At 46.4% G+C, this 118,966-nt stretch overlaps 3 protein-coding genes and 3 long non-coding RNA genes across 18 annotated transcripts; 3 read left to right on the top strand and 3 right to left on the bottom strand.

Annotated features, from left to right (window-relative positions):
• Nucleotides 1-9,968: 9,968 nt before the first annotated feature.
• CLDN16 (claudin 16) lies at nt 9,969-20,628 on the top strand. 2 transcript variants are annotated; one of them, XM_083848008.1, is made up of 5 exons: nt 9,969-10,849; nt 15,261-15,363; nt 15,615-15,779; nt 16,881-17,072; nt 17,409-20,628. In XM_083848008.1, exons 1-5 carry the CDS (start codon nt 10,706-10,708, stop codon nt 17,546-17,548), a joined length of 744 nt encoding a protein of 247 aa, XP_083704134.1. In that variant the 5' UTR covers nt 9,969-10,705; the 3' UTR covers nt 17,549-20,628. The 2 variants fall into 2 exon arrangements, with proteins under 2 accessions (XP_083704134.1, XP_083704133.1); XM_083848007.1 differs by having other exon boundaries at nt 15,483-15,779.
• A 1,623-nt stretch (nt 20,629-22,251) lies between these two features.
• Nucleotides 22,252-28,633, bottom strand: TMEM207 (transmembrane protein 207). 2 transcript variants are annotated; one of them, XM_083849326.1, is made up of 5 exons: nt 28,280-28,633; nt 26,490-26,527; nt 26,048-26,092; nt 25,472-25,614; nt 22,252-24,690 (listed from the first exon to the last, which is right to left on the bottom strand). In XM_083849326.1, exons 1-5 carry the CDS (start codon nt 28,352-28,354, stop codon nt 24,542-24,544), a joined length of 450 nt encoding a protein of 149 aa, XP_083705452.1. In that variant the 5' UTR covers nt 28,355-28,633; the 3' UTR covers nt 22,252-24,541. The 2 variants fall into 2 exon arrangements, with proteins under 2 accessions (XP_083705452.1, XP_083705453.1); XM_083849327.1 differs by having other exon boundaries at nt 26,057-26,092.
• A 1,930-nt stretch (nt 28,634-30,563) lies between these two features.
• LOC310904175 lies at nt 30,564-35,704 on the bottom strand. Of its 2 annotated transcripts, none has more exons than XR_014588102.1 (3): nt 33,084-35,704; nt 32,743-32,879; nt 30,564-32,643 (listed from the first exon to the last, which is right to left on the bottom strand). It is a non-coding gene; the product is annotated as an uncharacterized lncRNA (long non-coding RNA). The 2 variants fall into 2 exon arrangements; XR_014588103.1 differs by having other exon boundaries at nt 30,564-32,879; nt 33,084-33,191; nt 33,950-35,704.
• Nucleotides 35,705-51,300: 15,596 nt separating this feature from the next.
• IL1RAP (interleukin 1 receptor accessory protein) lies at nt 51,301-97,115 on the top strand. 9 transcript variants are annotated; one of them, XM_083848006.1, is made up of 11 exons: nt 51,301-51,595; nt 67,376-67,443; nt 77,050-77,335; nt 78,080-78,272; nt 79,964-80,129; nt 81,073-81,144; nt 82,251-82,380; nt 83,004-83,152; nt 85,504-85,653; nt 86,314-86,457; nt 95,808-97,115. In XM_083848006.1, the coding sequence occupies exons 2-11, from the start codon at nt 67,377-67,379 to the stop codon at nt 96,515-96,517; spliced, it is 2,067 nt and encodes a 688-aa protein (XP_083704132.1). In that variant the 5' UTR covers nt 51,301-51,595; nt 67,376; the 3' UTR covers nt 96,518-97,115. The 9 variants fall into 9 exon arrangements, with proteins under 9 accessions (XP_083704132.1, XP_083704127.1, XP_083704131.1 ...); XM_083848001.1 differs by lacking the exon at nt 95,808-97,115 and adding an exon at nt 89,607-92,907 and having other exon boundaries at nt 51,463-51,595; XM_083848005.1 differs by lacking the exons at nt 51,301-51,595; nt 95,808-97,115 and adding exons at nt 52,541-52,565; nt 89,607-92,907.
• On the bottom strand, nt 53,031-59,131 carry LOC310903925. Its single transcript, XR_014587925.1, has 3 exons — nt 58,461-59,131; nt 57,910-57,987; nt 53,031-55,046 (listed from the first exon to the last, which is right to left on the bottom strand). It is a non-coding gene; the product is annotated as an uncharacterized lncRNA (long non-coding RNA).
• A 6,757-nt stretch (nt 97,116-103,872) lies between the features above and the next one.
• LOC310904058 lies at nt 103,873-115,106 on the top strand. 2 transcript variants are annotated; one of them, XR_014588011.1, is made up of 4 exons: nt 103,894-103,993; nt 106,015-106,211; nt 113,823-114,007; nt 114,153-115,106. It is a non-coding gene; the product is annotated as an uncharacterized lncRNA (long non-coding RNA). The 2 variants fall into 2 exon arrangements; XR_014588010.1 differs by lacking the exon at nt 106,015-106,211 and having other exon boundaries at nt 103,873-103,993.
• The last annotated feature ends 3,860 nt before the right edge of the window (nt 115,107-118,966 follow it).

Here is a 118,966-nt window from a genome sequence, read left to right as displayed (position 1 = left end):
CTCTGCCTAGGATTATTTTTTTTCACTGAAGGTCCCTAAGAGTTTTCACATGCTAGCACCAGTTTTTTCTACCTGGCTTCTAAGGAAATACCATGCCTTCACATCCTTAATCTCAGCTGAAATACCTGGTTTTATCCAAGATGTTGCAATATCCTCTGTATTCTCTAGGCAAGAGGTCTGCACTGTCGGTCTTTAGTGACTGATCTGTTCTTAGATAAACAGGTGAGTCTTCATTCTTCCTTCTTTACAAAAGCAGCATCAAGTGCGAAGATGCTAAAGTACATGTATATAGATAGTTACCAAGATCCGACTGCAAAGTTTTAGTCTGCAAGTAGACAGACTGCTCTAACTGTTCATAGAGATTTTCCTCCTGCTACATACATGCTGTGTTGCTCTGTGCTGAGCAAATGCTTAACGCCGTGGTCATGTTTTGTTCCCTTGGGTGGTGTCAGGCAGAGGAGCAGCCTCACATTCATGCTCAGCAGAGATTTGTGCTCTGTGGGTAGTTAATGATACCCATTTCCTCTTCTGGCAAAAACAAGGTTTAACGCTTGCCAGGACTTGCAGGTGAGAAGCCTGGTTTCCTTTTCTGTGAGATATTTCTCGGGGAAGGACTTGCAGGTGTGCAGAGCAGACACAGCTGCATGGACCAGGTTTCAGAGCAAAGACATGAACTCCACATCTGGATCAGAAAGTGGGAATCAAACATCAACCAGCCCGCTGTGTCTGGTGACAGCCAGTGGCAGGGCGAGGGAACAGCACAAACACATAGTGACCTTTCTCCAATATGTGCTGCAGCCCACCTTGATCCACGTCTGAATGCATCCTGAGCCATTGCTGTTACTTTTAATTTTAGCTGTGCTCACTGGATTTTTTTCTCTATAAATTTGGCTGTTTAATTTTTGAAATTTCTGGCCTCTACAGCATCCTGCAGCAAGGGGTTTCACAGATTAACTCCGTGTTTCACAGGAAAGTACAACACTTTGTTTATTTTTAATCCTAACTTGCTGTTTCATTAGTTGTCCCCGAGTTTCTCGGGAAAAAGGACAGACTGGTGGGACCACATGCATTTAGCTTGGGTTCACATTGCCTAGAAAAACCTCCAGCATACTTTGCTGTATGTCTGCAGGCTGCTTGTTCTTCTCTCTCTCCCCACCACTCCCCCATCCACCCATCCATCCAAGAGGAACAACCCTGCTGAACCCTAGCTCCAAGCACCGTTTTGCAGCCAGCACTGCTGTGTTGTCTTTCCCCAGATGTCAGGAGGATCAGAGGCTGCTGCAAACCTTCCCTGGGATTAGTCAGGGATTGTGTGAGAATGCGTCCAACCCAGTCTGCAGTGAGGGGCAGACGTTGTGTTTGACCATGGGGGCAGCTGGAGCAGCCAAAGATCACAGCTAGCAGAGCTGGAGAGCACAGCAGCGCACACACACACACACAAAAAAAAGTTTAACCCTTCATCAGCTGCTCACTATTGCAGGACCGCAAACTCAGTACAAAGTTTTAAGGAAGGTTGTTGGAGAAGGCCAGCTCCAAATGACTCACTGCCTAAAAGGCAACAGGATAGCAACCAGCACCAAAATTGGAGCTTTTCCCTGCACACCCAGGTTGAAATTTCCATTTCCAGTAGGAAAGCTCAGATTTCCTCTTTGGAATTAAAATATGCAGTTGATGAAGGAAGAGTCAGATGGACTGGCTGTATTTCTTTGACACTGACTACCCAGGGAGAATGTATTGTGAAAACTGGATTTGAAATGGGCTGCATGAATTATTCCTTTTCAAATTCTGAGGGTCAGAAACAGCTCAAACCACCCAGTGTTTGGTCAGCAGACACGACCTGGAATTTCTAATCTGCTAGAGATAAACCAAGCTAATAATCAACCCTCTCCCTGCAGTCATTCAAACATTTGTGTTTCCTCACTGGCTATAATAAAGCTGCAGTTTTGGGAGTAGTTTCACTCTGCTCTTCACATGATTGATTTCATCTGACTCTGGTTAAAATGTGCTTATATGCCACGTACTGAGGTTGCAGGAGGCTGGAGGGTCTTTGATCGCTGGCTTCTCCTCCAAACCACCCTCTGGTGAGGACTCTGGATGGGATCGTGCCTGTTCCCCGTCTTCTTGGTTTTCACCTGTTGCCATTGTTTTTCCTCCTCTCCTGAATCAACAGCCCACAAATGACCACAAGGCCTGAGAATGTTCCTCAGAAAGCCCCAAAACACTGAAATCATTCCCATCTGTAAACAAGTGGTTTTGGCATGTATAAAGCTGCATCGTGTCTGTCATTACCCGCAGTGCTCAGCTCGCAGGGCTTGTCTGTGCAAGGCAGCAAGCTGCTGAGAAACAAACGTGGCCCTGCACCCGGCCACTCATCTGTTGTTTTCCAAAGTGATACTGGAAGCTCTGATAAAGACTCCATGGCATGAAACCTATCCCATGGAGGCCAAGAGATTTGACCCGTACGGTAGGATTTGTTTTGCTTTGGATTTTTCTATTTTAGGATTGTTCTTTTGCTGGACATTCTGTACCAGAGGCCAGAGAGAAAACAAAAGTTGGACGTAGTCAAATTCACGGAAAAGATGAGCTTCACAGTACTAGAGAGGTAAGGGTGGGAAAAGCAGGGAGTTATTAAACTGGCTTCTGTGTGCTGTTAATAGAAGGCAGCTCTATGCCACATCACCAAAAAATGTCTCTCTCAGATTGTGTGGAACCCTAATCATGGTGTCAGATGGTGGGACAAATGTGGTGGACCATCCAGGGTCTCAATAGGTAAGTGACAGGTGGAAAGTTTGCCTTGTTGGAAGGGTCAACCAATAAAAATGTGTCTGTTTTCTGCCTCAATGGGAAAAAGTGTGCCAAAAGGTGCAAGTGGAGCACAGCAGCTTCTGGTGTTGCAGTTCTGGAGCAAGGGAGGGGAGTAACCTGTGTGAGTGAGACCCAGAGAGGGAGAGAGAGGCAGGTCTATGCGTTGCAAGTGTCATACTCAGGGCATGAGTGCCTGAGATGTGCACCAAGGTCCAAACAAAATAAAATTCACCCCTGGTACCTTCATATCCACAGAAGAGTTTTCTAAGAGCAGTTCAGAAAACATCTCTGAGGTCCTTCTGGGAATGGGCTCTGTAAAGATCTAACCCTTGTCATCCAGCCATCCTCCTTGCTCTCACCATGTTCCTGATGCCTGCAGGGTCCCAGTTCTGATACACCAGTAACCAGTTATAGTAGAGACACCCTTTCTACCTATATCTCCCCAAGTCTTCACCAGAGGCTCAGTGATGCCTGTGCTCATGTATGAGCTTGATGGCTGAGCTATGGAATGAATTTCCTGAAACTGGCACATGAAGAATCTGATCACCTTCAGGATCACCACTGAAAAATTTTCCTTGTTGCTCATGTGGCTCTTCCTGAAATCAGATGTAGGAAGGAGGAGGAACTGGAATGGAAGAAAGGTATAAGAAGCAGACAGAAGGAGGCAGAAAGGAAGATGCTTAACTCAGATGCCTAATGAGATCTGAATGCCCCTGCAGGAATGGCTGTTAAGCCAAGGTTGGAGACAAAGTCCTCACCATGAAGCCAGAATTACCGCCATTTATGTTGCTCACCCAGCAGAGTACCTGTGAGTGTGGTTTCGGGGCAACTTTCATGTCAAGGAAAAGCCCAAGCTGTAGTCAGCATTTTAGAGATTGCTCAAAGATTCCCATCCCAATGTATGTTTATGTCTCACCTCTTTGTGCCTGGACCACATCCTCTTTCCACTTCCTTAGCCTTTATGACAAGTCAAATAACTGACGCTAGGAAGATAAAGTAATCCAGGGCCCTTCCTAGAAAGGCTGTGCCATGAACTGCTGCAGGGGTTGTAGATCAGACTGTTCAAGCTGTTCATGTGCAACATAAAGGCTAGGGCATGAGTTTTCAGGTCTCTTTGGATTTCTGAACTCAGCCAATTTCACATATTGCTGGGAATTCCTCTGGGGATCCATCAGTCCTAACACATTTGGGATGTGTTTGGATATTGGAATGATTCAAGGTACACAGATTACAGCGCAGTAGAAAATCTTATGAGAGGCTGGGACTGGTGAACAATTGCTCAGCATCCTCACAGTTATGCTCAACCTGCACAACCATCCTCCAGCAAGTTGTTGCCTCTGCAAAAAAATGAGCGGAACATTAGGATGGGATTTGTAAGCCCCGACATTCAATACGCTTCAGTCCCTCACTGAAATCAGAGCCAGGTATTTCTGAAGCACTCAGCAGCTGCCGCTATGGCACAAATGGCTGGATTTTCCAGCAGGGAGCAGGGTCAAACCTGCAGAAATCTTTAAACGTATCCGGTTATTCTAGTGCCCACATGAGAATGAAACACTTGAAAATCCTTCGCTAAGTGCAAGACACACCTGCCTGGGAAGCAGCATGTGCGTGCCCGGGTGTGCAAGGAGGAGGAAGGAAGGAGCGTCTCGCCTGGCCTTGGTGACACACCTGTCCTGCTGTCCCTGTCCTTAGGACGGGGAGAGCACATTGGCAACTCAGGGTTATATTTCAGTGCCTCGAGGGAGTTGAAAGCCCCAGCTACCTGGCTGCAGGCCAGAGGCTGTAAGTGTGTTCCTCACAGCTTTGCCTCTCTTTGTTCACGAAATCCCTTCCAAGGCCTGTGCACACCAGAGGTTTGGGGCCTGCGGCCTGTGCGGTTGACGAAGGCCTGAACGAAGCATGAGTAGAAGCAAGGCAGAGAAACTCCTCGTGGCTGGTGTCCTGCACCAGTTCCTTAGTGAAAACGAGGACCTTGTCTAGGCTGCATGAAAAGGGCCTTGAGAGTGTAGCCTGGGGACTGCTGCTGATGTGAGTTTGAAGCAGCAGGACAGCCAGCGTGACCTGTGGAGGCAGGGGCCCAGCAGGGCTCCCAGGTGTGACACATGAAGTGAGAGGAGCCCTAGTACTTGGGAGAACAGGAGAGGGATGGGAGCAATGCCCAGTGAATGGGCAGGTTGGTCCAGGCCCCCGTTAGGAAAGAAAAGTGAATGCCCTCCTCATTTATTTGGGATGCATGTAGGATGCAAGGAGTGGGAAGTCTACCTTGGGAGAGCTTAGATGAGAAGCAGCACATCTGCAATCAAGAAGAGAAAGGGAACCAAGCCCTGCCTGGACAGCCAGCTCTGGGGTACAACAGGGACAGAAGAGGAGAAAGAGGAAAAGAGCATGCCATGGTCTCCTCTCTGAGTGCACGGAGAGATTCCAATGCAGAGGAGAGGCCTGGGTGAGAGAGAGAAGAGGAGAGAAGGCCCCTGCAGACACTCCCTATCTAAATGCTTTGGCCAAGATGAGCTCCAGAGGCTGGAGTCACCACTGCCATCTCCTATCCCAGGGCTGGGAGTGCAGCTCTGCCCCTGTGGCGCCCATTCCTCAGGGAATTTCCATCGAGGACTAGCCTGTCCTCCCCGTCCTCCATGCCCTCGCTGCTCCCTCCCAGCCTGCAGCAGGGCTCTGCTCCCGGGTGCTGGCAGAGGGTGCTGGGCTGAGTGTGAGCCACCAGGGGCTCTGCTCAAATTGTCGGCTCGGCAGCACAGGCAGGGGTTTTTCTGCCGTCCCCTCCTGTGCAGGGACAGGGCTGGAGACAGGGCACAAGATGCTCTGGCTCTGATCCACAGCACAGGAGCTGCCAGGGTGCACCAAAAACTTGTGGTGATGATTGACAGGGGAAAGGGTGCCTCTGGTGAGTGGGCAGGCGAGTCCCCAGGGTGTCTGCAGGTGGCTCTCCTCCCTCACCAGAGCCCCCTGTGATGGGCAGACCTGGGGTCGCTGCTGCATCTGCTCTGGGCAGTGTTGGATGCACAGCAGGGGTGCTTGGTGTTAAACAAGGGGACAGAAAACAGGTAGCAAAGGACCGGTGCCAGGCAGGTCAGCAGGCACTGACCCACACTCAACCAGTCAGCTCCAAAACCTTTCCCGTGCTCATGGGCTGTGAATCACAGCCACAACCGTTTTCTCCCAAGCCTTAACTCGTTCCCTTCTTGCTTTTCTGTAGCAGATCAAACATCCTGAAGCCAAGCCATTTCTAACTGAGCAGTCCCTTTTATCCCCCCTCAGTGAGTCTCCTGGAGGGTCTTTTATCATTCTCTGATAAGAAAGTCAGCTGAATAGGAGCGGAGGGGGGGTACCATGGCCTGGAGCGGATGCTTCTTGTGCAGTGAGTCACCGGAGGGGCTGGGCTGCAGCAGGGAGCACGGCAGGGCAAGAGGCACGCACACAGCACCCCTCCGTGCCACGGACACGAGCCCTGTTCCTGAGAAGCAGCAGCCGGAGAACAAGCACAATGCAAACTCCTTCTGTGGAATGACTTCTCTTCCTTGGCTTTTCTCTGAAACTGTGGAAAGAGCGTAAATATGCTCCCTTCTCTCCGTGTCCTTCCAATATGATTGCAATTAGTGGCACGGACCTTGTGCTTCACTTGCGTTTTATCACTTCTGCATCAGGGTGCGGGAGAGTTCAGACTCATGCTGGGAAACCTGTGCTTGGAAGAGGATGACGAAGACACAGGGAAGTGGCAAGGCATCAACAACCCCCAGGGTGCCTGGGGACAAGGGCTATTCACGGGAACTAGTGACATGCCGAGAGAAGGTGTGTCTGATCCACTGCCCTGCTCCTCTGTCCATACACGCCTACGTGAACCTGGTATGCAGCGACGGCACTGTGTGTTCTCGGTGGCTGCTTTCAGGAACCCGGAGCTGCTGTCATGCATGTTTTGGCGGATAAGGATCTCACCACTCCCATGCAGAGAGTGCAGCCACCGTGCTTCAGGAGGAGCGGGGCTCTGACTCCTCGCTCTCGATCTAAGTCACTTGCTTAGTCACCGCCTCAGTTTCCCCGCTCTAAAATGGGGTTAGTAATACATCCCTGAGATCATGTGCTTGTCAGCTGTGGATTTACTATACAGCTATAAAAGAAAATGTATCTTACTGAAGAGAGATTACAAGGTGTATCAGAGCCTGAAAAGTCTATATTGAAATGTTTGTTTTATTATTTGTTGCATTGTAGTAATTGAAAATACTGTTTTAAAGAAGTGTATGCAGGCATCATATCTACATGTGTATTACTCATACACACACAAACGCACACAGTTTTTACTTACCTTTAAGCCCAGCTCTAATAGAAAATGCATTTGTTTTTCTACTTTCATTTAATCCTATATATTGCCTGCTTGAACAGCAGCAGGTTGCTCAGAAATTTTACTGCCCACTGTGGGGTTACCCAGCTAACTCCAAGCTGGCTCCCAGGGCTCTGTGACCACATGAGCACAGCAGGACAGGTATGTTGCAGCTGACACACACTGCCCAGATCTCTCCATCACCTCTGGCTCCCATGCTGTGCCTGTCTGACAAGCCCCTGGCCCCGAGCATGACCATTGCACCACTGACGGTGTGCTTGCTTGCAATTAGATCTGTATTTCATGTATTGATGTGCAGCATCAGGGCATCCGTCTTGCTCAAGGCCTCTGTGTGTTAGATAACGTGGCAGCAAAGGCAGGACACACTTTTTCCTGCTCTTGGGACTGCAGCCTCGCTGCGGTGTTGTTCAAGAATGATTTTGTGGATGTGCGGCTGAAAACCAGCTATGATCCTCCCAAGCGTGGCAGTAGTATCTATCACTCTCTGTAAGTACATCCATAACAGAAATGAGACCATAATGGCTTGCCTTTGACAGGGAGCACAGACCACCTTGTATTAATGGAGTAATAAAAGCAGTCGACCCGGAATGCACTCATCTCATTGCTAGGAGCATGTAGCCCAGGTGATAAGGCTGTTGTTGCCTTAGGGAAGTTGTGCTGCATTGATGCCACGCAGTTTAAAAGCCCTACAAAACCAAGCTCTGATAATTATTAGGACACCCCAATGCTTTTGTTAGTGTCAAAATACTGCAAATGTTAGATTAGCTGACAGAAAAAGATACAGTTTGTGTATATACTGCAGCCTACAGATCCATTTGAAAGCTATACTGAATCACGTCAGCCTGGTTTTAGGCTATACAAAAACATCTTGGGATATTTTGAGTGAGCTGATTTCCAAAGATGAGGGGACATCTGTCATGCTAAGCTAGGAACACATTTTATAATGAGAAACTGCTACAGACTTTGCTTCATGAAGATGTGGATTTGTTTTAAATAAAGACGATTATATATTTATCCTGTCGATTTCTATTGTATAAGAATACTGCATTCTTTCTAACAACTCCAGCAGTTTCCATGGGACTGTTTAGAGAGGTGAGCCTAATGAAGGAGCAGATACTGTGCTGGTCTCTCTGTCAGGTGAAAATCACAGACCATCATATTGCACGCTGTGGAGCACTCTTACACTAGGGGAAACTGGAGCATCTTGACCTGCTCTGCCACCAGAGCCAGGATGTTCCTGAGCCCTGAGCAAGATGCAAATGGCTGGTGTGAGGCCACTTCACGTCCTTCGTCCTTCGGTGACTCATGGCCAGGGAAGCACTGGCATCCTGCTCTAGGAAGGGTCATTCACATGCCCTGCCCTACAGGAAGGGGACACAGGGAGAGATGATGGAGCTGGGACAGCAACACGAATCACTGGACATGAAGAAAATAAACACGATGTTGTCAGAGCTATGGAGAGAGGGAACAAGCCACTGGCAGCCCTGCACCTGAACACGCTGCCTACAGCTCTTTGTGGAGTTTGTTCCTTGGGCTGACAGGCACAGACAATTGGTGTGCTAAGCCAGAAGAATTGAGTGTGATGGGCTCATGACAAAACTCCACTCTGGCTGTTAGTTTTATTTTTATTTATTTATTTATTTGTTTGTTTAGTCTGAGTTCAGGACAGAGTGAGAAGGTAGGGAGATACACATGGCCATAATACGTTCTTTGGTTAGTCCAAGCTCTGCTACTCTCAAGCTCTGCACTTGTCCTCTCTAAGGATTCAGTTCTGTTTGTGGGAAGGCTCACTCCAATTTTCCAGGTCTTTTCTGAACTCACCACACCACTTTTTCTGAGTTACTACTAATAACAGTTAGCCACAGTACCTTACTCTGAAAACTGGTGCGGCCACAGGTTAATTAACATAGAAGAAGGCAGGTACAGGAAGGTTATGCATATTGTCAGTACCTGTCTCATGTCAATGTAATCTATATACCTGTGGCTAACAAAAGTCATTACTCTTTATGAGGCGTGTGGCCAATGCCATGTCCCTGTGGGTCAGAACTGTTGAAAACACCAGCTTGCCCTTGTTATAGAAAGTTATAAAGTGAAGATCATGGTATTTTTTTGCCTTATATAGGCACTTGGAAGCAAGAAAGTTCAGCAGAAATCTTCATACCCACATAACCATGTCAAGAGATGAACCTGGCAGAAGGAAGAAAAGTTCCTCGGTGGTCAGCTTCTGAGAATGGAATTGGAAAACACAGAGCAGGGAAGGCAAAGCAGCACAGAGTCCTACAGACCCTGACTTTTTGACTTGGGCATTTTGTTCTTTATCCGGTGTTTCCCAGAAGCACGTACTGAGGACTTCTGCAGTGTGTCCTCTGAAGCACAGAGTGATCCTGGGGTCGAGGCAAAAAGTTAACTCTGACAGTAAAACTGCCTCGTGAGGTTATGAGAGGAATTCTGCAGGTTATATACTACTGTAACAACAAACTCGTTATTGCTATTATTTTTGGAGGGAACTCTTGTAGAAGAGAAAGCAAGCTTCGAACAGCTCTGTAAAAGTACAAACTGGCTCCATCTTCAGGTGGCAGATGAGGTGACAGACACGCTCGGGTTGGGAAAGCAGATTGCAAGCAGAGCAAGAATCTGCTCCTCAGCCCTGCACTGAAGACTTGCTCACTAAAAGTAAATCTCCACTCTTTTACAGCTTCTCTTTCAAAAAATAAAGATTATTGAGTATGTGATGGTTCTGTGCATATGGACCTTTGGGGCGGAAGGAATTACTAGTCCTTTTCCCCCTTGGTTTTCCTGGAAGGTGGCCCTTCAGCCTAGCTTAAAAAGGTCAAGATTCCCATGTGTGATCTGCAGTAAGGCCACAAACAAACTGATGACCAGGGCATGAGAAGTATGTAGGTTTGGCTTAAATGCAGAATAAATAGCTCCATATCTGAGCTGGGATGGTTGTCGGTGGTTCTTGGTGTTGGTGCTGATGGCCCACGACTGCTACCCTTTCCCTTCCCTTTCTGCATCAAACTAGATCATCAGGGTGCCGGAGCCCAACAGGGTAACCAAAGGGCCTGGGATGTTCACCTGTACACGCTATAGTTTCTCAGTACTAAGGCATGAACAAGTGCAGAGGAATAAATATTAATGTGCTTCATGCATGTGTGCACATGGATGCTCTTGTGTGTGACGCCTAGAGGTGCTCAAAACCGCTGTCCTGAACAACGAGTTTTGATTCTTTTACAAAATCCCTACTTTGCCAACCCCTGCGACGATACCTTTTTCTTCCCTTGGAGGCCCAGGACTCCAGCTACGTGTGTGTCACTTCTGCACAGTCCCGTTTCCCTTCAGCCAGGCACGACGAGCTCCAGCCGTGCGGGGCTGATTGGCTGCAGCAGCTCCACGTTCGGTGTGGGCTCCCTCCTCCTGTCCCTGCTGCAGCTCTGCTTTTGCAGAAGTCAGGATTTCCCATTGTTCATGGCCACTGGAAAGGGCAGCGGCGACCTGGACACGAAGGCTCTGCTTCTATTCCAGCTTTAAGAAAAAAGTGTTTTTCTCATGCCGCTGGATGTGCTACAGCCTTCTGGGATGAGGTTTTTCCTCCAGTATGCTGGCTGTTTTTTTGCTTTTTTCTCTACTGGGTTTTTGATAGCATCTACCTGGACAGACTGCTGGATGGTGAATGCCGATGATTCCCTGGAGGTAAGATCTTCTGGAGGACCTGATCTCCAAATCAAATGTGTCCTAGGGAGAGCATGGCATCATTGCTCCACTCTCATTTACATTTCCTCCGTTGGGCTGGATGAAAAGTGGATGAAAATGAAACAAATGACTCTGGCAAGAGCAGGAGAAAAGTGGTCATTTTGTGTAATTCTCTCTGCCAGGCTCTGCTCTCAGGAAAAGTCTAGAGGCTCCAGATTTAAAGGTGCATGAACTGGAGCATGTTACCCAGCATCTCCAGCCTGCACAGATATTTTGGAGATGTTTCTAGTTCTGTAGGTCAGGCTTCTTGGTGAAGAAGTCCAACATGTACATCTGTGCTCTGCAAGCATTTTTCTTAACAGCCATTGAGCTCTAGGGCTAGCAGAAATGTATGGGGACCATGGGGACCGCTGTCAGATCCAGCACTCAAAAATATTTTCTTGAACTTGTGCAGATATTAGCACTTTCATGTTAGAGAAGGGTTTTGGCAGAAGTAAACTGCAAGAAACAAAGGGGCAAAATGGCACATACATGTAAACTGTGCCCCAGACTCCAGACCCCAAACCATCCCTATTTCACCAGGACTCAGTACTGCAGTTTTCTTCCCCGAGCAGGCAGCATTTTCTGCATGTTGAAGGGCTACAGGGCCACAGCGTGGAAATCTGCTCTCTGGAAAACTGGGTGCTTTGTGCCGAGAAGGTGAAACATCTCCCAGGACAGAGAGTTTGGCTGAATATATCAGGAGGAAACTTTCTATCTGCAGGCTAGCACAGGAAACCAGAGGAGCTCCTCTGCATTCAGTGACGGTAATGCAATATTCAGCTGTTTGAAGGAAGCACAGTTGAAAGGGCATAACAGGCTCAAGGCTGCTGACTTGAGAGGAATTGCCAGTGAACCCCAGCAGGAAAAAGTGTGAACCCACTGGTGCTGGCTGGGATATTGCTCTTCATTTATCATCCTAATTTGGGAGTTATTTTAGATTAATTTCAGGAAACCATGTGAATCATTTGGGATCAGCTGAGGATATCAGTATGCTCAGAAAAGCCAAATGGATCCCAAATTAGGCATCATTTCCAAGCAAAACGGAGGAGGGATACCCAATCCTGAATAAAGTGAGTCCGGGAAAGAACAGAGCCTGATACCCCAAGGCTGTGTAACCTTGTCTTCTTGGCACAAAGGCACCTGTGCTGGGCTGTCCCTAAGTGCTCCATTAACACCCAGCGTGGTTATTAGCAGCCACCACTCTCACATTCCTGCTCTGAGTGTGAATACTAAATACTGGAGCAAAGTGCCCCCAGCCTTAATACCTGACCAAATGACCGCCCTAATGGCCCTAATGACTCATTGCCTCTTGCAATATGGGAACGCAGGGAAACTGTCCATGGCCAGAAAGGCCTGGAGTGCACAATAACTCCTCTTTTCAGCTAGGAAAAGGGTTACTCAGACAACTTTCGACTTCAGGAGAAAGCACCTCCATCCTCCTGCACGGAAATCCCCCTTGCCTTTGACCTTGGCCTCCAGCATCTCATCTCCACTGCAGGGCTCAGGATCCAGCAAGATGCAGCAGCACAGAGCTGGGCCCAAGCTTTTGCACTCACTGCGAGCATCAAGGCAAGCCTGGGTCAAGTTTTGCAGTGGTTTGTACTGGAAAAAGCCATAAGCTGCTTCCCAGCGAGCACTGTTGTGTACACTCAGTCCCTCCCTGTTGCAGACGGATTAAAAGTATCACCACCACTGTTAGACGCTGCCTGGTTCACTCTCGTGCTAGGCTCATCATCACTGTGTGCTGGCACCTTTTACAGTGCGGTAAAACACTGTGACTAATGTCTCTCACACGTTCGTCTTCTGTGCTTTCCCCAGAAGGGTAAGCGTGTGCTTGTTCTGTCATTTTTTATATTAGAATTGTTTTAGTAGTAATTATACATCCTGCATAGGATATGATTATATATATTACAGTCATTATGCAGTTTATGTTTTACATGCATACTTGTGTTAGGGAAAGCAGGTCGTGGCGATGAGTTTTGTAATCAGAGTGGGAGATGAGGAGTTCTGGCTGGGATGTGCAGCTCCTTGGGGAGTCCTTGGCTGGGCCTGGGGAAGCTGGAGCAGATTTGCTATGAGAAGAAAGAGGCAATGGGGTGCTACCAAAATGGTGCATGGCTCTGGCCATGGGATGACAGCATAAGTGCAGTGTCCCCATAATAGCCCCAAGTGGCCCTGACCCCTCTGTTTGCAGCAGCAAGTTTCCACGTGCCATGTGTGTGCCTGCCCAAAGGCAGATGCCCAAGGCTAGCTCAGGAGCAGACTAACAACCATAAGGACAAACAGCACACAAAGCAGAGGGGAGAAAGGGATGGCCAAGGAAGTTAAGAAACTGATAACAAATTCTGGAATAGTTTGGCCATGGCTCAGGCCAGCCACAGGTCCCCCCTCTGACATCTGCTCCCATCACTCCTGCATCAGGCAATGAAACTTTTATCCCTGGTTGTGCATGTGCTGCAGAGTTCCTTGGTTTTTCCCATTGTCTGTGCTAGCAAGAGTAGGTGACAGGTGGCACATTCCAAGAATAAAAAAAAACATTCATCATATTTTTTTTTTCCAGTCTGGGAAGGGGGTAGGTTCACAAGCTAGATCATGATGAATTTTTTACCTCTAAGACCTGCCTCTGTTTTACTTGGAAGCAAATGAAGCCTGGAATGTTGTTAGCCTCTTTATAAATAATTTAGATGAGGATGCTCCTTGTAAGATTTAAAAAACAATACTAATGTGAGCAAGTGAGGAAGTACATGAGAGTAGTAGCTGAATATAGAGTAGTATGAATAAGCCTACGGAGATTTGAGATGAATGTGAAATGGTATAAACACAAGTGGAACAAAATGCAGTTTAATAAAAATATGTTAATTTCAAGCACGGCACAAATGCTGATGAATTAAGACTGAAGAGGGGGTGCAGTTGTATTGAGGGCCACAGTAAAAGCTTATGCCTATGCAAATTGTTTAACATGAAACTGTTCTCTTGAAAAATAAGAATCAGTGAAAACAGTTTTTTTTTCTGCATTGCTCGTCATTTTGTGATATTTTTCATTTAGCTTGCCCCCAAATTCTGAGAAATTGTAAGTAGTTTTCATCTTCACAAAACAAAACATGTAGATTATTTTCATTAAAACTTGAATGACAACTTTTTGCCAGCCTGAAATAGTGAATCATTTTTAGTCACCTTTAATCCACCGTGCAGTATCACGGAGAGCTTGTACAATTTGTACGCTGTGCTGTGAAGAAAGTACTGTGTCTGGCTACAGGTTTCAATACATCGTGGATTAGACTTTATTAAGCAGCTGAGACGTGTTATTATCTGCTTTGCGATTTACAAAGCATAGGAAAAATGAATTTTTTACATCACCCAAACCAGCACGGTTCCTGTCCCCTTTGTGAGACCCATTCACCCCAAATTTCTCTTTCCACTAGCAGCAGCAGGGTGCCCCTGGCAGCAGCGGGGGCAGGCTGGAGCCCAAAGCTGCACCCACATTATCTCTGCTCCTTTTATGAGCAATCCCAGGAATGTTTTAGAGGCGCTCGTTGCTGTATTTGCATTGGTAATGAAAATGCCTCCCATATTAAAGCGATTTATGAAAGGCTGGGCTGGGAATGCTATCTAAGGCTTCGGCAGGACAGAAAGGATGAGCCATGATGCTACTGCAAGGTCTGCGAAGTCTGGATGTCTCGGCGATGAGTGGCCGGGCGCATGCGGTCCCACAGCCAGCAGTGCAGTGGGAGCCCCAGGGCCAGGATCAGCACCAGCTGCCCCTGCTTTTCCAGACAGTGTTCAGGGCTGAGTCACTTGGGGCAGCCCTTCAGAAACATCTGGGAAGGGGCTCACCCCTTGCTCTGCAGCAAAACACTCCCGTATTGCGCTGGGGCCAGGTCTCCTGGTGTGAGGCTTGTCCCCATGAGTCACGAGCGGCTCCGTCCTCCTGAGCCTTCTCCGCAGGAAGGTGGTGGAAAGGGAGTGTGATGGCAAACTCATGGGTCGTCTGGTCCACAGCCCTGCCCAGCTCAGCCTGGGCAAGCAGCTGGCGAGGAGACAGCAAACCTGCTCTTGGTTACCTCCAACCAGCCACCCCCAGCTTCTCCCAGAAATTCCCTTCAGAACTTTTATCCTTCCCAAAATGATGGTTTTGTGCCTCAATGTCTCATCTGAATCTCTTTCATTCTAATTTAAAACCATGAGCAGGGACACAGAAAACCTTGCCCTTTCTCCCCATCCTGCTCCTTTTTCAGTTCTTCATACTAAACAAGTCCAGCTAGCCATTGACATAACTGGACCAGGGTTCCTGCTGAACTGCCTAGCTGCCCACCTACTGCGTTGGTGGGTATAGTAATTTATGGTCTTTTTTTCTCCTCTTAACCTGTAGGTGAGTACAAAATGCCGTGGCCTGTGGTGGGAATGTGTCACAAATGTTTTTGATGGGATCCAAACTTGTGATGAGTACGACTCCATCTTCGCTGAGCACCCTGGTACGTAAGAGATAAAGGTACTTCCATGAGCAGTGGGGAGACCTGAGTGAAGAACAGGGAGACAAAAAGAGCAGATAATTTGGTGTACCCATGTATTGCAGCCATATTTCTTTTCTCAGTTGGGTATTACTCCCAGGGGAAGCTGGAGAAAGCTTCACTCCAGGAAAAAAACGTTCCCACAGGACCTGACCCCATTACCCACCCACATGGCCATTCCTCACGCAGTAGAACGATCTGCTTCTGTTCTGCAGTGAAGCTGGTGCTGACCCGAGCCATGATGATCACAGCAGATATCCTGGCAGGATTTGGATTTCTCTTCCTTGTCCTGGGACTGGATTGTGTGAAATTCCTTCCGGACGAGCCACTCATCAAGCTGCGCATCTGCCAGGTGTCTGGAGTTACCTTGCTCATCGCAGGTATTCCTCCACATCACCCCTGCCCTGCACAACACCCTTTAGCAAAAGGGGGAAGCTTTAAAGCCTTCCCTTATTTGGGGACAGGAGTTGGTGATTTTCTAGAGGGTAAACACAGGGGAAGGATGTTTATTTGCTTTTTTTTTGTGCAATATAGCTTCCACTATTCACCACCTGCCCCTAGCAGCAAATAGCTGAGTTTATCTGCTTTCATTTCATTTATTGGCCAGATGCCTTGGCTGCTGTGTTGACTGACTTCCATTTACTGCTGGTTTGCCGTGAGGAACTCAGTGTTGTTGATAGGGCAAAGAGGCAGAATTGCTGAAGGACTAGAAATGCCCTGGCACCCTGGTTTGGTTCCTTGCTCTGCCACAGATTGTGTGACCTTGGGCAAGTCACTTAGCCCCAAATCTCTGTAGTTGATTTGTAATAAAAGGATAATAGCACAGCTCTCCTTCCCAGGTGATAAATACCTGGCTGACCTAGGTGGTTTGCTGTTACAGCCAGTGGGAGGTTTTTAAATACAAAAATAAATAGACAGCTGACTAGGAACCAAATCATTTCATTTGACTTTTTGCCAATATTAACCATCTACCTCTACTTTAGCATCTGCAGATTTAACATGCAACTCACCCCAGCTACTGGGAGCACATGTACTTTGGGAGTACTTTGGGAGGTTCTTCATCCTCCATGTACTTCCCAAAGTTGACCGTTACAGTTCAGAAAGTCAAAGGAGGTTAGAAAATAAAAATCTCAAAGCAACTTTACAACAAGCTGATAAAATGAGAAAGGAGAAGCTTTATGCCTTTTAATGCAAAACACTGAGTGCTACCAACTGGAGCTAATGGTGACTGTGGCCACAAGGTGCAAACACTGCCTGAAAGGGCTCAGGTTGACATCAGTAGGGACAATGGTAAATCAGCCAAAGTGACTGGGCTGAGACAGAGCAGGGGCCAAAACTTCATGTCCAAGAAAGTTCTTCCCATCCTAAAGTCTGCTCCAGAAGAGAGCAGGCTGTAGCTCAAAATTCTGTGTTTGTGGTCTCTTTGAGATCACTGCGGCCTGTGTGGGAGCTCCATGTGGCACCTCCCTCCTGTCCTGCAGGTCTCCCAGGCATTACTGGCTCGGTGTGGTACGCCGTTGACGTCTACGTGGAGCGTTCCTCTCTGGTCTTCCACAATGTGTTTCTGGGCATCCAGTACAAGTTTGGCTGGTCCTGCTGGCTCGGCATGGCGGGGTCACTTGGCTGTTTCTTGTCCGGGGCCCTGCTCACCTGCTGCATGTACCTCTTCAGAGGTGAGGAGCTCTTTTAGGGCTGAAACGCACCTAAGAGACGGAGATGTTTCTCAGGGCCTGCTATAGGCACATGGCATTGGGAATGTCCTTCAGGTATGTCCTTCAGGATGGTTGCTCATCCCCAGTTGCAGCATCTTCAGCTGTAAAATGGGAATAGTGCTATTTCAGCAGCACTATAAAGCACATCAAGGGCTTTGGGTGGGAGCTGAGGTGTAAGTATGACATAAAATGTGTTATTACATCATATCTTTGAGTGCTTCTTTCTCTGTATTTCAAGGCTTTACAAGCTGAAAGTCACCAAGCACTTGTTAGCAGATCCTATTTCTCTCCTCACAGAGACCAGCTCTGGAAGGCTTCACTCTGCTTACTCCTTGAGAAAAGGCTATTCCTCAGCTGGGACAATTGTAACCAACGTGCACTTGCCATCCTCACAAACAGCTACTGCCAAAATGTATGCCATGGACACGAGAGTGTGAGGAGGAGGCAAACACACCAGAAAGAGCTCCACTCCAGTGGGTTGTGCAAGGACCTGAGCTCCTGTGGTTGTGGCATAGAAGAAAAGTTGAATTTTGAGGATGTACTGTGTGTTACAATATTTGCATTATGAGAACTTCACAAAAATTTCCTTCAAGAAAGTAATCTCCAGGAAGACTTTGCTTTAGGGATTCCAGCTTTCTCGAGTACTGGGGCTGCTTGCATAAGCACAGACTGAAATAGCCAACACAAAATCTTCCAGCTTTTGGCTCATCTCTATCAGTGCAAGTGAAATAAATCAGCTGCTCCTGAAATCAGCCACCAGTGTTCAGTGTGAAGATCCCCACACTGCAAGATGGATCTGCTCCCTGTCTGGCAATGTGTTGAAAGAACGTACAAAGCAGAAAATACAGGCTCCTGTGGAGAGAGGGACTGATCATCTGGCAAACATCTGGGCCCTGTGCAGCCAGCACGGGCGATGCTGCTCCTGAAGGCAGCTGGGGAGCTCAACAGAAGATAAAGAGCTGTGTTAAATGCCTGGCCACATTTTTTGGCCCATAAACCCCTGCACTGAGGAAACACTGCAAATTCAGGTGCATTCTTTCCTGTAAAATATAGACTTTCTCTGTAGGTGCTAAAATGTACATTAGGGATTTGCTAGATTCACTGAGATCTGGAAATTGCCAGCTTCTTTCTGCTTAGTAAAAGTTTTGCCTGGACAGACAGTGAGTGAAGATCCAAGACCTGGCCTTGTGTATGGCAATGAATCTATGCCAGCTAGGAAGCAGGATAAAGGATTGTAAAAACTTCTGTCTCTTTCCATCAAATGGGTATTTAAATCCAGTTCAGGACTGCTGTCCCCTGCTGCAATCCAGGCTGCCTTCAGTACATTCCCTAAGGATGGGTGCAAAAGCACTAACAGCCCTTCGATGCCTCTGAAGGAAAAAGAACTTGAGACATGGTTTTCTTAGGTTTGGTAGGAACTGCTCAAATCCAGTCTTTTCTGCCATGAGCACCACTTCATTTGGTGATGGGCACCAGAGAGTGAGAAAAGGCCCTCAGCACAGAGAGGTACCTGCCCAGGGGTGGTGGAGAAACATCAGCGGAGTTTCATTAGGGGTGTGCGCACCCTTGGGAACTGAGGGCCCACCAGATACAGGCTTCCTCCACTGACCACTTGGTGGACTGGAAGGAAAAACTCCTTCCTCTGATACAAAGTGAAGCCTGATGGCCAGAGGCAGATGGGATGGAGTGGGCTGAATCCCTCTGAGAGCCCCTACAATGGAAGAAGAGGGGGAAGAGAGGGAGTCCTCTCATGGATTATCCATGGGTTATCTTTTTTTCTGGGAAATTTTGTTTCTTGTTTAGAAGAGGAGGAACAGTCTGGGATCACCTGCTAATGCAGGTGTACTGGCAGATCTCAGACCATTGATTTCTCCTGTTCTTTTTCTGGGGTATGCTGTAGCTGGGGAGACTTCTGGGCCTTTGTCCTGATGGTCTTCAGCTTGTTTTAGGATGCCAGGAAGTGTTTTGTGACTTGCAACACATGGGTCACAACAAGTGGTCATTCAGTAGACATTTTGGGATTAAATGTTTAAGCTCTGGTCAAGGGTAAATATAGAGGACTGATCTTATTTTTTCCTCCAGCCTTGTGCTCCTCCAGGGGTACCAATAAGGCATATGCATACCCCAAATACTGTCTTAACTCACGGTGCACATTCCTCAAATATACATGTACACAGAGATTGTTGCATAAACATTCACAAGATTTTCTTTTCTTCAGTAAAGATGTGGAATAAGGGTTAACTCTGTTCTTCCTGTGCCATACAGTAGCTTTTGAGGATCTACGTCCTGCACAAGAGGGCTAAGAAAAGGTCACGGCAGCCCTTAGGTTTTCTGGGTTAATGTTTTGTAACCATTCCAGTGCTGCATTGGTTCATTCAAATCCCGCTGACACTCCATCTGATGTTTTGCACAGTTGTTAATATTTAATTGTTGATTCACTGATTGATTGAACTCTGATTTCATGACTGCAGTGTGCAGTCTTCATTAGCTTGTCATGATGCCACGATGCCAATCTATTTTTGTGTGGTCATTTACTCATTTGCAACAAACCCCCCAGAAAATACAGAGGTCTTCCTTTCTCTTTCAAAATCACAACCAGTTGCCAAGACTAAAGACATTGCAGGTGAGATCAGGTATTAATGCGTTTTCTTTAGTTCTTCCAAATTCCTATCTGCAGCCTACTCAGCTCATGGGAGGAATGGGGCTGGATATGACAACAGACTGCCCTTTCCTTCCTAATGGCCACTGGTGGTTCACAAGAGTCTATTCAGCTGCACTTTCCAGCTGAGGCCCAACATTTAATCCTTCGATTCCAACAGGTTTTTAGCCTTCTCCCACTTTTCACTGACTCCTAAGGAGCATTTTTGCCTATTGGGGCATTTAGTCCACTTCAGTTTCCTTGTTTAGTTTCTGAGGCCACAGAAAGAGCTGGGAACTGAGCCAAGACCTCCCCTTCTTCCTCCCTGACATCTCCTCAACCGCGCGTCTCCTCGACCCTGGGGCTCCCCATTGCCCTCCCTACATCACGCAGCCCAGCGCAGCCTGCCAGGGCTCCAGCAGGCTGCAGGTTACGGAAATGAGCAATGTCTTGTAGGTAAGCTCTTTGCAAAGCTGATTTCATACCCTACAAATAGGTATTGATTTCCCGTTTTGATTTATGCAAGCAAGAAAGAGGCCATAAAACGATGACATCTTCAGTAGCTGTCCTTGTCTGCCTACAGCATTTCGTCCTCTCGCCATCTCAATGAGCCTTGTTCACAAGGGCTCTTACCCTAGCTCTAATGAGGACTCACTCTTCTGTCCTTGTGAACGAACATCTCATGCAGGTACACGGATATGTTCCAAAATATGGATTTCCCTACTTTTTGCACGCATTGCAGTATGATTTATTTGTGTGTGAATTCAGTAGATCTCAACAATTATTTTCATTAGATAAGAATGCTACTTCAAAATTCTGTTTTCCTTACAGATTGTCATCTTTTTGAGACAAAATAAATGCAGTTGCCATTGAGTGTCAGCTTCCTCTAACACCACTTCCAAGTTTCACCCAGAAAGGAGTTTTGCCCTAATTCCTGGGAGGGAAATCTCTGCTCTATTGACAGGAAACCAGCCCCTGGGACAGTGGGGTGGATTCCAGAGGCTGCCTGGACCTTTGCCATTACCTGCAGATGCCAGACCCCAGTGCACATCAGTAGCAGCAGCTCTTTGAGAGCTGACAGACTTTATCACTCAGCACATCTACTTCTAGTTGTTTTTTTAAACTTGCAAAGGGAGAAAAATAAAATTCCACCAAGAAAACGAGGCTTTTTCTCTCAGCTGGGGCTGGAACCCCACAGCTTGTTCTTCTGCAGCTTTTAACTATTGTGGACAAGCAATTAATGACTGAAATATTCTGCCCAAACACTGCTACAGGGAGCAGAGGACAATCTTGTCCGTGTAGCTATTGGATTCCTGCTGTAAGATGCCTTTGAGCAAGAAAGGAAAGAGCCAGAACTGTCCTATCTAGTGACCCAGAGAGAGAGAGAGCATCTTCCCACAGCCTCATCCTCTTCCTTACACAAAAGCCTTCAGATGACAATCAAAATAATAACAATAAAAGACACAGCAGATTAAAGAATATTTCTATTTTTTCACGTCTTTTGTTTGCAGCCCTCCTGGCAGCCTTGGCCAACCCCCCGTTATGACTCAGCTGCCTTTCTTTTTGCTCTGTTTTGCCTGAGAGCCAGTTTATGACTTTGTTATTCAGCTGTTGATGTGTGGAGGTGAAAGTCCAGGCCTGCACCTCCCCACGTTCCCTTTGTCTTTTGCTTCCAGATGGTCACCAAGCAATTATCTCCTCTGCTCTGCTCCTGTTTCCCCCTGTCAAGGCTTGCTGATGAGTTCACTCACAAATACTCCTGCCTTCCAGAGTTCTCCGGGCTTTTCTAGAGCAGTTTGATATTTCTTCTCAAAGTCAATGGGAAATAGAAATTACAAAATGGGTGGAAGTCAGAGGGTCACAGCAGAACAAGTGCATTTCCAAAATGGACCCAGCTCCTAAGGTGAGGAATTGTAAAGAAATGGCTCATCTTTCCTCATAACTCTGGAAACATCAGCCAAACTGCAGCAACCGACCTTGTTAAGGGCTGAGTGCTTACAAAAGCAGAAGATGCCAAGCAAAGCTGCTGCTGTTGTAAGGATGGGAACAGGGGACTGGAAAAACCTCGCCCACTGTGCTGGAACACCGGGGAGTAGGGGAGCGGGCAGGTAGAGGCAGCTTTTGTGGGGCAATGTGTGGTTGGTGGGGCCATCCCAGCTACATTGTCTGAAGGAAAGAACTCATCCCTTTCTCCATTTGCATGGTAAGGAAGCCAAGGACCAGGACAGGTCTTCATGAACTAGGCTGCCTTGCCCACTGAGCCATCAGTCCCCCCCCGCCCCCCCCAGGGGGCTCTCCTTCCTCACCCCAAGCCAGCAGCAAGATGGGTTTATACCAAAAGCCCACCAGCTTGCCCCAAAACAATCCCACATGGACCCTTTTTGGAGATGGCTCCTGGTCTTCTGCAGATGTTGGAATTCCCCAGGGCTCCCGGTGTGTTGCACAAGTACGGCAGTGCACGTGCAGGTGTTCCATGCTGGTGGCTGCAGCTGGAGCCTGACTTTGTGACAACTACTACTTCACTTTACTGTAAGCCACTTGCTGTGGTTTTGATTTAATTATTTTGTTTCCTTTTAAATAATTAAAGTGCCTCGAAGATGAAGCAGAATGCACTTGAATGCATGCTAGTAGCGCAGGAACACAAACCTGCTCCTGGGAATGTTTCTGCAAGAGCAGCAGCCGCCTCGGAGCACTGCTGAAAGTCTCGCTTGCCCTCTGTTGGGTGGCTGGGGAAGGATTTACCACCTCGGAAACACATGCTGCATGCTGGACCTTGTGAAAGAGGGACTCAGAGTGAAGGAGGCACCGCAACCAGATCAGTCCTTGCTTGTTAGCCTCTCCAGTCATCTGATTAGAAGGTGACATTCAGTGAAATTAGAGGTGGCAATATATTTAGAGCCGAGCAATTAATAAGCGGGAGACAGCAGTGTTTTATGCAGCATGTAATGCAGACAGCCTGTGGAGTTCACTTCCACGAAAGGGTCACTGGAGCAAATGCCGGGTGGAGGTTGGAAGGAAGTGGTGGCTGATTTAATGCCCACGAGCAGGCTGCGCAAGCTGAAGTGACAAACATAATCAAATCTCATGCTTCAGGGCATAAATTGAAGGGGTTGAGTGGTGGAAGCAGTTATGTATGTAAGAGGTCTGATCCCGAGAGGTGCTAATCACCTGCAATTCTCACTAAGTTCAGCAAGCGAAAGGAGACTCAGGAACTGCTCGACTTCTCCGCTGGCTGACTCCGTACTTGCTAATTTTCCTTATTAATAAACCCTGCAATATTTCAGCCTGCTGGCACAAACATTCATTTTGCTACAGTAACATTTATTTCCTTTCACACAAGCGTCAAACATTAAAGCTGCTTCTAAAATAAGATTTTATGGAGATAATTTGTGGTGGTGCTGGCAGAGAATTTGTCTCTCAAAATATGCTATTATTCTTTATCTAGCTAAGGTACTTATATAGCCTCATTATGAGAATATGTGAGCACTTCATAACCTTTACTGGATTTATCTTCCCAGTTTCCTTCCTGAGCAGGGGAACTCATACCACCCCCACTCTACAGGTGGGGAGCTGCTCTACCAGGCAGGCTGTGGGCTTCAATTTATCTTTTGTGGTGCCTAAGATGGACCCAAGTGCCCACTTCAACATAGAGCTCGCAGTTCCTTGGGCACATAGTGCACGGCACTAGGTGTGACATTTGCGGAGGTGGCTCATAATGCAGCCCCTGGCTCTTTTCAGTGAGAGAGCAGAGGAAGAGAGGTCAGGCTGACCCCAGGCTTCAGTGGCCAGCTTGTGAAAAACAAAGGAAATCTTCTTTCCTCTGGAATCCAGCTAAGGGGGAAATTCTACATCTTTTCTCTGTAATTTGAGAAGTAGGCAGACCATGCCTCCTAGGAATGGCTCAGGTAGAGCTGATCTCAATTGAGTATAAGGCAGTCTGGATGGCTTCTTGAAGTCTCTCCCCATCCCGTCCACAATGCTCACTTCAAAGAAAATGACAGTCTTTATCCTCATAATTTTCTGTAACTGAGCACCAAATCTCTGACCCCGTAATTCCTGTGTGTGGGGAGTGGCTTTGTGGGTCCTGGGCCATACAAGGTCTGCAGGCATGCTAGGGCAAGAGTAGTGAATTGGGGGCAGTCACCATGAAATTAAGAACAGCTCAAGTGAGCAAACTTGCTTTTTTTGTGTGTTTTGTAGCCTGCTCCCGCTGCCAAGATTGTCCCTATAACATCCAGCCCTTGCTTTCCTTCTTCTGGCCTTAAATTCCCTGCTTTTTGGATTAGAAAAATCTGATATGCTGTGCTAAATATTTTAAATGTGGCAAATGATCCTTCATCGCAGAGTGGCATGATTGCATTACAATGTATTAGAACGTCATGACTTTGCCAGAGGGTGTTTGCTGGCACTGTTCCGAGTGAAGGAGGCAGCCCAAGCTTGAGAAGTAACTATCGAGTCATTTATCAACATCCAGTCCTAAAACACATGGGGTTGCACCAGCTTGAGCAGCCTTCAAGAGAGAAACCCTCAACACAGACAGACCTTTGAGGGAGTTTCTCAAAATTAAGTCGTATCAAAATGTCAATATGAACCCCTGTGACAGATTCAACACGTGCTTTTGGTATTTATTCTCTTGTATTTTGGCTCCCCTTTTAGGTTCAAATGAAATACGTGCTGCTTTTCAGTCTTTTGGCCAACCTGTGGAGAGGGCTGATCTGCTCCCACACTACTGCAGCATCATGGAGGGTCTCCAATGAACCAAGTGGGATCGCAGAAAGCTAACGCGTGGTGTCTAGAGCTTGTTTTCCTTCATGATATCCTCATAGGATGGAGGCAACTCAGTTCCCCCAAGGCTGAACCGCGGGGCAGGAGGAGAGGACGTCTCCATGTTCACACAGGGGTTCGGAGATCCGGAGAATGGGCACTGAGGGGCTTCACTCGCTGGGGAAAGAGCAAAGCCGAAACTGTAGAGCAGACAGTGAAGAGCAGGCGTGGGGGTGAGCTGGGGAGGAGCTGCCAAACCACTCGGGAACAAGAAAGGCATGGATGTAATTTTTAAATCACAAAACCTCTCGCCACAAACTCCAGATGCAAGAAGTGAGAACAGAGGAATTTGGGTGGGTTTGGGTGGGTCCTCCCTGTGGAGACATTGTTCATGGCCACCCAGAAAGCAGGCCGTACTTCCTCTGGGAAGGGCTCAATGCTACCTAATGACAGAATTAGCTTTATTCTTCCTGGGGGGCTGTTGTCTAGCCCAGCCTGCTGGCAGTACTCCAGGTCAGCACTGGGTGCTGCACACAGTCATTATAGTCCTGTCCTCAAAATTCTGGGTGTTTCTGGGGGAACGCTGAGGGCGGCTTCTGCGATGAGTAACATCCACCAAGACAGCCTCCTGACAGACCCCAGGGTACATCAGCCAGCCCAGCTGCCTGCTGGGGTGGCTCAGGTAGGCCGGTGTGGTCTTGCCTGAGTGAGAAATTCAGGTGATGTGTTGGAAAGGGCTGCCTGACCCCTGAGTACGTTGGGCCGCCAAGTGCTCTGACACCGAGGAGGAGGCCCCACACCCCTCCAAGTGTCAGTGTGGCCAAGTCTAGAAGGCACCTTCGGGACATATGGACACACAGAGACAACCGCAGCCCGGCTCCCACTCAAGCCTGGCCACCTCTCACTGGGTTTTGGATGGGACCCGTGGGACCTTGCAGAGGGCAGGGAGAGGACTAACCGCAGAAAGCATCCGAGCTGCTGAGCGCGAAGACGGCCAGGGTGCGTGGGTGAGCGAGGCAGCTCCGCCGCTTCAGCCAGCACTGCAGGCAGCAGCAGATCCCGCAGGACAGGAGCAAGGCCAGGAAAAACAACATCAGGAACCTGAGGCAGAGGCAGCAGGGGAGGAACAGAGCCATCACCATCTGCAGGCAGCACCGACAGATGGCCGCCTGTCTTCAAATTAACATATTCATTAATGTATTTTGCAAATGGCCGTTAAACGTTGCGGTTTCCCCATCAGCGTGCTGGACATGATCAAAGTCCTGGGAAACCAATGTCTCAGTGCTGAGTGCTGGCTCGAAATTCTAGCATTTCTCTCTGAAATCATTCATCAGGTTTGCCCAGCTCAGTTGTCAGCGTACAGTGAGGATATGGATTAATGATTCCCATTAGTCAGTAAAGACAGAACACAGGGACAGCCCAGGAGCAATGATCTCCAACTATCAGTCTCTCTTAATGCCTTTCTCTCCATATATCCATCAAAGAATATTATTTGCCAGTTTTCCCTCTAAAACAGAGCTGAGCTGAAACTTACCACACATACCAGCTGCTAAAGTTTTCATCGCCCTGCCCAAGGCACCTAACAAGGGAGAAATAAAAGGAAGCTTCAGTCCAGCGAGTGGGGACCAGATTGGCTCCAGCACACGTCTATCAGCATAAAGAAAAGCATCATTGGTAACTACATGATTGAGAAGTTTTCCTCCATCAAGGGAACCTGATCGTAAGTTTCTCTGTTTAGATAGGAGCAGATGCAGACTTTGTACAAAGCAGCGTGCAACTGGTTTGCCTTACAACACCAGCACCCGCCACCAGTGTTTTTGCTGAAAACCCAGAGGAACAAACAGCTGCCAGCTTCCCGTTCCCCTTTTGGAAGAAAAACCAGGCAGCCAGTTCCTGAAAGCCCGGTGTGGGAGCAGCCACGGCCGCCTGCCCGTCCCTGGCTGGTAGTGTGAAGGAAACCGGAGAGACACACTCACCTCTCACCAGGCTCACAGTCGGACTCGGAGCCTGCTAACTGAAAACACACGTAAATCAGAGAGGGCAAGTTGTGCTTTCTGTAGTTGTTGCTTTGTTTTAAGCCAATATAATTACTGATCTTGTCCTGGAGAGGAAGAGCAACAGAGGTGCTGGCTCCTGCACGGATGAAAACCGCTGCTCTCTCCAGGGACTGCTGTCTGTGTACTTGTGCTCTGAGCTAGCCTGTATTGAAATCAGCAGATAATCTCCCTGACAGCTCAATAAATTCAATAGTTAGCAGATGAAAGCTAAGCCAAGGGGGAAGCATTTCATTTTATGTGAAAAGAGAAGGCTGAGAGCAGGGAGACACAAGCAGGTATCAGAGACCTGTTCACAGAGCTGGACTTTACTCTTCAGAAATGTCTTCTGAAGAATTTCCCATGACTAATTCTTGGTTTGTAGCTATTTTCCAGAGGTTAATTGTGAACATAGCTGTAAATTGGAGTTGTTTTGACTGAACATGTGCTGTACCCAGCGTTTTTCTGTTTTTGGATAGTAGTAGTGCATCATTCCCAGAGTCAGGTTTCAGGTATGTGTATTTGCAATCGCAAATATGTGAACCTGAAACTTGTTCTTCAGGTCTATTTCCTACCCTCCATTAAAGCAAGTTTACTTTTGCAAGCCTTGTTGATCTTAGCCTCAGTTTCGTATTATCTGGGCAAAAAGTAATCGGAGTGGTTCATCAACAAGATCGAATCAAATTCGTTAGAATTTTTGGACAACTCACATTAAATGTGTTTTAACACTTACCCAACATTGCTACAAAAATCAAGTTATAGAATTGCAATAACACCAGGAAACAGAATAAGCAAGATGGAAGAATGCAGATGCATTTCTTGGAGAAAACTATTAACATAAGTCATGCATCATTACTTTACTTTGGATTTCCTTCTCTGTATACCCAAAAGATACAGAGATTTCAGACTTTGAGTGAAACTAGAAAGCTCTATCAAGTATTAGAAATTCGTATCAAATATGTATATTAATACAATATCTCTTATTAACAGGACTTCTTGTGTCTCTGTAAACCACAACAAATTACTCCATAAATCTCTATTATCTGTCTGATCCTGTGCACACTGCTTTTTGGTTTAATGGGGGCAGGATCAGTCCCTAGTTTCACCAGAAGGCTTTAGGTATAACTCTTTCCTTATCTATGAAATTTCATGAGCAGTTGAAACTAGAATGAGGAATAGGGAAAAAGACAGCAGCTTCAAAATGAACTCTTTCAGACGTGTCCTTTGAAAATTGAGCTAATTTGCCATGTCACACATGTACCCTGGTGCAGAATATTTAAGACTTTTTTTGCACTTCAACTGATTATTAGAATAACAGGTCAAAACCAGACAGCCGATTGCTGTGATTACGCGTGCCCTGAGTATTCTTCATGGCTGAATGAGAACCTCTGGGCTCTCCTTTATCATTCTTCAAACTACTTCAGCCCAGCTACCACTGCATGGTTAAGCTGCAGCAAAGAACATCTGCTCTGAGGCTGTAATCCATCAATGCAGCCAAACACCCACCCTTGCTGGAAGACTCACGCTCTTCCATTTCAACAGCCATAGATAGAATAAAAGATTAAGGCAGTCATGCTTTCATTGCCCCTTAGCTGGAACTGTTGTGAATATTAAACCCTCCCCAAATTTACCAGGTCCTCAAAAAAAAAAAAAAAAAGTTGATTAAATTCTATAAAAGCTGAATCTTTCTCCCACCTCCAAATCCCTAAAATCCCAGTGAAGGGTTTGGTTACCTGGAAGAAGGTAAAACACAGGACCCCGGCTTCTGTGATCCATGAAGTGAAACACAAAGCTCTGGGTCTCTGCATCACTAACTGGAGAAATGCGGGAAGAGCTGTGTTTGCAGCACTGTTTTACCTACGCAATTGGGAGCTTTAAAAACTTCTCTGCACGTTTAGCCACACAGCATGCTACCCAATGGCTTCCCGCCCTTTGGAAATTACAACTAACCAGGGAACAAACTCAGGTTTGCATGGACACACTCAAACAGCTGCTACAAGTTAAATGAACATTAGCCTAAGGTCAGCACTTTGCAGGTGTTTCAGCATTTTCATAGCTGTTCACAAACTCCTGTTGCTGAATTTCAGTTCCATATTAACCCGCACTGCTATTTAACAGGACCAGCTACAAATAAAGGATCACTGGAGGCCATACTTTGAGGCTGTGCTTTCATTAGGCATTGCCTTCAGCTGCAATTCTGACATTGCAGGAAAAGCATCTCTGCCTCCAGCCACCTCCATGCCTCGTGCCTCCGGCCTCAAACACGTGCATCAGGGATGAAGGAAACCCTTCCCAGCCTGAGGCCACCTCCACCAGCACCACCACTGCTGCACACAGCTGCCAGGGGTTGATTGGAGAAGAAAATGCATCAAAAAAAGACACATCCCAAGTAGTTTTCATAAGGGACACCAAATTTTGCTGCAAGCACTGGTTTAATCCCAACTGATAGCTATGCCCAGATGATGAAGCTAAAACTGGGGTGGAAGACCACTTGCACCATAACTCTGATCACCACAAAGTGGGGATGATCTCAGTGTGTTTGGCAGTCAGTAATAGATTGTCACAGAAGTTTACAGCCCTTGGCAGAGATGCATCATTAGCTACGGTTCTTCCAGGTTTAACACAAAGGGTGTTGCTGTGAATATGTTTAGCCGTCGCTCCAGAAGTTAAGCATTATGTCGTGGTGCTATTAATTCAGTAATGATTGACAAAGCTAAGTTGATCTGGAGGCATGTCTCCATGGTTTTTCTTCAGCTAAGGGGTCAAGAACTCTAACCAACTTGGATACATGCTCAGGTTTCTTAATTATTGTTAAAGTTTTGAATACACACAGTCCATACCCTGTTCTTCTCAAACGTGTATTTCAGCTCACTGTTAATTAAAGGCAAGTCTCTGAAATGATGCCTTCTGAGAAAGCACCTCTTACACCGTTGCTAAGTGGATGTACTACACAATATAAATGGTCTGAACATGTTGGAGTCCTGGTTCAGACCAGTCCTTTTCAATTTCGTTCAAGAGGGAAATGCCAAACCAATTTCTTAGCTGTTTTCTTAAAAGAAAAAGATCCTGTAGTATAAAAATGTGCACAGCCTTGCTGGGAACCTTGTGACTCTTACAGTTTCAAGCTTCAAAGAGATCATCCGTCAGTGCACTAATTTCAGATTTCTTCCTACCACAATTAATTGCCTTGAAGCTCCCTCCTCTGCTCAGGCGAGACGCCTCTATCTGTGCACCAGTGCCAGCACCCAGACAGCTCCCACTTTATTGCTGCCCCATGCATCATCCCCAGTATTTAGGAGGGAAGTTATCACCATGAGCTATTAGTACTGAAAAATAATGCAAAGCTTCTGTTTTGGGCCAACTTCTAGAATAAAAAGGTGAGAATTGAACTCTGCCACTACTCAGCTTCCTGGCCCCGGGGGCAAACTTTGAGGTTTCCTGTTGGTCGGTCCCATACAGAGGTTTCAGATGAGCAAACAAGGACCTGACACAAAGCTGAGAGGAGCTCTGCACTGAAACCCATGGGAGGCTGTGACCCCTCCTGCCTCATCCTCTGCCTTCTGCCTTTGGGGCTTTGCAAAGCCCAGAGACTCATCTTCTGGGTAGCCTTGTGTCCGACAGTTATTTCTCATTTGACGCATTTTCTCCAGACTTTTTGTCATTCTGTGAGGATATATATACCTATACATACACACACACACACATATATATATACACACACATGTATATATGTTTATGAAAGGCAACCCCTACTCCCTTCTCCTTGGGTTGGGTTTCTCTTTCCTTCTCAACCAATTGCGTCCACCTCATCAGTGGACTTTGCAGGCTGGTCTCTGATAGCTGTTGACTCATGGCCATTAGATTAAAAATCTGTTATTTCCTCATCACCTTGTGTCGTTGCTAGGTGACAAATGCATCTCCCAGGCAGCAAGAGGGACTCCTGCAACATATGGCAATTTATGACTGTCCATTATCCCTTCTGCTTAATGGGCCTGGTCCTTTTGATGGGAGGAAGATGTGCAACTCCAGGATCATCAGAAGGGTGATTTTTAAAGTGGCCACAGAAACCAGCTCCTTCAGGGTCTGGCTCTTGCTGGGTGCCATGAGAGGAGATGCAACAGTGGGACATGGGGAATCTGGGGAGGATCAGGTCCGACAGGGCCAAGACTGGGTTAGGGTTCTGCATTTCAGGAACTGAGCTCATTCTTGCATGTACATGCCTTGTTTGCTTGAGTGTCATGAGACAACTTTCACTTGTATTTTTGGTTTGAGCCAAGGTTGCAGGGAACACATTGAGGACCTCTGGATTTTGGTGAGAGTGGGAGGGGATTTGCCAGCAAGTAGGAGCCCACACAGAGCCCCTGGCAGCTGATAAGCCCAGCTAACAGTTTAAACACATTTAAAGCTCTTTAGCTGACTTCAGAACATTTGGTGGCTGCTGGGGATGCTTTTTGAGGCAGCAACCACTTTGCTGAGCTCTGACCAACCTCCCAGTGGAGTCCAGCATGGGGCCATGACTTTAAGTAAGAGAAGAGAGGCAGGAGGAGGAGAAGTAGGACAGGCACATATAGGATGTGGGAAGGATATCGGTCAGGATGGAGAATGTGGAGAAATGTGATGTGGAAAGAAGATGAAGAAAGGCAGGGCAGCCTGATGTTGACCAACAAGAGTTAATTAAACATGTATTGGCTTTTTTGTGTCTCTGTGTTTTCACATAACCACCACAATCAGTTTTTTCGTCCAGCACATGTCTGCTGGGAGCTTCCCCTCCCTGCTCGACCTCACTGCAGTGGTTGGCTCAGCCTTTGTTTTTGCAGCTGTGTTCTTGGCACCTGGGTTCGGCCAGACTGCAGTCATCCTCCCAGTCTGTCTTGGGAAGACTTGGGACAGGTAAATTCAGTTCAGTCCAAGAGAAGAGAAGGATAATGGGAAGACCAAGGGGTGAACATTGCCTCTCTGTGACAGGAGAGCTAAAGGAGCATGGTTCTTGTCCTCACAAAGTGAAAACTGTGGCGAGCTGATTGCTCTCCCCCCCCAAAAAAAACCAAAGCACTGGAGAAACTGCCCCAGTCCATCCTTAAACCCCCCAATCCCATCTGCATATGCAGAAGTCAGCTAAGACTGCTCTGGGCTTGTGTGAGCAAGGCAGCATGAACTCTCTAAAACAAACCTTGGTGGAGCTGGCACAGCTTGTTGTCTTTCAAAAGGATTATAACTAGTTGCTGCTCAGTGATGAATACGGCCCTTTGTGAGCCTGTGCGGGGGACGTGCTGCACTGGGGGAAGGAAAGACTCCGGGCACTAATTTAAATGAGTGCAAACAAGGATAACGTTGTTCTGCTGCATCCTCCCCAGGAGCAAGGCTCCGCAGGTCACTCTCACATCTGAGTCAACTGCAGCTCGCTGCTGTTCCTGGCAGTCCAGGGAGCCCTTCTGCCTCTGCGGGTGTTTCAGCAGGGAAAATCCAGCAGAGAACAAGGGGTCAGAGAAGCCTTTTGCCTGGCAGAAAGCTAATGGAAAAGGAATCTCCTTTTAGGTTAGTTATTCATAAGAGGGATTTCTCCGCTATGTGAGTGCATATCACGGACTGAGAATTACAGAAAAATGTCTTCAGCACTTACGTGTTCACAGAGTCCTCAAATCCCTAAATTGCACATTCATGGGAAGTCCAATCTCTAAAACTCTTCAAAATAAAAAGTCCACTGAGCAGTTGTGAGAAATTGCTGTGAATTGTCCAAAATACCCCTGTTCCAGCCCTATAATGAGCAAATGAAAAATAGCTACTGCAACAACTGAGATATTGAGCATACATAAAAGGATTTAATCAGGAACTTTCTTGCTCTCATTTACCAGGGGAAGCAGCCTTGATTAGTGCACCTTTGCAGCAAGTGCCTTATGTGTGCTTACAACTCTGGTACCAGCTCTGATCTCACCATGAAAAAAAAAAAGGAAAAAGGAAAAAAAAGAAGAAAGCCATGGACAGTGTTGCAGTTTTGTGGAGAGCTGTGTTGTGGTGCATCAACAGCAAGCTGAAAGGATGAAGAAAAGTGTTTCTTTCTCGTCTTGCAGTGGTTTCATTTTGAAGACTTCAACTGGATCTTAAAGAAAAAAAAAAGTGTAAAAATAACGGCATTTGGGCTAAACCTAGATGTTGTTTGGTTTTACAGAAGGTGGGAGAACTCAGAGCTCAGAATTACTTTTAAAGATCTGTTGCACCTGAGGAATGAATGGCAGTTTGGCTTCTCTTATTTCTGGCTTGGACATTAGGACTTGAGATAATTCCCAGCTCTGTCACCAACTTCCCATGTAACCACTTCTCTGTATTAGAGTCCACCTGAAAAAAAGCATGTAAGAGACCTTTCTTCCAGCTCACTAGCTCTCCCTCCCCTAGAGCATGTCAGAAATCAGTTCAAAGGGCTGGATAACTCTTGAGACTTGGTAATAGAAAAGTAGAATTAGGGATAAAGCTGATAAAATTAAAAGGAACTTGGATAAAGAGAAAGATGGAGTATACCAAAAATACATGCAAAGTACTCACCAGCAGAAATTTTCCCCTTCAGGTTTTTAATGTGAAGTTGAAGCTGATTATGGCTACTTGAATCCTGAAGCCTGCTGCTGTCTCTTTGTGTTCCAACAGGTCCTCTTACTTTTAATCAGTTAAAATTGTATTTGTATTTTAATCATTAGAAATGGTATCTGCATTTTAATTCTTTTCTTTCTTAATTTCCTTTCATTTTTTGTTACTCTGTTGCCAGGAGCTAAGAAATTACAGTTAAAAAATTAAATGTCTTTTGTATTTTAATCCCTGTAATTTACTTAGCTGCTGGAAGTAAAAAGACAAAAGGAGAATAAATTGCTTGAAAGCAGATAGAGGCTTCATTTTCCCCTGCCTTTGAGTTACTGATATCACATTGGACACCACATGGGAGGTTTTGGCTGAGAAATTAGCATGAGAATATCTGGCACATCCTGAAACACATTTTCAAGTCAATTTTCTAGGCAGAACCACTTAGCAATGAACACTGAAATATATCACTGCTGCTGGTCATTATAAGCTGGCACGTGTGCTACGTAGCCAAGAAACCTCCCAGGCTGGGGCTTTGCCCTGCAAGAGGGGCCACACAGGCACAGGGCCACCCCGATGTGCCTCTTGGTGCAACACCCAGCAGCCAGGCTCAGTGTGCTGTGCCCTTCAGTGAAGATAACTGCTGCCTTTTCCAGCTCTTCCAAATATCTATTGACCGTCGTCACAGTCCGTTGCTGAGCCTTATATCGCATCTTGAATTTTTGCAAGGTGTCCTTATTTATAGGCTTATTTAAAGTTGCTGGAAGGTCTCAACCCATCAAGTGCCCCCAGCCCTCCTGGGCAGGGCTGAACAGTGCTTTCAGACCCTCATTTCTTACCTGCAGAGCCAGCTCAGGACAGGCTGCAGCCAAATAGCTGCAAACTCAGAAACTGGGAGGACTCGTGTCAGTGCTTATGTATTCAAGAAACGCAGCAGCAGCAAGCTGCTCTCTAACTTTCCTCTTGGTACAGGTGAAAATTCAAATGTTCTGCCTGGGAATATGGCGATCCTTTGTGTGGGGTGAAATGTTGGGGAGCCACCTGCCTTGTGCTCCCCAGGAGCTGTGTAGGCGGGATCAGGGTGAGGATGAACCGAGGGAGCTCCGTGGGGTCCCCCTCCCCACCAGGCTGCCCTCCAGCCGCTCAGCTCCCCTTCTTGCCTAGCTGGTGACAGGCTGAGAAACGCGGGCTGGAAACGCAGATGGAGAGCTCTCGTTTTCCTCCCTGCTCTGCAGGAGCTCACAGCACATATACACAGACAGACAGAGATGGGGGACTCCTCCAGGGCAGACGGGGATTGCAAGTAAGGCTGCACAAGGGGCTCACTTGGTGTAGCCCTTTCTCCCCCTCACCTTGCAAACCCCCTTCCAGCTTTGCTGTTTCACTTAGTCTCAGTTTTATATCTGTCCCCTGTAATATTTCTGAAGGATAACCTCCTGTTTTTAATTCAACACGTTCAAATATACTTAGACTGCTGCAGCAGCTCCATCCTTTAGCTGCTCACCAGCCAAGCTCTGCATGCTTCCTTCTTTCAACCTGTCCCTTGAAACTCATCCTTTGATTTCCCCACTGACTCCTCCCGGTGCTGCTCCCTGAATTTCCCTCTGGCCAGGCAGCATCTTCCTAGCAACATGAATCTTCCAAAGCCCATCTCCCCTCTCTGGAGATCTGGCTCAAATTCACCAGAAAGCCACAATTTTCTCTGAAGCAGGTTTTTATAATTCCCCCATCTCTCACAGCCCTTTGCAGCTCAGGAAGCAAGGGGTGCAAACACACAAAGCTGCTCTTAACGCAGGTGAGGGCTTTTGTGCAGGACTTCTTCAATAGGAGGGGAGAATGATCTCCTCCACCCTTTTTTAATGATTTGCTCTCTTCTAGAGTAAACAAACCACAGCTGGCCACTTTCAGAAAGTACTTCCTTGTATTTGCAGGGTGGTTTTCTTTTTTCCTTTTTTTTTTTTTTTCACTATCACTTAGGTTTGCAGAGTTCAGTATAAATGCAAGACTCTTGGTACAAATGAGAGCCTGGATGTGACGGTCTTCTCACTTCCACCTGGATTGCAATCAGCATTAAATATGGATCTATTTTTTTAGACCTTCACATTCTTACAAGGGGGAGGTTTAAAAGGCCAGTGCCTTCCCCTGCACCATGATGGAGCAGTTCCCCATTGGTAAACCTGGAAAAGGACAGCCCACAAAGGACCCAAAGGTCCAGGAAAGCCAGATGAAGAGTTGCTCCTGCAATGCCTCTCCAAGTCCCTCCAGTGTGCTAGACACTGATTAGCCCCATTCCTACGAGAGAACAAAATGTTTAGCTTGTGTACCTCTGAGGATGCTTGGAGACAGTGTGTGAGTGACTGAACAGTCCTCCAAGGACTCGGTGGCAGCACTGGGGCCTTAACCCAGGAGTCCTGAGGTTCACCTGCATCTGTTAAGTAACACACCTTGAATACCTGAAAGAGAAGGCTTTCTAGAGGAACATCCTCTTCTTGGAGCATTTGGAAACACAGCAGCACCAAAATGAACACTGAAAACCACAGCTCAGGCACCCACCTCATCTCCTGGGCACAGCCCTCATCTTTTTCAAGGCTCCCATCCACGCTCCCATTTTCTCCTTTCTCTTGCAAGCTGTGGTGTCAGAGATGGAAAGAATGGGCCTAATCCTGTAAGACGAGGGGTTCCCACTCCTGCAGGTAGGGCGTATGGTGCTAGGCCATCCTCAGGGTGAAACCTGGGTGGTGAGCTCCTGCCATGGAGGATGTTGCACCAGGGGCCTAACCCTGCTCTGGCTACAGCCAGTGAGAGCAGAGTGGGCCCTGAATGGAGCACAACCATCTGTGAATTTACTATTCCTTCTCAAATGCTAATTAGTTATTTACATAAAACTTTGGAACATTTTAATTAGTTGCGTTAATTTAGAATTCACAGAAAGAGAGCTATAAAAGTCTATTATATGGGACGTTTATTCAAATGAAGCTTGAAATGGCACATGGCAATGTACTCGCAAATCTTCTGCCAACACAGTGAGAAAAAAAGAGAGGGTGTCCGGGCGTCGAGCAAGGCAGCCGGAGGTTGGCATTTCAGCATTTCAGAGGTGCTCCTCTCCCACTCCAGGTCTCAGCCCAACAGCCCCATGCCACTCCCGTTGTCCCAGGGTCCCCATATCTGATGTGGCCTACGTGGCCTACAGAGAAGGGGTGAAAGGCTTTAGGCCATTTCCGTGGGGGTGAATGCCTGTCAAGCACACAGATCCACAAACAGGAGAGCTGGGTTTGTTTCCTGAAGGATTTGTGCCTCATGGGTGAATTCCTCTGTGTCTGATAAGACAGGTGTTTCCCTGCTGTGGGGCCACAGGTAGTGCTTTAATTCTTGTTCTTTCTCGTTTCCTTGGTGTCCAAGAAGGCCGAGCTCACATTGTCAAGCTTATGGAAGTGTTAACACTTCTCTCTTTTCTGCTTAGTCAGACTTTTTTTCCCTAAATTTGCAGAAGGTCACTATTATTTTTCAGAGGATTTGCGAAGACTCACATCAGGCTAAAAACAGGCCGCAGTTTCTGGAGCCACAGGAATGAGTCTGACAGCCAGGCAGAGACAGAGTATGATCACGCAGCCCTGTTTCTTTAGAATAGGCAATGAAATAAAGCGCACCTCCAGGGCAGACTTGGCAGGTGAGCTATAAGCCCTCCTAGGACTGCTTCCCAAGCCTCAGGATGCCCTGGAGTGGGCACGAAGAGCAGCAAGCCTCCTTGCTGCCCTGTGCTCCCCGGCACCCTCTGTGCACCCACCCAGGCGCCGTTCCTCTGCTGTCCTGCCTGCAGCTCCTGCCTGCGCTAGCTGTAAAGGCAAGGCATGCTGCTCCTGCCTCAGCTGGACATTCATTCTCAAGGCAGGAGGAGGAGGAGTTCCTTTCATCAAGTTCTTCCTTTCCCAGCACTAAATTCAATTAAAGCAGAGCTGCCTGTATGTGGCTAGACTGATAACTCTGTAAATCCATCTGTCTCAGGTTGTTACAGAATCTAAATTACACCATCACCATTAATCCCAAGACAGAGTAATGCCCAAGCAGCTATATCAAATAAGAGGCACTCTGCCTTCGGATTTCATCTGGCAGGGAAAATTGTTTTCTACATAAAATACAGCACGTTACCTCTTGATGTTAAAGACTTGATTCAATAAATCTAGGTATTTTAAACACCAAATATATTTTTGCTTGGAGACCATCTTCCTTGAAGGGCGGTAAGTTCCAGCATCACACCCAGCTGTGACAGAGCTGCTGTCTGCCTAAAGAGGTTGACAGCATGGAGCAGGGGGAACACAATGCTCTATTCAAAACATTACAGACGGAAGTCACTGGTGGTGGAATTAAAAGTGAGAGAGAGTCACAAACTCTTCTCTGCTCCATGACAAAATACCTGTTCTCTCAGGACTCACAAGGAGTCTAGGAGTATTTTTATGTAATTTACCAGAAATAAATGGAACTGCCAACAGTAGGAGCTTTGGACTAAAACAGATCCACTCGGCTAAAATCAGTGGGTCAGTTGGGCTTCATATACTTTGATTTCCCACAGTCTGGCCTTTTGCAGGCTGTTGGGCAAATAATGCTAGAAAGATAATGTTTTCAAACCAGAAGGAAGGTTTTGGCTGCACAGACTCCAAGGACATCTGTTACACCGCACAGATATTGGAAAATGTAAGTCATTGCCTGTAGCAGGCAAAGATCAAAGGACTGTCACGAGAGGCATGAGGTGGCTGTCAGGAGCAAATGACTTGTTCGTTAGCCTATGAGTTATGGTTGCAGGATAAGAAGAAGGAATAAATCCTGCTATGAAACCTATTAAAAAGGGGATTGGAGAACATGTTATAAAGTTCAGTTCTGTCTTGTCAGGGAAAGCAGATGGGCCAGGTAACCTGAGGATGGACTAGCTAACCTGGACATGGCTGCTTCCATCTCCAATGGTTTTTGGCTCTAGGAGATATGCTTACAGCATACCCAAGACTGTGTAGTCCCATGGGAATAGATGTGTTGATTTGATGGATGTTGTTTCATTCTTTATCAAAGAATAAGAGACTGAAGATAACCTTTTGAGAGTCACTGCCACTCTCAAGGCAAAATGTTAAATATTCTGTGGCCAAGAATTTACTTTGATAGCAACAACACAGGGAAGAGAAGCTAGAAGGCACTGGCAGCCAACTGGCAGGTAGTTCATGGGTGTCAAATCCTTTAATCCAACCTTTAAAAGCTCATCAAAAGATTTCACAGCTATTGTATAGATGTCCTGTGAAATACGAGGCTGCTGGAAATTATTGAGAACAAGAGCCAAGCACAACTGTGAAAAGAATTGGACATCAATATGGAAAAGGAGAATTTGCAGAATGATGGAGTGTTATTTGGAAAGGCTGTCCATTTTGATGCATAACCTAGATTCAGATTAACAGAGGTAAAGAAGAAACATAACTTGTAATTTCTCCCTTCACTTTCCTCTAGCCATTGTGGGAGCCAGGACACCAGAACTGTGCTCAACAGAGCAGTCCCTATTTCCAATTTTAGGCTCTTGCTGTTTATTCAGAGCTCATCCATTGACCCATATTCTTGTCACAAACTGATTAAGTGCACATGTCAGAAGGACTGCCTGAAATATAAAGCAGTCAGTGAAAAGGAAAAGGGATCTGGAGGGTATGAAACAAGCAGCTTTGCACTAGCGAGTTCACAGTGATGTAGCTGGAAGTCATGGCAGGGCTTTGGTACGTGGCAGGACAGACTGGAGGAAAGACATGGAAATGGTTGGGGAGCTTAGCCCAGAGAAAGCACCTGCAGCTTTGCATCGTCCAGAGTACCCATCGCCTTCCCCAGGTATATAAAGAAAGGAGGCTCCCAGGGTGTGCTCCAGAAAAGTAGGCACAGCCCAACCCCATTGTGTGGGAAGGGTGAGCAGGGCTAACTACACTTCATCAGAAAACAGTTTTGCAAAGCTTGTGTATTCAGGTGCTGAAGAATTGCTCTTGGCAGATAGCAAATGCACATCACATCCTGTAAATCTTTTCTAAAAGGGCATCACAAATTAATCTCCCTGCTGGAATTTTTCATTTTTAGAGCATCATTTATCAATTTAATTTAACATTACTTCAGTTGCTAAGGAGCCATGATTGGGAACTTGCACCAAACAGGTTTGAACAGTAATGCCTGGTCACTAATGAGAAAATATTAAAAAAATCTAGCTAAATTCTGTCCCTTCCAGCCACACTGTGCACAGACACACAGAAATTCTCCCTGTTATATATAATAACACTTTTTTATTAGTCAAGACTTGTAGTTGTTGGAGAGAATAGCAAAATCACAAAAGGTTCAATAAAAGTGACTTGCAAATTAATCTCATTAGGTTTGAAATTGAACTGCTTTCCATGCTCCTGGCAGAGAACTCAAGGATACCATAATTGCCTGTGCCTCTGTATTGCATTTCATATCATGATCCTTCTGCCGTACAATATAACGCAGTAAGTCTCCACCATGCCAGTGATGAGAAGGGGGATGTGTATGCAGTGATATGTGAAATGGTGACTAAAACTTCAGGAAGCTTTTTGGGGAAGGGACAGTGGGGAGAGCTTTGCTGCATTATTAGGTCATCACCGACACTAGAAACCTAGAAATTTTGTACATCTTTCAAATAACGAGCATCAAATGGGGGGAAAAAAGGAACACTCAATGCCGGTTCAAATTTCTGCACATCTGAGAATGTATCTGCATTTGAATTAAATCTTGACCTATTTTCAATCAAAAGAGCCCTCTCTTCCTTGCTCCCTCAGAAGACTGGCACTTCCAGCAGGATGCTGAAGTCTCTGGTGCCGGCTCCCTGGGTCTCTCACGGCATTGCGGTGTGCCTCTCATCATGGCCATGGCTGCAGAGCGGAGCTAGAGCAGGCACAAGGGGCGAAACCACCTATCTGGTGTGGTAGAGCGGGTCTTAGAGGTATCAGCAGCTGGACCCTGGAGCAGGAATCGGGCCCTGCAGCTCCCTGTCCCTGCGTGATGGAGGCTGTGGCACTGTGCTGAAGCCCATCGTAGGGTCACACACAGAGTCCTGAGATGTCACTGAAAGGAACAAGGCAGAGACACAGGTCCATGATTTTTCTACATGAGTATTTTCCAAAGAAAAAGATAGGCGGATGTTTTGAATAAGCTTCCACAACATAAATAATAAACAAAATAATATCAATACACAGACATGCACACATATACACATGCATTATGAAGAGCTCTTCTTTACTCATTAATTCCCTTGAGAGGTAGGATATCACAGCTGAAAACAATCACTTACACGTGGAAATACAGAATTTTCTGCTTTTAACTAAGGAGATACATTTTGGGAAAAAAAAAAAAAAAAGTAAGTCATAATAGTGTAAAAAAGTGAAAAAAAATTTTGAAAAAGGAAGGAATAAAAAAAGATCAGTTTTTGTGTTTATAATTCATTTTTATAAATTTTATCTTTATAATGGCATTTATATTTAATCTTTATAATGGCACATTCAGTCCCACATCTGCCCCAGCCCTTCCACTTGTCAGTTCGATCTTCAAACCACATCCCATGAATCTTCAAGCAATAGCATTTGATCTGATATTGCATAATCTGCTGAACATATAGAAATCAGGGAGACCAGACTAATTTCTCTCTTGGACCAGCTGAACAAGTTTGATGTTACCTCCTGATATAAAATAAAATAAAATAAAATAAAATAAAATAAAATAAAATAAAATAAAATAAAATAAAATAAAATAAAATAAAATAGATATTTTCCCTGGGTCTGGGAAGACAATATGCTCCCTAACACTTGAAGTGATTTCCAGTCAATGTTTCCCGCAGCTTTTTTTTTTTTTGGCCTTTTGCAGCATCCCACAACTTTATTTCTGATCTTAAACACTCAAGATTTAATCAATCATTAAATGCTCTTGGAAATTTAATCAATCATCCTGTGCTCTTGGAGTAAAGCAGTTCAAAGCACTTGCATTTACTGAATGTCATTAGGTCACGGTGATGAAGTGGCTCTGCTTGTATCCTCAATCCCCAGCTTATTACAGAGGAACACAAGATAGAGCTATCTCTGCCCGATAGCACTTTACTAAGTTAAGCCACGGACTCCGTACTGAAGCACAGCGATGGGAGGAGGAAAGGACAGATCTTCTACGTTTCTTTAGGCTAATCTTAAAGGTTAATGGAAAGAGGACAACAGATTTCTTGTGAGTTATTGCTTTGCATATTAAAACTTCTTTCCCGTGTTGAATGCAGGGCTGGAGTGTTGTTTGTTTTGTTACAGAAACTCGCAGTAGCTGATTTTATCCATAGTGCCACCAAAATTTATCTACCTCTTGCCTGGAGAGCTGTTTCAGGAAGAGATGACAGATGCTACCAGCAATAACAAAAGCACATGCCCTTTGGAAATATAAAGGAAATGCAAAGGACTCAACGAGCTGCTTCCAGAAGTGCAAGCACACCTGGCTATGGGGAGAAAAACATTCAGAGCTGCTCCCTGGGGCTTTGCAACAGCTCCTTTCCTCTGCAGGCAGGTGGAGGAGGAGGCCTGCGGGATTCAACAGCTCTGTTGTGCTGGGTGCACCCACCGCTGCTTTGGGCACGTCTCTAGCAATCCACCTGGCTTGGTGTTTACCATCTAGAGCACGATGCATCAAGGACTTGTGTGATGGTTATTCCACAGACCCCGCACCACTGAGCTGCAGAGCTTCAGGGGCCAAACGCTCCCTTCGTGGAGCTCACCAGGAGCTCAGCTAACTACAATATTTGTTATAAATGCTGTCAGGAATGACTAAACTTCACCCCGTGTTGCAGTTCAGTTGTCGGCTGTGCCATGCTGTTCATAAATACAAGCAATATATTTTGAACAAATCAACCTTAAACTATAGATTCTTCCCTCCAGGATATTCCCCGGTGGCAGTTTGTACTTTACATCGAAAGAAACTGCTTCCTCATCCAAAAAATGAAATGTTTTCCGGAACGACCTAATAAAACCAAACTCTCTTCCCATCTGCCACCAGGCAGAAGCCACTTTTAGCAGCCTGCGGAGGGGACCATGCTGTTGTTTTACCACCAGCGCATCCTTCAAGATTTCCCCGGAGCCCTCCTCGTGGTGCTCTCCTTGCCTGCACCTCCGGCAAACACCCCCGCAGCCAACGCACTGAAGGTCACCATGGCCCCTGGGGACTGCACAGAACAGAGATATCTGCCCAGAGACACTACTTGCTAAAGCCAAGTACACACAAATTCTTTCACAAGCATGTGCACCATCTCTGAGCTCTTTTGGTCCAAAGATCTGGAACATTTCTTTCCCTTGGACAAGTAATTAAATAGGTGTTACCCTTGCTATATACAAAGGAGCATTCACGTTTGTCCTTTACTTGAAGAATAACATTTAAGGTTAAGATCATGCTTAAGCAACAAGTATTTTTCTTTTAATTAAGATTTATACAGGCTCCCATCTGCAGACTAAACGATGAAATCCTAATAAACAACGAGCCTAATTATGGTCATTCTGTAACTGAAATAATGGTGTGCCTCAGAACAAGGCTATTACGTTGCCAGATAATGGACTAATGAGCTCCAAAGAAGGACTAACGAAGGTCTGTAAAAGACTTGCAGTTCTTATGAGGACATGCCTACTTGCAAACACCTCATTGTAGTATTCAAACGTGTATAAAGTGATATATAGTATGACATGTCCAAAGATTTATATCAAGGTGTTGGTAATGGCTGCAGCCCAAAAGCATGCCTAAAAGCAAGGGAATCAATTATTAATGCAAGTCAGAAGAAAAGACGCCAGAGAAGATTGCATGATGTTATGTAGGAGACGGATTAAATGTATAAAAAGGGAAGTCAGTGGGAGTCAACACCAGGAGAAACAATCAACATCTGCCACAATATTGGCCCCATCAGCTGAAACCAGCTCCTTCCATGCTCTGATTGATGAAATATGCTTGACACCGATATTTTTTTCTTGCCTAAATGACCAGCTCTAATCATGAGCTCCACACATTGCTTCTCTCTTCATCGTTCAGCTGGCCAGGAAAGAAAAGATAATTACAGAATGTTTGTTTAGTAATTGTCTGGTTCTATTTTGGAGTTTGCTTCTGGTGCTAACGAATGCGACTCCATTATGTCATTTATCATATGAACAGTCAGGTTGAGGAACATTTTAAATCAGGAACTATTTTGGTTTGCATGAGAAATAACCCCACAGAACGACTGACAGCATGTGTGAGCAGAAAAACTCCATGCCTGTAAATGATAGGTGAGGTGATTTCACAGGATAAAAAGCTTAAGAAGGTCTCTTTTTTTTTCACCAGCAGAACAGAGTGGTCATGGGGAAGGGAAGAGTTGCAGCGCGCCATATTTATCCGCACAAGGAAATCCACATTATGAGTTGTTTAATTGGCTTGCTAGGAGATGTCTCCATAGAAAACTGTCACCCATTGCAAGATAAAGCTTTTATTTTGAATGTGAGCTTGCTAAATATCCTCCAAACCTGACTTAAGTACAGGTGAAATAGGTTGTAATTATATCTCAGATGGGGCAAGAGCAAGAAACAGGAGCACTCATCCAGTAGGGTGGGATCTCAGGTGTATCCCCTGCACTATGGACAGGAGTCGTTCACCAAGCATGGTGACTTGGGCTCAGACAAAAAAAAAGGCAGCTGGGAGCACAAGCTGTGTCAGAGCAAACTGAAAAATTACTTTAAGGGTATTTTTGACCTCAAAATAAATTGCTAACTGATTGCACAACTGTGGGTTGAGAAACCTGTCTCAAGTGACTGGTCAAAGCAAAAATATCCATTCAATAGGGTGTCTTCCCAGTAACAGTGGAACAGAAGTTGTTTGACAATACTCTCTGGATAATATCTTGAAGGCTGTAGGTGACTAATAATAGCAGCCTTTTTTTTTTTTTTCTAGAAATATGAAAGTCAAAAAAATGATGGTTTAGAGGGACCAAAACTATTTATAAACTGAAGAAGAATTCAGTGAAGAGCTTTGACTAAAAAGAAGTGGAGGGGAGAATTTTAATGTGCTGGAAATAGAAGTCAAATCTTAAAGTAAAAAAAATGCAAATTTAAAGTATTTTAAATGGTTTTTAAAAGAGTTGAGTGGCTTATACATGAAAGGACATCTTTTGTTTCAGATTAGATTAAGATTTTATGTTTATTGGGATGAGCAACCTTGCTTTGAAACGTCCTCTAACTTTAGCCTTCTGAGGATGGGCACAGGTCTTCATTTCACCCAGGACCTGTCATCTGTGCCATGTTCTAAGACATAATAAGACAGGGCAGTGTAACTGAAAAAAAAAATAATAAAAGTTCCCAGGAGTGTTAACTTCGATCATAGGCTTTATCGTTAATTCCATTTCGGCCAATTACCCTCCTCAGAAGTTTCCCCAGCGTATTATCAGGACTAAGCATTAAAACCACGAGGTCATTTAACCTGCAGCCTGTCGAGCACATCTTCACATCGCTGGTTAACGACTTGTGAACCTCAGTGTCGGAGGCTGCCTTGCGACTCTGCCTCTCCCAGCCGATGGCTTTGTGCCACCAACCGAGCAACTCAAGGTTTGAGGACGCCTCGCGCCCTTGTGAAATTCAAGTTCATTCTTTTTCTGCTCCCCTCGCTTTCTCCCTGCAAATTTATGACTTGCTAACAAATGCATTGCTCTTGAGTCCCTCCTCTTCAGTGATCTTTAAGATCTCTCATTTCATAAGGAAGAGGCAGGTGGGTGATCTGCTTCCAAAAAAGAAGAGTTACCATAAGTATGGCTTGTGTCTTAAGGCTGCCTGTTTCTATCAGTTTTCCCTTGACTTAATTCAGTCTTTTTTTGTCAAATTACATAGCAGTAATTAACTGCCCTAACCAAAGCGTTTTCCTCAAAGGTGCCCACATTCCTGTAAGAGCTGTAGGTTGCTGTACCCACACATGCAGGCAGCATCCTTTCATCATTCTTCACACAAACTGAATACTTCCTCTGCTGATTTTTAAGGCTGCTCTCTGAATATCATCCACAATTAATGAAATATTCCTGTGGCTCAGCCATTCATTCAAAAAACTTTGTCCAACCTTGTTATGCCCTAGGAGGCTAATAATATTTATTGCACCTTGGCAAATTTTGGCTCAATTCCTCTTCATGCTACAGGAAAGAATATAGTATTAAGCACTGCTGATTTTCCCTTGAATACAGAAGAGGAAACCCTGTACTGGAAGTTACTGCAAGCATCCCTGAGTCCTGCCCTGTGTTTTCACGGAGCTCACAATGACATTTATAATCCCACTGATTTCCATTTAGAAATTGATCGCTCTGTTAGGCTATTTTACTGCCTTTTACCAGGAGGCTGCTCCAGAAACTTTCCTCCCTGGTGCTTCAGGAGGTGAGGATAAAATGTGGGGGGTTCAGGGTTCATCTGCACCCCTTGTCGAGCTGCACCAGCACGGTGCTGGCCCTCTGCAGATGCATGGGCTGCATTGCGCTGCTCCAGTGCCCGGGAAATCAATAGCATTTGGGCTGGGAGGAATTGGAGCACATTCCTGGTAATTGTGCAAATGCAAATTTATTACTCTGAAGTCCTGTCTAATGTAAATCTAGTGAGGTCAATGGAGTTAGAGCAAAACTAGCCATTTCGCTTTGTCTGTTATGCTTGTTTTTATAATGATGGATCACTGCTATTGAGAGAAAGGAACTTTCAAGTGCCTGGAAATACACTAACCTGGGAAAAGAGCTGCAAGGATGCCAGGAATCACTCTTTGTGCAGATGTTTATGCTGCCTAACCACAGCACTGGACATTGCCAAAAATCTCCACCAGCATGAGCCACTACAGCTCCATTAGCAGAGGGTCCTGCCCTTTGTTTAAAACATGCCAGCCTGATGTGGAGGAATTCCCAGTTTTGGGACCTATTGCATCTGTACCTCAAAGCCTTACTAACCTGCAGCTGCCCTCTCCAGGGACCCTGTAAGGTTTTCTGCAGTTTCTGAGTTTGCTCCGAAAATCTTCTGTTGCTTGTGTAACCTTTCGTAGAGTTACACAAAAGGATTGTTTTCCTTAAGAAATCCTTAACTTATGCACAGATAAACTGAAAGTCTAAAGGTTAATGTTGTTTCATCTGTGCTGAAGTGAAATCAAAGATTTAAAAGGCCATTCTGCAGGATGATCTTGCATTTTTAGGAGGAAAAATAAACTCTTATTGATTATAATAATAAGTCTGTGGAATGTGCTAATGGAATTTTTTTCATTCCCCAGACATGATGTTCTCTTTCTTCCATAAGCATTGCAGTTCATTATGGGACAGAAAAGTTTCTCAGAAAAGCTGGGTTGTGTTCAGAAAAAAGGACTATTGAAAGGACTATTAAAGCATCAAAACATCTGCATAGGCATATGTCAAAACAGGGAGAGGTTTTACAGTTAGATGAGATAAAACCATGATGTATTAAGGCCTTTCCTTCTTTTCTAAGATCTTTTCAGTGACTCCATTGACTCAGGAGAGACAGTGTGTTACTTCAGCACCTTTTCCCTTTGCAATGGTCAAGCACAACACCATCAGCGAACCCTCAGACAGAAGCACGGTGTCTGAAAACAACTCCAGAGACTGCTCTGTGTAGAAATACCCAGCGGTAGGGAATCGTCTAGACAGCTAAGGCTGTATCCAGACTATCTAGCTTTATTAATCTGCTGACAGCCTGCTGCTTCTCGCTGGCACCGGTGAGCAAGCGAGGTGAGCTGCAGCTAATTAATGCCCAGGTTAGAGGCTTTCTTCAAAGGCTGGTTGAGACAGACGCTGCTCTTGCCCAATGAAACACCAACCCATTTGAAGGGTCCCTACAAACTCCACTGTCAGACAGTTTTTACAAATCATGTATGATTGAATGAGCTGTGCAGAAGGATGTTCAGGCATCCTAAACCCAAACTGTGTCCCGTGTGCGTGCTGGTGAGTCAGATACCTGCCAAAAGTTGAAACCTTTGGCAGGATGAGAAGATATTCCTCTCCATCACTGATTTGAAGTGGTTTTAGTTTGTGTTAAACACAGACTCACAGGACTGGAAAATCTCTCTGGCCTCAGGCAGTATCAAACCATTTGTGACAGAGATTTGAATGGACTTAGGTGCAAGTCATGTAAGGTCAAGTTTCCTTTTGCGAACTGTTTGCATTAGCAGTGCTACCACCGTGGTAATGCAAAGGAAGAGACACTAACGATATTTAGCACATGAACATGGACAACAGCTATTTGCTACATCCCCAGGAATAAATGCAGGCAAACTCCTAATGACGCTGTGCTTAAAGCCCTCCTCACTCGGCAGGGCTTTTGCAGAGGCTCACACAACATGCTTCACTGTGGGGAGAGGCGATTTGAGATCTGGTCTGGACAGTCAACGTGGCAAATAACACACGGTGTGTGTTAGTCAAGATCACCTGGCACTGAAACAATTGCAATTCTTTGTGCATTTTGGTAAAAGAGTAGCACATATCTGTGGGAAAGCCACGTGTGCTTGCACAGCCAGCACAGGTTCCTCACCAGAAAATGGTCTCAGCAGAAAATAGCCATCCCTACGTGCGTGTGTGGGTAACCTCAGCTTCCTTGACACAAGCAGATGGGAGGTGTGTGTACTGCTGTGTTAGCAATGTCTGTCATTCTCTGGTTTCTCCTATGTCCTGTACCTTAGGTTATCAGGCATGCTCTTCTCAATGCCTTTTAAAACGTAGGTGTAAAACACAGAAGGCACGTTCATTTATAACTACACAGACTATAATTATATGTAGTCTAGGGCTTGTTTCCTGAGCTGGGAAGGAGGAAAAATGGGTTAGGTGGGTGTGAGTAAAGTAACAGGCATGAACATGTCTTTTAGAGGTTACAAAACCGCCTTGGTCTCCCAGTATCAGAAACGCTGGCTAAGAACAAACAAACCAGAAAACCATGTGCAGGCTGGGAGCTGGGACAAATACAAGAGAATTGGGAACTGACAGGAGAATAGTAACAAGACTCTGATCTAGCCTGGGGACTTACCACTGGAAGTAAAAATGGAGAAGTATGAGGCCACCAGTATGGCTTAGTTACAGAAAGATAAATGCAATCGTGGAATTAACAGGTGAGATATTTCAGTGAGAAATGGGGACCTTAATATCGTTGTGTAAAACATCAGTGAGACCTCCTCCCACTTAATGCTATAACTGCTTTGGGTCATCCATATGCACTTTAAGATTAATTTAAATGAGAGCACATTCAGAGAAGAGGTTTGAGGTGAATGGAGAGTCATTTAGGAAAGAAGATTGAAAAGCCAGTCCTGTGGAGCTTGGGGGGGAAAAGGAGGCAAGAATGAGCTCTGATCTCTATAAAATCCCTGAGTGAGGAGCCATGAGCAAAACAGCTTCTGAAATGAGAGCCAGTGCTGGTGCCAGAACGTGAGGGAGCAAACTGGTGATGGAAATGACAAAAAGGTTTCTGTTCATCAGGGACATAGACAGTCAAATTGTCCTCCTCCAGGAGGAGCAGCAGCCAGAAAACAAAACCTGGTTTTAAGTTGGAACATGGCCCTTTTGTAAAAACACCACACACCACGGTGCCTGATGTGACAGAGAAGTGGGCTGCATGATCCATGCTCCTTGTGTGCTTCTAGCTCTAAATCAGCGAACAGGAATAGCAGAACAGCAGCAAACCAAGGCCCAATTTGGCCACTTGTTACTGAAGTTCTGTGGAATATTTTTGTTGCAGTTGCAATGCCAGCAGCTCCAGTGTCCTGGCTAAACACCAACACGTTCCTCTGCTATTTAAGTCCCCCCCTGTGGTTTCACTTAGTAATGCTACTTTTTGCTCTCTGCCCAAAAATTGTGGTATAATGCTGCTTTTTTGTGCTTAAAAAATGTTCTCTATTTACTGAATTGCTCTTCAAATTGTAGTACGATTCACTCTGGGGTGTAACTCTGTTGCATTTTAACCTGCACAGAAATAGCATTCACAAGCATAGAGAAAAGATGGGAGAAAAAAATAGCAATACAAAAATAATCCTTATGAAAGCCCTGAGCCCAACTGAGCAATATTACCCTCATTTTACAGTAGGGAATTGCAGATTTTTTTTCATCTATAAGCAAATAAGAATCTGAAACATTTCCTATGAAAACACAATAAGCAGGTGTGGCCTGGGGCTTTGCTATCAGCTGTCACCTTAAAACTCTGTGGAAACTTGGCCTTGAACCTGAATTCGTGAGCCTTTCAATGACGTCTAATGTTGAATTCTAGCTTTCTGTCAACATCAGGGAAAACTGATGACATTGAGGCAAAGACCCTAATTTGCACTGATGGAGCCAGGCTAGGATTTTGGAATGGAGGGAATTTCTCATGGTATTTGTGTAAATGACTGTTAACCTGCACTGCTAGTATTGCAACAGTGCCTGGATCCTCCCAAAAGCGAATAATGACATGTCCTATCCAAGATCTGTATGTATGGATGGATTATATTGCACAGAACAAGGTAGCATTATTATTATTATTTAATTCTTCTAACAATCACCAGAGCAGCTGAGCTACTCCCACAGCTGCATTAAATATCTCGACTAAAATATGCAATCCTTTTGTTATTTCATCTTCCGTGAGAAAAGTGGACTGTCTTGTTTCAACAGAAGATTTTAAGCTTATATTTCTTCATAAAAATGCTGCAAAATGCAGCTCATGAAATGTGCCTGGCTATTCCAGTTTTGTCCATATTCAGTATTGCAGCTGAGTGTATGGATACCTAAAGTAGTTCCAGACAAGATAGCTTGGATCCTTGAGCACGGGGCAAAACAGTTTAATCTGCACCAAGGGGGGTAAATCAGTCCACACAGAGCCTTAACAAGTTGCTTGTGGTACTGGGATGGATTTGGGTTAGAGGTGGCTTGAGTAGAGCTGACTCTAAGCAAAAGCCATGCAGGCAGTTTTTCAAGGGCATTCACCGCTGGGACAAGAAAGATGCTGAGACAAGAAGCTTTCTGCCTAATTTTGCTGTGCCAGAGCCCTGGAAAGGGAATGGTAGAAAGGTGCAAGAGGAAGAGCTGCTCCTGCCTCCCACTACAGCTCCTTCACACCCAGTGGCCCAACCTTGGGGGGGGGGAAATTGCGGTGGCGTGCTGGGGTGGGCTGGTGAGGACAAGTCCCCCCTTTCACAGCAGCGGGGTGCGTGCAGTGGTGCCTCCCGTGGCCTGGAGGGGAAGGTGGGGATGGCTGTGCGAGGCTGCTGCAGGCTCCTGGCCAAGCCCTGCTCTCCAGGACAGGCAGGCTGCAGAGGAGCTTCAGCAGGTGGAGTGATGTTTGGTCTCCTTGATCTCCTGGAGCCCCATCCTGGGGATACCAACAGAAATCTCGAACTCAGTCCAAGGTGGAAGCAGTGCCATAGCCGACAGTGCCAAGAAGCGCTGCAGTGCTTTGAAACGATAAAAGTTTCCTCAGCTTTGTGTGCAGACACATCGCTTTGCTGTCTGTCTGCCAAGAGGTGACAAAAGCATGAGTTAAGCCGGGCCATTCGCTGGCAGGAAGTCTCCTGGTCACCCTGCGAGGGGGGAGAGCTCCAGACCCTGCCCGTGGTAAGGGCACTCCTGCGCTGCAGGCTGCGTTGGTCATCGCTGGCCCCGTTGTCCTGCAGAAGGTGCCAACCCCAATTTCTTCAAATTCTTCTTCCACTCATCAGCCTCGCCGTGCTTCCCCTAGGGGTCTGCTTCAGGCCTTCCCTCCTCACCCATGAGCAAACTCATGGTCATCACCAACCCAGCACCGTGCCTGGGGCAGGGTTGGGGCAAAAAGCGCCAGAGTTGCAGGCGGCGAGCTGGGGGCCAGGTGTGCGGGGCTGCCTCTGGGGATGTGGAAGGGGAGATGCAGGGATGAAAACTGGCGGAGCAGCACCCGCAGCATCCCCCGCAAGTGTCCTGGCACAGCATGCGTGTTCCCTTAACACCCGCAGCACGGTGCCACGGCTCCCACCCACGCCCCCTTCCCTCCCCACGCTCTGCAGGGGGGCAGAGGGGGCTCGGCACGGAGCCTCTTCGCCCCCAGCCCCTTTTCCTTTCCACGGGGGCTGCCGCAGCGCTGGGGCCGCGCCTCCTCCTCCTCCCCCCCGGAGCAGCTCCAGGCTGGGAGCGCAGCTCGGGCCAGGAGGGGGAGCCCTGGCCCACGCGTGGCCGTGCCACCCGCCTCCTGCCGGCAGGACCCCGCCAGCTGCGGGAGGGACGCGGCGGGGACTTGGCCGGGAGCCCCCTGCCTCCCTCCCGGGGTCCCCCAGCCCGGCTGCTGCCGAGTGCCCCCCGCGGGCCGGGGGGTGGGGGGGACCCGGAGCCTCCTCCTCTGCTGTGCAACGAGCGGAGGGGCGGGGCTGGAGAGCGCGGGCCGGGGAAGAGGAGGAGGAGGAGGAGAAGGAGGAGGAAGAGGGAGAAGAAGAAGAAGGAGAGAGCGCGGCGCGCGTGGGGCGCGCGTTCTTCGCGTGCCCGGGTGAGCCACGGTGATCGCGCGTGGGGCTGGGGACGGGGATGGGAATGGGACGGGGATGGGAATGGGACAGGGATGGGAAAAGGGATGGGGATGGGAATGGGGACGGGAATGGGGATGGGAATGGGGATAGAGATGGGGATGGGGGTAGGGAAGGGGATAGGGAAGTGGATAGGGATGGGGATGGGGATGGGACCCGAGGGTGCGGGCAGCGGGAGGGAGGCGCAGCCCCTCTGCGCGCCGGGACAGGAAGGGTGGCCCGGCACGGCTTGGCTCGGCTCGGCTCTGCTCTGGCCGGCCGTGAACTTCCCGTACTCGGAAGGAAAGTTTTGGGCGGAGGAGGCGGCTTCCAGCGTGTTGCGGGCGGTCGCGGCGCGCTGCCGGTAGCACCCCTGGCTCTGCCGGCCCGGCGGGGAAAATCACCCCGCTAAAAAAAATCACTAAAAAAAAATGAAAAAAGAAAGAAAAAGAAAAATAAAAAAAAGGTGGAAACACTCGGCTGCGGTCGGGAAGGCGCCGGGGAGCCCGAGGTCCCCGCACCGTGGGAACCGCCGGGAGGGACCCGCAGCTCTGCGCTCCCGGGCCGGGCTGGGGGACGGGGACAAGGGGACAAGGGGACAAGGGGAAAAGGGGAAGGTCCCTGCGGCGTGTGCTGCTGCCGGAGCTGGCCCTCGGCAGAGGACTCAGCCGATGCTGAAGGAGGCAAAAAGCCGAGCTGCGGGAGCCCCGCTGCCCGAAATGCGGAGCGGGTCGCTGGTGGCCCTCCTCTGCGCCAGGGGCGCTTGGATTATCCGGCGATGAACGCAACTTTAATTTTCGTCTGCATTGCAAACGCACCGGCCTGATACGCGCTCTCTCCGGTTAGAATGGAAGGGGGAGAGGAAAGGGGACAGATTCAAGCTGCGGCAGGAAAATAAAGTGGAAGGGACACGTCCGAGAAAGGCGCCTGCAAGCGACCAGGTCCTGGCGGCAGGTGTGTGCTGGGGTCAGCGTGTGCCCTTGTGCCAAGCGTTGTGGGAGGGGGTCTGGGTGGGAATGCTTTCCTGAAAGGGAAGGGGGGAAAGAAACGATCGGGGCTCCAGTTCTTCAGGTGGCCCTTTTCTGTGCCACTGTCGCTTCCCCTCAGTGCAGCGGCAGTGCTTGTTCCTCAGGCTGCTTCCTCGGACTGTGCCCGCACGGTGTTCACATAGCGGGATCCTGTTCGCAGGGCCTTCGGATGCTGCTGAAAACCAGATTATAAATACACTTTCACAGGCACACTCTCTCTTTCCATCCCAGCCTCTGCTTTGTGAATAGCTGGTTATAATGCATGGAAAAAAATAAAATCTGTTTTACGGATCTTCTTTTCTTATTAAGTACGTTTAGTTTTGTTGTCATAGGAAAGGGTTTTTATTCCTGGATTTGGGAGATTGCAGCAAGGTTCTTATATATATATATATTTTAATATTTGCTTTGTAATTAAAAAGTAGTATTTTCCTGACGCTCCATGTTTAACCGTGTCCTCCCTCGGATAAGCAGAGCTGTCACAGAACTTACAATTCCATACACAGAGGGATCGGAGTATTATTTATGAACCGTGCAGTGGAGAGTCCATATCTCATAACTTAGAGGGCCATTTATAACAGGTTGCTTTTGGCAGCTCCAGAAGATTTACGTGCTGTATTGTGTTCCATGCAGGAAGAGTCTCTCCTGCTTGCATGGAGAGAGCATCCCTCGAGCCCAAGGACTTTCTGGTGGGAGCGCTCCTTGCCCGGATTTCTGCCCCCATTGCCTGCCTGGCTGTGGTGAGCAGGGAAGGGTGAGCTGAGAGGGTTAAGCTCTAAGACCCGATGTCCTCCTTACCTGGATTAAGTGCAGAGTGATTCAAGTCACTCACAGCACCCTCTCCACAGGAGCTTTCTTTCCGTTTCTGGACGGTTCAAGTTGGAGGATAATGATGGGCTTGGAGAATAAGGCTGTAAGGACCTGGGGTGGTGGAAGCAGTAAGCTGGGAAGGTAGGAGCTGCTGCATGGAGGTGGAGCAGGGAGCTGTGGGATGAGAGGTTAAGCTGCTAACACAGTGCCAGTGTGCAACCAGAGGGCAGGTTTACATGCTTGCAGCCCTGTGACTTTCTTTCCGTGTTTCTGGGTGTAGCTTGAGTTCAAAATGTCTACATATTGCATGGGAAGAGCTGTGCTTGCTCAAGTCTGTCCATGCCTGGTACCTCTGAGTGTCGGTGAAGGAAAGTTTGTGTCTGAACATGTCTGGGCTCTCTCCTTCCAGATCTTTGGGGCTCTGTGCAGGTATCGTGCATCTGAGTCCTGCTGGTGTGCAACAGGGATGAGTGCTGCCAGGTCTGGGCTAGAGCAGGCTCATACCCTGGGCCAGGTTACCCTGATGAGCTTGGAAGGATCGTGTAGGTGGGAGAGACTTCAGGGGTGTGGGTGAGCAGCGTGGCAGGAGGTTAGATGATGCCTGGAAATGTGGAGGGATGGGGAATGCCTCCTCACTGGCCCTGGCGCTGTAATGTCTTGCTCAGAAATATGCGTATGGGAAGGAGGAGGTGGAGGGAGAGCTTGTCCCAGCTCTGTTCCTCCAAGGCGAGCATGTGCCAGATGCCAGCAACAGAAGAAGCATTTTGCTCCTGCAGAATAAGAGGCAAGACCATGCCCTTTTTTAAAAAATTATTATTATTATTCTTTCTTCTTTCCTCTCACTTATTATGTTTGGATTTTTATGCTGGCTATTTTGGCAGGCACAGGATTCATATGTCTTTTCCCATCTGTCCCGGGTTCCCCACTGTTGTCAAATGCCCTCCCTTTTCGGCAAGGCTCTGACTTGCAAAAACTTGCCATGGAGGTGGCCACTGCAGCTGGCACCATGGCCAAGGAGCGTCCTGGCTTGTCTCTCAGAGCACAGGTAGCATCAGCAAGGTGCACAGTTAGGAATATTACAGCCAGGATGTGAACGTGTTCAGATAGCTGACAGCATCCATGCTGTCCGATCCTTCTTTTCATCATACAGCAACAGGGAATGCTTTGGGAATAAAAATAGATATATGGAAAAGCCTATATAAGCTGAAATCTGTGAACAGCGCCACGTTATCTGGGAACTGAAACACTTTCTACAGCGGAGCTCGCAGTTCAGACGTCGCCTGCTCTCCTCCTTCCTCCCCAGCCTCTCTCTTGCCACAGCGGATGGATTTTGGTGTCCTCACGAGCAGAGCCAGCATCGCTGTGCCCAGCAGGTGAGAGCCGGTGGCCCTCCGGCTGTGCAGGGTGGGCCAGCTGCGGTGCAGGAAGAAAGCAGAGCCCGCAGCTGTGTTTGCCACGCTTGAGCTGACTTCCTCGACAAAACCCTGCGGGCTGGGTGTAGCTCAGGGGCCGGTGGGTTTCCTTCCCCGCGCTGTTTGTAACCGCTTCGTTCTGCTCCGCCGGCAGCAGAACGGATGGCTGAGATTTGGTCACCGTAAAACTAGAACAAAAGAGCTTCGTGTTCTGGGAGGTGTTTTAGGGTTTCTCCTCCCTCCTCTCCAATGTGTTTGCAAAGCAGAAGACTCATCTCACGTTTCTCACTGAAGTTTCGTTACATGTGGGACTTTTGCGTGCGACTGAGCCACGTGTACACAGAGTGCAAAAAGGAAACGGACTTGGGGAAATTAGTTCCAGAGGTGCCTACACTGTTGGGATCTCTGAGGTCAAGGGTAGTAAGTGCACAGGCTGAGGTCCAAATTCCCAATGAGAAGCATAGAGAAATCCTGATATTTGTAGATTTAGAGTCTTATTTGATAGAAAATAAAATACAGGAACATGAATGTACGAGCACACATTTTGTTATAGGGTTCCTTACTAATAGTTGCTGGTAAAACAGGATTTCTGCTACGAACAAAGAATCGTTTCTTCAGTCACCTCCTTGTTTGTTTATCAGCTCTCAGTTTTATCAAACGGGCTACCTCCCCAGGAATTCCTCTGACAAAGGGTTTCCCTGGGGTCTTGGAGATTATCCAATTACAGTTTTAACAAAATTGCAGCAAGGATAACTGGCTGAAGATAGAAGTCTGAGAGAGCATTAGGAAAAGAATAGGAAAGTGTAAGGGAGCCAGAGCTTCACTTTTGTTTATCAGTAAATTGGGGAGAATTATTCCCATCCTTACCTTTTGTGATGAGCAGAGACAAGGTCCTGGTGTCGTGTGGACCTGCTTGCTTTCCTTCTTTCTTTCCTCCTGCTTCTTGCACTCCATATTTATAGGAAAACCTTACATTGATTCTCACAGAGTCCTTTTAGATTTACATGTGTTAAGAAAAAGGGGCTGCTAACATAAAGGCTGTGCGTGGGGCAGCATGGGCAGATAGTAAGAGATTGCTGTGGGTCCTGGGCTGAGAGGAGGCTTCTCCTGGGAGCAGAGACCCTTTACCCTGGAAATCCCACCTGGAGCAGGGTCTTCCAGAGCTACCAGCTCTTCCCAGCTCTCTCCAGGTGCTGGTAGGTGCCCGAGAAGGAGAACTGCATGGTCCCGCACTCCCACCCCACATCCATCATAGCTGTGGGGATCCCCAAGCTGTCACGGGAGGGTGCCCAGTTGGTGCAGAGCTATTTGAGACTGCCTGCCATCGAGCTCCTTTACTCTTCTTTACCACTAACATCTCGCTTACCACGGCTGGGCAAACCTTACTGTTTAACACAGTCAGCTTGGGGCTCTGCCTGGAGATACCCCACTAAGAGGTGGGTAATTGCCTTGGCAGGCAGCTCCACGGACAGTTTAGTGGTGCAGCTGGGAGGCAGCGAATCACACCCTCGCACAAATAATTTAGAATAGAACTATCTTCAGCTTGAGTAAGCAGAGGTGTTATCAGAATTAGAAGAGGACTTAAAAAAAAAAAACAAAAAAAACCCAAACTTTTAATGCCTCTGTCTCTATCTAGAACTCTAACTAGAAAAGATGCTGTTTTTTTTCCTTTTTCTTCTTCCTCCCAGTTTTGCTTAATCCCTTTCATTACTGACATAAAAGTGTAATGGAATATCTTGTCTCTCTTAGGCCTGATCCTGTCCACTCATGTGGTATTTTCAGATCTTCAGGGAATGATTCTTATATATTCAGTGAACTTGTGTGTAAAAGCTTGCAAAGCTGTGACCTAGATGTTTATCCTTAGTGCTGACAGGATGCTGTGGAGCTGTTTAACTCTATATTTATAACAATTATGTTGCTTGGTGAGAAAGACGTGACACTTCCTTCTTAGAGGGAGTTTTTACTTATTTTTTGCCTTTTTCTGCCTGTTATTTGTGGTCGCAATTGCCTTTCTTTATATTTTACCTTTTGTCCTACATGTAAATAATGAGCTAATTACAGTTAATCTCAGAGCAAAGGAATGAGACTTTTAAAGAGTGAAAAATAATTCCCATCTGTTAGATCTGCAGTAGCATTTTGGGGTTTGCCTTCTACTCGGAAGGAAGCCAGAACTTATCTTGCTCAATTTCAAGTTTTCCTTGCAATATTTAAACTGGATTTTTAATCATTTAAAAAACAAACAGAAATGGAAATAGCTTTTCAAATTATGTCTGGCCGTGTTCTTAACACATTGGCTGATAAACCTGAACAGCTCTGTTGTACCCCTACTGAAATGAGTTGAAATCTCACTACCAAATTCTATAGAAACAGGTTTGAGGCTTTATTCTGGAAACGCATTTATTTTTTATAGTCATATATTGCATTTCTATGTTTCCTGCCTGCTGGGGCTCCCAGTGCCCAGCCAAAGAGAACTTGTTCCAAGGGAACTGCTGCTTAAGTACTTACTATTTAAGACAGGCTCAAACCCAAGTTTTCTGTGGTGGGTATGTGGTACATTTATCCCCATCAGCTCCAGTGGCTGCTGAGCCTGGGAAATTAATCTGTACTTTGCACTCATATGTCATCTTTCATCTCAGCATCTCTAAGCATTTTAGAGACATTAAGATGCACAGCTGTGGTGCGAGGTGGGGAGAGGCCATTATAAATGTGGCTAGGGAAACGGAGGCACAGATTTCAGGAGTCTACTAATGTCTTCAGTTCAGAGGACAGCCATTTGTACGCTGTCTGGTGCCTGATTATCAGGGAGGCACTACATCTTTTCATACACTACATGTGGTGATGGATAGCTCTGTAGTTTTCATGTAGATTAACCAGATACTCATATTGGTATGCTAAATTAGTGGACTGTTTAAAAACTTCAGCATTAGGAACTAACAGGAGCACAGCACAGGGGTGGGAGCCCAAAATTCTAGTCCCTTTTCTTTTTTCCTCACGCAAGCCTTATGGCAAAAAGGCAAACTTCACCAAAAACCAGAATTAAAATAACCTCACCTCCATCCCACTGTGGTAACATCCAGGGCCCCACCTACGGACGTTGATCAGCAGTTTGTTGATTCAAAGCTCCAGGATCTGTAGAAGATACTTATTCTGAACAAGAAAGCCGTACAAATTCACTCTAATACAAGTAATTGGATTTGTTCTGCTGAGATATAGCTGCCTACCCCTCCCCACCCCCAAGTACAACTGCCTTCCAGCCCATGTTTACAAGGAGGATCCTGATAATGGGAGGAGGAGATACGTGTTGCCACCTAACACGATAATGGTGGCAGGCTGTGAGGGGCTAGTAGGGCACGCAACCTCTCCAAACAAGCACAGGCGTGCTGCACGATCCCAGAATGTGTCGCTCTAGCAAATTGTGCCCAGTACAGCCGAGGCCCCATGGGTTGTCTTCTCTCCTCCTCCATCAAGCAAAACCAGTCACAGCCTCAGTGCATTTCTCTTTCGCCACCTCCCTGGTTCTGTCTAGCACTGCAGTGGGGACTTCAGGGAGACTCTGGATAATCTGGCTCCCTGGGAGGCTGCGCACACACAGACACCCTGACCTGATGCTGCAGAGAAGGGAATGCTTTTCTCCAGGCTTGCGGTGCCCTCTTCTTCCATCACACAGAAGAGCCGCACCTTGGAAGCAGCCTGGCATGCCAGTCCTATCGAGTGGCCCAGACTGTGGCTACCCAGGTGGGCATTTCCCCTCTACGAGCTTTTTTTCCTTGCCTACCAGGTGTGATGACTTTGTAGTTGTTGACAAGAAGTGTCAAAGAGTGAGGGGGAAGCTCAACCCAGCTTTCCAAGGGCACTCAGCAATTGCTTCCTTGTGGTGACAGACCAACCCAGGGCAGGGATCAGTGCAGCTTTGAGAATATTAAAGTACCCATTTCCTGGCATTAAGAGAGCTCAGAAAAGACAGTTTTGGAGACTTTTCAGTGTTTTAGCCCTTTGCAGCAGGGTTTTTAACATGTAGTGGTATTTCCTCGTGTCGCTGCTCCTTTAGAAATGTCAGCAGTGCTTATATTGCCTTTTGTTTGTCATTCAGCTGGAGAAATGAATTCATTGCCCTCGAGAGATCAATCATATTCTCCCCAAATAATTAATATTGATGACAATCACAGCTTACTGCTGCCTGCAGCTCCCTCTCGGCCTTCCCACCGTGTCGGTGCTGGGGTCACAGAGCAGACAGGAGAGCCTTGCAAGAGGTTGCTGGACTCGAAAATTCAGGGTGCCATGGTTTGAAGGTTGGATGGTTTGAAGGCTGGGGTTGTTACAGACAGAGCCCAAGCAAGTTCTCTGTGGGGACCGGCCCATCATAAGGCTAAATGTGATTAAATTAACCTGATTAAAAGAAGTGCCAGGTGCGGAAACCCCGTGTGGCCCAAATTTGAGAATGAAAAGCTCAGTTGGCTTGCTTTTACCCTTGAATATCTTGCTCATCCCAAGATAAATGGAGTCACCTGAGGAAAATCTTTCCTTATGCTGTAGGTAGAGTTAGAGACCAGCTCTTCACCCCTTAGCAGCAGCGTGGGTAAGCCTGTCTGTAGTGTTGGAAATGTTGCAGTCTGCGTTGGGGGGGGGGGGCAGGTTGTGGTAAGTGTATAGTAAGAAGGTTGCTTAGAAGGGGAAGTGAGACTTTGTGTTGTACCTCAGGGTGCTGGGTGCTTGGGGTTTTTTGCCTGCTGTGGGAAACAAAATGGGAAAGAGGCTGGAGCTGAGTAGCCATCCTGGGAATGTGGTCTGCAAGCACCTAGGGGTATAAAGGGAAGGAGGCAAAGTGAAAGAGCAGGTATGTACCTGGCAGTAAATGCTTGAACTTAAAGAGAGTGGCTTTTTTTTTTTTTTGATGTTGAGTGTTTATTACAGCTAGTGCTTAGCAGAGCTTGTGCAGTCCCTGTTGTGACGGGTGGGCTGTGCAAAGACACTGCTGTTCCCTGGCATTTGGTGCCAAGCACTTGCTGTTCTTAGAGGGAGATGCTGTTGGGAAAGCTGCTCTGGGTCTGAGAGCCCCAAGCTGCTCCTGTGAAAGATGGTAAGCCCAGCTGAGAGACCTGCCTGGGTCTGCATCGCGTTCTGGGTTTAGAGCCTTGGGCTGAGCAAGCTGGGTGAGCTGCTGGGTGCTCTATTGTGCAGCGTGGATGTGCTGCTGTATCCACATGGAGCATGGAATAACCTCTCAGGGAAGGCAGTGGCATTGCCTACATCTAAAAGCTATTAAAAAGGTTAAGGGGAACAATATATAAACTAAATACTCATTTTCAGATGTCTGCAGATATTCCACAGGAGCTCACCAGTGCTCTTGAAGAGAGGAAGGAATCTCTTTCTGGATTCCTTAAATTTCCCCAGGCCACATTGGTTGCAGATTTTTTTTATTTTTATTTTTCCTGTGCAAAGATTAGTTTGTCAGTTTATTTTCTGCTGGGGCAGCACACGGGTGTTTCTTGGAGCTCTTCTTTCACTATAACATCGCCATCCAAAATAGAAGCATTGTCTGGCTTCGCGGAAGGTCTCAGCTCTCTTTGAAGCTCTGTTGGAAGCTTTTCATTCCCTGGCTATTCAGACTTAAAAAATAGAAAATCTTGGCTGGATACCTTTTGCCTGAGCACAGAAGTGCTCTTGTAGGTTGGTGTTTGAACTGCTTGGTGGCCAGCATGTATGCATTAGTAATCTGTGCCGTTTGATTTCATAGCCGTGGCTCAGCCTGTCCCTCTTCAGCCCACTCCACAGATCTCTCTGTAACAGTCACAGCTGTTTATTTGTCCTGTCCAGGTGTGCATACATTTCTGAGAGATGCTGGATTATTGAACTAGTTTATTTTAAATGTATGAAATGCAACGTGCTCTGCCTGCTAAGCAGCTGCTGGAGTATAATCAGTGGCACCCTGGGCTCCAGCAGAGCAGTGTGTAGGATCTGTAGCACTTCTGCTTTGCCAAGCCCTGGGAGGACCCCACAAAAACTGAAAAGGAAAAGCAGCAATGCTGGCTTTCTCCAGATGTATCTTCAAGACCTCTGTTCTCCTCTCTGCCTGTCTAGGTCATTTTCCTTTTTTCTTTGTGTGTATGTAAATGGCCCCTTCCTCTGAATTCTGCTTATTAGCTTTAAATATTTTGAGCTGAAAGGACTCCAGGAGATGCTATCTGAATGTCAATAATATAGCACAAATTTCCTGCTTGGAAGTCACCTGTGTGACCCAAGCAGATGAGCATTGGCGGGGCCAAACCTTGCACCACTAGAAAGCTCCCAGAAATGACTTGCTGTCAGGGAACCTCTTCCCACTTTCCTCTGAGCTCAAGGCTGCTCTCTGCTCGCTGGAGCTTTTGGCCAGCCTTCGACGGGCACCTTGCTGCTGCAGTTTGCTTTGCTGTGTTGAAGCAGAAATAGCCTGGGAGTTGTTCTGTCCCCACTTCCCTGTGTGACCCCTAGGGTGATGCACCTGTGCGTCTCGTTCATCCACAGGATGGTACATTTACTGTCAAAAAAAGCGGAAGAAAAAACGTTTCTTGAGGTCAATATGTCTTGCCTCAAAGGATGTCCTTAAAACCAAGGTGATGAAAGGATCGTGTCCTTTCAGGACAGCAGGGCTTTAGGGTGACGTGCAGGAGGAAATGAAATCCATCCTTCCTCTTGCTCTGACGCCCTTTGTGTAGGCAGGCTGGCTTTGGGCAGGGCAGTGAGCTCCAGCTTTCCCTTGGGTCGGCTGCCAAGCACTGGAGGCAGGCGCGTGGGACCCCTGTGAGGGCTCCCGTGGGCCCGGCTTTCCCTTGGGATCTCAGGCGTGGCATGGGATGCAAGTGCCTAGCAGGCTGCAGCCCTGCTAGCCTGGTGTCGTGATTGGGAGTTGGCAAAGAGCTTGTTGAGCTACTGACCAAGAAGATCGCTTCCAGGTCAGGTTTCATTGGCTTGTTTCATTATTATTATTTTTGGTTGGGTGGGGAGTAGTTGCTCAGTAGACCTAGGTGTAAAGCTGAGTGTGAGTGCTGTAGCTCCCAGTGCTTCCAGCGCTGGTGTAATGGAGACCAGCTCTGGCCAGAGAAGACAGAAGATGTTTTGTGCTAGCAGCAGGGGAGCTGTCTCACCAGGGCAGCTTTCCATCTGACTCCCACTAGTTTCCTTTGCTTCCCCTCTCTGCAAAAGCAAGTGTTTAATAGTTGCTGTGATTTTAGCTGGTAGAGAAAGTTTGTCTGCCCAAATCTGTTTCCTTTGTTTTTGATGGCATATATTGCCTTTGAAATGGAAACACTTCAGAAGGAAATGCTTTCAGCCTGCTTTGCTGTCAGGTGTGTAATTGCCTGGTGAGTTTCTGTGGATGGGAAAACTGGGGGGTGCAAGGGCTACAGGGACAACCATGGGTAATATGCAAAGCTTGTGGCAGAAGTGGGATTTCTGTGTTGGTCTTGCAGTCTCCGCACTGGATGCGTCACCCTAGATGTGCTGACTGGGTCATGCTTGCTGCTCTCGTGCTTGCCACTGACTGAGGGATGGGGTTAGCCCTGATACAGCCTGCCAAAATGTGCCTGGCTCATGGAGCTGCTGCAAAATGGGCTCCCTGCACTTAGGAGAGATGCAAATATTTTTTTGAAGGAGTGTTTGGGACCCTTTGTTGGTCAGTGGGCCTGTGTTTGAAGTGATGTGACAAGGCTTGTCAGAGAGCAGGGAAAATGTGCTTGGCTGCTTGTGGTGGTCGTTATCAAACCACTGCTGGTTTAGTGTTGATGAATGTGCTGCTTCATCCTGGAGAGGGAAGGCTGGACTTTCAAACCCTGTCATCTGTCCTTCAACTCATGTCTCCAGGGGCTTCAGTGTAATGTTACATTGCTTGGGAGGGCTTTCTAAAGGGCTGGCAAACTCACTGCAGGAGTGGCTTTGCTTTGGGCAGGGACGAGAGTGGAAACCCTGACTCTATAGCAGAGGCTGGTGCTGCTCAGCACCCCAATGGCCTCGGGAGCAGAGGCAGGGGCAGCATGAGCTGTGCAAGTCCCAGCTAAGTGGCACTAAGGCTTATGCTGCAATAATCCCCCCTATTGTCTGACTTGGTCCTAAACGTACTGAAAAGCAAAAATGTTCCCTGGAGGGCTGAAAAGCCTTTTCCCACTCAGTGTTTTTCTCTTTCCATTACTTGTCTGCAGCTGCCTTTGCAGCCTACCCTTTGTCTGCCTTTTAGGTTCTCTAAATTTGCTTTGATTGTACACGTAAGAAACACAGTAAATGCATCGAGCAGCCTTCTCCAGCGCTGTGTGAGGATGCAGGGACCCTGGGCTCATGTGCCCATGGTGACATGGGAGCAGAGGAGCCCTGCCCCTCTCCTGCATGCTGGCCCCGCTATGCAGCACGGCACTGCACAGCCAACTTGCCTGCCAGTAAAGGGAGTGGGACTCTCTTGCTGATGAGTGCTTTGAAGCCCTGGCAGCATCAGCCCAGAAGTTTGTTCCCTTACTGGTGCCCTGAAGAACCCCAAACCTATTTAGTTTAGAAGCAAAGCAACTCTGAAGCTGGCCTACTCTTGTTTTTAGTTTGTCTTCCTTTGTTTTCCTATGTCAGCATCCCTCTTCTTAGAGCCAGTCCTGTACTCTCAAATCCCTTTGACTCAGGGGGGCTTGGGACAGAATTACATAATGAAAAATATGTAACACCATTCAAATGACCAGAGCAGTTTTATTTTTTTCCCCTCTTCCCAACAACTGTTTTATTTTAAATGCCCTTTCAGCCAGAGTACTTAGTGATGACGCTTTGAAGGGTGCTTTTGTTCTGCATACAGTAGTGTGACTTCAGAGAAAAGGAAAAAGGCTGTCAGTTCTCTCTAGGTGCCTGTAGTTAGAAGGGACAAAGGCAGTTTCTTAAAATGTGGCATTGTTCTTTAGAATTAGCATGGTTGTCTTTAAGAATAAGTGTACAGTAGCTACTTTGAGAACAGCTCTCTTCATCAATTTTTCGATATGCGTCTTTGTTTTTACAGTTGTTGGGAAAATGCAAGAGGCTTTGTGGGGTCCATGCTGCTAAAAGCAATAGTGAACAATCCCTCACTTAGGTCTGTTTGGGAAAGGTGTTTTAACAAAATATGTTTTATATGAAAATACCACGTGTTTTGGTGACATTGTCTGCTTTTAGTGAGTATCAAATACAAACCCAACCCTCTCCACCACCCTGGTTTTGAGAACAGGAGACCCCACCGTGACCATGTTCCCCCTGCTCTTTTCTTTCTTGCCCAGTAAGTGGAAGGTGAAAGTTTGAAGCAGAAAGCACTCAGAAACAAAAAGAAAATAAATTCCTTAATAGAATTCTTAACGGCGGTGATGAATTGTTTTCCCCAACTGCTCTATGAATTATTATTAACATGTTAATTTATGGAGGCATTAAGAACACTTCAGAGTATATTGGTCTCATGAGAAGTTCCTGGAGTGCTGAGGATGTATCTGAGCTCTCCAGCCTTCTTCTGGCTGCTCTGATTACCTGCTATCTAGCTGCTGTGTGATTTCTGAGCCGGTATGCTCCTCTGCTCACTGATTTATTCCTGGCTCCCATTAGGGTTTGCTTTTTGTGCAATTTGCCTGTGTGCTGGAGGTGAGGTCCGTGACCTCTTTGGGTGAATGCAGCTGGGTGAGCCCCACCAGTGCAGTTTGGGGTTTGTACTCCTTGACCTCTGGCTCCTCGGTTGCAGCCAGTGGTGCTGGTCTTGCAGGCAATGATGCCAAATTGTGCAAGAAGTTACCCAGTCACTGCTGCAGCTGTCACGTACTGGTAAAATTACAACATGCTTTCCGGTGTCACGAAACAAAGAAGCAGGTTGCTGGAAAAGGCTGAGGAAAAATCCTTCTGTTCCTGGTAAGAGCGGGTGGGTTTTAGCGCTGTGGCATTATGTTCTTACAGCATTACAAAACCCATCTTTTCTGTCTGCATGAAAGTGGGTGCAATGCTCTTTTCCTGATGTCATGGGCAGAATCACGTTGTGCTTCTGGGGATAAATGACCACACCGCGTAACCGCAGGACTGTTCTGTGAACACCTTTCTCTTTGGAGTACATCGCAGCTTTTTGGGCCATGTAAGTAAAGCATCACAGTTCTAGCAGTATTGGGGGGGGTGTCTTTCAGCTTTTAAATGCTAGGGTGGTCAGGCCATGGAGGAGGTTGTCTGCTCTCCTCAGCCAGCCCGTGGTTCAGTGCCCTGTGGATTTCATAAAGTGTCAGAGCAGCCAGGGCTGAGGCGAAATGATTCCCATTCCAGTAATGGAGAAATTGCTGTAATCTGACAAGCTCTGTGTCTGTCTGTCTCCACTGATAAAATCTCTGGAGAGCCTGGAATGAACCAGAGGTAAATCAAGCTGTGCAGGGCTTCTGACTTCATAGCTAGGTAGAAAAAGAAATGAGAATTTCCATCCTAGTAGGCAGGACCTAGGAATCCTGGATACCTTGCTCATGGGAACAGAGAACTAGTGCCTCTGATACCGCTGAAAGGAGTGTGTTCTTACAAGCAGTTAATGGATGTAAATATTAGCTCACTGCAGAGTTTATGTATCACTGAGCGAAACGTAGTAGTTTATTTTGGCCTTGGGCCACATGAATGGCGTTGCTCTAAAGGAGAGAAACTCATCCAAAGTCAGTAGTTGCTCCTGTTTGCCTGGTCAGGACTGAATTCAGTCTGATTTGTGCAAAACACAAGAGAGAATCAGTGGAAAATAAGGGTGAATTAGGACATGCTGTGCACTTATCTAATGGCAAATGGAGAGGGAGTTGTGAGGAATCTTTATTATGGAAATGATCCCCTGCTGTTTATATGCCCTCTGTTCCAGCATCTGAATCCCCAGAAGCTCTTAAATTCCCACCGAAGGTGCAACACACTGGTTCTTTCTCACCAAGCTGATGGTGCAAAGATGTTTCAACTGTTCTTGATCATTTCTAAAGGGTGGATTTACTTAATCATGTTTCTTCCCCATGGAGGCTTCCTGTGGGACATCAGATGTGGTTATAGATGGTCATAGCGGAGGGTTTGGGTAGTGGCTGCCCTGTCAGTTTGGGTGACAGAGGTAGGGGATGACCAGCTGCCTCAGCTGGACCTCAGGGAATAAAACTGAGCAGCTGCCCGCAGGTTTCTGAAGGGCTCCTGGCTTCCAGGGCAGCCAAGTGTGTGGGCTGTGCGGGGAAGAGCAGGCTTGCTCCAGATTCCCTTTGTCTCTTAGAGATGAGCCCGATGTAGGGAAAGCATTGTGCAAAGGCATTTCAAATCCAAGCATTGAAAAAGAAGGATTAAATATCTGCTGCTGGATTTCAGGAAGTTCACGCATCCCATTCTTGTTAATACCTGCAATCTGTGCAATCTTAGCCGCTCTCCGCTTGTGCCTGAAGACCTTCAGCATAATGTGTGTATTATGGAGAGGCTTCTGAGGGACGTGTCGAAGGGAACCCTGCGGCTTCTCTCCCTGCCCTTGCAGCGCACTCTGATGGAACAGGCTACCATGTCACCTCAGGAGCGTGCTCCTGGCAGTGTCGCCGTGTTCATTACTGCGTCTGCCTGGCAGGGCTGAGCTGCTTTGAGGCTCATCCTTTTTAACCATCTCTTCTCCCTCTGTGCTCCGACGGCACCCAGGAATCTCACGTGCAACCTTTGCTCCATTAACGAGAGCGCCTGGTAAATGTCAGCTTTCGTGACTAGCAGCTCCTAAGTTGCGTCCTGGAAAACCTAGAAACACGGTGAAATTAAATCTAGTGAGTGAGCAGCTCTCAGAGCAAGCCGAAGGCCAAACACCAGAGCACGTGGCAAGTGAAACTGGCAGCGTTCCTTCATCTCAAATTACAGGAAACTGTGCTCCGTAGCAGGAGCTGAGAAGCCTGGGATTGTTTTCAGCCTGCCTTAGGAAGTACAAAGGTTTGTTTGGATCACTTCTGAAGCGTGTGCGAGTCTGTGACTTATTGTCCCGTGTGGGGAGGGCTTGGCGGTGTGGCTGGCCTGTAGGGCCACAGCAGCGTGCAGGCCCTGTGGAGTTGCTCTGCATGGGCCTTTGTTGTACTCAGCTGTCAGGCTTGTGTTTGGAGCAAATGTGCTTCAGCACTCTTTTTTCTGAAAAACAAGCGTGTGCACTGGCAGAATGACTGCTGAAATATTGAGGTCCTTTGCTGAAACCTCAAAGTTTGGGATTTCTCCCCTGCTGTATGTGACAGGCAAGTAGCTTCCTTACTCCTTGTGTGCATGGATATCGTCTGTTCCAGTGATTGAGTCAGTAAGCTCGGCTGTCCTCTTCTGAGCTGTCATCTCCTAAGCTGGGAGAGCTCCTGCAGGCAGGACAACACTGTCATGCAGATAGATGCTCCTCTTAGAGTATGTTAATGAAAAATATATATATATACAAGAACTAAAGGATCTGTGGGTGGGCAAAGGATCTGCGGGAATAAACACATGCTCAGTTTTCTTAAAAAGTAACAAATGCCTGCAGCAATGAAATGTTATGGAATAACCAGAACCCCTTGGTGTACTGTGTTGGCAGGATGAAGATGGTCTGTGCCCTGCTGGTGACGCTGTGGCTGTGCGTGGTCCCCTTCTGCAGCAGCTCTGGTAAGTGCCTGCTTATCGCAGGAATTACTCAGCTGAGGCCAGCAGAAGAAAACTGACTTTCAGTCATTTTAGGTGTTTGCGTGTATCCTGGATGAATTGGACATGTGTAAAATGCTTTGTGCGTTTTGCCAACGCTGGTTGTCTGTAGGGGTTGTGTAGCGCTCACGTGCAGTGGCTACGGGCATGTCGTGAACGGGTACGTAAGCAAACTGATAGTGGAAACCACCATCTCTGACTAAAAGCATTTTGCAAATTCAAGCCCCCTGCTTGGTCAGCATTGTTATTCCCCTTCTGCAAGGGATGAAACCAGGGCTCAGCACGTGGCAGCAACTTGTCATGGAGTTACAGGCAGGACATGGGCTTGAAATCTATTTCTGCTTGGTTCCGGAAGGGACTGAAATTCTGGCTCTCGGCTTCTGACTCATGCCTCAGCACTGCAAGGGGAGAGGGGAACTTCTCGGGTAAGAGGAGCTCTTGCAGCCGGCTCACTGAGTCACTTTCCTGACAGGAAATATGCTGTCATGCTCGCGGCTCCCCTGGCACGCAGTCAGCCGGGCTCTGGTGAAGAGGCAGATTGTGTGCGTCTCGGCTCTGGACTTCCTATTTGGGGGTGGAAGGAGACAGCACGATTTGCAGAAGGCAAGGGGGAGGGAGGAAAGAACAGGCAGTGGCTTTGAGGGGACAGCATTCAGAAATGAACCCTGGAGATTTAGCAAGCCGCACCCCCCCCCCCCCCCAAGTGCTTGCCTCTCTGCAATGCTGGCCAACAAACAGCAAAGGAGAAGGAATACACGGCCCAGGTCTCTTCTGCTACTTCCCACGCATTAGGAGTGCCTGGAGAAGAGGGACCCAGCTGTGCAGATCCACTGCTCTCAGGGAAAATCCCTGCTTGCGTGGATTTCTGGACCTGCCATTCTGTTGCCGCTGACATGACGTCCTTCTGCTGTCACAGCAGCATGGTGACCTCCCCAGGCAGTCACTGCAGGGTGTTGGGAGCTGGGTCTGACGTGGTGGGGACTACCCAGGAAATGCGGCAGCAACTCTGAAGGCCCAGAGAGTGAGTCTGGCGTTTGGGTTACACAGGCTCGTGCCAAGTGATCTGACAGGGCCCTCCCTGCTTTTCTGTGAGGTGTTCAGTGCTTTTTAAATATTCCTCCGAAGGTTTTCTGTACAGTATAGTTAGAGCCATTGTAGAGTGCTGCAGGAGGATAAATGTCAAAGGGTGATGCATGGGACATATGATCACTTGAAACATTCCTTCAGCAAAGCCGCTATAGTGTATGCATTTAATTTTCTGGACGTCTGTGGATGGCAGACCCACTGTTCAGTGCAGAACTCCTTTTTGTTTTGTGTATGCCATAAGCCAGTTTGGCTGTCAGAACATCTACTGTTCTTGCTAATGGGCTTTCATGGCTGTTTGTGTTTGGATGGAGGGGCAGCCGCCTGTGCAACCCTCTGCTATGCTGTGTGGTTTCCTGTGGCTGGCACCGAAAGGCAGCTAAAGCCCGTTTCACCCCAGCAAAGCCATAAATAGTCTAGTGTGGGAGACTGGAAACGCTCTGGTAATGGTACAGTGTTTGGGTTGTCTAATTTCTTCCCAAACTGCAGATGTTGGGGAGGGAACTCAGAAAGGTTGGCTGTGGCCTGCAGCTGCCCCAGTGCTCTCCTGACACCAAGCAGGTCCACGCAGGTGTGGGCCTTGCACCATGGCACCTGGCTCCTGGGATATTTAAGGTGCATTCAGCTGAAGGTTTTTCAGATGCCTTGGAGCCCAGTTTCACAGGACATTGTGTGGATGAGAGCTGGCTCTTTGTATGGGTATGAACTGTTTGCCTGGGCACCTCTGCTGGCTCAATCATCATGGAGATGAGCCCCAGCTAACAAGGTGGGTTGGGTTTGTGTCAGGGCATGGTCTGCTTGGGGAGGATGGAAGGGGAGGTGATGAGTGGAAAGAGCAGGCTGGTGCAGGTAGCTACACAGTGTGGGGTAGAAATGGGCCTGGGGAAGGGAAAGGATTTGTCATTTCAGCTGGATGCCTGAGTCTACTACTTGTTCGTGCTGTGCACATGGGCAAATATCTTCTGGTCTTGAAAGTATCTATAACCTGCAGTGCCTGGGTTTGAATTCCTTACATGTGACCTCAGGGACATTGTTTGCAACGGTATTCAGGGTCTTCTGCTTTCCTTGTCTCAGCTAAGCTATCCTTAAGATGGAAATAAGGCTTAGATCTCTACTTGTGTTGTAGGATGCTTAATGAACCCAAATGTCTTCATATTCAGAAAAAAGACAGCAAAAAACAATGAATCTAGTTTCAGTCTTCTAATGACTTCTTTGACAACACTGGGGTGATGTAGATACGCAGTGGTTTAAGAGATGAAAAACCAGTCCAAGACCATAACAGTCAGTATGAATACAAAATAATGTTATCCCTTTGTCTCCAAACAAAGCTGGCCTATGTTAGATACTGACTTAACAGGTAGCAGCAGTCTATAGATAATCCTTCGGTGCCAGGAGGCACTGTGCTTGTGTAAGAAACTCCTCTGAGAGCTGCTCGGGGGGTATTGGACAGGCTGTGTGGTAGGGTGAGCCCAACATGGGCTCAAATCCTGCATGGATTTACATCTGCAGCTGTGGCTGTAGGGCAGCCAGGAGCCCTGGTCTGACCTGTGAGGTCAGAGCTGCCTCCTGCACTACCGCTTGAGTGCCAGTCTGCACCCTGTGTCTCCCTGCTCTCTGCGGAGATGCAGAGTAGTTACTTGTGGCCAGGGGAAATCTGCGGATTAATAAGTTACTGTCTGTAAAACACTTTGAAGATGGAAAGCCCTGCACAGCTCCTCAGGATTATTACTGTATCGCTCTTATTCTACTGATGGGGTTCCAGTGGCCTTATTTTCCTTATGATTTGTGACAGCCCCAGAAGCTGAGAAGCTTATTTTAGTGTGTAAAGTCAAAAGAAAAATAGATTAAACTGCATTATTGTCTTCTAAAGAGACTAAATCCCTCCCCCACCATCTTCTCCTGGGATTTCCTGACTTCCTCCTACTCTTCCCATCTCAGCTTCTTGCTGTCCTAATTTAGGACATAATTTTATAACCACCCATACCAGTCTGAGTTACTGCAGTTGTAGAAGTTTATGGCACTTGGAGGGCATGAAGTTGAGGGTGTGGCCCTGAAGTAGAGACAAAACCTGCAGGATGGAGCTACCCAGGGTGTCTGCATGTAACTGCAGCCTTCAGCCTCGCTCCTTGTCAGCCAGAATCATGCCTGGCAAGGAGAGAGGAACAGCGTTTGCTTCTTCTTGGCCACAGAGAGGCCGAGAGGGGTGAACTTTGTACAGATGTGAATGCAAGGTGACCCTTCTGCACAGAAATGCAGAAGCACGTGGAAGAAAGCTCATTTTGGGAATGTCACTGTTACAGTATTAGATGGTCACTTCTGCAGTCGCAGTGCAGGATCTTTTGCTGTATTTTAAGAAGGATGGGATACAATCAAGATCCTGGCTCAGTGCAGTAATGAGGCTGCACAGGTTTAATTCTGCAAGACCACAGCAGGGCCAGGAGTTCAGCCTGGACCTTGATCTGACCGGATGTCCCGGGTGTGTGGAAGAGTCCCTGCCAGCTTGAGCATGGTTTTATCATGGCATGAATCAGGCGAACCACCTCTGCCTTTCGTACAGATAATATTGCAACAGGCTGTTCTGTTTTCTCTTTCTCTCTCTCTCTTCCTCCTGTGTTGCTCTACTTTGCTTCATGCGGCAATTTCCTCAATGAAGCGGGATGGAAAGTAGCTATTTGCTCCTTTTCTCCTTCAGGCTTTGAAGCAGTTCATACCCCTACCTTTATCATTTTGATCTCATGGTGGTTTTTTTAACCTTAAGGAAAACATGTCAAGCTTGCCAGAGAAAACGGAACACTTTTTTTTTTGTGCCTGGTTGCTGGAGGTAACCAAAACACTCTGTGTCACATTCAGTAAATACAGCTTTAATCATGGATAGAGATTGAAGGCACAGAGATCACTGTGGAGGAGTCTTAAGACAAACAACAACCACCCCTCTCCTCATTAGACTGTGCTTGATCGGTAAGGAGGCTCCGAGCTGAGAGCTATGGGCTCCATTACAGATTGATCATTTTTGGGTGTCATGCTCTGGCTGCTTCCTCTGAAGTCCTGGCTTGTGCTGAAGTCAAGAGAAGCTCCCACAGCTTGTTTTTCATGAAGCTGTTTGAACTAGACTTGCAGGACCTAAAGTTTATCAACTGCATTGTATAAGTGCTTCTGGAAACACTGAATCTCTTTCCGCCTTCCTTTCTTGTCTGTTCCATGTACTGAAATGATAAGCATTCAGAGGGAGATGCTGCTCCGTCAGCAGCTTCCCGTGGAGATGCTTTCACAGCAGCACTGCAGCTCAGCAGCATGGCAGAAGGAGCCCTGGGAGAAGCGTGAAGCCCCATTGCTGGTGCCGTCACAGCAGGATCGCGCGCATGGGGCTGGGCTGCACGCTGTGCCTCGCAGCTGATCACAGGGAGGCTTGTGCCAGCACCACTTTCACTTATGTTGGAGAGGCGGGGGGAAGGAGGCAGTGAGGTTATAACAGGCTCTTTTTGATGTGTTCACACTGGAAATCAGATTATAAACTCCTGCGGAGTTCATGCAGCTTCTACGCTGAGCCTCCAAGGTGGTGCTGAGCTTGTTCCAATTTCCAGACCCTCTGACCAACATATCTGCTTTGGAGATGGTGGGAACAAATACTAAAAGCTAGCTGATCTTGGCTGGGGCTACCTGAGTCCTCTAATACCCACTGATTTCAGCACGTTTGGATCTGCTGCTTCTCCCAGCACAGGGAGATGCTCTCACTCGCTCTGCTCGGTGCCACCCTTCCTCCGTTGTGTGCGTGGTCAGATGGGGTACAAGCCAAGTGGGAGATGCTCTCCTGCTATGCTGCCTCATTTCTCAGCTGCTGAACAAAACCTGCTGTCGTGGAGCACGCTGTGCCACACTCCTATGCAGGATGCACGTGTGAAAGCAAAACCTCAGACCTAGTGGAAGCGTGGGCGCTCCTGGCACCCGTGTGAATAGAAAGCGCACCCACGCGTGGCGGCTGGCCACAGCTGGTGCCTCCTTTACTCTGAGAGCAGCTCCGCCATTCAGCCTGGCTTTCTCTGCTTCCCACTCGCTGGCAAACTGCTGTGCGCTTGAAAGAGGGTAGGGGGAATTTTTTTTAAAGGTGGTAGTGATTAATTCAGTCTTAATTGCTTTCCTGGACCAGCTTTCTTTGATACTCGTATCAAGCTAACCATCGGTTTGACTGCCCTCCACGCAGGAAGATGGACTCAGCTCAGCTTTGCTTTAGGATAACGCAGAAGAAGAAAGTAGGATGACAGTGCAGCCCTTTTTGGCACTACGGGTGGCACGGAGTGGGGAAGAGCATCGCCCAAATGTCAGCACAGCCTCTCTCTGCGTGTGGGTCGGGCCCCCTCCTAAGGATTAGAGACGACTACGAAGGACACATCAATTTGGCAAGTGGCAGGATGATTTGTGCCGGTGTGATGGATGGCCTGTCACAAGAGTGGCTCTATATTTCTTTGCAGAAATTTTAGCTAGCGGAAAGCTTTTGTTTGTAGCCCCAGGGGAGGGACAGAGAGATGGGGTGGAAGCAGGGTGGAACTGGTGGTTTAGTGGTGGAGATTTTTTTTTCTTTAAATGGAGGTACCATGAGTATACTTAAAATGACTGTGTAGAACTGCCAAACAGGAGGGAGAAAAAAGGGCATTGCGCTTCTTGATGTGGCCTTGCTCTCTTATTTATTTTTAATCTGTGGGTTCTGCAGTTTGTCTCCCCTTGAAAATCCAAATAATTGCACCAATTTTATCTCATTTTTGACTGTGTGGGTGCTTCTAATAGGTGCTGCAGCCGCATCTTGAAGGAAGCGTTTCAGTTGGGTGTACTTGGTGTTCAGTTCCCTAGGGGGTAAATCAGAGCGGTAAATTAAAGGTTGGGAAAGGTTTCCAGAAATGTCTGTTTTCACCTCTGCAGCTAAGCAACATCATTATTTTTCTCTCCTTTCATTTTCTGCTTTGCGTCTGGAGAAGCCACTTTCTTCAGCTTTGTTTGGCTTCTGAGGAGCAGTCTGCTTTGGGATGCCTGATGTTGAAGAGTGTTGCAGCACCAGATTTTGAAATGGGGCAGATCAGGCTGTTTCTGCAACGGAAGAGCTTGCTGTCCCTAGTACAATAGTAGATATTCCCATGAACGAGGACTGCAACATACAGACCAAGCAAGGAAAACACTTGGAATTAACTTTGCTGATTCACCTGCGTGTGCAAGCTACTTCTCAGTGTGCATCAGGGCAGAGCTGTAGTGCAGCAGCCTGCTCATGTATTTATCTTGAGGCACGTGAAGCAGCTGTACCACGGCCTTTCTGTGCTTTTTCCTGTCTTTTTCCTTCTGTCCTTTTCCTGTGCTGGAGGTGTGTTTTTCTACTATGCAGCCTCCCTCCCTCCATTCCACTTCTGGTGCTCTCTGGGACCTGTGAAGCTCTGGGGCCTTTAGGTGGATCAACCCCTGCTGGCAGAGTTTGATGTCAATGCAGCGAATATATTTAAAAATATACACCTTCCTTACCTCCTTATCTGTGTTGTCTGTCAGGGAAGGTGTTATCGGTCATAGATTGCTTTGCTGCATGGTTGCAGAGTACTCACCATAAGGGGGTCAGTTGAACCATGAGTAGTAATAAGAAAAGGGGGGCTGTTTTCACATGTTCTGCAGAGGCATTTGTGGGAAGATGCATTTGTGAGATGGTGGATTTTTCATAGAGTTTTCTCTCCATCTGTTACGGGTATAGTGCTGTTTGCTGCAGTGTGGAAGGGACTGTGGTGTTGCATATAGCTTCCCTAGCTTCACTGGGTTTCCATTTGTCAAGGGAAGCCCCAAATTCAGAGTATGAATACTGAACCCACTTGATTTAAGCCTTGTCACTGCAGTGGCAAGCACAACCTGCAGGCTCAAGCCACACGTCTGCTGCTGTGATCTCTGTGTAGCAGCTTGCTATTGGCTTGGTTATGTGCTGCACTTGGGGTTGAGCTTGGAGCGTGCAGGACACCTGAACACAACCTGACACGGGCAGCCTTAGGGTGTGTTGGCATTCCTGAAGTCATGTGAACTGGCTAGCTCCGCGACAAAATCTCCAGGTACCGCTCTTACAGTGCAGAACAACAGCCTCTCTTCCTCCCCCAGCTAAGAAAGCAAGGCCCATACAATGATGTATTTTTTTCCCCTCTGGATTACTCAAAAGCAATATATTTATTTTCAATTACTCATTCAGGTAGAACGGGTAAGTAGCTTTACAATGCTGATTTATGAGCTCTTGCAAAATGCAAGACCTGCTCATGATTGCAAAATTCATTGATCTTGACTCCAAGAATTTCAATACAGTAATTTTTTATATAGTTTTCTTCCTCTCCAGTCCTGCTATTTGAAGTAATAAGGATAATTTTCCTTTTTGCAGCCCAAGAGGACCCTGCAAAGTCAGGTGCAGGGAAGAGAACCTGGGTGTCCTGATGTACAGGCACAGGCCTGCTTTGAGACCTTGCCCCTTTCAGAGAGGAAGGCGCTTTCTTTATGAAAACAAATGCCCCTCACGTGAATGGTAATGAGATCTTCAACATGCAATTAGAGCCAGGCACTGGCAGGCTCATTTGTCTTGTTTTTGACTACATGGAAACTTGACCTAATGCAGTTGCCTGACCAGCATGAACCAGCATACTGGTTCCAGTTGGCCTCCACCATGGTGGTGCTGGGTGACTCTGCACCTGCTCATGGTGTGAGATGTCTGGTAGTGATTTTGGTCTTTTAGAATGAGCCTTGCCACTGGCTGTAATAGCAGTGGTACAGGCTGATGCTGAGTACTTCTGCAAGAAGTATCTGTATGTCTGAGATGATGAGCTATGGCATTCCCCATGGTTCGGGTTTTGTTTTCCTAAAACTTGGACTCTTGTTAGCCTCACCACCTCCTCCCAGCCTATTTCACTCTGTCCAGAAGTAGCGCTCCATCGCGTGGGAGTTTGCCATGCTGTAGCAGCTGTGCAGTTTGTATTTACAGTTATGTGTATAAAACAGCCAGGAAGCATTTCTATTATTATTGGCCCCAATTCTGCCTCCCCATGACTAAACACTGCTGAGCCACATGAGTTAGCATTGCTGCCTTAAAGCACTGTGGGCCTGTCTTCTCAAAGGTTTCTCTTTGCTTTTTTTAATTAAGTATGAATTTGGGGCCAAGCTACATCCTACTGTCTATTTAAGGAAGATAAAATGCCAGAAATCCTGCTTTGGGCCTGTGAAGTCAGTTCAGAAGAATTGGGCTCAAAGAGCATATTGTATTCTGTTTTTCCTTTCTGTCCAAGTTCTTCTAATATCTGCAAACTAGAGAAGCTTTGCAGTGCTGTCTCTGGGGTGGCTGTGATGCCTCTCCTGGGGCAGCTGCAGGCAGCAACCTCTTTTCTGTAGGACTCATTTAGGGCTCTGAGACATCAGGCTGCCCTAGCTAATGCGTCGCAGCAGCTGCAGGGGTGTGCTGGGAAGCGTGCCGTGCCACCTCTGCCCTGTCAGCATGGGGACTTGGGAAGTGCAGGTTGTTCCCAGGTTAGCTGGCGCCCTGCTTTGCTTGCACCCCATCCCTTTGTGATGGGACATCCTCGTGGGTGGGAGGAGTAGGGTGGGAAGGAGCTCTTAGAAGATAAATGGGTGCTGAGCATGCTGTTTCTCTTGATCCTGTTCACTAGAAGCAATTTAAAAAATAATAATAAAAAAAATAATTGAACAGCTTTTTCTCTTGCTGCCCAGTGTCTGCCAGCCTGAGTCTGCCGTGAGCCGCACTGATCCCGTTGGACAGTACCTGGGGAAGGCACCAGGGGGCCGCTTGTGATCCCCAAGCGAACCTGCTGTTGTCTCCTCCGTAATGTCTCTCCTGCTCCTCAGCCTCCCTTCCCTAATTTTGCTGTAAACAGTTGCTACATGTCACTTGTTAGTGTTTGTAGTGTTAGCATGGCTTGCACAGGAGTCTCACAAATCCAGCACAGAAGAGGCAGTGCTTGCTCCCAGCTCCACCAGCCCAGTTTCCTCTGGCGGGGCAATGGCCCAGAGCTCTAAGGGATGGTTGATATTTGCGGTGCTCATTTTTTTTCCTCTTCTCAAGACACCTCTATTTCCATCTTCCCTGTCACTCTGTGTGGATGGACACAACTCTGGCATTGTTTTCATGCAAATCGTATATTCCCACAGCAGTTATTTTTTTAGGGTTGAATTATCTTGGAGCTCTCTAGGAAGCCTGGTGTTAGGCAGGATTATCCTATCATATTTACCTCCCATCGTGATGGTACCTTGGAAGAAATATAGCGGGTCTGCAAATGAAAGTAGAGGTTTTCAGGTTCTCTAGAGCTCGTCACACTGTTCTTGTTGTGCTTTGTGAAAGCCAAGTTTGTTTCCACTTAAAATGCTAGACTTTTGCCTCTGACTTCAATGGAGATGGGACCAAGGGCTGTAGGGAAGGGGGGGCAGAACTGGTTTCTTCCTGCAGATGTGCAAGCTCAGGCACCTTGTTCTTCCTGCTTGCAGAACGCTGTGATGACTGGGGCGTGGACACCATGAAACAGATCCAGATTTATGATGGGGAACCTGCCAAGATCAAATGCCCACTTTTTGAGACCTTCTTGAAGTATAACTACAGTACAGCCCATTCTGCTGGCTTAACCCTGATCTGGTACAGGATCGGGCAGGACCGGGATCTGGAGGAGCCCATTAACTTCCGTCTCCCGGATAATCGCATCAGTAAGGAGAAAGACACTCTTTGGTTCTGGCCTGCTCTTCTCAATGACACAGGGAATTACACGTGCATGCTCAGGTAGGTTGTGTGGTACAGCTTCTGTAATCAAAGGACTTTCATGGAAGCAGGAAAACAATGCTGTTAACATCATATCTTTCTGTAGGGAGAAGAGCATTTACATAAGCATTAATGGGAAAAGAATGTTACAATTATAAGACCACTCAGCACTGAGCCAATTTACATCGTAATGGTGCTTGGAGACTTGCAAACATTAATGAACATGACTCTCCTTGCTAACTGCAAGTGTCCATGAAAATATTATTGCTGAGCCCATGGCAAAACCTACAGGCGCTCACCATTAAGAAGCGATCTGTATGTCTAGAGTAAAAATAGCTTCAGATGCAGGGGTGATGTTTTGACTGCATGCTAATTTGGCAAAGATTCATGAGTTTCAGACTTCTAGGAAATTAAGTGTCTCTAAGTGTGGTACAAAATGAGCATAGCATCTGCTATGCACTGAGCACAAGAGCTCTTTCTGATCTTCCTCGTGTTGTCTCTTGCTCATAGTGCCTTTGACCCTATTATCTGCTTTACCAGCAGGAGAGTGGATGTTGCTTGTTAATCGTGTTTATGGCCTTTTCTGAGCTGGTGCAGCCATCTCTGATGGCGCTTCCTTTCACAAATGTAAATGAGTCAGCTAAGGCTGTATATACCACACCAGAGCTACGAAGCTCATTATTGCATGTGTGATTCCTATTTCATTCCCCTGATACAGAAGTAAGCCAATCTCATTTAATCAACCCTATCCTCCTCTGTCCTTAGAAATACAACCTACTGTAGCAAAGTTGCCTTTCCCTTGGAGGTTGTTCCAAAAGACCAAGACTCATGTGTGAGCCATTCAATAAAACCCACTGAGCAGAAGTTCTACCTGGAGCATGCTAATGAGAAGATCATATGTCCAGATATTGATGGGTTTTACCCTGCTAGTGTGACACCAACTGTCAGGTGGTACCAGGTAAGAAGCACTTTTTGTCTTTACCTGGGCAGTGGTGGGATGCAGTGTTGTATCTGAAAAGGAATGTGTGACATGAGAATCATGGAGCTGTATTTCAATCTGCCCAGCAATTAAAGCATTAAGATGAATAAAGCTACAATAAAAGCTTTGTTTTCATTGAGTTTGAGAGTAAAACTGTCCTTGGATAAGAGAACTAACACTGATTTTTTTGGCTAGTGTGCTTAAGTGGAGAGGGGTCAAGTAAGGGGTTTGTATGCTTGACCTATAAGGCAAGCAAATCTCTATCCCTGTGAAGAAAACACTTTTCCATTTTTAGTTAAACAAACAACAAAAAAAGAAATCTCTTAAGCAAAGGAAAATAACCCCCTTTCCAAATCCCATGAGATCAGGGAATGAAGCTGTACAACAGGGCTCTGCAAGGACCATGGATGCCCTGTTTGCCATAATTTGGCAGACTTCTTTTCTGAAGATGGAGACATTCCTACTGCCCTCTGCTCTGATAATTAGGCTGTTTCCGGCTATCCTCAGGCACTTGCCTACACAACTACTGCTTAATTTTATTAGATTTTGACCTCCAGTGCTTTTTTCTAGATGGATGCCTTTAGTCAAGAGAGAATAAGAAATTCTCAGGGGGTGCACAGCCAGAGGGTATGGGACTGAATTCTCTAGCAGCTTTGTAAAGCACTTTCAGATTTCAAGGTAGAAGGTGCTGTACGAGCAAATTTAATAGTAAAAAAAGTTGGCAACAAATATATCTGCTGTTGAAAAGAAAAAAATAAAAAGTTAAAGAATACCAAACTCTAAACCCTTCAGGAAGAACTTAGGTTTGTAGCCAAGAGGAGCAGTTTCACTCTTGTAGTTGAAATGCTTTACTTGTACTGTTCATTGAAATTCACATCTCAACAATCAATTAGTAGAATGAAACAGCCCCATGGAAGTCATTTTTTAGGTAGAAAGTCATCCTATGCCTAATAAAAACCATTAAGAATGGTATATGACCCCTGTCTTAAGCTGCCCCATTAAGATATATCTGATTTGGAAACGTACCATTCAGAAATAATCTCTTAGAAAATGTGCATATCTTTGAGTTTTATGACAATCAAGATGTCATCTGCTTAACCCCTTCCTGAAAAGGGATCTCTAGCTTGGTAGTTGGCCAAGGTTTCCTGCCTTCTCTGACAGAAAGAGAAGAGTTAGTAAGGTTTCTGTACTATATATTCTCATTTGTCAGTTGCCAATGCAGGGGCCTCATCCTCAGCTGATGTCAGTCAGGGTAGCGTGATTAGTCCCAAAAGAGTTAGAGATGCTGACATCAACTGGGACATGTCCTTTAGTGTGAGTATCAATTTGTGAGTACATCATCATTTTCTTGTCTCTTCCTGCTCTCTCTCTTCACTCTGCTGAGGTGTTCACCTTGATTGCAAATGCACTTCTAGATCAGAACTAGATTTGTCTTTGAAATCCTCTATATTTTTAGGTGGGATAAAACCATTAGGGCCATCTGTTTCATCACCTCGTTTTCAAGGTGAATGTGCTAGTTTGTGTTTCAGGGTTCATGGCATTTAGGTCTGACCTATATCATATACCCAAGTATTATATCAATAGTCCCAAAACAAATATTCTTAGTGGGGATATAAACCAGTATCTCTTTGAGTCCCAAAGCACAAATGTTGTTTTCTGCTTGACACTAGACCTGCAAGTTGGTGGATGGCTTCAACAACCGATACCCCCAAGGGCCGAAGCTTGTCATTAGCATTGTCCGCAGTGCGTACGAAGGGAATTACACTTGCATTGTGACATTCAAGGACCACGGAAGAACGTATAATCTCACCAGAACTGTAATGATGAAGGTGGTGGGTAAGAATGACTTTTAGAATTGTAAGCTGCAGGTGGATAACACCAGAAGCGGTGAAAATGGCTAGAAAAGCCTGTCACTGGATTTGTTTGTGGTTGTGTTCAGTCGGCATTACCCAACTGACCTCTTTTTGCTCGCTGGGCTCAGCCTCCTGTGACTGTCCAGGGCATGTCACGCTGGAGGTCCTACCCACCATCATGTCCCATGCCCTGAAAAACAGAGGGACAGGGTGGCCGGGCTTAGGCTGGTAAGGTACAGCCCATGAGATGGTCAGGGGTACCCTCTGCTGGCGTGTGAGTGCATTGCCCTGGCACTGTTGCTCATTTTTGTCTCCAGTGCCCTCTGTTCATCATTATTTGATGTCCCAAAATAGCTAACTTGCTCCAGTCTTCTTGCAACCTCAAAGCCTTGTGTGCTGAGGTTGAGTGCTAGTCAGTCAGACATGATTCCAGCTACCCAGCCTAGTGCTTGGACAAGTCTGTGCCAGGGTCAAGGGCTCAGCCTGCCTGCAAGTGAATTGTCGATGGAGCTTAACGACCTCGTGAACAGTAGAGCACGTGCTGAGTTCCATGACAACTACTGCTTTAAGAGCAGAATTGAATGCTTAGGACAATAAATTGTTTATTTGTTAGGAGCAGAAATAAAAAGAATTTCTGGGATACGTTGTAATTTGAGATGCTGAGTATTCAGAGGAGCATGGGCTCTTCTGATTTGAGAAGTCCACACCTTGTATCTAGACTTACTTGAACCTTGAAGGAGCATCAACATTTGGGTCTGTTTGGGAACTAGGATTAGATCTCTTTTTGTGCAAAACTCTGCAGCAGGATGGTGTTATCATCAAATTTGTGATGTGCTCCAGAGCAGAAGGGCTTCACAAGCAAGGCTGCAAGGACGACACTTCTCACAAAGCTTCTGATGGGGGGCCTATCTGTTCTTCTCCCACAGGGTCTCCGAACAAGGCCTTGCCACCACAATTCACGTCTCCAAATGAGAAAGTCATCTACGAACTGGAAGCAGGTAAATTGCAATGCCTGCAGGGATGGGAAGGCATGGCCAGCTGGGCACAGAGGCTCTTCAGCTGCTTTCCCAGTGCTTCCCCTCGCCAAGCACTCAAGCTGCCACAGGCTGTCTGGCAGATGGTGTGGGGTGTCAGTTCTCCATGACTGAATAGGAGAGCACAGCTTTAAAGTTTTTGTGCACACAGATTTTATTTTTTTTAAATAATCAGGCATGGAGATAGAGGACTCCAGCAAACTGGCGCAGCTGCAGAAGCAGATGAAATGGAGGACCCTCAGCTGCATAGAGAAATTCCTGTAGGACTTTGTATCAGCCCTGTCCCTGGCTGTGGTTTGCTCCAACCCTCCTTTATTCAGCACATAGTGGTTTCAGCCTTCTGGCCACTTCTTTGCTCATCTCTTCTCCCTTTTGGCTGTTTACTTCCTAATTAATGACAGCTCTCTGTTTGCTGGCCTTACAGCATTGTGTAATGGGGTATTACACCACTTCCCCCACCCCATCTGTTTAGACTGACAGCTCTTTGGAGCAATTCCCTACACTGAATGGATCATGTCCCGTTACACTGCTGTAATAAATGCCATGCTGATGATGATGATTAGCAGTGGAGTCTTCACTTTAAAGCAGTGCTTCTTGTCTGAGAAGATCAGACTTCTCCCACTGTCTCTCTGAGACAAAGCCATGTATGGGCTGATCACAATATTCAGGCTCCCAAGCCTGATCTTGGGGGGAAGTGAAGTGCCTGAACAAGTGTTTCCACACCAAAATGCTTCTCTTTAAGGTCTCTCCCCCCTATGCAGGGGGGACTACTAGCACTGCCAAGCTTTCCAAGAAGTGGTTGGCGTGGAGCACCTCTCATTGGGTGGATCACTTGATGCAGTCAAGAAGTTTCTGAAGTATTTAGGAAAGCAGAATAATTTTTCCTGTTTGTCTGTCACAAGTCAATGTGTCCAGGATTTTCAACAGTTAGAAGTCTGAAAGGGTGTGCTGGCCTCAATGCCTCCTGAAAGAGAGGCAGAGCTCAAGTTGGTAGGGTCACTGGGAAGCTCAGAAGTCACTGTGGTGCTGTTCCTGCTTTGCAGTACTTCACTGTGGTCCTTTCTTCCCAGGAGATGATCTTGTTCTGTCCTGTGAGGTCTTCTTCACCTTTCTGAAGGACTCCCGGACTGAGGTGTGGTGGACCATAGATGGGAAAAACACAGATGACATCATGGACCCCAAGATAAAAGTCACACAAAGGTAACACTCAGTAATGTCAGCCTTGGCTTGTGTCTAACCCCCTCCTGCGTCCCACAGAGGAGTGTGGGTGCAGATGTGTGACACTACCATAGCCCTGCTAGAGCTGCCTTTGTCTACAGGTTCACATCATCACTTATTCAGGTCCTGGTAGCAGTACAAACAGCTGATGGTACTGTCAGATTTCTAAAACAGGGGCAGACACAATTCTGTTTAGAGGAATGCTCTGTAATAGCGTAAACGATAATGTTTCAAGAGACAGAGGCTGAAAACAAATATATAGTATTATGCATAGTATTGATTGGGGGGAATAGAGAGAAATGCAATTATGTGAAAAACCCAAATGAGCTTCAGAAACCCATTTGTTGGGTGCTGAATTAGATGTGGAAGGCAATCACTGCCTGATCAGCTTGCAGAAAAAAAAGCAAAGGGAAAAACTGTAATCAGGTTAAAAAAAAAAATCAGATAAAGGAATAGCTGCAGCTGCATTAAAATCTGAAGTATCTTTCAATTTATAAATATCAGTTTAGGTGCCTTTTCAAATAAGTTACATCAGGAAAGGAGTATTTGTCAGTAAGAACTCACTGCAGTTTCATGTGTGTAATACTCTAGTTCTTCTCTTGCAGTGAAATTATTGGACGTTTTGAAGACAAAACTATCATAAGGACTCTAACAGTTGCAAAAGCCACACCAGAAGACTTGAAACAAAATTACACTTGCTATGCCAGAAATGCCAGAGGGGAGACCTATAGCCAGGCCATAGTGCGCATGAAAGGTAAAGCACTTGCAGAGCGTAGTTGTGAAATGAGGCGTGCTCAGGCTGGGTTGTTGGTCCAGCCTTGAACCTTACCTTGCAAAACAGTAGGGGAACAAATAATTTGCTCAGGCCTTTTTTCCCCAACACATGCTACTCTTTATGCATAAATGTATTGTTGCTGCTCATAGTGCATTTCTTCTTAGAGGTGGGGAGCAAAGTCTACATGTCACACTCCCATGCCATGGTCAAGTGTCTGGGGGGAAAAGGGAGGGGCAGAACTGTTCTCATCCCATCTGTGTACCTCAATTGATGCAGACCCAAGGGGAACAGGCTGTTTGAAATGATTTTAGATCACTTTGTTGTGTGAGGGCTTTGTCTGATGCAACAGCTACCCGTTGGCAACCTGCAGAAGGCAAGCTGCACTCTGTGATATTGCACAGGGAGTGAGGCGTTCTGAGCATGATGCTCTGAGGTTTTATTTCTTACTGTGATGATGCTCCAGTCTAGATACAACCGTCTCTGCGTGACTGGTATGGACTGATCCAGCTCTGCTCAAGCTTTGTTCAGAGTGTGTTTTTTCCTACATCTCTTTCGTCAAAGGCATTTTTCCTGTTTCACAGACCCATCTCTGAGTAATAAGAACCATGCCTTCACCACAGGTATATGAAGTTTCCTGAGTAAGGCGGATATTTCTGCCTCCTTATCAACCTCATCTAGAGATTCAACACCTGCTTGCTGTGGGTCAGACCTCCCCTTTCCTATATGAGATGCTACTCTGCCTTGTATAGATCATGCTAAATACCACCTTCCTCCCACTCTTCCCTGTTAGCATGGAAAGGCCCACAGATGTGTTTACTCAGGGTTCTTTCCCTTCCTTCTTAGTCCTCGTCCTCTTTTACTTTTTAGTCCTCCTTGAGACAGACCTTTTCTGAACCATTAGGAGGGAACAGTAGGCCCAACACAGAACTGAAAGGCTGAAGCAGTCTGCTAGTGCATTCACCCTTCATCCCTAATTCTTCTGGGATGATATTGGTACATGTAGCAGAAATAATTCTAGAGCCTTCAAATTCTTTCTGTATACAGCAGTGCCTAAATGCTGTTTCTAGTGGACTGATCTGCACTATCTTCTCTCTTCCTCCATATGCTTCTGCTGCTCCTGCAGCAGTTGAGTGGGTTTGTTCTGAGCAGACCTTGTTACTCACCACACCTCCTTTCTTCTTTGTTCCACAGCAAATTGCAAGGACCAGCTGTGACCACTGTTGGCAGAGCAATCTTAAGCTAAGCTCACTGCAGACCATCCACCCCACTGTACATAGGAATGCTGCCAAGCAGTCTAGAACCTAACCCCTCACCACTTGCCTTCCAGTTTCTAGCAAGTTGCTATATATTTTGGCTCCAGCTATTTTATTACATTAGGTTATATATGTTTCCTGATTTTTCCGGATGCTTTCCCTTTCATCCTCATGCACTTTTGCTCATCACCTAATGAAACTTGTTAAATTCCTTGTGTTTTCTCGCTGGTAATTAAGTCTTATTAGAAACTTAATCAATCTTCGAATGTGATGATGTTTGTACTCACTGCTGTTCTTCTATCATCCAGTTTGTCAGTGTGCATGTGAGCTGCCACCTGAATCACCATATGAACTTGAGTTGCCCAGGGATACAGTTTTATTTTATGCCCTTAATACAAAGAAACAGCAGTGGCATGACAGATGCTGTATGAGTTGGGGGTGGGCAGGGGAGGGCTGTGATCTTGTGGCTCGATGCCCACAGGTTGTCCTGTTTGTTTGCAAATGTTTAATCTTTTTTGGTATGAACTCTGATTCTCCTTTCCTGATTGGAAACAATCAATTGTGGCTAGTTTATATCCTTGCTATCAGTCAGGGACAAGACACAAGAACTGTGTACGTGTGATGGGGAGGGAAAGCGATGGCCACTGCCTTTATTTTGCTGCAGATGAGCTTTAGCTGGCTCTCCTAGAAGTAAGTGCAGTTCTGTTGCCCTTAGAAGCTGCATATCCTCACGCTCAGAGGATCATGTGCATGAGCTGTATGAGCTGTCTTTGGACTGTACAGGTGATGTCCATGTACAGGTCATTCTACCATCCAGCTGCTCCCAGGGTTGTGCTCAGAGGCAGAAGCCCAGTCTGTGCTGCTTTGACTTGCCCTGCTAGCCCAACCAGACCTGGTAACCCAGAGTGGGGACACCTGGGTGGCCAGCCACCACGTGTCCTGCCAGAAAAGTCTTGGCTTGGCCATATTTCTCTGAAGGGTCGGTGTTTTGGCTACATGTGATACAAGCTTGTTCCTACTTAGCTGAGGGCCCAGCCTGCTTGGTAAATCAGACCTGTTCTTTTGTTTTGAACCCAGTTATAGCACCGAAGTACACCGTGGAGCTGGCCTGTGGACTGGGAGCAACCATCCTGCTCGTTGTTGTGCTGATCGTTGTCTATCACGTCTACTGGCTGGAAATGGTCCTGTTCTATCGGGCTCATTTTGGAACAGATGAAACGGTTCTAGGTAAGAAGGGCTTACAAAGTAAGTAATTCCCTGGTTTCTCTAGTGACCCTTATGTAGGGATTCATGAATCGGGAGCAAATCACTTTAAAATGTAGGAAGGCATCCAAAAGGATGAGATAATTAAACACCTGAAGCACAGGGTCTGGAAATCACTCATCTGCCTTCAGTTTTTCCACAGCTTCCTTGTGCTACCAGGAATCCATCTTAAGAAACTCTGAGCTGGGATTCCTTCCCCTGTAGGATGAGTAGGGTGTTTGAGGACCCACTGCTTGCTGTGTGAACCTGCCAAGGGGGTGTTGTGGCTCTCAGAGCATAGGCAGGGTGCAAGCCTGTCTGGTGGGATTGCCCATATAAGTAGGCAGCAATGGGAGGAAGCAGTGTCAGAGGTGAAAGAAGACAAGGATGCTGGACAGAATGGGGTAGTCAGATTGCTGCAGTCTGGTGCCTACAGCAACCCAATGGTGTCTGGATGCCTACGTGCTCAGGGTGAGCAGTCAAAGGCAGCACTGCTGTCTCATAGCTATGGAAATTGATGTGTACCTCGGCTCAAAGTGAGCCTTTGTATTTGCTTTTCCTCTGAAGCAAGTCAAAGGCTCAGCATGCACAGTATCACAAGTGTCTCTTCTGCTGTTTGTGTTTCCCTGCATTCCCAACGCTCAGACGGGAAGGAGTACGATGTGTATGTGTCCTATGCACGCAATGCGGAGGAGGAGGAATTTGTGCTGCTGACGCTGCGGGGAGTCTTAGAGAACGAGTTTGGGTACAAGCTGTGTATCTTCGACAGAGACAGCCTCCCTGGGGGAAGTGAGTATTTCACAGGGGGCTGTGCTCCATGCACATCCTCTCTTCTTTATTCGTCTTTAAGGTACTGAAAATTGATAGGAGTTGGTCTTTCCATACTAACTTCTATATTTTTTCCCCATCTCTGAGAACAATCTCTTGTTGGTATCTTCTAATGTTTTTGCTTCACATTACAACATCAGGTGCTCCAAGCCACCAGATAGGCTTCTATGTGAAAGTGGTGTATGTTGATTGTTTCAGTTGCTCTCTCCAGAAGTGATGTGCAGGAGCTGTCGATCTATCAATATGAAAGAACCAGTCCACTGACCTTCACAGAAAACCTCTGAGTTGCCTTAAGAAAGGGGGAACAAAGTCAAGGCTAGAAAGAAAAGAGAGGGGAATGTGATCCTGGGCCAGACTGGTAGCTCGTGTAGGGTGTTGGTGAGCACCTGTAAAAACCAGGAGTGTTCGCTTCAGGGAGGTGTGGGGAGCACTGTTCCAGCATCAGTGAGAAGATAATGTGCCCTCCCAGGAGGCCTCCCACTCACCCTCGTTAATTAGAAAGTCTGTGTCTAACATAGCGTAAAATTAGTTGCTATGGTTAAGAATACTTTGCATGTAGTGACACTCATCTCTTCATTAAGATGGAGTGTTTTATTTTGTTGTCTCAAGCTAAATCATGCACTAAGGTTTTAGACAGTGTATGCTAAAGGGATAGAGGAGTCAACAGGAATGGAACTTTGTGAAGCTCTCCAGATAAACATACTATTACAACCCCCCAGAGCAAGGGGTTGGATGTATGAGCCCTGATGCCTACTAAGATTTCAAAGACTGAGCTATTGTCAGTGCAGAACCTTTGAATTCATGGGCCTTGGGTTTGGACCCCAATGGTCAGAACCTGTGCAGACAGAGTCTGTTAGAGCCTCTTCTGAAAAGGGCAGGGTGGATTGGCAGAATCCTAGCCCAGCTGTGAGACAGGGAGCAGAAGCAGTTTGAGGTCCTTTCTTCTTTCTCCTAGATCACTGCCAGGGCACAGCACCTCTAAGTTTGAGGGCAGTTAAGTACAGGTGCCTCAGCGGGAAGGGAGGCAGCTGTAATCCTGAGGGTGCTCACTCTAGAGAGCACCTGGATGAGGTGGCAGGTCACCCCCCAGGCTCTCGATGCTTGTTCCAGGCTCAGAGCAGGTTTGCAAGCTCTCACACCCAAGGCTGGTTAATCTGGCACTGACAGAGTTTATTCTACCTCTCTGCTATGCAAGATTGCTGTATGCCAGAAGTGTATTCACCAGCTGCACAAAGAAACTTTAGTTTGCAAGTCTTCTGGGAGTGCTGCAAATGTTGCCTGTTAGCGGTGCTGTCTGTAGCCCTGCTGCCCTCAGCATTGCCCACCAAACTGTGCTCCTTGCTGCTGGCTGCTCGCAGCAGAGGCCTGGGGAGCAGCAGTTCTGGCATGACAAAACCCCAGAGCAGGGCTGCTGAAGGGGGGATTGCAAGAAGGACACTTTACCTTGTACTGTAAATGATCAATAGTTGAGTAAATGCTGGACACTACTTGACATGAAAGGTTTGCCAGATTATTAGGAAGGCAGAATGGACAGATGCTAGTCTGGTGCTTCTTCCCTTGTGCACAGACATGGGATTGCGAAAGGGAGAGACGCTGTACCAGGCAGCCTGATGGTTTCTCTGGGTTTTGCAGATCCACTGCTGGCTGAGCAGACAGACTTATTCCCACTAGTTGTTCCTCAAGACATCCATGTCCTTTCTGTTCCACTCTTCCACTTCTTTCCATCCTTTCCCTTTGGACAGTCTCGTTTTCCTCCCAGCACAGCTCTTCTGGGCCCCCTTGCCTTCACCATCACAGAGCGCGTGCTGCTGGCCTCAATACAGAGAGCTCCACGAACCAGCACTCCCCAGCTCGGCTGTGGTGGCTCGTCCTTGCTCTGTATGCAACACTGCTGGGGCTTCCCTGTTGCTTCTGAGCTGGGATTTGATTAATCTTCTTGAAGAAGCACGGCAGGCCAGGAAATAGCTTTTGGCAGCTGGTGTCATGCCTCTGGAGTGTACATCTGTGTCATAGGTAGAGTTATGTTGTCCTTGATGGAGAAACAGTGGGAGATGGATTATCCTCTGAGTTTGCTGACAGGAATTAATCAAATGTGCTTGACAGCTAAATGAAGTTGCCTGTCAGTATTGTTTTATTCTCCGTTGTATTTTCTGACCAGTCAAGAGCATTCCCTTGTCAATGAAGTGTGGGAGATCCTGCAGCAGAGCGTGTGAGCACTGGAATTCACACTTGCAAAGGATTTTCACATTAATTACAGAAAGGTGTCTAAGGACAATTTACCTGCAGGTTTTAGAAAATCAAAGAGGATACAGTTACCATGACATGCTCTGAGGCTGTCACTTTTTGGACACTTCATTAAAACCTTCATTAAAAGTCCTCTGAATGTTTTACTTGTCACTCTTAGAAACACTCAAATCTGGTTTCATCAATGACAACAGCAGGAACAGCTGGATGAGTATCACTAGTTAGGATGACAATATTGCCAAAGTAAATTAACCCTTGAGGCTGCTTAGTGTGAGTGTAGGTACTTATTGTACGTATTTGGTGTGGGAAACTGAGGCGAGAGGAGCAAAGGAATTACCCTATTACCCTGAGTCATTCTGGACATCTTCCTGATAAGTGCAGGCATGCTGGCTTCCTGGTGCCTGTTCAGGTCGAGTCTTTTACTTGAGGTCCTGTGTTGTCCATCTGGTGATTCTCCTGCTTTGCTCCAGGGAGCCTCTTTTCCCACTGTCCCTAGACCAAAACTAAATCTGACCCTCCAAAGCTCTCATGCCCGATGGCATCCTTGTAGCATCAGGTGCTGCCAGAACAGCACCTTCCAGATGTAGCTACATCAGGCACTTCCTCTGTAGGACATGGAGAAGAAGAAACACATCTGCAGGCAGCCTGGGGCTGGGAATAGATGTCCCTCTGTGGGCAGGGGGTGCCAGCCATGGGGTAGGAGGGACCTACCTGAAATCCCTTGTAGGACTGGGAAACACCAGCGTAATCTCTGGAGAGAGCCTCTGGGGGATTTTGTCCTCTTCAAGAGAGATCTGCTAGCGTGATTCCAGGTCAGCAGTGTGTTCTCAGCCGTCACTAACCACCTTGATATTTCTTTCTCCCAGTTGTCACAGATGAAACCCTGAGCTTCATCCAGAAAAGCCAACGCCTGCTTGTTGTCCTGAGCCCCAACTACGTCTCACAGGGGACACAGGCCCTGCTGGAGCTCAAGGCTGGTCTAGAGAATATGGCCTCCAAGGGCAACATCAAAGTCATTCTAGTGCAGTACAAAGCCATCAAGAAGAGCACAGTGAAGGAGCTGAAGCAGGCCAAGGCAGCCTTGACTATCATTAAATGGAAAGGCGAGAAATCCAAGTTCCCAAAGGTCAGGTTCTGGAAGCAGCTGCAGGTGGAAATGCCAGTAAAAAAAATTGCTACAAGTTCAAGCCTTCATGGAAAAGACCCCTCATATGTTTGACACCATCAAAAAAGCAAACAAAAAAACAGTACAAAACAAAAAAAAAGTTAGGCTGGGGGGTGGGAAGGAACTCAGGTTTTGCCATGAAAGGAAAAAAAAAAAGGTCCTGGGCATTTCAGAAGATGGTTATGCTTCTCTGCAGCTTTTCTACTGCCCTGGCAGTAGAAAGACCAGACTGCACACACCACCTCTCTGCAAATGGCACACCTTTGTGTGCAATCCCTGCACAATCCCTGGTCTCAGTCTGAATTTGGGCTCTTGGGGTGGGGTGCAGCTAGCACCTTGTGGTAGCATGGCATTTTTACAGGCCAGTACTCTTCCACCCTGTTCTTCTTGGGCATTCCTTAGCTTCTAGTGCAGGGCTGCTTTGCTCCTTCCTGGTTGTTGGTCCCCATAGCAGAGCATGGGGCGCAACTTAACTGGTGTCTCCAAAATAGAGCCTTTCATGTGTGTCCCTGCCCTCTAGTCCTGATTGTGGTAGGATCACAGATTTCTGCTTTGGTGGGGAAAGCATAAACTCTTAAGGCTCCTCATGTTTTTTCCCCTGCATTTTTATAGGAGCAGATGCATTCAGGTAGTTTGGCAATGTGAAATTGCTGATACAGTAGCAATTTTTTTTTTTAAAAGCTCTGCTAGGTGCTTTTTGTATTGTAGCATTTCTACTAACAAGTGGTCCATCTCTAGGGCACTGCAGTCTTCCAAGTATCCTAAATCCTTCAGGGCTGTAACGCTCATAATCCAGGGACAATCTCTCATTAGCACAGGCCATGGAGCATGTCTGAGAGATGCTTCTTTGTAGCGTAAACTCAGGGACTTCACAAGCACTGCAAGGATCCCCGATATACTACTGAACCTGCCTGCTGTCTTTGAGCTGCTGGCTGGGGGAAAGCATTGTGTAGGGTGCTGCTGAGGACTCTGGGATGACACTGGATATATGCTCAACTCCCCAGGGAGCCCTGCAAACTTATTTGAGCTTACTGAAGGCTCTGTCCAGCTGGCTAAGACTTGGCGTGCCCTGCCCAGGTGTGAACAGCATCACTGTTCATCATTTGGGGCTGAGGTTTAAACTAGCCTTGGTTTTACAGAACCTCCACCTGTCTTGTTTCCAAACCAGAGTTGCAGAACAGAGCATGTATCTCAGTTTCTGCAACCTTTGCACAAAATGGAAACCACTGAGTACCAGTCCTTGCTTCAACAGAAGGCAGCAGGCATGGGAAAAGACGTGGTGAGTTAACCCCCAGCCGACAGGCCTTTCAAAGCAAGGATGGGGGTGTCCCCTCCCTTGTAGGACAGACCAAAGCACAGTGGGACCCTGGCATTGACTGGTACTGTTGTTCACAATGTATTCACATAATACTACAAGCTCCAGGGGTGCCTGCACTCCTGTAGCTCCCCATCCAAGGGCCTTCCCACTTAATTGTGGAATTCAGCACTACGCACGCTACGTGCATGCTTATCTTTTGTAGATAATGGTTACTCCTGAGTCACCTCTGACTCATGCTTTCACTCTGCTGGTGTCCAGCAGGTGAAGTATAGCCATTGTGAATGGCATTAAAAAGCACTATGATGTGGAGTCTATGCACTATTCACTCAGTGGGGTTTGAGGGCGTCCTGGTGAGCAGCCCAACCTCAATGGTGTGGGTCTGAGTCCTGACATCAGCAAAACGCTCTGCTCGTAGCATCTTGTGATTAATAATAAGTATGTTGGGGCAGCTGGCAGCCCCAGCCGCCCATGTCATTGGGGAAGGTACTGTACAAACGTGGAACACGTAGCAATTTCTTCTCACTTCCCTCTCCATCCCTTACCCACTCTTCTCCTCCACCCCCAAATAAGCTTTGCTTTAAGCAAGTGAAAAATTGCAGTCAGCCTCACTACATGTTGTGGAGCTCCTCGTCTGCTCAGAGCGCATCAAAGCTTTGCTGTCAGTGAGCCTTTTCCTGAGGCTGTCTGTGGAGGGGCAGAGCTGCTTCCCACACTCCAGAAAGCTTCATTTGGATGAAGTACCACCCAGGGCCATGCTAAGCTTTGAGAAGCCTTTGCAACAGCATTATTTTGCCCAGCTTCCCCTTTGCTTCAGTGATTTCAGCGTCCTTGTAATCAGCTGCCAGATCTGCAGGCAGAGGGAAGGCCCTGAGGCCAAAGCAGGACTGCGTTAGATTCTAGTTTGATTGTTAAAAAATTAACTCAAAAATATGCGTAAATTCAATTAACATCCCAGACCTCACCACATCACACCATGCTTTTGGCTGAGGTACCAAGAGATCTGCTGATGTTTCAGTAGGTCTGATTATTTTAGGAAATAAAATCCACTTCATTTATTATGCTGATTTTGTTCAGTTTTCCAAATAAGCAATGGGCTAGGTCTCTTCCTGGCATTCACAGCAGTGCCTTTTGGTGCCACTGCAACCCCAGAAGAGGATTACTGAGAGACGTCCGCAGAGCACCCACCAGGCAGAAGGTGCAGTGGTGGGAAGGGGGCCTGAGGAGCGCTGGTTCTGGTGCTGCTGCCCCAGGAGCATCACCGTGGGCTTCGCTGGGAGCTGCCAGGCCAGGGATAGACCCCAGTCCCTGTTGTAATGCTGATCTGAAAACGCCCCTCAGGTACACCCAACCATTCCATCCAGTGCCACCTGTGGCTTCCATGTGAGGCTTCCGTCGCAGCCTCTGTCCAGTTTCAGTTGATTCATCTGCTTGCGTCTCCCTGCTGTGACCTAACATTTATCAATATGCAGCTCATACAAAGTTTCTCATTGTTATTTCATGAGGGAACAGCATTGCATGAATTGGAAAGAATATTTATCTCCCCATGCCATTTGATGTCTTACAGCTGTTCCAGAGTTTTCCCTTCTCTTTCCTGTATGTTTTTGCCTTTGTGTTATTTGGTCTGTGAAGTGTCAGTATTATTTTATTTTGCTTTTCAATAAAACATTTTCACTTTTGCATTTCAGTCCTTGTGCATTTCTCATGAGTATCATTCCCCCCCCCATCACGTCTGCAAATGGGTGTGAAAGAAGGATGACTGTGTGTAGTCCCAGCATCAACACCATTTGGGGATGCTGCCTTAGAGGGGGTATTTTCCTGGCTGTTTCATGATGTACCTGTACAGATCCTTAGGCATTACCACTGCTGCAAAGGCAGAAATGTGGAGACATACAGCATTCAAATATCACCCAGCAGTCAACATTCACACACAGAAAGCCTCTGAACCAAAGAACAATCACAAGATAGGAAAATGGGAAGGAAACGTCATCCCTTTGCTTGAGGGAGTAAGCCATGAGCCAGAGTTTTGAAAATCTGCCCTGAGTACTGAAATCAAACTGAGTCTTAGGCTTCTTTGCCCGTCACCTTCCAGGTAGTTGGCTAGAAAAGGTGTTGAGAATTTATTTTTATTTTTTTATTATCCAATCAATTTTTTAGCTTTTTCCCTTGACCATATGCTACCAGGTAAGTTCAGAAAGAGCCCTGAACTTTCAGACCACCAGCAAAACAAATATTTGTGATGATCTAAGGATTTGGGGTCTATGGGGTGTGGTGTCTGTGACCCCACAGCTTTTATTAGGCTGGGACAAATCTGTGGGACTTGACATTCTCTTTTACATCTTGGGGGTGTGCAGACACAATCCCACAGAAATACGCAAAGTCCTTCATAACTGTGTAGTAAAGATGGAAATTTTTTAGTGAGAGCAGATAGCCAAGAGTATTGGATTTCCAGCTCTGTTGTTACCTGGAGCCCTGCGGCATTTTTCCTATCTGTCCCGTGCAGTGCTGAAGGTGACACTGGCAGGAACCGCCCTGCCTGCATGCTGTGAGATGGCCACCCAATGGTTTTTGTGAGCTGGGATTACACTGTAATCTGAACATCCCAAACTGCCCTGGTCAGCCACATCTAAAGGCATCCCATTCTCTGGAATAAAACATATCTTTAGGGATTTGAATGTCTATGCTGCCAGAAAACATTGAGTCTGAAAAGGCTGCAAATCTTAAACTGGTAAAAAGGAAACCTTCACAGTCAGCTCAATCAAAATATTTCATTTCAGCAGTTTTGTAGTCATTCACATTAACTGAACCTGTTCTTTATGAGCAGGCGGGTAGAAGAGGTGACCTCCCAGGGGCTGCTCCTGCCTACATCCCTCTGTGATTCTGTGATTCTGGTTTCAAAAAGAAAGACCTTTCAAGCCAGCAAAGGTGCTTTATCTTTCAGAAGATGCTGAAGCTTGGCTGATTTCAAAATAGTTCTCAATCAGTTACAGAAAGGTTTGAATGAAGCCTGGACTCAGTAAATTGGGAGATTGCTGCCAATTCTTTGTGCCTTTGAAATAGGGTGTTTAGAGTGCTTCACGTCTTTCAGTTACAGTTCTGACAGAACTGACTTTATCATCTACTTCTGGTTTCAATGAATCAGTGTTTTCCTGTACTTGTGTGTGTGGAGGGGGAAAATCCCTCAAACCTTTTACACAAGAAAATAATAATCCAAATAGTTTGATTCAAATTCCAGTGTTATATTAAAGAACCAAACAGTGCCCTACTTTCTCCAGAAGGATATTAATTTTTCAATCATTTTTCATAGCCCAAGTCTTTGGTCCCCACATAATCTAGGGACAATGTGTTTTACAGCTAGTCACGTCTTTGAAAAAGTATTCCTTTGTAGAGTGTTAAAATAAGATGCATTCAGGTGCAACGCAGTGCACATTCAGCTATGAGGTAAGGATACAGACAGCCAAGGGCTGCAAGAATAAAGGCATTGCCACCACATGGAAGGAGCGGTATTTTTATGTGTATAAATCTCAGCTCGCAGAAGGGAGCTGGGTGCTGCTGAGATTCCTCTGCCTGCCTTTGCCTAGCTCCTCTGCTGCTTTAGCAGCAGCAGCAGTGCCAGCTCTCCTCCCCGCCGCAGCTCTTCCCGAGGCGCTCTCACCCTGCCCTGCTCCAGCACCGCCTTGTCCTCAGGTGCCCCTATCTCAGGCCCCCGCATGCAGTAAGTGGGTGGCCTTTCCACCTCTTATCTTTTAAAGTTTCACCGTTCTGTTAATCAGCCGGAGTTAATTTGCTAAGTGCCACAGCCTTATTAATTCCCATCCTTTCCGCCACTCACCCATTAGCCATGACACCTTCAATATGCTCACCACATCCCAAGCCATAGATAGAAGCCCAAGGACATCCTTTGGGTTTGCTGCTTTTCAATGTTCATAATTAAAGAGATGCTGCCCTTGCCTGGCACCCTTCCAGCCAAGCATCTTGCTGAGCTTTACGAACTGCAACCAGCCCCAAGAAATGTTTTGGAGGACAGTATTTTCATACACCCCCCATCACACTTGGGGAACTAATGCAGATGTTTAAAGCCGGCATTTTCCTCTTTCTAAATTTGGAGGCTTCTGTTTCTGGATGAGCAGCATGAGAGGGAGGTGGATCTCCACCTCGGCAGCATGAACAGTGGCACAACGGGGCAATTGCTTCTCTTTGATGCAAAGGGCTGCCCGAGTTGTGGGCAGGTGGTCCCCAGCCAAGACCTGTCTTTTAGCAAGCTCCTGCCCTTCCCTGGCAGTGGTGGTGCCGTGCGGTGCTGAAGTTGGAGTAGGGTCCTGGCTTATCCTGCTGTTCCTGGCCTCTCATTTACCACTTCAGCCTTCTCAAAAGCTAACTGCAAAGCAAAAATGCTGATACTGCTCCTGCAGTCCCGGCTGGCAGGAGTGTGGGCAAGTGGAAATTCACTGGGTTTGTGCCAGGCTCCCCTCAGTGGGAAGGGGAGGGGGTGTCTGTGCAGGTTTGCCGTCAAACAGCTTCCTTTGGCTTTTCTCTTCCCACTCCCCTACCCCTGTGCACCCCAATTCCTCGCCCTTGTGCTCTTAGATACCACTGAAGCAGTGTTCGACTTCATTCAGAGGAGCCGCAGGATGATCGTGGTCCTGAGTCCCGATTACCTGACGGAGAAGAGCATCAGCCTCCTGGAGTTCAAGCTCGGCATCATGTGCCAGAATGCCATCGCCACCAAGCTCATCGTGGTGGAATACAGGCCGCTGCAGTGCACCCACCCCAGCATCCTCCAGCTGAAGGAGTCCGTCTCCTTCGTCACCTGGAAGGGGGAGAAGTCCAAGCGCTCGGGCTCCCACTTCTGGAAGGCCCTGCGGCTCGCCCTGCCCCTGCGGAGCCTGAGCGCTGGCTCCGGCTGGAACGAGAGCTGCTCCTCGCAGTCCGACATCAGCCCGGACCCCGTCCAGAGGAGAAGGAGCCGGTTGAAAGGCCGGCCTGAGCCGCTGGGTGCCACGGTCGCAGGCCTTGCGCCCCAGGGGAGGGCTGCGGCCTCCACGCCGAAGGCCAAGCACCGAGCCAAGCACTTCTTGACCTGCCGGTGCTGTGGGACCTACTGTGATGGCGGCAGCAGACTGAAGCGCAAGCACCGGGCGGTGGCAGAGCCCTGGTGGGAGACCCAGATCTGCAAGCCCGGGGTACAGGGGGGGCCGGGCAGCAGTCGCCCTGAGCCCCCGCCCGCACAGGCTCCTGCTCTCGCCCTCTGCCAGTACAGCGACCTGTCGAACAACAACGACTTCTATGTCCTCTAGCCAAGGGGCAGCGCTCGGTGGCACCACAGGCGGTGGGTCCACGGCAGAAATTCACTGTATCAGACGTTTTTGCAGTATTGCAGGCTGACTTGGTGTCTTTCTGCTTCGCCTCACTCACCACCAGGCACAGGGGACTGCAGCAGCATCTGGGGTGTCTCGCTGCTGCCGATCTGAGCCAGGGACCTGCGACAACGCACAGAGCAGCGGCTGGGTGCTGCCTGTGTTGCTGGGTCCTGCTTAATTCACACGGCAAACATGAGCTGAACACACCTGAGCATCTCCCCGGTGTTTCTTTTCCCCAGCTGTGGTCTTGTTGGCTGCAGGGCTGCTGCTGGGAGGGCAGGGCCCGCCGGCGGGGTGGGAGGGAAGCAAGGGTACGGGGATGCAGGGATGGACACAGAAGCAGTGCACCTGGTGGGAATGTCTGGGAAAGGTGGAGGCTTGCAAAATAAGAACAAAACTTTGCAAATTGAGTTCATCAGGAGCCCCAGCTGCGCAGGAGTGTACCATGCAGCATGGTGCTTTATCCACTGTGGTTTAAAAGAACTTGGTCAAAACCTTTAAGTTCCTCCTCTCTAAATAAAACAGAGTTCTTTAACTTGCTGTTGTTAAGTGTACAGTCTCGGGAACAGGTAAATGCTGGAGTCTTGCTCACCAGACAGTGCCTGGGAGGTGATTTCCCTACTCTGGTTGAGGTCCCCCCTGATCCCAGTGCCTCCAGTCTGCTCCTGGGCTCGGTCCCCTTCTGGCTTCCCCAGTGATGAATTTGTTCTGTCATCTGCATGGCCAGCTTCTGGTTGCTGCCTCTCAGGTTTGTACTATTTTTTTTCCTACCTTGGAAATATGAGCTGAGCCCTCAGGGTACAGTGTCTGTGGCTCCCAGGACAGACCCTTATTTGACATCCTCAGCTGCAGCCCTTGTAGAATTGCTGGAGCAATTCACTTAGAGCCACGTTTCACCCGTGTTGACAGTGCTGAAGCCCAGGTATAATTCATACATCGCTTTCCTTCCTTCGCCTCTTCCCCAGCAGTGCCTCGACTTTTTCTGCCCTTTCTCTCTGAGATCAAGCAAAGCTGATGGCTCTCCCATTACAAGTTTCTGTGAGCTGAATCCTAACAGCTCTGCTGCAGCAGACTGAGCAAATGGAAACCAAAAACCTGGTGCTGAGTCAATCTACATAAAATAAGGAAAAAAAAAAAAACAAACACCAAACCCTACCAGCTCAGAAATTCAGACTCCCGCACACTCTCCAGACATGGATTTCTCTGTAAGTTCAGACAGATGCATTTTAAAAGGCTCAGAAGTTTTGTCCATACACAGCCATTCTGGGTGATCTAATAGGAAGAGGGGGAATGAGATATTTGGAAGGTGAGTTGATAAGTTGCAGAATGCTTTGTGAGAAGTTATCAAAATCACATTAATTGGTTAAATGTTTCTGGTTGTCCACAACTAGATTGTCAGTGAGTCTGGTAGAGCTGAACACAGAAGCTACAAGATACAAATAATTTGCAATCAGTCAGCCTCCAGAGCCAGCACGTTTGTTATTTGTTGGCATTTACACAGTTTTTACTTACAAACCTTGCTCTTATTTGACCATGTTGCTGTCTCGGTCGACTACAGCAATCCAAAACTACAGGAAACAACAGCTGGAGCTTGTAACAGTTTTCCAACTGGCCTACTCCAGCCTTTTTGGGCTAAATGTCATCCCTTCATGAAAGAAAAAAACACAAACCGGTAAGGACCATTGCTACTCCTGTTGCTTCAACAGAGCTAGCTTAATTTTATTACCTTTATACTGCCCACCAAAGTGACCCAGGGCATTGGTTGCTCTCATAACAAATGCTGAGAGATGCCAGACTCCAGGGTGTGCAGAACTATGGGCCTTTGCCTCTGAGGCCAGGCTCACAGAGCCCAAAAGCACGCTGTGCTGGATGGGTTGTCTCTGCAAGGACACAGGGATGAGACCCTAGAACCCATTTCAGTTGTATTTGTTTCTCTTCCCAAGCATGTAGTTTAGAAATACCCACAAGCACCCAAACAAGGTCCTGATTTAGGATCAGAATAGACCTTTCACATGGTTTGAGTTCTGCTCTATGAAAATCAGTTAAATCTGTTCACATCCCATCTGACGCTGACTGGTGCAGATGGACTGTAGTTACCACTCTCCTCGTTGGTACACATGTATTTGTCAACTGCATAAAAAATGCAATTGTCTCTGAAGTTACCAGTCAGCACAACACTGTTATCCCCTTCACCCTTCCCAGTCCTCTTAAGAGATGACTAGAATTAGTACATATGGTGGATTTCCACTATATTCTAATTTAAAAACAAAACATTTATTTAATATTCTTATAACCTGGCATATCCTATCTATGGCATGCAGTGTTACAAGGCTACTAGGTCAAAACATGCAGAACCTATTGTACAATATTTCGGCTGTTACCTAGATGTTTTCAATCTGTGGAAGGCTGGTGTCGTCATGAAGACACTGAACATAGCTGGCAAGGAAGCTCAGGAACTTAGTCCCTCTGAATATCAATCTATCTACACTTCAGTGACTGCAAAGCTTGGGCACTAAGGAGGTCTCTCCCTGGCAATTTCAACTGGACATGCCAATATTGGGCTGCTCCTCACATCTACAATCCGGATATCAACAACAAGTCTATTTTCGTCTGTTAGAGAGCTGCTGAGCTCGGAGCATCTGATCTAAGCGTATTTATAGCAGATATTTTCCCAAATGATAAGACTGTGAAGGAACTAACACATGCCAGAAACAGAGGAAAAAATACCTCAGATCCTTAATTCTTGCTGCACATAAATACACGTTTTTCGTATTGTTGATCCACCACACAACTCTGTGAAGGGTGATGCCACTGCTGGGACAGGGTCTGCCCAGTGTGACATCTCAAGCACAAGGTACATCCCAGAGCCACCTCAAGCAGGTGGGGGGATGTCATTGGGAGGGGGGCACCCATAGGTCCAAGCTGTACCCAGGGGTGTGGGTGTTCCCTGCTCACCACCCAGGCACTCAGCCTCATCTGGCACCCAGGATCGATGAGAAACCACAGTAATGCATGAGTTACAAACGCTTCCAGTAGCAGGGAGACATGCTACTGGGTGAGCCTATAGTTGCCTACCCTTATCTGTAGGAAGGAGACAAAGCTTGACACTTGATGTCATGGGCGTTCGTGCTACCTACCATTACTGACCATGCTGTGGAGAGGCTGCAGCTCTAAAAAGACAATGCACACTCAGACACCTTCTGTAAAGGTGTTAGCGAGACACATAAATATTGCAGAATGCTTTGTAGAAGAAGATGACTTTAATTCTCCATAACATCAGGCACAGTGATGGTCAGACACAGGGGAAGAATCGTTTACACTGGCACACCTGTAATCAGTCTAACAATTTGTACTTCACTAAAGTATGTCTGCCACAAGGTCATTTGATTGCCATCAAAGGGTTTTCCAACTCATCAACAGTTTGTTCAAGTGAATAATCAGCCGCCTTCTTAAAATCATGACTGATTTTTGTGTTGCCTGTTTTTTGCTTCCAAACAAGGTTCTTGTTATACTTTCCTCTGCTGCAGCAAAGAGACTTCTCAGGGATTTTTCTATTAGGGTATTTGCACATTTTTGACAAATCATCTGCCAGTCTATTGCTCATGAGAGGTTTCTTCTCATTTTTTCCTAAAGTTTTTCTTCCTTTTCTTTGTCATTTAATTTTTCAGTGTCATTTTCAGAACACGGGTGACAGAGAGGGGGCTCCTCTTGCCTCGTCTGTGCAAGGAGATGTTTCCCTGTTATTCACGGCTTCCTGCTGACTCCTTCCTTTGTGCCACCACAGCTCAGTGGGAAACCAGACTGCATCACTCGTCCACTCCAACACCTTTCCCAAGGAGGTGTTATGGCTGAGGTGCCCCCCAGCACTCCGCCGGCATGGTCTCAGATGAATTTTCTGTTATGCTGCACTGTATCTGCCTGGGGCCAGTTCATCAGGCAATCCAGATCACGTCGCATGCTTGGTGAAGCGGGAAATAGTGATGACAGGCAATCTTTGTGCCATCTGCCACAATTATTAGCAACTGATGTTTTATTTATCTCCAAATCAGCCATGAAGACACTGACTTCCATTAGAAACATGTTCGATAGCAAGTTTTCATCTTTTGAGATCTGCTGGTTAAAGGATGAAGAACCACAAGCCTGCCATTAATGCACACGGGGTTGCTTACAAAAGACTGCCATGTCTATGTACCTACAGTTACCAGCCAAGCTGGAAATACCGTTGATTGGGAAAGGTTATTTGGGAATAGCTAATCCCATAAAGCCATGTTCATTGGCTACTAATTAGTTATACTGACACCGTGAAATTCCATACGTAGGCAACTCCACACTTACCTTCCCAGTATTGAGATCCAGTCTGGGAATGAAGCTGCAATTACTCCTACAGATTCACAAAGTATTTGAGTTTCCTATTCATAGAAAATTCCATTGTTCTGGTTATTTTTCCTCTCCTGTTATCAAAACAGAGCACAAATAGCAGATGACATTATTGTTTACCATGAAGAAAATGTTTTCTTAGCAATCTGCATCCATAGTGAGAGGAAAGCATTTAATTCCCAATTTAACTTTATTTTTTTTTAACACAAACATTTAAAATGTGCTATACCAAGAGTGTCAAAAACACGTTGGCATTTCATTTCTGTTTTGTGTACAGTATGTTTTGTTGAAACTAGTCCCTTTGAAACACTTCAACTTAAACAAAAACAGCATTTTCCTTTGAAAAACAACTTCATTATAAACATGCAATCAAGTCTGCTTTGGTCATCACACTGCCCTGTTTCTACATATTGGCCCAGCATACTCAGTTTTCAGTGTTTGCAGTTTCTCAGTATTCTAAGATTTATTAAAGAATTAGGTCAGTGATGCCATGAGCTCCTCAACCAACACTTTAGCAACTGAAAAGCCTCCAACTGTATTCTTATGGCTAGCTGGAATAAATCAACATGTTTGCATATCAGATCATACCAGCTCCTCAAATCGCACTATGTTAGTGAGTCAGGTCCAAGAACTCGGCTGCAGAGAATGTCTTACTACCTCTTTCCTCTTATATATTGCCAACACAAATGGAGATGTCTCTGAAGACGGTAATCCATGCCTTCTGCTTTGCTCACACTCTTTCAATGTATGCTGTTGCCAGTAAAAGAAAACCCTGCTCCTTTCATGCTTATATTTTAATTGCATGCTCCTTTCTGTAGGCAGGCGAAAGTAACATCTATTGTTTTGTTTCCCATCTCTGTCTCAAATACATCTGCTCCACTTGTGGCGATGCACTAGAGAACAGCTGTTTGCTCCCATTCAGCATCAGCCCTGCTGACACATGTTCATTTACCTGCATTTAACAGCCTGAAAGAGTTGGAAAGCATTTCAAACTCACTCACTATCCCCTTCAGATTTACATGCATGAAAATAAAAATCAAGTACTGGTGAAGTCCCTTAATATCTGAATCTGTTTTGGCTACTTTCATCTACTCGGCAGCACAAGCCTGCCAGAGCCCTGGCTCATCCAAACAACAGTAAATGCGCAATTGGTCTACTCTTGTCCAGCATTTGACAAAAAGCTGGACCTGAATTAAGAAAACTGAGGGCATCTGGGCTATGTCACAGACACCACCACCTTGCATCTCTGCTTTGCTTTGTTCTTAGAAGTGAGCCAGACCACTCGCACGCTGCTCTCTTAGCCCTGCCAGGCTCCCACACACTGTCATCGCTGGGAAGAGGCCCGGAGCTCACTCCAAACCTCCTGCTTTGCTCAGTGCAGCTATACTGCTTGCAATTCCTCTTACATGAATTTTATGTCTTGAGGTCACCACCTTTTTGACTAGATCAAGATGATTTAACTTCCCATCCTCATTGCAAATTTATCTGGCTTTCTTTCTTGCCTGTCCGTATCTGAAGCTTCTCAATAACCATTGTAGCAAGCATCCAAATCCTTCTGGTTGCTCTGCACACTAGGCTGGGTATTAGAGGGAGACAGACTTAGCAGGTGGCTGGGGCTCACTGCCTGGCTGCACTCCAGCCTGCTGCCTTTCTTTATCTTCCCTCATTTACTCCTCTCTGTAATCCAGCAACTTGCACCCTGCCCTTCTACCCCTCCGTTGTCAAAGTATCTTGGCAGTTCACAGTCCTTAGCACATTCTTCCTCTCCATCCTCCATAGGAAAGGACATACGTGCCAGGTGCTACGTAGATGTCAGGAGTTGCTTTCTACTCTAAAGAGGTTCCGCTCTTATTTTGAGCAATCCCAGCTGCCAAACATAGCCCGAGAGGACAGCTCCTGCAGGTACTGCAAGTCTCCTCAGTTTGGTCCTGCATACAATGAAGAGGTCAGCACAGCAGATGCTTTGAGCAGTGACTTCATCAGCAAATGTGGTCCCAGTCTGTGTGCAGACACCTGTCTGCCAGTTACCAGCCCAATGCTGGAGCAGCCGGATCTGAGCAGCCTGCAGGGTGTCACCTCCTGTCACCGCTTGTTTCAGTTCGGTGCACAGCTTATATTTAGCCTTTAGTAGGTGATGTTATGAGAGGAGATGGAACAAGGAAAGATGTGACAGAGGAAATAGATCACATTGTTCCCATTAAAAAGTGTATTAATCCTGGCATTTTTACTTGTACTTTTATTTATGGTAATTTTTTTTTTTCCCTCCCCAGAAAGAGCACTTGACAGGCAAATAGCAGCTCTGTGTTATAGTACTATGAAGTGAAAGCCTGGCCTCTCATTTCACAGACTAAAGCTAACTCTTATTATCCTGCATTTAGCCAATACTTCTCCTGATACATTAAAATAAGATCAACTTGCCCAAAAGCACACTCCAGGGCTATTGTTGAGAATTCACAGCTGCGTGGCTTGCACCTTAACAGCATTTCCCATTAGCTGCCGTCACCTTTATTGCTCTATTGGAATACCCACTACATTATTAGATTTTCATCACTTTCCTCTCAGGTTGGCATTTGGCCTTTCTTTTTAAATACCATGTGCTGGGTGTAGCGAGGGACAGCTAGAAGCTCTTGCTGTACAGAGCAGGAGCAGAACAGATAGGATTAATGCTACACAGTAGTACATCAGTATTTTCCTTTCTTTCTGAAGGGTGGAAAGCACCAAAGAAAGGCTACAAAGCTCTGCTCTGAGATACTTGGAACCAGCTCTTCTCTATCAGCAAATAACATTGTTAGTAAATGGCAGAGAGAATCCTTACAAGTCACACCTCTGTTTCCTCAAGCAATTGCCTTAAGGGTCCCCATCATTAACTAATTAGTCACAGCTTGTAGGTTCCATCAGCTGTGTCTGAGGATTATAGCAAGGCAAGCAAGCCCCCCCACAAATGGTTGTGAAGCAGGGTTGGGTTGAGGTAGATTGCTACATGTATGCTTTGGAAGCGATGGTTACTGGAGATAACTTTTCCTATGGATCAAAATGGTAAAGTACCAATTACTATTTCCCTTAAGAAAAAAAAATCTAGATATCTGAGTATTTTTGGGTACCTTACTCTAAATAACTGCTCTTGGTTACATGCAGACCTTATTGTAGAACAGAGATAAACTTTTGCATCTGTTAAGCTTAGCTTGCTCAGCTTGAGTACAGATTCTGTATTTTCTCTATGGAAAAAATGGAAGGAATGTGTGCTGGTACTTCACCCTGTTATTTTCAAAAAGAACTCCTTTGAGTTTCAGGGATCCTAGTGTTTGCATAAGTGACTAGATCGCTCTCTTCTGGGTGTCCCCAAATCCTGTTAATGTTGAATGGGTGTTCTTACTACTGAGCTCAATAGTGTTTAGCGCTCATCTTCCTCTCCAGGTTTTTGTCAAGTTAGTCCTTCTTATCAAGCTACCCTAGACTTGCTGTCACAATGCACAGCTTATTCTTGACAGTCCCAGTCTTGATAAGCTCACCCCCCCTACCTCCTCATTTTTATTTTTTTCCTTCTGGCTATCTACAAATTCTTCTCTGCTGGCCCATTTGGTTTCGGCAAGAAAAGGGTAACCAGGTCATGCAAAATCCTGACATTGTGCTCATGACTTGTGCCGCACAGCAGTTGGATATCCAGTAAGGATAAATACAAGTGAAATCTATAACCACTTTGCACTTTCCCCACCGTGTCATCAGATATAGCTAGTACAGGCTGACTAACACGTTGGGAGTATATCACACCCTTCCAAAGTGCCTGGAGGGTGGAGGATGTGAGTTGGTGATTTTGTCCTGTTCTGCCTTTTCAGAGATGTCTGTGAAGCCCTGTGCTCCCAATGTACAGCTTCTTATACAAGGGTGATGTGTTCAGTCTTCTCCTTGCAGCTGGAGCCCCCAGCAGCTGTGCTTCCCTCTTAACCCTTGCCCTGCCTCCAGGGCCAGACAGTCTTCTACAGAGACTAGTGGCGTCACCTGCAGATACAGTCAGACAATTTCCCACAGGTCCAGCCTAAAAGGCAGGTTATCCTCAGAAAATGCAGCCAGCAACTCACACTTCTTTCTGCATTAAGTGCACATCAGAGGGGACGCTAAGGGGTGAGCAGGGGCTCTTTGGGTAGGGTTGGCAGCGTGGGGCTTGGCTGGGTGCTGCCCTGCTCAGAGCTCTCCTCCTGGCATCCACCTTTCGTGGGCACAGGGGTCGTTTGCAGTTCTACCACGAGACAACACACCTTGCCACTCTGATGAGGCAGCTCTTTTGAAGCGTCTTGCTTGCTCAGGACATTTCTGCATGGAGGCGTCAGCTCCTATTGCATTACCGTGTGTACTGGGAGTGCTGTGATATTTGCTCTGTGCTCAGGATGGGAGCTCTTCTAGCCTCCCCCACCCACTTCACATGCAGATACACACACTTCAAGCTGTCCAGTATATCTCCAGAGAGTGGAAAGTAGTTGCTAAAAATACTTATGTACAAGTTATTTATGGCCTGGCCCACATCAACCCTGTGGCACCCATTACACAATGCAGCACAAAGAAGCCCTTATCTGGAGGAGCTCAGAGCCAGTTTTACAGCCCACAAGTAACCAAAGGGCAATCCTACTGGCTTTTCAATTGAATCCTAGGAATTTGAGGTCCAGGCATTCAATTTAGGTGTCAAATCTCGTTCAGCGGGATCTGCCAAGTTTCTTTCTTCTGATTTGCATGGAGCTCTGGTAGAAGGGATCAGAAAATGCTGCACTACTCAAAGGCATGGTATCCCTCTACCAAACAACTGGGGGCAGGAAAAAGCAGACCTTCCCAGCTGGAATTTAGTTCAAGATAATTATTTTCTTTCTCTCTTTTGTAGAAAGATTTGCAATAATCCATGGAAAAGGAGGGAGGCTTACCCCTTAGCTGGCACTGGGCAAATACCCTTTGTTGGGCACAGAAATTGGATTTGGTTCACAAATGCACATCTGGTCTGGGTGGCTTTTGGCTCAAATCCCAATAAAGCCATAGAGAATTCATAAAAACCCTTATTCTTTATTCATAACTAGGTCTGAAGAACAGAAATGACTCAAAACACAGTGCAAGGAAGTTCCATCCTTTTCTTCTGGACCATATCCACTTTCAGATAGCTTCTGATTACACTTGTGTTCCATAATGGCCTCATGGGTGCTGATCTTTAAAGGTCTGTACTAAAACTTCCAGCTTTCTCTGTTATGGTGAGGACATGAGAAGCAAGCTTATGCAGGTAAGAAATTAGAAGATACTTTTGATGTAATGGTACTGGTGGGACAAAACTATAAAGAGGTTACAGGAGTATTAGCACTCCTTTGCCTGCCAGCTCACGAGTCAGAGGTGGTCAGAGCATAATTCCTTGGTTTACTTATAAGGTGGCAGGGAAAAAGCAGTGGAAGCCTCACCGCTCTCAGGCTAGGACTGCTCACATCAGTCTCCAATTTGGAGGTCACTCCCCTTGGGGTCACTCACCATCTCAAGGAAATCAGATTGGTTTGACACACTTGTTCTCATCAAATCCCTGGAGGTGGGTCCTTATCTTATTCTTTTGCTGCTAATGATGGGATGCTCAGTAATTGCTCACATGTCCTGGCTCCTGGACAGACTAATCCCCAGAGCCTCTCTCTGCCCTCTGAGGAGCATTACGCTTGCCCTCCTCTACTCCTTTGGGACCCTTACTGTCATCTTTGCTTCCTCAAATGCAATCGTTAATGTTTCAGAGGTTTAGTTCAGTTAATTCTTTAAGCACTCTAGGGGGAATTTCAGCACTCCTTGCCAGCTTGAGCACATGCTTTTTTTTTAAGCCTAGATATTTCTTTAATTCATTTTTCCTCTATGCTGCTTTGGAGTAATCTATTCTCTTACAATAATTAGCCATGCTAATTGCTTGGTTAGAATTGACTTGCCGATTAAAAATGGAACAAAATTCTAAGTGTTTCAGCTTTGATCTGTTTTTCACTACTGAAACTTCTGTGCTGTGCAGTGGGCAGGTAGCTCCTTTTGTCACAGCCTGTTCCTTCCCCCCTGCACCTCTGCCTCCCCTCTTGCAGATAGCCAGGTCAGAGCACTCCCTTTTCAGGGCTTTTCATAGCAAAAGGGATAGAAAGAAGCCTTCAGAGCTGGAGAACTGGGCAGGACATACATGCTGGCAACACCTGTCTGCTTCTGAGCAAACGTTGGCAGGACTGCAGGACTTTGCCTGCAGCACTTGTGTGCAGGTGAACAGTTCTGAAGGGAGTTTGTGCACTTTTATGCATTTGCTCCTCCTGGTGCTATTACCTCTGCCTTGGTTAGATTTCAGCTGAGGCCACCGCCAGCAATTTCCCTCTGGTCCCACAGCGGTACCTGAGCTGGTGTTTGTGTCTCACACACAAGGAGAACGGCAACAGAACTGCCCAGCAGTACTGCCCATGGTTTGGCCACTGAGGACATATCTCTATACAACATGGCCGTAAAGCCACCCCATTTAGAGACATGTCCGGGAAACAGGAGGAGAATTACTTCTGGTTAACACCTTCTATTGCTTGCTGGCATTCCTGAGTTGTTCTTCTGCTGGATGATTATCAGCTGCAACGGCATGCATTTGGAAAAGAGCATTAGATTTATTTTCCTGATGTTTTTCTACCTCTTGCAGGTGTCAAGAGCTAAGGAACATAATCTGTGAAAGTCAAATGGCCAAGTTCTTGTTCTTCCAATCTAAATCAGTTACTGCCTACTAAGATCTGTAGCAAACTAATGTGTGTGAGATTATCATACATCGGCTGCTGTGGTTTTCCTTCCTGTGAAGCACTTGGCTATTATCAGATTCAAGTTCTTGAGTATCTGGGTTGGGTTATGGAACAGTTTGTCTTGTGTCTCTATAAGCGTCAAACAACAACAAAAAAAAAGGGGGGGGGGATTCTAAAAGCCTTGTAATCATCGTTTTAATCAATCGTTATCTTCAGGCTGATCTGCTTTTGGAAGGGCTGCTTTTGGAAGCACGGATTGCCACCTGCATGCACTATAGTTGATAGTGGATGCAAGCAGTTTGCCCGTACAAGGGCAGCCCGTGTGTTACAGATACATTCTCGGTGTGCACACCCACTTTTAAAATTAACTTCGGGGCTCTTAGGAAGGGCAGGGCCATCCTCAAAGCCGAACCACCTTCCAACTCGCCTTGCTTGATGCCACCTACTGGCAGACGGGAGCTCTTAGAAGAGCACAAAATTTGGGGAACACCTCACCTTTAGGAAAGTGGCACTGCAAGTAGTAGTTATTCTTGGAGTTGCAAAGATTAAGCCAGATGAGGTTGCTCTCAATTATCTGCTGGCATTAACCAAGTCACTGAATCCATGGCAGAGCCCAGCACAGGCATGGCTCATCAGAGTTGGCCCAGCTGTCATCTAGAAAAGCCCATCAGGAAACAACCTGTAAAAATGAATTGTATGTGTGTGTGTCACAGAAGCCACAGAAAAAGAACTTCCTTAAAAACTTATGTCACATCCACAGCATGGATGTGGAGCCAACGCTCATCAGCAGTTTCAAACCTGGCCACTCGCACTTCATGCAAGTCTATTCCAGTTTCTTCCAAATGCTTTTATGGTAGATCTGAGTGACCTAACAAAGGGAGCCAAACACTTTTCCCCAGCCAACTGTATCCCAACTGATTGCACTGATTTGCATCAAATCCTAATTAAGGCTAAGATTTCGGGTGTAAATGTAGATAATAACCAAATAAAGCATATTTCATTTGGTTAAAATTTGCAACCGAGCAAGTCACCCAATGAAACCTTTCCTCTTTTATTCACAAATCAGTTGAGGCAGACTTTAATTTTTACTGAGTCTACTGAATGATTTCAGACAATGGCTTACAGCCTGCCTGGAATATCCATGTCAATAGATATTTGTCCAAAAGCTAAAGATTATTTCTGGCTTAAATGAGTTTTGATGGAAAACTTATGGTCTCAAATGTTTGTTCGTTTGTCTTAGTGAGCACTAGGAGCTGTGTCTTTTATTTTTAGTGTTTTTGCCTGAGTATTTGAGAAAATACTAATATTTACTTATCAAAACATCTAGGCAGATACAGTCTGAGCTTCTGTAGAATGTCCAATTTATACATAAAAACATGAAAAAGTATGTTTTCCATCACATGATCATAAACCTGTTTTCTGATAACAAGAATTGACTGTATGAGAAATTCCAAATGGAAATTTGATTTCTTTCCTTTTCTGTGATGCTAAGAACTCTAGTTGCATTTGCTTTCTTGGATTATCTGTAGTAAGTTTTTCTAATTTAGCAAAGACAAACTAGAATTTTCAAACTATAAAATATTTAGTATTTATTCCTATAAAGAGAAATAGTTTATTTATATACAGTATTTTTGAATAATTTACTTTCCATACAGCTCAGCTGTCCCAGCTATCTAGATATCCTCTCTAATTCCTCTTTTTGCCTGCTACTGTTTAAACAAAGATCATCTTTATTATTTTTCCAACTAAAAGCTCTTTTAATAGCCACTTACACTGAGCATACATCACAAAGTCTATGGCCCCATAGATCACAAATTATGAGATCATTGGCTGATGAATTGTCAATTGTTTCCAAAGGGTTTGTAGGCAACACAGTTTTGGAAAGGAATGTAGAGAGCCTATTTTTGCTTCTATTATTCATCCATTCCTTTTTCCCCTGAAATAGCCTCTTTTCAGTTCCAGTGCATGTGCAAACTAGAAATAACATCAGCCCTGGAGGATTTTCCTTTACCATTCCCTCAGACATTCGTTCCCCAATTTAGGGTGTCTGTTCTCAACTTTTCAGAATAGCATCTCCTTCCCTTGCTCCGTGCCACATGCCTCCCGTACAGCGGCAGTGACCGGGCTGCCTCGGGAGATTCTTATTTAGGCCAAAGTAAGTCGGAACAACCCCTCTGCTTGTCTTCTGCCCAGGGACCTGACTTCATCCATCAGAATAGATGGTGCAAAAGTCCCTGTTCTCTGCTTTGTAGTCACTAGAGGGCAAAGCAGGTCTCTGTAAGGCAATCCTGCAGCCCGAAGGGGGCTGACCTGGCACAGCTCCTGCCTTTGGCTCAGGAGGCTCTGATGCGGGGATCCTGCCTGCAGGGGCAGAGCTGGACGTACCCAGCCTGGCTGCTGAGCCTCAGCTTGCTCTGTAGCAGCTGCAGCGCTGGCAGACCAGCAGCAGGGAATTTCTGGGGTTGCCCAGGTTTACCTGGGACATGGTCACGTTTGCCCAGAGAAAGCAGTTCTCGTGTGTTTCTGCTTTTGGAGCACAGGGTTGGCATCTTTGATCTTGTTTTGCTTTTATAACAGTATTTACATAAGGTCAGGGCAAGGGGCCTTGTAATCTAGAGTCCAACCACCCATGTGTCTATTTATCCAGAAAATCCTCCCAAATAGCTGTGCTCTGTGGCTCAGATACTCCAGAAAGCAGAGCCGGGACCTTTGTAGCTAACATGATGTTTTCTTCTTGAATTTCTCTGTTTAAAGTACTTTTGTTATGTTCTCACCCATTTGTTTCTCTTTCGGGGTGAAAGGCTCTAGTGAATGTCCAAACCACTAGATACACTAAGTCATTCATCCTGTACAGCAGATCAGGAACCACCCCCTGAAGTCAGTGTAAAGCTAACCTGGGGAGGCAGAGGAGGAGTGAAATCTGGAGATGACAACTCCAGAGCACAGGAAGGGTTTTCAGTCTACAGGGCTTTACCCCAAGATGGGGAGTCAGCTCATAAATTGCCTCTCAGGTGAGTCAGTACACCTGACCTTGAGCCAAAACCAACAAAGCCTGTGCGTGGGCCTTGCTCCTGTGAAATGGTAATTGCTTTGGGAGTTGTGCTCAAAATCTCCAGCTAGAAACAGGACATACATCTCCTATCCATCTCCTTTAATTTCAGTATCACTCTTCACTATTCTCCTCAGTCGTGTAGGTATCAGATATTGTTCAGTAAGTGCAAGAAGTAATCAAAAACACACAGATGTGGGGGAATGACCGTTGTTTACTGAAGGGGTTTTATGACAAAGCAGAGTTCCATGACAGTCAATAGGAGGATGTTCCATTCTGTCATGCAACATGTGGCCTTACTGCAGGAAAGATAAAGATCTAAAGCTACTTTTTTTTTTTTTAAACCCATTTAAAATGATGCATCTGAATGCCTAGTCTGGGCTTTTTGATTGCTAAGCAGCCACAGCTCACACTGAGCACGGGGATAATTTTAAGTTTTCATCACTTCTAGAAAATAGGCCATTAAATAGGTCATTAAGTATAGCATTAGCTGCCTCATTTCAGCCACCCAGGCTGAAGAAATCTGGCTGTTGAAAGGCAAACAGAGGCTCAGATTAGCACTGGGTTCAGACTGGCTGGCCACGCCATTGTTTGCTACAACATATATGGCACTGCAACTGCACGAGCGTCCTGGGAGCCTTCAAACAGATACCATGAAGTCCAGACTGGTATTTAATAACCCGTCTCCTCAAAAGGAATTTCACCTTTTCTGGAAATGTGTTTCCAGAACACAGAGGAGATCCACACCAGACACAGGACCTCTAAAAGTGGTAATCAGTTTTATGGTTTTAGGTTATCGATTCATGCCTGGTTCAGGATGGAAAGTCATTCAAACATTGGCTCTCGGTATGCTGCTGTAAAGTGAGCTGACCGTTGTCCCTTTTGGAGCCTGGCTGTCCACAGGAGAAACACCCAGGTTCCTCTCACGAGCAGCCATCAGTCCCCTGGGAAGATGAGACTGGCTGTACTGACTTAGTGCAGAGGCCCGTCTATCCTGATATGCTGTCTCCAGCAGTGACAAAAGCAGACCATGGGAAAACATGGAAGAACTCAGCAAGGCCATATGACTTCTCCCAACTCCAGTTAGTTGCTGCTTAGGAACTTTCAGAGTCAGAAGGAGTTTCTGTGTATTTAGTAACTTTCAATGCATTCCTCCTTCAGGAAGTTACTCTGTCCTCCTTGGTCTCACATAGAATTGTAGCATCCACAACATCCTAACATGGGGATAAGCTAAACAAATCTAAATCTGAGAAGTAAGAGAGAATGGATATGAGCAACAGTTGGAAGCAGCAGGAGAAAGCAAGCTGGCTCTCTGCTGGCTCAATTTTTCCTTCATGCAGCTATAAGGAGGTCTTTTCCCAGCATGCTGAATCTCTGGATGTGCTGAAACATTTTGTGAAGAATCAGGAACATTAAAAAAAAAAAAAAAGGTATTAAGTACTTAGTATGAACATGAGCGAATGAAACCAACAGTGGCACTATGGGATGTCCCCACCCAAACCCACATGAGTTCTGTAGGTCCCGGAAACAGAACTGAGGTCTCAAATAGCATCATTGTACTGCAGAGAGCTCTCTTTTTTTGAAACATTTAATGATAAATGTTTAAACAGCTGCCCTCATAGGATTCAGGGAAGGAGAGCAGTAAGGCATTGTCTTGTATTAAAGCCACAACTGGAGCTTGGCCAGAGCTGAAGAATTTGTAGGTGACCTGAGTACATTTTTCATGCATTTTGCTGAATCCCCTGCATGGCGTAACTTTCTCTGTGGGAGATTTAGCCAAACAGTCCAAAGAAAAGAAAGAAATGTGGACAAACCAGCTTCTGTGATTTATTGCCTCAAAGCCATTCACTACAGATTGTCCCAGCTGGTCATAAACTACATATTTCCTACTTCAGTGGAGGGGAAGAAGGGTACTGGATGCACATTTTACCGAGATAGAGATCTCTATTCTTTAATTTATCTCATACACTTAGGACAAATGAATAGTAGTGTTGATCTTATCCCCTGCTTAATTTCTAGTTTATTTTTCTTTGCTCTACCCCCCCCTCCTTCTTCCGCTCCTCCCCACCAACGTCAGGTGAGATTTACAGAAAGAGAAATAGGCCCATCCCTTATTCAACAAGATGGGAAGTTTCTTACACTAGCTTTGTATTTGGCTGGAGGGGTGATAAAATTCTTAAATCAATAACCTTGGAGATCAAGGCAGAGCAAACCTTATTCATCTCAGTTCCTTAGTAACTGTAATGCCTCATCTGGTATGATCCTAGAGAATACAAATATTCAAGGAGTAGAGTCCTTAGTTGTTTTTTTTTTTTTTTTTCTTTTAGCACAGCTAATTGTGATTTTCTTCCAAAATACGGATTGAAGCTACAGATCCATTAATTAAAAACACTGTGAAGTCCTGAGTGTGTGTCTGCATTAATGTTTCAGTTCAGATCGGGAGCTCGCTTTGGAAGTAAATTGTTTTGCATTATGGTGTCATCGTAAGAGTACTTGAATTAGTGCCTTTTTGGAGGAAATTTATCTGTAATATGTGCTCCCCTAATCCATTTTAGTCACTACTGCGCAATCAATCCCTAAGGCCAGACTATGGATAGCATGAACTGGAAAAGAAAAAAAAAGAAAAAAGAATCCAACCATGAGATATACGTACTGTGAATGTCAAGTCCTCAGCAAAAATTCTTGTGGCCCATGGCTTTGCTCTTCTTAGTCCACACTACTTAACAATGCAGATACAGTCCTAGAAAATCCACAGATGGTCCTCAATTAATTTGAAGGCTTCATAGCTAAGCAATTCCAGCATAAACAACAAAGAAACAGTAGGAAATTAAATGAGTGATAGACCAGATGATGTCTGGCCCTTCATGATAGGACAAGGGGTAATGGCTTTAAACTTAATGAGGGGGAATGTAGATTAGACATTAGGAAGAAATTCTTCCCTCAGAGGGTGCTGAGGCCCTGGCCCAGGCTGCCCAGAGAAGCTGTGGATGTCCCATCCCTGGAGGTGTTCAAGGCCAGACTGGATGCTGCTGTAGTTTGCATTTCTTTTTCTTGCCAATGTATGCAGGAAATCACTTAACGTGAAGGCATTCATCCTTTGGAGCACAATCCTGCCCACCTGTGGCACCAGTGTCCCAGCCCCATCGATGGCTCATCCTCAAGGCCAGAGGCCCACCGAGCCCCACACAAGCATGGGTCCCTGTGTCTCCTGTCCTCCCACACCCTGCATCTCCGCTACCCCTTCAGACAACTGTAAGTAAATCCGTCATTCGTCAGAGCTGCCTGAGGTACAGTACCTACGGTGTTACGGGGGCAGAGGTGCAGCATGACCACGGCTGCTCTGTTAGGCGTGGGATTAAGTGTTCCTTGCCATCACACCTCTGTTTCTGCATGCCAGCCCCACGCTCTCACCTGAGTGTACACACTTGGCTTTTCTTCTGGTGACAAAGAAGTCAATTCAAATCAACTGAGGCTGATTCTTTTGAGAGGGAAAGAAGAGAAAGCGAGCGAGACGGGCCGGCACACGTCTGATCCTCCCGAAGCTGCTGCGTAGGTGGTGAGGGCCGAGCAGCGTGCCCTGCTCTGAGCTGCCTCGGTGAAGTGGCGATGAAAAAGTGGGCACGACCCCCACCACCTCGCTGCCCACCATGATTAGAGATCCTCCAGAAGTGAGCTGGGAGGTCGCTTTGTTCAAGTGTTGGCAAGACCTCTGAGTTTCCAGCGGCAGATTGTGAAAGGTTTCTTGGTTTATTTCTTGGGGCTTTCTGTAAAATGACTGAATGCAAGCTTCTTTCTCTTTCTCTCTCTTTCTGACACATGCATGCAGGTGCTAACACCCCACCTTATGTCAACCACCATCTCAATAATAAGAGAATCACTTTATCCTTGATTTTATACCTATAAGCAACTCAGCTCCAGTCGGTATGAATAATTAAAAGGAAGCTCATGGTGGTGCTGCAAATCAGAATAAAATGTGATGTCTTATATATTTCTTGTTGAAGTATTTTATAATTAAAAATGGCAAAAAAATTAAGTATGTTCTGGAAAAGGTTAATAGTTCTGATCTTTTGCTAAAAAGCACTTTGGCTGAAAGTTTGTTTTCAATTAAGATGTATTACCTCTTCAATAACTTAGAGTTTTAAATATGCTTTTTGCAAGACTTTTAAGGAAATTACAGGCAGTTAAAATGTAAAGGATTGTTAACAACTCTGGCAAAATATCCTACCAGACCTACTTTTTTCTAATTTGGTTTTAAATCCATGAGGCCTGATGCAGTGATGTACCGTGCCCTCAGCACCCATGAACCCCATGGTCTGCCTTCTCAGTGTAATTTTGGTCAATGCATGTAACAGCACTTTGGGGCTCTATCTTCTCCCAGACCATCTCGATAGCAGCCTTGCCCTCTTCTTGCCCATCCTTTTCCCAGGCCTTTGTGGACACAGATTCCATGGAAGCAGGCTGATACGAGAGAATTTATCAGCCAACCTTCACCTTCTGTGCAGACATGAGAGCTGTGTATGGAAATTCATCACAAACACAGACCCTGAAACCCAATGTGCAACCTTAGGATTTAAGGACACATTCAAACTTAGCAAAAAGTAGTGATTCAGTGAACATGAAAAGTCATGGCCTTTGTTTTGCGGCTTATGTATGACATCCATTTCTGCAGCCACAGTATTTTCCGAAAGGGGTTTCCCGCCTGAGCACCTCACTGATCTGTTTTTATGCTGTGGAGAGGTTACAGCACCGTGCTGGACATTGTTTCCTTTTACATACAAGGTGTTTGCAAATGAGGCATTTCATAAACTATGATGAGAATAAGGAACTACTCCAGCTGGGGGAGGGTGAAATGGAATGAGAGGGAGGAGAGAGCAGAGAATAACTTTGCAGACAAATCCTCCACACTATTGAATTTTGCTGGCAGAGAGTAACAAAACAAAACAAAAAAATCAACAACAACAACAACAAAAAGTCCAACAACACACAAAAATACATCAGAGAAATCATGCTTCAATTCTCTACCATCTTTTTCTCTTTCATTTGCTAGTTCAAAATACCTAAAGGTATGCTGCCCTCCTTGAAATGGCCTCTTTAAAAATTAAGTGTACATTTCAAAGATTGCGTACAATATAAATCTTTGTGTTTGGCTTGGAGAAATATTTGTTGAGTGGAAAGGAAAAAGGAATTTAAGTAGCTGGTAGTAATTAAATGTTCCAACACTGCCTGAACAAAACACATTGAAAGTAAGGATAGGTCTTGTCTGTGCAGGACAGGAGTTGCATCTTGTGACTTTAGAAAAGAATTGGAGCTCTTGACAGGGCACTGCAAAATCAAACACCCCCAAGACCTGTCAGACACACCTAGAGATGGGTAAATTCACACTTGTGAATCTGATGGTGCCATAGTGGATGCCATGGTGGGACTGGATGTCTCAGTGTTTGTCCCTGGTCCTGGGCAGGGTCCTGACCTCTCTGTGGCACAGCTGTACCATTGGTGGGGCTGTTACTGGTGAGTTCAAAGTGTACTGTATCTACATGTGGGGCAGCAGTGACAACATACTCTTCTTGTTCCCCCTGCCTTGACCTCTTCATCCTCTCAAAAACTCTGTGAGGCAGAGAAATGACAGTATCTACTGCGTACAGATAGGGACCCGAGGCCTAAAGAGAGAGAACTGGATACTGCCTAGATATTGCCACTAGACTGTGTTACAAATAACTCCACAAGTACTGAGGTTACCTTTGATGAGAGAATGAGAGGGTTTTCTTAATTCCAAACTAGCAACTTGATAGTAAGTCACTTGTTTTCTTTTGGTTCCTCATTTGAGCCAAACACTTCCAAAATACAACTTCTGGAGAGCCAGCAGGAGAATCAATGCTGAAGGGAGGTGACACACTCTACCTGCTCTACATTCCCCAGGTAAAATCAAGCAGGACCAATGATTTGGATCACCTTTTGTTTGCTGAGCACTGGTACAGATGAGACCGATTAGCTAGAATAAGTGGGTAGAAGTGAACTTTCTAAATATATATTTATTTTGTCCTCATTTCTTTTCATTTTGTCTCAGGTGCCAATGCCTGCCAAGCATGTTACCATGATGATATATATACTGAGGTCTTGGAAAATTAGAATTAAATATGTGTATTTTTAGTAAGTTGAGACAGCATATAAAAAGGAACTCTAAGTCAAGTGTAAATAGCTATCAAACTACTTCTGTTTATTTTTCAGTCCAATTGTCTACATGTGCTATTCCTCATGTTTTAAAATAATACTTGAGCTGAGCTGATGCCAGGCTTAATTTTATACATGACAAAGAAGTACCTCAGTTAGTGCTTGAAATCTAGGGAATGCTAATTTCTCACGTCTTGTATGACTTTCAGCCCAGGACAGTCTGAAAGTTCTCCAGTTTTTGACCAATCATGGCCTGAAGATGTCCCAAGCAGAACCGAACATTTTAAGAGTATTAATAATTTCAGTGTATTTTGAATTCCAAAAACTACTGTTACCAAAAAAAAAAAAAGAAGCTGTTACAAATGTAATTATATAATTTCATTTTTGAAAGATCATTTTGAAATTAAGAATAAAAGCAGTAAATTTTAAAAGTATTTTAATATTTTAGAAAAGCTTCATTTTGGGTTGGGCTTTCCTATGCCACTGTTTTTTTATTTTGTTTTGCTTTGTTTTGTTTTTCATTTAGATGAAAACAATGTTTGGTTGACAAATATTTCAGTTAAAATCTCCCTTCTAGCTCTCTTCATGAGCATTCGTCAGGGTTACTTTGGAAATGTTTGTTTCAGAGGGCATACAGCTATTCCTGGGCATGGTCCTGAGTACGAGTCCCTCTCCATGAGCTGCCAGCCAACACAAGGATAGCAGGTCTCCTGCCTAGGGACCTCAAAGTTAAGGTACACATTGCTTGTTTCCATGGGGAATAAATAGAGCAAGAGATAGCCAATGAAATAAAAAATGCTATGTTCAAAATCAATTTTAAACTACTTTTTTCATTCCAGGTACAATGGCTGGGAAGCCAGTATCATTTGTAGTAATTGTGGTCAAGAATATCACAAGATGCATAAAATATCTTGGACTTGAGATGAACATAAGTATATATCTGTGTATACATACATATCATCAGAGCTATCATAACTCATTCTACCATATTTGTATATAATATTAAATATTCTGCCACTGTGTTTGTGCCACAAAGGTGTTTAGGTACTAATCTGTATCTAGGATTTAAGCTCACATTGAAATCTAGAAGCCTAAATAGGCTGATTTCCAGCTTCTGTTGTCCTGCTGTGGAGCGTGCATTGCTCTAGCTCAAATAATCTGACCTGAGTACTGCAGCTCCAGCTGAGCTGTTCTCAGTGCTCTTGGAGATCCAGATGTATAAGCAAAAAAAAAAAAAGGCCAACCTGATGGTTCATATTTGGTTGGAGAGTTGCAGGCTGGCCATACTGGCATCTTGTCTATAAAGCAACAGGTTCCAGTGGAGTCAAGTAGCTGAAACCTGCCAAGGATTGTGTGAGCATGTCCAAGCTGCAAGTTTTGAAACCATTGGGAAGCAGTGAGTCAGCAGAGGGAGCAGAAAAGAATCTGATAAATTCTTTGTCAAGGGCTTGTTCCAGTCCTAATTAATCACATTCAATAACAATTAAATTAGAGCCATGAGTTAAAAATTACCAAGTTAGCTGTATATACTGAGATGGACATATTCAAGGCTGAGATAAAAATAGGCTGGCAGAAATAAGAGGCATTGAATAGAGCAAGGATCTCCTGGGACATTTCTGGAAATTGTTCAGGGCTATTTTCCATGTCCTCATTCTCCAAATGCTTATAGTATCACTTTCCTTCTCTGGCCTAGGTTGTCTGTGGCATTTTTCCCTCACCTTTTTGCTACAGGGGAAGAGTGGAGACTATTGGCATGAACGTGGTCTGGTTAGTTGAAGCAGATTGAAACCTCTCTGAGGAACTCAGTCCCACCCTGTTAAAAGCACTCCATACGCATAATAAAAACACAGACACTGGGAAAGCTTTGGAAAGATGGATAAAAACAAATCCACAAGCAAAAGGAATATAATTGACTATAATCAGTATCTCTGACAGCCGATGGTCCCAGTATCTTAGCTGCCAGCCCTCAGTCTTCTGGACACTGCACTCACGTTTACCAGTTGGAAATATACTGTACAGTTTCTTCCTGCTGGCCTCTCCTAT

This window comes from Anser anser, assembly GCF_964211835.1.
Source record: "Anser anser genome assembly, chromosome: 9".
NCBI classification, from domain to species: Eukaryota; Metazoa; Chordata; class Aves; order Anseriformes; family Anatidae; genus Anser; species Anser anser.
The sequence above is the reverse complement of the archived record's forward strand: the minus strand, read 5'-3'. Positions and strand labels throughout refer to the sequence as shown.

Excerpts from the sequence above, each read along its gene's own strand:
- CLDN16 (XM_083848007.1), top strand. The coding sequence starts at position 10,706 with ATGCCGCTGGATGTGCTACAGCCTTCTGGGATGAGGTTTTTCCTCCAG. Across the intron at positions 10,850-15,260 it reads ATGCCGATGATTCCCTGGAG|GTGAGTACAAAATGCCGTGG; the intron begins GTAAGATCTTCT and ends CTTAACCTGTAG. Across the intron at positions 15,780-16,880 it reads AGTTACCTTGCTCATCGCAG|GTCTCCCAGGCATTACTGGC; the intron begins GTATTCCTCCAC and ends CCTGTCCTGCAG.
- TMEM207 (XM_083849326.1), bottom strand. The coding sequence starts at position 28,354 with ATGCAGAGACCCAGAGCTTTGTGTTTCACTTCATGGATCACAGAAGCC. Across the intron at positions 26,528-28,279 it reads TGTGTTTTACCTTCTTCCAG|TTAGCAGGCTCCGAGTCCGA; the intron begins GTAACCAAACCC and ends GTGTGTTTTCAG. Across the intron at positions 25,615-26,047 it reads TTTAGCAGCTGGTATGTGTG|GTTCCTGATGTTGTTTTTCC; the intron begins GTAAGTTTCAGC and ends CCTCTGCCTCAG.
- IL1RAP (XM_083848006.1), top strand. The coding sequence starts at position 67,377 with ATGAAGATGGTCTGTGCCCTGCTGGTGACGCTGTGGCTGTGCGTGGTC. Across the intron at positions 83,153-85,503 it reads GGCCATAGTGCGCATGAAAG|TTATAGCACCGAAGTACACC; the intron begins GTAAAGCACTTG and ends TTTTGAACCCAG. Across the intron at positions 86,458-95,807 it reads AGACAGCCTCCCTGGGGGAA|ATACCACTGAAGCAGTGTTC; the intron begins GTGAGTATTTCA and ends TTGTGCTCTTAG.